Below are 144179 nucleotides of genomic sequence, written 5' to 3' on the forward strand. Positions count from 1 at the left end.
GAGATTTTAATGAAGCCTCTAGCGTTTAGCTTGTGTGATGGGGAAGGGAGCAAGTTACTGGGTGAGGTTCTAGCTAAATATTTGCTGTCAGAGTAAGGGTGATTTTTTGCCAAGGGAAGAGGGAGACCAGCAGTTACAGCAAAGCTGTTGTTGATGATGAAAAATTCATGAAAGGACTGAAGTGATTTGTTTGCTGAGGTAGGAGATAGGTGTGAGATGCTGTGTGCAGAGACCTCCTCCATGTGGGGGTGGAGCCACTGCCACAGATTGGATTGAATTGACCTGGATTGAACAGGCTGCAGCAGGCATTAAGGAGGACACTTAGGGAATGGATCTGGGTCATGAAGAACACTGCAAGGAGCTGAGCTGCCAGCAAGCAGAGGACCAAGAATCAGCTGCTTGTTTGAAACTGAAAGCACAGAGGGGCTGGAGGATGGCTTGATTTCATTGTCACTACTAGACAATGCAGCAACACTGCAGCAGTATGAATTTACTGCTTTTTCACACAGTTTTATATAAAAATACAAATGGAGAAGTTCTGTTTATAAGTTGGTCCCCAGGGATCAGGAAACTGCCAATGGATTGCTGCAGTGAACAGTGTTCTTGACCCAGGGCACAGCTAGCTAGATGCTTCCACCTGCAGGGAGTGGAGCTGTGTGGCACCTGTGGTGTTCCCATGACACAACAACATGCCTGGAAATGGCAGCTTTGCCTTTCTGTCACCTTGAGCCTCCTACCCTGAGGTATGACCTTTGTGCTCCAACCCAGAGTTGTGGGACATCAGAGCTGTTCTGAGAGTGCCTTTCTGTAAGTAAATATTTACACCAATGGGACCTTGTGAGCCTTCGGACTCCAGTCTGTGTGACTGTGGCTACTTTTTGCCTTTGGTTGTGCTGCTAAAGGCCACTGCCTTCCTCTTGCTGTGCTGTCCTTTGTGCTTCTTTTGTTGCCAGGCCAGCTAGGGCTGATCTGCCAGTCCTGACCACAGCAGCTAGGTCCAGCTCCTCTTCCCTGTACAGCTGCATCAGTGGCCAGAGGAGGCTTTGACGGCATTGCATGGCTCTGTTGGCAGGTGCAAAAGAACTGACAGACAGCTACATGAAGTTTAAAGGTCTCTTTGAGTATCTTATTTCCTTCTGCAGATGCCACTTGGAATAAAAAAAAAAATGAAGGTATGGTCTAAGCAGAGGATTTGTGGCAGAAGTTGCCACCTTTTTCATACTCTGCTTTCAGGTTTTTCCAAGTCTTGTGGCTTCTGATTCTTTGACTTCAGGTTTCCAGGTCTGGCTGAAGAGGGACTTAGTTGGTGGGGAGATGGAAGTGGGAGGTGGTAGTGATAAATCTCTCTTGCCATAATGAAAAAATACTCTTCAGTCAATGCCTAGAGGAAATGACTCCTCTCAGTAGGAGCATCAAAATTGTCACATGGAACACAAGTTTTCACATGCTTTACCATTCCCCTTTTCTGAAATTCAGTAGCAAACCTGCCCCTCCTGGTTCCAGTGGTCATACCCTGCACAGCCTCAGCTCTAACGGGGCCACAGTTTGTCATAGCAGGAGACACTGGGGCATGGTACCAGTGCCTGTCCAGGCTGCACAGTACTTCAGGGAGAAACCAAGAGCACTGTGTTGGCAGTGTCCTGGTGCTGTGCTGCTGGCTCAGATTTGCTTCTCAGCTGACTGCTGGAATTTTTTCAGTTTCCTTACTAGAAGCATCAGTGGTGTGCAGAAATGGACTTTGCTCTGGGGCTGTAGCACTTTCCAGACCTACCATGGAGTGTGTGCCAGAGCTACTCTGCAGCAAACAGTGTGTTCTGCACGTTCACATTCTCACTTTGCTCTACTTGCAGTTTCTCTTCAGCAGAACTGCAATTACAGCAGTGCTTGAGCAGAGTAGTTACGCTGTATTTGATGGTAAAACATAGGTTCTGCACTATGTGCAGTACATATACTTGTAGTTTAAATAGGCAGTTTGAGAAACTCAGGACTTTTAAGTGGGATTGTGCTGAGGCATCACTTCACAAGAGTCCATCATCTTCTGGTCAATGACTTGAAACAAATTTTAGTAACTGCATGGAAACTAATTATTAGCATCACAAATTAATTCTACGCCCTCAAAGTACAGGCTTGGCACATCAGTAACTCCATGTTTTAAGTACTCTGAGTTCTCTGCAGTGTGGCAGCAGAGTTGTGTTCAAGAGGCAGATTTTCCCATACTGCCTTCTAGTCCAGTTGTTTATTGGTCCCAAACGAGTTGCACATCATCTGTCATGGTGCTGCTCCTGGCTTCTACCCTTGAGGCAGCTGGGTGGGGGGGCAGAGCCCTTCATGATGCCTGCACATGTTTTAATTAATTATTTATTTATAATTTATTAATCCTGATTTCATAACCCTGAGAGATGCACTTTGTTCTGTGCACAGCAGCTGCTTCCTGGCCAGGTGAGTGGGCCTTCATGCTTGAAGGGTGCTCTGAAAAACTCCAGTACTTTGACGAAAGCCTGTTGCTGGAAGAATGACCATTGCTTTGGTGGTCAAACCTGGCATCTTGGAGGGCAAGGAGAGCAGCACCAGCAACTGGATTTCCATTCCTGAGTTCATCTAGGGCAACTCTGGGGTGCAGGTCACTTTATTCTCTCTGTCCATGCCTTGCAGAAGTGCACGAACGGCAACTTGGCAGAAGTTACAGCATTGCTTTGGTTTTTTGCTTCTGTGAGGGCAGCACCATGCAGTGACTTCCTGGGAATGACCACGAGCCAAAGCCTTGCTGCTCAATGTTGGTTGAGCAAGGTGGCAACACCTCTGGAGAGGAGGAGCAGGCTTTGGGCTCTTTTTTGAGAGCTGCCTCCTGTGGTGTCAGGAACTAAGCACAAATGACTCAAACTGTTAAAAACCCAGTAGTTTTATTTCAAAGTATAAATTCCAGGCTTGTCAGACAAAACCCCACTAACAGTTAACACAGACACACACTAATCTACAGGACATACAAAAATGGGGAAAGCTGGCAACTGCCCAGTTTAAAGTGGACATTAAATCAGTCCTACATTTTTTCTTTTGTATTTACAAGTCCAGCTGCAAAACAAAACAAGAAATCAGATTTGGAATTTTCCAGCAAAGGATTTTGCACATTTGACTTCTGATATCCAATAAATTACTAAAGCTGAACAGGAATCCCTGAACAACTACTACTCAGCAATTTTATTTACAGCTACACCCTATTAGTTTAAGACAGCAGTACAAATATATATATGTGTGTGTGTATTTATATACACACATCTGTACATATATATAGGCATATGTATATAAAAGAAGAAAAGAATGCTCAGCCTGCATAATGACAATGAGAAAGAAAGATGCCTTTTTAACTTAAAAGGGATGAAAAGGAAAATTCATTGATTTGTTTTCTCCTAGCTAACCTTATTTTTTTCCTTCTCCTCTCAGAAGGTGTTTGGAAGGGAACAGATTTGCATGGCAGGCCTGGCTTAGTGTCGTTTAATTTCTTCTCCCTCCAGTGTTTTCATACAATGCCCACCCCTACCCAAATCAACGAATTAAAAAAATATATATTTAATATATCAAGCTTCTATTTAAAATATCTGCATAGATATTTTTCACAAAAGGAGAATACTCAAAGGGTGTGGAAGAAGGCAGAATCACAGCTTGATTTTGTACAGTGTATACAATACTCATCCTGGGGAATGGCTGTCTTGGGAGCAGGAACAGACGTGACCCATCCCTTTATATAATATTGGTTTTATTTACTGTACATTTAAGACTAACAGCATCAAGGAAGAGCTGAAGTAGTTATTTCTGTTACAGTACAAAATGATGTTCAGATCCTACTATTGAGCTGAGTCATGGTCCCAGTGAAGACTGAGAGGTTTTGTCTTTGTTTTCAATGGAAGCAGGGTAAGACCTCTTAATTTTACAGGGAGAACACCATGAGTGTTTCCAGCCTTGTGCTAAAAGCCTTGGGAATGGGTGTCAGTGCTTGTGCTCAGTGACCTAACATGGCCAAGGGCAGCACAAACAATTCCAAGGAGCAACGTCAGACCAATGCATAGGGGAAGGTGCTCAGAGCATGGAAATTAATTACAGGCTGAGAGATCTGCATCCTTGTGTTTTCTGAAGTTGTCACTGGAGACAGTACTGATGCAGTCTGCAGTCTGTCCCCTCCTAGCATTTAAGTTTTTGTATCCAATAGTTTTTTAGCCATACTGCAATAAAACAGGCCAGTGAAGCTGTAACTAGGAGAAATGCAGAATGCCATTTTGCCACCAGCACTCCACAGCAGGGCTACTCTCCAAGTAGAGGAACTAACTCAAATTCCTTTCAACTTGGACATCTTGTATCACACACAGAGAAAACGATTCAAACCTAAAGCACACCCAAAAGTAAATGAGGATGGGAAACACCACTGTAGTCAGTGCAGTATTTGCTAAAACATGGGCAACTCAGTCCAAGGCAGTACTGCTGAAATGTCATGTGCCCAGAGGCAGCAGCGAAACACAGAATCACAGAATTCAGACACAGAGTCAGGAACAACTTTATACCAAGCTATTGAAAGATGGAAAAATTTGCATTAAGTGCAGAGAAGAAACCAAACTCAACAATTCCACTTAAAAACCATATAGAAATTTTTAGCATATTTAAAAGTGGATTATTGGAAGGCTTCAGTGATTGATACTTTTCATTAAAGAAGAGACCAGTCTAGAAGCACAGTATTAACAGACCTGTACTGAATGTTGCCAAATATTTTGGTTATACTTTCAAATAAAGTCTATAAAAGAAACAAATTGTTTCTGATTGATTGTTGCTAGCAGAAAGCTTCTCAATAGTTTTAAGCATTCTGGGAGGTAAAGGATAATAAAACCATCAGCCATTCGACTACATGGGAAAAACTGCCATGAGGTAAGGAATTAAGCTCTACTCGTGTTTGTTAGCGACTCACTGCAGAGATCTGCTCCACAGTGACTGCACAAAACTGGGATAGTTTTCTCTTTGGGCATCAGTGATTTAGGGACCAGCTCTCTTGGAGGTCTCCACACCAACTCAAAGTCAAGGTGTGCTTTATCACACATTTCTCCACCAGTACTTGCTCAAGATACTGAAACTCGACCTTTAACAGCCCTGCTGGGATGGAACAACAGGGAAGTGATCATTCATGCCAGAGCTGCAATGTCTTTGGTCAACGAAGTGTCTCACAAAATCCTGCCAAAAACCCAGAACTGCTGCCATACAGGCCAGAAATGGATCTGGTAAGACAGAAGCCAGTTTTTACAGTCAGTTCAGTAAAGAACTAAATCTTTAGTAAGTAAGTATGAATGATGCAGCCCACAAAACCTCCAAATGGAATGACACACCATCCCTATTAATATCTCCACTGGAGGAAAGAAAATACTTTAATGCAGGACTTTCACCCCCTGCCTATCCCAAAGGAGACAAACCTAACAAGGGATATCTAAATGGAAGCTCAAACTATAACAAAGCTCACTTATCGTTTGGGCTGGAATCATAACTAAATAAATAAATAAATAGGTTGTATCCTCATGTTTATTTCAACTTTCAAACTGTAAAACTTCATACTACTAATACAGCCAAAGGCTCTTTGGTACCACCTCAAAGACACATTAACAAAAAATTGCGCAAGGACTTGACAGCCATCAGCTGGAAATAACTGTTCTAATCTCTATTACAGAACCGTCTTTATAAGGATCATAATTTAGTCTACTTCCACAAACAATCTAAATGCATTATTTAGTAATTATTCCTTAAAATAAGCAAACAGAATATTTACTTAAACACAGAAAAATTCAAGGAGCTTTTGATAATAGCACCAGAAAATACAGGGACAACTGCAGATCAAAGGAAAGGTTACACATTGTTCATATACAGTGTGAACCTTCTCTGAGGATACTTGGATTAAGCCAGAAGTTTTGCTTGCCAAAATTAACTTTTAAATGCAAGTTTTCATACAGAGAATATCCATAACTCACCTGAGAGAAGTGGCACTTCCAGCTACATGAAGTAGTGCATTAAATCAGATAGACGTCTACATTGCCCTTTTTTCATTGTAAAGGTTCTAAACAAAGGACCCACAGCTACAGAACCCATCATCTCTTAGAATATTTCAGCCCTGTTTGAGGATTTAACTTCTGTGATACTTTTTCAATCTTGCTTCACACTTCACCATGCTGGTTTTGAGAAAGAGAGCACTGAAATGACAAAATGTCATAGTCTGCAGCTTTGCTATATGGTGAAGTAGATTAAAAAAAATCTTTCCCCTCTAAACCCATTGTTTAGTTCTACAGGGTAGGAATGCAACTGAAAATTGCCAAAATTCAATCCTCACATCTACTTTCTTGTCCAGGTGTGTTACAATTGTGTTCTGCAAAAAGCAAGTTTAACAAGTCAATGACAGCAGGGGAGATGCACCAATTTCTTTTCTCAGCTCAGAAACATCATGAAAGCATCTATTAACATTTGCAATCACTCACAAGGTTCAGGCCAGTGTCTAAAACAGTTTCTAAAACCCCCTTGGCTACATCTGCTTTCTGCAGAGGCAGGCAGATGATGGGAGAGAGACGCACACGGGGAAGCAGCTCCTCCTTTTGTACTCACTGAACATCCAAACGAGTGCAAACAGGCAGAAGCTTTCATAGCACTGCACCACAGGGGTTTCTTCTTTGGCTGAATTGCAGCTTTCCCAAAAGAACCAGGAAAGGCTCTGGTGGAAAATAATGTCTGTATACTCAATATTCTTGACAGGACAAAAACAACTACTCAGTAAGGAAAGGGTTGAGTGATACTGCAGATAAGAACAAATTCACAATCAGCAGATGTTACACTTTCTTGTCTTTACATAAACAGCAATCACTGCAGGCCTGGAAAATGAGAAGCACTGATAAAAGACTAAAAGGGTAAAAGGAAAAATAACTCCAAGCAAATAAAAGAACACCACAAGGTATCTGGCTACATTTTATTTCTGAAATTATTCTTTAAGGCACAAAATAAATCTAAAAAATAGGGCTGGATGTATGAGGGGAGGAACAGAGACATCGCCAGAACTATCAAGGTGTGAACGGAGACTTTACAATCCAGTTTCAGATCTGGGAATGCTCCCAGGGTGAGTAGGGGAGGATAGTGAAAATAGAGGAGCATTCTTACTTATAAGAGGTAGGAGGTTGTGGGTTGATTATTCTTTCTTCTCCACCACCTCCAAATTTACATGGGTTCCTGGCCAGACTCAAGTTCCCTTCCCTCCCCTCAGAGAGCTTATTACAGTTTGTAAGGTAAGACCAGACCACTCAAGCCTCCAGTACAAAAAGTGAGACCTTGAATCACCCTTCATTTTATGTCACAGAATGCTGGGGGGGGCAAGAGGCAGATCTTTTTTGCCCTTGTGTTGGTGTCTCAACAGACATTACAGATGTATATGTTTTACTTCAGACAAACTGCAATTTACTATTTTGTTTCCATTCTGAAGCAGAACCCCAGGCATTCAGGATGCTCTTCAATAAAGGATAGTAGGTATCTAGGTGGAACACCTGTCATGGAAGGAAAACCAAAATTTTCAAATGGCCAATGGCATGAACTATTTAGAAAAAACAGGCTCTCTTGCTGCAGGTCAGACTTTATTTTTCTGTTGGTTCTGAGTGCATGTAGTGTATCACACAACTGTCTAAAATAATCCTGCAGAGTGGATTTAAAGGTGAATTACATGCATGGGATCAACTCCTCCCAGAACTGGGGTAATTCTTGATAGCAGGACAGGTTTCAAGGGTCCAAAGATCTCTAGTTTAACTGCTCTGGGAAGAGATCACATCTGTGGACTGGGGGTCACAGAAGGGTCCAAAGCGTCCATAGACATCCTTAGCCCGGACTGCAAAGTAGTATTTGCTGCCAGACACGAACTGAGTCAGGGTGCACGCCATGGGCAGCGGCAGCGCCTTCACCTCCCCTATCTTCTTCCACTGTGAGGCCATGGTGGCGCTGGGGTCCTCGTGGTAGGCATACAGGTGGTAACTGTCCACGGTGGCACAGCTCCGGTCCACCTCCATCACGCTCCACGACAGCACAATCCCATTCTGGCTCTGTACCCGGGCCAGCTTCAGCTGTGGCTTTTGAGGTGGAGAAGTGTTGGCGGCTTCGGGGGGCAGACGTGGTGGCTGTGGCGCCTCTGGAAGTGGAGCAGGATGTATGGGGCGTGGTGGCTCCTAAGCAGCACAAGAGCAATAAGGGAAAAGTCAGAATATACAGCAATGGAAGGAGCCTTTAATTCATCATTCCCCAGGTAACTGGAAGCAAATGAGCCTGCAGTCACCCAGCCATCAGAACTCTCAGTCCTGTGTGCACAGGCAAGGCAGCAGCTGCAAATGATGAGAAGGGGTGGGAGCAAGGATGCCATAAATTTTTACATTATTCATATTTAAATCCCTAGTTGTGCGAATGACATTGCCACAATAATTTCCCTGTATCTTCTTTACTTCCCAGCCAGGGGGGATGAACTCAACATCGTGCCCTTTACCAGGACTGGGCAAGCAGGTTCACAGTGACTTTGAACCAATCTACATTTGAGCTGCTGTTCCCACATTACCAGACAGGGCATTAAGCTGACAACTCATCCTCTCTTCTACAGACAGATATTCAGTCACAAAAGGAAGACAGGGTAATGATGACACATAGATTCTATCACTTTAAATTGATGACAAAAGCTCAGCCACACTTTCCAGAAAATTTTGAAATTAGGGCACAAATGTGTCTTTCCAGTGATACTTCTTTTTTATACTGCAAAAATAGTCCTAGGTCCCTCATTTATATTAGTTAAGATGAATTTAGGAATGTGGTTACCATGCTTCAAGCCTGAGATCTCTCAGGTTGTAATCTGGGGTAGTTTTTGGCATCTTAAGTGTTCTGTGTGATATTTGCTTCCTTTATTCTCATTATTTATCATGGAAAAGTGCACTGAGTTGATTATGTCTAGACGGAAAGGATGGTAAGCCACCTTCTTGACAATATATTTACCATTTCAGGACACTGTAAGTAATGTGACCGCCCAACACTGGGTGTACAGGCAATGTAGTTGAAATGAAATTAAATGTGTTAGAGAAAATTCTCAAATTCTAACCAAAAGGGGATTTAGGTGATGCAGAAGTGATCACCCTCAACACTGACTAAAAACCTCTGGAGTTTGGGAGTTGGCAACCTTGGAGATTTGGTCTGCACCTTGTTCTCCTAACTCAGTTTTGCAAAGAGCTGTACTAAAAAGTGGCCACCCAATTCATAGCCAAACCATGACAACACATTTTACTGGCAGTTTTTCTGTACGCTTGACTCCATGAGTCACCTGCAGACAACTCATGCACTAATTTTCAGTATGTTCTCCTGGTAATTTGGAGAAGGCCAGGGTGAGCTAACAGATTGCACAGCTTTTATCATTCTGGGCAGGCTGTAGGTGACTGGGTGGTGCCATGCCCAGAATTGGCTGTGGAGTGTCAACAAGGCATTTGAGTGCTCTGCAGCTCACACTAAGAGCAGCCTGAGAGTGCCAGTGCAGAGACAAGGCTGTACATTGGAGGAGGTGGCTGGAGAGCCCCACTCACGGTGTGCGCTTGCGGCGGCGGTCGGTGGTGCACCGTGAGCTGAGGCGCTCCCGAGCCCAGAGCCAGCCCGTTGTTCACCACGTAGGTCGTCTGAGGCATCCGCACGGTCACACCTATAAGGAGCACAACGAACATGAGCATTCAATACTTACAGGCGGCTAAACAGAACACTGGAAGACCAACTCCTTGGTTCTGCTGCATGAAGCCAAATTTCAGACAGACTCCTACAGCTGCCAGCAGACTGATGAAGCACTGTGTAACAACAAAGTCACCTCCCATCCCCTGAAGCTGTAAAAGTGAGACAGAGTGAGCGCTTGTGTTTGCAGAGGGGACAGAATGTTGTTTTAGCACTTTGTAGCATGAAAGAAATGGGTGAGGAGGAGAAGCGTGGGAGATACAGGGAGCTTAAGTATGAAAAGAACAATTACATCATTTTGGGATTCAGAAAGGAAAAGAGAAATGCTGCTGCAGCACAATGTTATTCACTCAGAAGGCTGTGCTGTGGATGACACTGAAAGCAAAAAAGCTAAGTCACTGTCCAAGAAGCTTGTCCTCCCTCCCAGAACAAACTCCACGATGGACACTACTCACAGGCATCACCGTTTTCAGTCATTCCCACAGCAAACTAAGCTGCCTGGCAGGAATAAACTAGACTGTTTTACAGCCTTGTAAATAATAGCCAAAACTCTTGCAAGCTACCAAATTTTCATTCATTTTATACCACATCTAATTATCTTAAAAAACACTATCTATTCACTGATGGAACGTTTATGTTCTGTGAACTCAAAGCCTTTGCTCATTGTTATGGACTGCCTGGGTTATCCCTCCATTTCTGTTGAGAAATACAAGATTTCAGGCAATCTCTACGATACCCTAGTTCTATACTTGTGTAAGACTGAAGCATTCTAATACTCCAGAAGACAAGCTCACAAAGCAACACATTATCAGGAAACCACAGTTATTGTATGGCAATTTCTTTTCTTCATAAACACACATCAAACTACAATCCATAGGGAATGAGGGTCAGAAATCTGTGTAATCTGTGAGTGCAAAGCAGGGAGCTCAGTGCTAAATCTTAATGCTTTAATTATAAAGTGCTAAACACTGGGCAGGTGCTTTATATCTTTTTCTTATTGGAGTCTCTCTAAGAAGCTGATGAAGCTTGTGTGAACTCCTGTGGTTTAAGCTGTAACCTGAGCTGGCTATTTCTCTGTGAGAACCTGGTAAGATACACTGGTTTAGTATGACTGTACCTCTGTCCCAGGAAACTACAACCATCTGAAGATGGTCAGAAATGCCTTAATAAGATATAAGATACAAACATAGCATCACTTCTAGGTATGGATACTATTCACTTGAGGCAGAAGTACAAAACTGCAATTTGCAAAACACTTTGGATGGGTTGTCAAAATCAATTTTTCAAAGACAAAGTGCAGCAGTGCTCTTACTCAAGAAGCATCTGCTACTGGCACTAAAGGCTGTTGCAATGATAACACAAATCAATATACATCAGTAGCAGCATTACTACCAGGACATCACAAAGGTAGACACATACTCATAAAACCGGGAAATTTATGTTAAACATAAAGGTGTTAAAACAACCATAGTGTAGAAATTCTGGGAAGCCAAAAAAACCAGTTAAAATCCACCACTTTGTAACAAAATATCATTTAAGTTCTTTATTTTTGACATCTATTACTCATTTCAGAAAATGAGTTTATTGCTAGGAGAAGGTATCACTTATGCATTTGCAAAGTCAAGGGGAACTTGCCAACATTTCTAAGAAACTCAAGCATATATCAATTTCTGATACATCTGGTGAGAAATTTCATCTCTTGAGGCCTTGAGAAAGGAAAGAAATTTGCTGAGCACAGGACATCAGAGATTGCTAAGGAATTACACTAGGATGCCTGACAGAAATATACCTTTTAGACAGGAAATCAAACATCATTTTCTACAGTGATGCTTGTCATATTACCTTCCACTGCCTTGTAAAGTATGGGGTGTGTCAACCACAGATACTTAACTGGCAGAGCTAGTGCCTGGGATGACTTAACTCCAATTTCTCCTCATTCACATAGCTGCAAATAGAATTTCTTAGTCGCTCGAGAATTTTCTAAATTCTATAAACTGGGAAAAACCCCTAAACTCTCTAACTAATACCCGTATTGCAAAAAGACCAAACAACACATCCAAATCAAAAACATAAATGCCACATCCATGAGGTAGAACGTACCATGCTGTGTCATGGTAAGAAGCACATGGAAGGAATCATCCCTTACCTCCAGTCTGTGGGGTGACTGGCCTTAAGCCCGGGCTGGTCATGACAGCTCCTCTTACAGGATTCTGGGCTGGTGGGGCAGGAATAGTGGTATAGACCACCTGATGGTTGGCAGGGGTTCTTGGGATAGGAAGCTTGGGATTAGCTGGAGCCACGGGCCGATGAGTTACATTCACCGCTGTCGACGCTGAAAAACAGAGAGCACACCCTAAATCTGAATTCCATGAGTCAAAGCCATATGCCTATTCCAGAGTACACATGTCCTTTGGAAAACTGACTCATCTGAGCCATGTCAAATAACAACTGTGTCTGCTTTGGGTACTGCAAGAGAAGCGAAAACAGCCTAAACGGTATTTTACTGAAATATTAAAGTCAATATATATACAGCTTCCTAACAGAAAAGATAAATATAATATCTCCCCCACTCCCTGCAAAGGTCTTGCGTGTAAGGACAGTGGAAGAATATAAAATCCATCAAGGAGTCTGCAGAACACAGTAATCATAAGGGAATTCTAATGCCAACTAATCTTCATCAATCACATACAGAAAAAGAATAAAAGAAAGAAAAAAAAGAGGATCTATGTTTCTTTAGACAGGGGAAAACATAATCACACTGCAAAGTAATATTTAACTAGGGCTAGAACTTCAATGTCAGCCTTGCCATTCCCTCTGCCAAAAGAATTAACTGCCAATGGACAGACACAAGAGTGATGCTGATAATGTTTTTTCCCCCGTTACTTAAAGAAGGTACAGGTTTCTTCTCCTTCACTTTTACCAACAGTAGTATATTTAATAACTTCCATGACTATCCTTAGCAGGATTTTTTCCTCTCCATAAATAAAATTGATCCTGAATTCTTTTCAAATCAATAGAACTATCCTTCCCCTTTATCAGTTTAAAAGAAAAAATGCTATGGGAAACCGACTAGAATGAAAGATTATGAAGTGACTCAAACATTCTGCATATTCACTTTAAAAGATTAGCAAAATGTAGAGCACACAGCAGTCTAATTCAAGGAAAAAAGCAGCCACTGCACTCACTCAGTGATGTCAAATGAAGTTACCTGTTGGTAACACATGGATGGTGGTCTGGGAAGGGCCACTTGTTGGCACACCTGGCTGCTGCACAGGGCTTGGCTGCAAAGGTGGCAAAGGCTGCAGCGGTCGAGTCAAGGGCTGGGTGGGTATGCTCAGTCCTGGCACAGGTGCCTGGCTCTGGTTCTGCTTCTGCTTCTTGCCATCTGCTTTAAAAGAAACAAAAGATACAGGCAATAGCAAACAGAAATTTTTATTTCTGATTCACAGTTCCAAGCACCACGGAGTTTTACAATCCTTTCCTCCCTCTCCCATTTACAGACTGGTGAGGATATTTGAAGCATGACATTTCTCTGACCTTTTTTGCTTATGCAAACAAATCTGCAGAAAACTCATTTAAATCTTCTTACTTTCATCCCTGCAATTTCCCCTGCCCAGACACACTCTACAATGTTTTATTCTATTATCATGAAGTCTGCATATTTCAGAGCAATTTGGAAACCTGAATTCAAGGGAACACTTTGCCAAAGTCTTTAAAAGTTGTTACTAAAAGCAAATCCTAAAACCTTTAAAGGCCTGAACACTGCAGTACTCAAATTTTGTTCCCTAAATAAATCTTGTCTACCTTTGATGTTTACATCTTTTTATTTGCTGACTCTTTTCTTTTTTTGGTCTGTTAGTCTTCTTGTTGCTATTTTGAATTTTCACAGTATTTACTTAAAAAGGGGGAAATTGCTTTATTATTTACAGAAAATTTTAAAAAGAAAATTTGTTTTATCACATTGTCACCCTCCTCAACATGACTTACTGACTTGTGATACTGACAAATATTGCGTGTATCTGTAGCTTACTACTGCAATACTTTTTCCTTCTTTAGTTTATTTGTGACTATATAAAATATTAATTAGAGTGCAAATCTGTATGTAATCACAACTTTGCACAAGTTGAACTAAGAAAAATTGAGAAGCTTTCATCTGGACATTAAAGCAGTAATGGGCAGAGCAGGCACTCACCCCTGAAGAACTCAACACCACAAGATAAAAGAGTAGATTTTAAGGACTGATACTCAAAAGGATTCTCCACTAATAAAACTGTACATACATCAGCCACTAATTTAGTAAAAGAGCATAGAATATAAAGATGACAATATGTAAATACTCATTTTACTCTTGAGAAAATAGAGTAATATAGTGAGGACCACATTTAAAATGTTCAACTAAGTATACCAGCTAGATTTGAAAGCATTAAGAAGAGGGTTAATGCCACCATAGCTCAGTGTTGGGGTTTCTGGCAGTTTAAGACTATTTGGATGGTCTCCCTGAGCTGTGTTTAACACTAGCTGCTAATAGCTTGAAGTAGCAGTACCCTTCACAAACTGCTCTATGATTCTATGAGACATAATTACAGAATCACAGAATCATCAAGGTTGGAAGAGGCCTTAAAGATCATCTAGTCCAACCATCAACCCTGCACCAGCATAGTCACCCCCAGACCATATCCCCAAATTCAAGACCTCAAGAATAAAACACAGTATGAATTGCAGCCCATATTGTTTTTCAGTAGACTCAACAGCCAAGCTACTTCACTGAATCCACTGTTCAATAAACTATTGACTCCAAAGAGATTCCTACAGACATGTATACACATCTGTTTTTACTTCAAATATTTAGAGACTGCTGCACATCTCAACTACCACTGAGTAATTTCAGTGATGTGAGTGCCTTCTTACTCATGACTTACAAGATGTACTTACAGTGCAACAACACCTTTACAGCCTACTGCTGTAAATGTGGTTCAAGGAAAGACGACAGTCTGGACAAACAAGAGGGCTTTTCCAGTTTTGCTTTTGTTTTTGATTTCACACTGAGCAAGTTCATTTACCCTTGACAAATCAAGAAGAGCCCTGATGACATTCCAGTGACTGGAAACTAGGTCAGCATTGCACCACCCACAGGAAATGATGACAGATAACTAACTAGACTTCATTAAATAAATGGAAATAAAAGAGGCAAAGGCTATTTAAGCAAAAAAAAAAAAAAAAAAAAAAGTGAGGAAGACTGGGTACATAGTAAGCACAGGACTAAGGTTAGAAGTCATTATGGAACAGTTTCCAATACTAAATGTACACAGGTACACAGCATCATATTCACAACAACCTTGGACCCAGAGGACACAGAAAAGTATGATTTATGGAAATAAGCATAAAATGGAAACTGTTACTACTGCAGGTGTAAGCAAAACTCCTACTCTAACACACAAATCAGTAGAGGGACTAATTTCCATGCCAGAAACAGTCTACAACACTGCAGTTATAGCACAAAGGAGTTTTGAACAGTGTTCTGGTTCATAACTGGTATAGGTGCATTACAGAACACCAAGCATACCACAGGCATGCTCAAGAATAAGAAAAAAAATATCCAGAGAACTACAGATTTGTTAACTAGATAAAACACCTTATAAAATAAAACACTGATTATGTATATAATAATCTTCTTACAAAATAATGAAAAAGCAGAACATAGCTGTTTTAAGAGTACATTTAGGAATCTTTCTTAGACTACAGACCCACTTTAGGCTAAATCTAATAATTGTTTCAATATTAATACAAAATAATTTGATGATCCTTTTATAAAAAGGCTAGCAAGGTCCAAAGTGCAAGAATTGCAAGATACTTGCAGACAGAAAAGCATCTAGATTACTCTTAACATGGTTTCTCAAAAATTACACACCCTCTTCATTCATAATTTTTGCACAAATCAGAAGATATTAGATATTAGCAGATAATAAGATCTATTCACATACCTTTTACAAGTAGCAGCATTAGGCTTACTTTTTTATGTGGGTTACAATGCTGTAAACGACAATCAGGAACTGATGTTCCCAACAACACTATGTAAGTGTTGATCTTGAATTTGAATTAGTATTGAGCTAATATTCCTGCAGGAAACACCATAATGATGAAAGTATTTTCTATCCTGAGGTTGTGTAAATCTGGGAGAAAATAAAACCTGCTCCACATTTGCTGTAAATGAACTTCAGTGGAAAAAATACTTGGCCAAAGGTATACAGATGCTTATGATCATGCAAAAGCTCTTACAACTGTACTCTTCCTCTGTTTAACCTTGAAGTTTTTATCAGAACACATTCCTGAGAAACTTGCTCCAAAATCCTAGTGCTGTGTTCTCACTGCAGGGTGAAACTCAAGCTTTTATTAGGGTTTCCTATGTTTCTAACAGTACATATTAAAAACCACTGACTTCTCACACAAATTCTAAACATCAACTAATCGGCATTGGCTTCAGACTGTCAGCTTCTGCTTTACAGGGAAGAGACACAGGGGAGCTAACCCAGCACAAAAGTACTCCACTAACCTTCCTCCTAATGGAAGGACAGTATTCTAAGACCTGACATTAAGGGGAAAGAATCTCAGAATATCCCACTGGATAAATTTTTAAGATACTGGCTCAAGCCCCAACAAAGAAACTGAGGAAGAATTAAGCTGCAATGGAGCTACGACTCTGTAGCACTCCTACCTACAGAAGCAGCCTTACAATTGTATGTGCAACTGTGGTATTGATCTTTTGTGGCAATTGTGAGGTGAGCATCTACTTAATGCAATTAGGAAGAAAAAATGTTATTTTCAGAAACTTTTAAGATAGAAAAATATTAGCTGAAATATATTACAATACTGTGACATGTTACTTTAAAATATATCCCAAATCCATTTTAATCTATCTGCTGGGTGTCTTTTACAAAATATTAAATAGGACTGGGGAGGTTAACCTTGTCTGACAGGCTTGCACAGTCTTAAGGTAACCACCTTTTTATCTTTTTCAGAACTAACCCTCAGAAGAGATGACAGTGATAAAAACTTGTTTGCCTCAGCTATTCTGCCACTCAGCTTGTCAAGTCAAACTCCTGGCTGAAAAGGACCTCTGGTGGCTGTGTAGTCCAATTTCTCGTTGAAGCTGGATTGCCAATAGCAATTTATTCAAATGATCTGTGGTTTTGCCCTGCTAAATCTCAAAAACATTCAATAGGACAGTTTCTACCATCCCTCTGTGCAGTACTATGTTGATTTCTTTCCTCCTCATTCCTGAACTTGTAGTTCATGGTCACAGTTCCTTAATGTATCACTTGGCACTGCTGAAGAGAGTTGTGCTCTGTCATTTTTGTAACTATCCTCCAAGGAGCTGCAGGCTGCCCTGACATTGTCTCTTGCTTAGCTCTCAGATCATGCACTCCAGGCCTTCACCATCCTGACACCATCAGTGGGCGCCTCTCCAGTGCTACCACAACTCTTCTGAGCTTGAAGAAAAGGCAGCCAGAACTGGACACCCTATTTCAGCTGTGGTTCCACCAGTGTCAGTTTGGGGGGAATACTTAAATTGAAATGAGAACACAGTGTCGGCTCATACTCAATTCACTGTGAAAAGCAGACAGTCAGCAATCTGAATTGCATCATGCCTCCCTAATACTTGTGTACCTCACACACTCCCTTTTTGGTGATAACATCACATGGAACTGTTGAAGGCCAGGCTGGATGGGGCTTTGAGCAACACGGGCTAATGGGAGGTGTCCCTGCCCATGGCAGGGGGGGTTGGAATGAAATCACCTTAAAGATCCTTTCCAACCCAAACCATTCTATAACTCTACGATTTCTCACTAGAAGAAATGCTACCACATGCCAAAATGATTTTCTACATTTGTGTAATACAAATGCAAAGCAAGTCAAGCTATTAAGAATGTTTGTGTAGAACTTGAATGCACAAGCTAGAGAAATAACTATCAAGTTTGTCCAGAGGAATCAAACTTCATGGTGGCTGGACTTCAGAATATAGCACAGGGACATGCATTTAGAGGCCAAACAGAATGAAAATTTTACCTCCAGTAGTAGAAATATGATTTTTTCCAATGGAAATGACAGCACAGCACATGGCCTTAAGTAGAGACTCATTACTTCTGTAAGTACTACCATTCTTCGCTAATCCAATGCTAACTATAATTAGACTGGCCTACATTTACACAAGATTTATATAAAAAGAAATGTGTTCTTTTAAATGATGAAGTGCATTGAAACTGCCAAAGTACACAAGAGCATGACTATATTTACTCTGCTCTTGGCATACAGTCCTAAAGCAAACAATAGTTTGCATTTGGTCTTTAAACTCTTGCACATAAAGTGTTAGTTAAACAAAAGATTAGAAGTTGTAGTACTCTAATGCCTAAATATCAACTGTAGAATTAAAAGGCCTTTAATTATAATCAGTAAACAGAAAAAATAAATACATCTAGAAGAGCTTTTGAAAAGTTCATCAAGAACTCAAACATCTCAAATTACTCCCCAAGCCTGAGGTACGTATGCACAGATAGCCCTAATGCTTAAAAAAAAGAATAGTAAAAATCTTTAAGACTGTAAGCAAAATTCCTTTTCTTTAATATCTAACATAATTTCTTGAACAGGAGTCCTATCTAACTGAAACACCAAAGAAAAGAATACACTAAGCAGAAACAGAAGTTGATTCCTTTCTGACATTCAAAGGATGAAATAACACTTGTAGCTCAACTATCCCTGCAGCTAGGAAAGTATTTTTCACCTACCTTGAGAGCAGCTGTCATCCTCTTCATCCAGTGTAAGATCAATGACACCTCCTGATTCACTTCCTGTGAACTTCCCGCTCTGAAAGACAAAACTCCTTCGTTTTGCAAAAGCAGATCCAGGGAACACAGGTGGAAAAGGGACACATTGTACATTCAGGAGAGATCTCAGAACTGATACTTATTAGAAAGGAACCGATGAAATGATCAAGAGAAGGTAATTTCAGACAAATATCCCAGGACTTGAAAAATGAGCCATAACCAAATGACTCTATTGCAGAAACAAGTATTAAAGTATTTTCAACTTTGTAAGGAGTAAAAACCCCTGATGAATAGTAGCACATTGCTGTTTTACAGGTAAATGCATAACAATTTGCTGGTATAAAGTATATTTCAACTATGACTCCTAACATTTTATTCTGGTTATAACCTGTCCTTTCCTCTGCATAACTGTGACAGAGCAGTCATCAGGACAATGCATTACTTATCTTGAGACAGCTTTGCCTATGTACTTATGAAGACACTGATTTCATATTAGGAAAAAGGGAACTACCCTGGAACTTGTATGCTTACGAAACACATCAAAAATCATCAGAAAACTCCAATTGTACTCAGTAATTTTATTATTGTGTTCTCACCCATTATGAAAAACTTTAGCATTTATTATTCTACATACAAATCTATTTTTAATCGTCCCTTTAGAGAGCATAAAGAATTCTTTTAAGCTATTGCCCAGGTTATATGTTTTAACAAAAAACCCTAGAAGACCATCAAACAAGATTTATCTTGTAGATCAATTGCTGTCCCATGGCTGGTCAGACTCTAGAGATCCCTAACATTTTCCCTTAGGTGATGAGAAAAATATGGGGGAGGTCTTATATATTTCTGTGATTTTAAAGACACTTTCTAGAAAACAATCATGATTATATAAGTTTCTACTTCCTTAAACTTGCTACAAAAAGTAGTTGATGTTTCTTCTTGTTCTGTGGAGAGATTATCACTTATTCTTGGACTGAACTGCTACACATTTATGGATTAAACAAGTTTCCTTAGGACAGACAAGGAGTTACAAAAGCACCATAATTATCAAATATCTCTGAGCAATTAACATGGGAAAAACTATAAGTTATCACACCCACATGGTCTGTACAAATGCTGACATGATACACCCTAGGAATATTAGAGATTTTTCTGTGCAGTCAGATGGTGACAGATGCACAAAGCCTAAGCATTGAGATTATCTGCTCTATGACCTTTCATTTAGAAAAAAACAGGCATTTAAGGAAGTCCTAAAGGCAATCCTCACACAGGCAAGGCTCTGAGGAGAGGCAAAAAGAGGCATCTTATGATTACTAAATGCAAGTAGAAGCTGCTTGAATTATCAGTCAGTGAATCTGGAGTGCCTGACATTTCTCTATATTATCCATGATTACAACCTGATTTCTTTTTGTCTTAAGTACTGATGCTGCCACTGATGAAATTCTGCTAATAAAATACAATACCAAATTAAAGTACAAAATATCTAACTACTTATATTCACAGGTGGTAGAAGAGATCTCTATAGGGATTTATCTTTCCAATACATAGAGAAACATATTTCAGAGTTATTAACATAACATAATTCTTCTGTTGAGTGGTTGCTATTTAAAATACTTTCTAGCTTCAGGTTTCTTAGTATGATGAGCTGATTTAACTTGAAGCTTAAGAAAAAGGCACATTAAAATAATCAATGATAAATTGATTAGCATAAAGTCAAGAGGAATTTCATTCCAACTGGATGATCTTCCCAGCCACCAATGTGTATTTTGAACCATGGCTCCCTCTGCCAGGAGAAAGCAGATTGATAAATGGAGAGGGAGATTTAAAAGGAACTACAGAAAGAAGAAAACTGAATATCAAGCTATTTCTTCCCACTGAAAAATACATTAGTCTGAAGTAACTTCCTTTCAATTCTTCCTCTGCAAGGAAATCAAAATCCTTACAAAAATACTCTGTATGGCAGCTAACTGTTTTGAAGCCCCACTTGACTGTGTCAGTGAGAAAGTTCTTTGAATTTCCAAGTCAGCAAGTGTCACAGCATGCATTTCTTTATTTTAATAGGTCTGGAAGGCCCAAATCCTGAATAAGCCTTAGTTAAACAGACTTATTAAATCAACTCAGCCAACAAGGTCTCATATGTGCAATTCTCAGGAAGAAAGACCTTCTCTAGGCCAGCTCCACTATTCAAGGCTTTTTATTAAATGACCCTGGACAGCAATCTCCTCAACAGGAGCTATGCAGAAGCAGTCAGGCTCTTTCTGCAGCCCAGCCCAGAAGCTGCAGATCTGCAGGGCAGCCTTTGGGCAGAGCTCTGTGCAATAACCCCAGTCCTGGTTCTGAGACACCCATTCCAGCTACCCCCAGCAGATGCTGTACTCTATACACAGCACACCATGAAGTCCCCAGCCAGATTCCCCTACTTCACCAACCATGCATTTCCCTCAAATGAAATTTAGGGAAAATCTTAAGGAAACTTGAGAAACCAAAGGCTGAACATTGTGTTTCCTACCTAGAGGAGCATGGTGTAGGCAGGGCATCCCCAAACAAAAGAGACTGCTCATTATGCCTGCCATAAAGGTCAGCATTTTGACTATTTGCAGCATCCACCTACACTCATAAGGAGGAGAAGGAGCATCCATTTCTATAACCCATCGTGCTGACAGTTTTCAGATGCTTGTAGGTATCTCAAATTCAAGATTTCATTTGAGAATGAAAAGGAAATCCAGGAAGAACTAGCAATCTGGTGTTAGAGGACTGGTCCACACTACTTCCCCATGGTGAAATTTAAGCATCTCCATGATCTCAGAGAGCAACTTTATCACCTTATCCAGATGTTTCTGGAGTACTGACACCACCAGAATGGTTAAGAGCTACAAATTTAACCCCAGAGCATCATCTCTGTGAAATGCAAGTAATAGTTTTCAGAAAACCCTGTGCCCAACCAAACTAGAAAATAAAACCACCCTTTTTTAGTATTGTGACTATTTCACCCAGAAATTCTCTCAGGGAAATTTTTTATAGTACAAGGACTTGTGGCAACTCCAGTTTACAACAGAACTATGTCTGAGGAAAAACTACAGAGAAACAACTGCTCTTTTCTTCCATAAAAAGGAGGGAATGGGATTCTTTGGACAAGATTGCCATGTTAGACATAAGAAATGGAGATTCAGACGTACTGCTCTGAGCAAAATTAGAAGACAACTTCAGAATGCTTGCAGCCCTGATGAAGTCAAGAGGAAGCCTGGCACTGGACTTTCAGTCATATATAAACAACACTTCCATATGTGTCAAAAACTGAAACAAGAGAACAAGTCTTTCAGCTCCTAATATTAGATTTCAGCAAGCATTTGGGTAGAAACTGGTAAAGCAGAAAAGTCTAGTCAAAGCATTGTGGTGTGCTATCACTTTTTAGCTATCTCCAAGCACAGGAAGCCAGCAACATGAAACTGCTTCAGCTGATCTCAGCAGAAGAACAGATGATGCCATCTTAACACTTTTCTATCAGTGCAGCCATATAGTGAAATAATGGAAACCATTAATGAGAACCTCAAACATTTGCCTGATGGTTTGGTTTATATACTGCCTAGCAAGACTTAGTAACAAAGGATTCACACACCTTAGAATACAAATAAACTGAAACAGAAACAAAACAACCACATCATAAATTGATCAGTATATATTTAAAATGTCACAGTTACAAATAAACACAAAACCAAACAAACCCAATGAAAGTGAATAAAATCACAACCCCACAGACCACCTGTCAATCCTTTGTCGGAACCAGTGCACCTGTCTCCAGACCAAACAGAAGCTGCACTTAAAACAGATTGTTTAACACAGCATCTAGGCAATTTCTAGTAATCTAGCAAAAAAGGTCTACATTGAGATTTAAAAGAAATATAAACTACCAAACCCACTTTTCCATACTTTTACAGCTCATGTATCTTAATGTATGTGCCTTTAAATTTCAAGTAAGTAGAAATCCTCCAAAATACTGTAATTCACATTGTCATTTTGGACCTGTGTTATCTCAGCAGGCGAGCAAAGCTTGTATAGCCTGGAAGTAACAGCATCATGGACTGAACCATCCAGTTAATCACAACTGTATCTGAGCTGCCCTTGTTTAAATATCTCTCCTTTCATATGGCTGTCAGCAGTGTAACACTTTTAACACAAAACAGCGGAATGAGAAAAGTGAATTAAAAATGGAATTAAAAATTCAAACTAACAAATCCCACTCTGAAATGCCAGAGTTTTAAATACGTATGTAAATATAAATTTAGGAAGAAAGTAAGAAAAATACAAGACTTCATATTTTCTTGACTTCCCAGTTTTAATATGGCCACATGTTTAGTCTTCAGCTGGTAGGTGCACTTCAAATTGCAATTAAAATGCTTTGCATAAGAGCAATGTGTCCTGTAACTGAACATTTCATACTGAAATCGAACTCCAGCCCAAGACAACACATGTAACAACTTGGAGATGAAAGGCAAACACAAGGTGAAGATGGCCAGGTACAACTAAGAGCAGAAACAAAGGTGAAAAAAGGAAGCAGGAGGAAGAAGAAAGGTAGCGGGGGAAAGGAAAATAAGCCATGCAGCAACTGAGCCTGCACCACCACAAACACGGAATGATGGGGCAAATGTACTGCAAAGTTACTTCAATATTCCCAGCGTTGTGTAATTTCCCTGAAACAGCCCACAGAGGAGAAGGCCCTTTGCATTTACAACCTTGATCTGTTTGGAAAAATGTGTTCTTTAAAGAAAACCTTGTCAAATTGCAGGCCCTCTGCCCCAGCTGCTTCAGTCTGCAAAGTCATGTCCACACCTATTGCATTTACCCACATGAAATGATCTGTTCGTGCGTCACATGCCCCAGGCAAGCATCAACTTGGCATGTGTGAAGGAAAAGTATTTTAATGGCAAGCGCAGAACTTGTGAAAGCAGCAACTGAAAAGACCTTAGAAAAAAGGGCAAAACTGAAAGTGTAAACATTCTTCTCTTTTAAGTATCTGAGTGAAACCTGTCAAGACCTGAAATAAGACATTATAACCTCTTCTAAATTTCTCTTTATCAGTTTCATGGAAACTGCTTTATAGTGCATATGGAAGTGAAAACAATGAAAAGTATGCATTAAATGAATGCAACTACTCAAATTTGTGCATTTTTCCTACTTCATATTAGAAATTGGTACTTCTAAGTGTTCTACTAACTGTAAAACTTTTGCTTAAAATTAACATTTCCAGATTTTCTTGACCATGAAAACTACCAGAAACAAAACTTTAATTTATTTGATTACACAAAATCTCTATTAATATTTTAGTAATTACACTTCAATTAAGGGTCTTCTAAAGAGAATCTGTAAAAATTATCCTATGCTCACAATTTCATGCATTTTCTACTATTTATGCACAGACAACATAATTGCTTTCTTCCAATCCCAGCCACTAAAGTCTTTTTAAGAATGGAAGAAAGTACTGAGAAATTGATGGACTGACAAATAAGATATATTGGTGGGAATAATTACCAGGAAAAAGCAGCAATAATACAGTTTCCTTGAGAAAGAAAGTAATTATACATTGACTTTCTAAAACCAGTGGATATTAAAGAAATCTAAACAGTAAGTATAACAGAAAAGGGGTTCTTAGAGATAATAAAAATCATGGAACTTGTCAAAAATGGATAAATACAGGGTCACTTGAACTTGATGTTACAATTAAGATAAATTGTAACGTCAGTAAAACAAATGCAAATGTTTTATAATTAGAAACTTTTTTCCTGCTATTGGAAGACTGTCATAATATCCCATATGTCATCAACTGCAATATCAAATAATTAATCCACACATTAGAAAACAATATATTAATAAAGGGAATCAGAGGGGCATCAGCCTTGCAATAAATGAAGGGCTGTCTCTGGTATCCAAGTGGTTCTGAAGCAGTTCCCTCATCTGCCTCTAGAAAAGCAGGGACATTCAGACAGGCTAGTACTATTATATGTGTTTTTCTACTTGCAGAGAGCATTCTACAGTGTTGGAAAATACAATGGAGTAGGAGAAAGAATATTACCTTAGCTTTGCTATCCAGCAACCTTTTCAAATCATTACTGCTGCAAATTAGGTTGATTTATTTGCAATTTTGAAAAGAAAGAGAAAGCTTTTTTACAGACACCCATCCCCACGATTTTTTTCTATTCTGATACTACAAGGAAAACACAGGTAAGGAAGGAGACAATTTAGGGACCAAAGCACAGACTGGTAGACATGATATTGAGAAAAGAAGTTATCTCCCACCATAACTGCAATTGAGAAATTTACCACAGAAAAAGTTACACTACCACAGCACATACAGGTCAATGGGCAAATTACTGTAGAAAACTGGGAAAGAAACTTCTAAAGCTCAAATGGAACAGCTCAACAACATGCACATGTATTGTACCAAATGAAAAACCAAAAGCTACAACTTGGAATTTTGAAGGAAGTTCTGAATATGCACTTCTCTATTCACATATGATATACATTATTTAAAAAGTTTTGGTATTATATAACGCCACAGTTCAGCTCATCACAAAGAGATAAATAAGGTTATTGATTGTAATGCCACCTGCTTTTCATACAGGAAACATTTCAGTATGTAAGAGTGAAAAATTAAGGGGAAAAAATGCAACAACAAAAAAAATACATTGCAACGTAAAAAAATAGTTTCAGGGTAGTAAAGACCAAAATTCTGAAGATTATGTGTGGCACACTGACACAGTGCAGACAATTTTATTAATAGTTTCTACTGTAACAAACTAGAAAAAAATCTGGAGGTTGCAAACCAGACAATTAATGAAGCATCACACCACCACAATAATACATGACGCACCAAGGCGTTATATAATAGCAAAATCAATCTTAAATTATGGGGAGTGATGTTAAAATATGTCTTGGGAATGGAATGCATGTAGAGAGGGTGGCAATACCGTGTTTGTATGCATAACTATAAGGTCAGTATTTCATTTTGAGTCATCTGTATACAAAATTACAGACTTCAAGCACAGTTTAAGCAGTTGTGAAAATTATTTTTTTATACATTTTTGAGCATATTTCAGCCACAGACTGTTTCAGTGTCAAATTTATCACTCCTCAACCGTTATTTTTTCCAATGCAGTGACTCCCACAAAATTGAAGTAATTATTCCAGCCTTCCAAAGATGTCGTGATAATCTACTCAACCAGGTACCCATCACATTTGTCATCTCTTACCAAGATAAAAGGAGAATGATAATGTAATAAAGGCAGCAGTTTGCCAAGATCAAAGTTTACACAAACAAAATTTCATAGTGCTGCAATACATGTTTTGATAGTGGGGTTGCATATTTGTGTAATACTCAAAAATACTTTTAACAGACATTTTATGCGTTGCATTCAAACAATTGCTCCATTCCCCTTACCCTTAACTGGTACTGTGCTAACTTTCCGCCAAACAAGAACAATACAAACATGGAAAAAATGAATAACCAGTTATATTAACCCCTATGTATTATATACCCTCTCATTTCTTTGGTGCAAAGAGCAGATACTGGCCATCTTATTGAACAGTAAATACATTTATAATACTTGTCAGATTAGTTTTCTGCAGCTTTTAAAAGCTATTATCCATGCGTGGAATAATGGCATAATCAGTGAGATTGTTTTAATATCTCTCCCAAATTTTCTGGCCTCAAATGACAAATCTGAGCCTACAATATACAAGTATATTTACTCATTAAAAACTGCTCTCAGTAGTTGGGAGTAGTTTAAGTAACACAGATACAGTCGCAAGGAAAGACAATCACTTTAAAGTCACATGAGAATGGATTCACTTTAACTATGCTCCTTAAAACAGCCATCCAATTCAGCTACATGATGTTCTGCTAACAACTTTATAATTTAGTTTTCTAATTAGTCTCAGGCAACGGTTCCACCTCACAGAGAGAGCTAGTGGCATTTTAAACAGCCCAAACATAACCCCATGGTCAGAGACAAAAGTCAAGCAGTCCATTTGACATCTATAACTGTATATGTTTATTTTGAGTGATAAAACCATGAAATGCAAGGTAACATATTCATCAATAACGCTTCAACAACATAGAATTAACAGCTGCTTATAAACTGTACGCTGACATATCAACTTTGTTCACATTATTTCCTAAGAGACACTCAAAATTTGTTAGACATTGCAGAGTAATGTGATAGGAGTTATAAATATACTTTATTAATGTTTTACGAAATGAATTTCCAATAGTCAGCAAGATAGCTTAAATTAAACTGTAGCTCAACCAAAGAAATCAAAGTGTGTCAGAAACAATGGGAAATGGGTAGGACACTTGTGGACTTTTATTTAATAAACTAATAGTAGCTGTAAAGTGAAATGCACAGATGAAATTTAGACTAAAAAACAGGTTTACTCCTTAAGAAAATAAATTGCACATGAAGTAGTAACAGGAAAAAAAGACTCTTCACCTGACCTGGTGTTTTAATAAATATAATGCAAACAATTCTTGAAGATTGACTTATGCCAGACATTTTCAACCCTGTTAAGATTTGTTCACTGTTACTTTAAGTTACAGTGTAATAAAACTGCTTTCATAGATTCTCTCAGTATACCATAGCTATATTTATATATTATATATAATATATATAAATCCTGTATCTATAACCGGGATTTGTACTAAAATACTTTTAAACCATTCTAAAGATTTGCTATATAATTAAAAATGCCTCTGCCTCTATAACAACAACATTTGTCCCAATACAATAAAAGTGCTTGTCATGTCTTCAGAAATGCAACTCAAGGACCCAAGGCACTGGAACGGCCATAGATAAAATGACTGGGACCAAATAACAACCCTTAAATTTCTGTGTACATAGGAAAAAGCTGAAGATGAAAGACTAATACAAGTAGTAAGACATCCCCTTCCACATCCCTGCAGCCACTCCTTTTGGAGCAAGAAGCAGAGAGAAAGGCTGAAAAGAAGAAAACAGTAACACAGCAAAATCATACATCCAAGCTGCATATGGAAAACTTTAGCAACTACTGAAAAGCAGTTCAGTTCAGGATAACCAGAGGTACTAGACTAAAACCACAACAAACCCAAGAACAAATTCCATTTCAAAGCATCCTTTCAATGCCTTCAGGTATTCGACACTGCACTGCACAGTGGAGCACTTCACATGGTACAGAGAAGGTGCATATAAGCAAAGAAAATTTAACATACTTTAAGATACCATGCCAACTTCATATAAACAAGAAGTAATTCGAGTACCCCTTAAAGTAACAGCTGAGATTTCCAAACTTCACAGGAAAGCACAGGGAAAACAAGTCCTGTATTCACAACACTACTACCAAAGCTGAATTATGACTATGAGATGCAAAACTAAATTTATTCAAGCATTATGTAAGGAACCAGTTACTCTTCACTGTTTTCAGGGTCATCTCCATCAAAGAAAATGGAATTGAATCAATAACATAGCAGTCACTATTAATGTAGTTGACTTACACTAAGCGCTGGGAGTTTGTTGTTGTTGTTTGGGTTTTTGCTGGTTTTTTTATTTGTTTGTTGGGATTTTTTTGGTTGGGTGTTTTTGGTTGGTTTTGCTTTTTAGGGATTTTTTTGCAACTGAAATGAAACTATCTTATTTTAGGAGGAGATCTAATTAGAAAACTCAAGAAACATAGACGATAAACTTCTACCAAAGAATATTTCTTATATTTGGATTTTTTAAATTAATTTTAAATTATGACTGGCGATTTTGCATTAAATTTGCAGCCAAAGTATAAATCTAAATTTAGACAACAAACTATATTTAACCTGTTGGTTCACCAAAGAGGTTCACCTATAGCAGAGAAATAATGGGAAAAGACCCAAAACTTGTTACCCTGCTATTCTGAGGTTCTCTGCTGATACTGCAACTGAGGAGTACAATAATGTCCATTTTGATAGAATTTATTATGTTCACACAGCATAACCTGCAGTGCCATGAAGAGCACTGACTTGAAACTTGACTCCCTGCTCCCTGTACTCACAGCCAAAACTGACTTCACAAAAGCTGCAAAATATGCATTTGGTTCATTTTTTCTAGAATTAAAATACATGTAGGAAAGATTTATTTAACACTTTAGGTGGGAGGGGAAAGAGGAGAAAGATTTTTTCAGTTCTGGAAAGTTAGAAAGATGTTCTACTAATTAGAAATCAAAGTTTACCAGAAAGCTTAGTAAATAATGATGCCAGGTCTTGTGAAGCAGTAATACTTTCAGTCCATATGAGGAATACTTTCTTACTAAAAAACAAAAAATAAAAAATTTCTCCCATACAAAACCCCAGAAGGTAGTAAGAGGACACTGTATAATTGGTGCCAATAGAACTAGAAGTTAACAAATGAGAATCCAAAAATACCCAATTATAAGCCAACAGAACAGAAGTCAAGTTAGAAGCCAAACGATAATCAAAAAGAATGAGAGACATGCCAAGACTGGCCTAGAGTCCCTTTTTCTATTTTAGTCACCAACTAGATTTGTGTTGGAGAATGAAGCCATCAGCAATTTGCTGTTGCACTAAGTCACCCAGATGCAGTAAGAACCAGAGCAGGGTATGTGGTCAGTATGACCAGAGTATGTGGCAAGAGGGAACACAGAATCATCTGGCAACCTACTTTTCTTGTTCCTGGAGGATAAATGTTCAGTGCCAATATACTGGAAGAAGCAACTACCTGAGACAAAGGTGGTAACTTTTTTCTGGGAGAGGACAGTAATACATACCCATCCTGGTGGAAGTTTAGATTCAATTTAGATTAATTTTGCCAGTTTTGCCGAGTTATTAATTCCATGAATCTCTAAAATTTCGAAATCTGTGTTACCCTAAAATAACCTTGAAGAAGTTACTACACAGTTCTCCTATATTTTGAGAACTGTTTGCCATTTGTTTTTTCACTTTTTCTTCTTGCCATTAGAAAGGATCACTTTCTTGACCATCTCTAATTGATTTACTTTAGGCTTGACAAAAGGACCCATGCTTTCTTTCCTCTAGTCATTTATGTCATGAATTAACACTCCTACTAAGGAAGCAGAACAGTGTAGAAGTAATTTCTGTATTAACAATTACATCTGATAAACTATCTCAACCATAGATGAGTTTAAGATCACTAAAGAACTTTTAAAACCTTTTAACTGTTATCACAATCCATTAGAAAATGGAGCACTGTGTTGGTCTTACACTTTGGAAAATTGATGCAGTAAGTATGAATAATTGACACAAGGTCACAAAAGTAAATACTATCAGCCAAGATATAAACTCCAACATTCAGGCATCAAGTCCTCTGCACAGACTATAACAGTGTCTATATTGACTATACACTATAACAGAGTGATAAATCTCATTCAAAATTTGAAAGCCTATCCCAGCAAGGAAGTTCTCCACAGAATTAAGAGTTTACCACGGTCAATTTGTCATTTCAGCTGCGACTTTTCCCTATTTTGTCCATTGTTGAGCAACATCAACATTTCAAGTGAAGTCCTTAGTATGACAAACCATGTGAAGTGCCTCTGTGTACTCGCATTTGAAAAGGAAAAAAAACAATTTTTATTTCATTGTTAATATATGGAAAGCAGTTTTAAATGTTATGCTGTTTCTTCTTCCAAAGTGGACCAACCATAATCTGTAATTCTATAACCAGTTTTCTATTTTTATTTACTGGAAGATCTCTCGTCAGAATCTATGATGAAAATTATTCACATCCACTATGCTGAGAATTTCTAACCTGTGAAAATCTACAGAAAAGACAATGACAGGACCAGTTTACCGACCTGAAGAAGTTAAAACCAAAAATATTTGGACAGGGTTCAGTGAGGAAGAACAAGGTGTACTTCTTGTGAATTATATATACTGGCAAAGACTAGAGTGCAAAGATGATGTGACAACGAAGGGGGTTGGTGAGAGGAAATACAAAAAAAAAAAGACCCTCTCACACGTTAGGCACAGAGACAACACAAACACCAATTACCTCGCATTTAAGCAAGAAATTGTTTTCAGCTCTTTTGAGAATGTTTTCCCATTTCATGCACAACCAAAGAGATCCCAATTTTAATACTACACATATCAATAATGCCTTTGGAGAACAGAATGACTGGAATCTTAAGCCAAGAATATTAAATAGGAAAGACCTCCAATGCAAATCTGCAGCTCACAGAGAAAATCAATTTAGAAGAAGGTTAAAAAAAAAAAAAGGAAACAAAGGGACAGTCCTCTGGTAGGTCTGATAAGAATTTGAACAGAGGGTGACAGTGGTTAAGCAATTCCAGGTGTTTTCATGCGTATGTATATATTTGTAGAGCATCTGTATCTATTTCATTCAGCTTCTATTTTCTTGGTGCTCTTCAGTAATCAAGTATTTGATTCGTAAGATGCTACATTAGTGCCAGCAGTCACTAAATGGTATGATATATAACACTCTTCACAAAATATAAAAACCACACTCTTAGTGAAGAAAGCATATCTTCAGCTAAGTGGAAATCAATATCTCCCTTTAATGTTTTTAAATAACTCTGCTCAGCCACTTGGAAGAGTCCCAGCTGCCACAAAAAGTAACACAAACTCCAAGCCCTCCACAGTTTAAATTTCTGCTCCATAGCTGACATCTTGAATGCAAACAAGATACCTCTTGCTGAATTAGACCATAAGGAATTTCCTTCATAGACTAAATAAAAAACCAAATCTGATAATTTTTCCATTTTAGCAATTCATCTGAAATCAGTTCTATTACAGAAGCATCAAGTCATAGGCTCTTGTTTTATCACACGCTTTATAAAGACAGGTTTGCTACAACAGCCTTGAAGGGGACCAGCAGGTAGGTTCCCACTGGTCACGCTCTTGGGGAGAAACACCTTGGATGAACTGCGGTTCAACAGGACTGGGCTTTTGTAATTCAGCGCTGGGCGTCCCTCAGGGACTAAAGCCACAGAGTTAGTGCCAGGTGGCACCAGAGATTTTGTAGGGAATAAACTTTTGTTTTGTTCTAGAACAGTACGTTTCACAGAGGAGGTGGATGCACCAGATACGGATTCTTTTCTCACTTCATTTTGGATCTTGCTATATCGACAACTGGGGGCACTGTTTTCCATTATATCTGACCAGGCCCTGTAGCGAACCTCTGCAGATCCCCAGTAGTGCCTAATAGCAGACTCGGAGCGATGGCCTGTCACTGCCATTATTTCCCTAGGCCCCAGTCCTGCTTCACACAGTAGCTGGATGGTGGTAGTTCGGAGAGAATGATTGGTGTACCGCTGAGAGAGCCTGGCTGCCACACTTATCCTGGGCATCATGGTACCCAGGTAGTTCACACCCATTGGTTCTCTTTTGTACCAGACAGGCTGTTCTTGCATTTGCTCTGACGTTAGCTTTAGAGGGTGCAGGTAAAAGGCAGGGGGCTCTGGAGGCAACTTGGACAAATAAAGTTCCAAGGAAAATACAGGACAGTTTGGGTCCCCAGGCATATCATACATTTTACCCATTTTATGAGGATCTTCTCCATTTTTGCCTTTGCCAGGGTATCTAAACATAGCGTATCGACGCCCATTCTTGTCCATCTTAACCACAAATGCATCTGGAGCCAGATCTCTCAGAATTTCCCTCCCTCGCTTGGCAAAATGCAACTGCAAATCAAACCACACCTTGTTGACGAGTGCCAGGGGACTGTGTAAACCCAGCACACCAGATTGCTTAATCTTACGCAAGTCCTCGGCAGCTATAGGAGGATGGTGGTGAGTCTCATCCTTCCCCTGCATGCGCAGCATCTTCAGCACGCTCACAAACACCATGTTTGCACTGGCAAACTCTTTGTCCTTCATTAAGCAAATCTGACGATTGTAAGGCGGCATTTTGAGATGCCGGTTTAAGCCGGCACGCATTGACTTGTAGCTTGCCACACTGTAGGTATTTCCATCGTGATTTCTTATTGTGTAATAAAACTCTCTTAGGATATCATTGAGTTCACTTACTGGGACCAATTCAAAGCTAGGATCCTTGCCATTTTTGGCCAGCCACTGTTTTAATAGGTTAGCTGCCCAGCCAGTCTGCTTGTGGGTGTTTTTGATGCTCTTAGCATCCTCTTCCTCTTCCTCCAAGCCAAAGAGAACATCCTCAGGGAAGTTAAAATTCATCTGTGCTGCTTCTACTGCTTCTTTATTTTCTGATGGAGTCTCTTCCTGTTTCAACTGCTTTTTGAAACAATTGATCAAAGTTGTACCATCAAATATGCCATGGGTATTCGGCACACAGCGAACTACTTTATGATCTGAGAGCTGCGAAGTGTGGAGTAATATATAATATTTTGGATTTTACCTAACAAAAAGCAGGTGGCATTAACTGGGTTTTTCAAATGAACGGCATGTCAATTCCATACCTCACTAGCCAATTAAAATGCATCAGGTTCTTCTTTTTTAACCATGGCATTACACAAGCTTTACCTGATTTCACAGAAAGCAAACCTAGAACATACACTACACAACAGAAGACTGAAAACCAGAAAACATCCTGTGTCTTATTTCCCTCCTTCCAGCCCATCTTCCACTGCTAAATACCATTATCATACACAATCCGTTTTTCCAAAATTTTTCCAGGTTTCAGGCTCTAACTGAAGAAAAATTCCAAAATATGCATCTTATACTGAAAATTAAACCTTAAAACTGTACTACTGTCATCCATTATGGTACTGGATTTCCTATGTATCAAGTACTGACAAGGGTTTTGAACAGCTATAATCCACAGGTATCTTTGAAAAATGAAGTTCCAAACAACCATTCTTTATCTTAATTGAAAGATAAGAGTGAGGCATAGTTTATACTCTAAAATACTGACTACCTTTGCCAGACTACTTTCAGCAGGTGAAAACCAGAATATTGTCCAGTATATTTTCTTCTTGCTTTGAAATACAATTTACATTAACTGTACCTTGATACACTAATGAATTTGGAAATGCTGTCTAGAAGCAATTAATTTTATTCCTCTTAATAACATGACTTCTAATTAATAGGAAGAGTTAAGCAAGAGGTGCTTTTTGAAACATATATCGACAGAAAAAATTATTTATGAAGAATTTTAAATAGCTTAATTTCAAACTTTAAATTTCAAAGCAAGTCCAACAAATTTTAGACAAGGAATCCAGAAGTATTGCAAGCTATCCTTTATGAAGTAGCTATTCCTGAAGTAGGTTTCTTTTCCTTTTTTTTTTCTCCCATGATATACGGCAATCAAACATTAAAATTCCAATTTTAACTTCTGGATTAGTGTAGGAATGAGAGCAGTGCGATAATTTATAAAATATTTGTATCTATATAAGTTCAAGCCATTCAGACAAAGATTGGGCAGTCTTTTCTTTGTATGCTAGCTCTGTTTTAGCAGACAACTTTTAGTCTGCTCCTGATTTACCAACTCGTCTCCCTACAGAAATCCCATCAGAACACTTCTGAAAAAATTATCAGAAGCTCATGCTGTAAGTAACAGTGAATCAAAAAAAGAAGAATATAAACTGAGAGAAACTAGAAAGGAAACTAGAAAGGACGGCACAAAAGAAACTAAAATTGTGCAATTATAGTCAATAAAGATAATCTCCTGTGGATTGTAACTTTAGAATTTTATATAGAAACAATCAACAGCCTACCTGTGTTGTTCCCTCAGCAGGTCGCTTGTTTGACGAAGTATCTGTTGGTGGCCTGCTTGTCTGGTTTTCTGAGGGGTCAAAAAATTGTTCATTTGCAGTATCTACTCAGTACTACATATTGCTACCCACTAGCCATATTTGAAGGCAATATTCAAAACTGTTTGACATGAAACATTCAATATGTGACATATTTTACATTTAGCCCCAGTTTACAATTATAAGTAGTCAAGTTTGATTGACGTGTTCCTTTTCTTGTAAGTTTGACAGTATATTAAAAGTATTTTATGAGCAATTTCCTTGCCTGAGCACAAAGTAAAACTCCAATCTCTCCTCCCCCTGTATGCATATTGATAAGCTATTCAACTAAAAATTAATACAATTGTTAAATATTTCTGTACAAAAAAAGACCTGACTGAAAAAAGGATGCTTAAAGAGACTGCAAAATATATAACTGAGGCAGGGAGAGTGAGTATCTTTAGTAGCTCAGCCAACATTAAACTAGCAATTTAAGAAGCTGCTTTAATAGTTGATGCAAATATATAAATTCAAATTCGGTTCTCATTCCTTTTCATTTTAATTAGAGCTCATCAGCAACAGTGCTGGCCTAAATCAGCATTTCAGTTCTGGTGAGAAAACTACTAGGGTACAAAGCAAATCTATGGAAACTGCATAAAATGAGACATTCTTTGGACACATAGGTCCTCCCTTTTTTCACTGTATCTCATCAGCCACAACCCTTTTTATGTTGTCTTAAATCACATCTTTTTGCTTTAGAGCTAAGAGTCAATACAAAACATAACTGTCTAACTCTACAGAGCACATATTTTAGCATAAGTAACTTAGATACAGGAAAATGAAATGAAACTAGTTCTGATGTCAAGTTTTGCTTGAGATCCTTCTAGCTTATATTGTGCCAATGAGGCTATAACTCCAACACTTATAAATCCTGAAATCCCACCTATTAAAAAAATCCAAAATCCCACCGATTATAAAAAAAAATTGAGGTACATAAAATCAGAAATGCAGACAACCGTCAGGGAAGGACCAAAGATTGAGAAAAAGTATTTTAAAATAATCAAGCTAATTATTGTTATCTGAACATTTACTGTATTTAGAGACTTTATTTAAATACTGTAAATGCATTCCTTTGGAACTAGGTTCATATTCAACTGCCTTTTTCTACCAATTTGTTTTCTTTTAAGTGTTGTTAAAATTAAGTTATAATTATACTTTCCTTTCACAGCATGCCTTTACTTACAAAGGTAGTTCATATTATTCTGCGAGGCTGTGTTAAAATGAAATACCAAGTTCTTAATGACAGGAGTTTCTTACTTCACGCTAGGAATTATATAAATCAAACTCTAAATAAAACAAAGCTTACAAAGCCACACTGCTGACTTCAAGAGGAGTTTACTTTCAACAATGTCTGAAACAGATCTGTCATAGAGATTATTTTGATCTTGAAAATTTCAACAGAAATGCAACCTAGAAGAACTATCTCTATAAGACACCTTAAGAAACAATTTCCCACAGAGTGCAGTTTTATGTTTCCCTGTGACCACTATCCTCCTCTGCCAGTGCCAACATTCAAGCATAACTTACCAATCTTGGGTGCTGCAAGGGGGGGTGGTTCAGTAGGAGCTGTACTATTAAATGCAGAGAGAGGAAGCTTCATCTGTAGGGGCGCTCGACTGGCAGTCGCATTATAAAGTCCTGGAGTACCCACTGCAGGCAAAGAAGTCCTTGTGGTCTGGGCAACAGGATGTGAAGTAGGAACAGCCTGTACTGCCAACGTTGTGCCTATAGACCCAGCACTGGCTGCAGAGTTCCTTATAATACCAGGACTGGGCACAAGTGGGATGTTATTTGGTTTAGTTGTGTTAGTTGATGCCAAAGACACTGTCGTTTTGGTAAGGCTACCAACTGTAGACGAGTTTTGCACAGATATGAATTCAACGTTGCCTGAGGGCTGGTTAGAGACCAAAGTCCCTGTGTGGCCTTGCAGAAGCTGAGTCTGGGATGACACTGCCACAGGTACATGCAGGATTACAGGCAAAGACTGCAATGAGACAGACACTGACTGAGTGCTGCCAGTGGGCACTGTGTTAGTGCCTACAACTGTAGCCGTGTTAGCTGTAGGAAGCACTGCTGTTGTCAAAGAGCTGGTGGAGGACACTGGAGTCTGAAGCTTAGGAAGTCCACTGACAACTGCTGGAGAAGCAGCAAGACTGGAAGCAGGCACTACACATAAAAAATAAATAAGAAAATTAAGTATTTGAATCAAGTGGGAAGTTTCACTGAAACATGACAAGTGGAAACAATTTATGATGAGGGCAGTGAGTCACTGGAACTGGCTGTCCACAGTGACTGGGAACACCCTATCATCATAAGTGTTCAGCGTCAGACTGAGCAACTTGATCTTGTGAAAAATGGCCTGGCCCATGGTGGGAAGGTTGGACTAGATGATCTTTAAAGGTCCCTTTCAACCCAAATACTTCTATGATTCTATGAAAAAAGTGGTGTATAATTACTTCTTTTTGCAAATAAAGGCTATAGGTGTTATTTTATTTTGCAAATAAAGGCTGTAGGTGTTGTACACTCTCATGTTCAATGGCCTGGTTAAAGATACAGTCAATACTGAATTTCTGTTTGTAAGAAATATCAGGAAAAAATATATATAAAGAATTATGACACAGGCTTGAAGAAAGCTCCAAGATTTAACTGCTGAAAACATAAAATACAGCATTTTAAGCACCCATTATAGAAACAGCAGAGCAACTGGTGCCTCACAAAACACAAGAAAAGAAAAACTATTTCAGTTATGACTAGCTTGTCTTGTATAGGTAGAACCTTGTATCCAGAAGGTTCTACCAAAACCAAGTATTAATGTGTCAGAGAAGAAACTGACTCTAATGCAACAAAATTTCAGGATTAATTCTAAAGATCAGGAGCAAAACACACTACTGAAAGCCAGTACATACAAACTGTAAGATAATCCTGTGGGAAAGATTCAGCATTCGATATTAAACTATTTTAACAACCAAGGACCACAAAATATAATGAATAAATTAATGGTGAGTTTGAGTCTTTATTCTCTATAAAATTTTAATCTAGAAATTCCAGTTTTCCACATGACTCCTTTAAGAAATGTGCTTTATAATTGCTGTTTAGTTTCCAATTCAATTTCTATAGTCATTAGGTAGAGAGAAGGGTATCATCACCATCCTATTATGACGAAGTACAATAAGGGGCCTGAGACAAGTCTCAGTTCTTGACAGCCAATTTTGCTGCCATACCCAGCATGCAGTCTACTGAAGCATCTAATTTACCACAAGTTCTGCTTGGCCAACTCAACACCTTTTTTCCATACCTGTTAAGCACACTAAACAAATATAAACAGGGAATGCACTAGACAACTAAAAATAATGATTTTTTTAGGTCAGAAAAAAGGAGTAAAATCAGTTTTGCTTGGTTTGGTTAGTTACTTCTTTAATGGAAAGCAATAAAACTTTTAAGAAGTGTGTTTATAGTCCATAGGGAGTTTCTTACCTGGATTCGCAGGGGCTTGAAAAGTTGCTGGTGTGCTCTCGCCTACATTCCTCTTTGACTCCAGCATCTGCCTTACTGTGCCAGCATTTCTAAGGAACAAAGTTGGAGTTGGCATTTCTCTCAAAAAGCCACATAAGGTATATTTATGAACAGTACAATGGTGAAAAAATCCCTAATTTTACAGCTGTTCTCTTCTTTGAGATTTACTTTTTAAAAACTCACTTTTGCTTCTCAGGCAAATTAACTTTGGCTATTTCCCAAATAAAAAGAAGTATGGAATTATTTATAAATTTTCAAGTCCTTGCACCATAAGAATTTTCCTGTTTTTGAAATTAAACTTCCACTATTATCTGTACTTTTTAAACACTGAAACTGATGCTAAATACCATCTAGATTTAACCAAGAATGGGTTCAATTCTGTCAATTTATGACTTCTGTAAAAACAAATCAGATTTTACAAGTGAAGAGCAATGAAGGAAAAGGAAAAAACACTTTAATTTAAAAAAAGGAAGTACAGAGAGTATCTGAAGCGTCCTATTGTGCATTTTAATGCGGTCCCAGTGATGTGTTTTGCTTACCGGCACGTGGCATTGTTTACATTTGCAGGGTCGGGGGCTGCTTTCCCTGGAGATACAGGTGCATTTGCCACATTCTACACAGAATGAGAGAGAGGCCATAACAGAACAACTCTAAGGCAGCTTGCAAACTTATATTTTCATTCTATTTCATATCCATTCACTTCTGTGTGAGTGATTCATTTTCTGAAGTCAACATTGCAGGAGAATTTGACATATTTTACAACTACACAAAATCTCCTTGGTCCTACTGTCTCCCTCTCCTATATTCTGTCTTCTTCCCCCTCTCCTCTCTCAGAATCACAGTAGTGGGATGCACTTTTATTTACATGGTGCTCTTCATACTGAAGTAAATTTCATTCAGTTATATACAGTTTAAGGTGTTTTCACACTAAAAACAGCTAAAGAAGCTTCTGTATAATTCAGAATTACATAACAGATATTAAGATTTCTTTAACCAAACCAGACAAACCCAATTGTTAATATCATTGAATAAACAAGTCTTTCTTGAATAAACATCTTTCTGCATATAAATTTTCTTTGTTTTCCAACACAAGGATTAGGCTAAGTCAGGAAAAAACCCCAGACCCCAACAAATCTAGTTCTTACTTCCTGTCTCTTCTTCAAGTCCTCCTTGGCTGCTCCAACCCGCTTTGTCAATCTTGCAATTTTAGCCTAAACAGGAAGAAGACGAAAACAAACAAAACCATAAATCCCAAGAACCATCAAAGAAATTTGATAAACTAAGAGATATATAACTAAGACATAGTTAAGTCAAATGCTATTTTCATATAAGGGAAATTATTCTCCCTTGAAATACAGTACAATTATGTTATTTTCAACTATATTATAACAGAAAGACAAATGTATGCATCACAGTCAAGGTATCTTAGAGAAAGGTTTAATTATTTTCCTTCCTAGTCACAACTGCACAAACTGAATCCATCTGGCATGTTCACACAAAACTACATCCATGAAAGCCTTATATGAAGTTATTCCTTTGACACTCTAGCTGATGGCTAAAGACACTGGTAAACAAGTATATTGAAAGAATCTTAGAAAGCACTTAAGAAGTCAACATAAAATGTCTGTGGCAACAAGAGGAAAGAGTTGTATAGTGGGAAGTGATCTGGCAAACTCCATGTTTCTTGTCATAAAAAAGTAGAATGGCGTTATTGTTTGAATTTGTTATGAGATAAGCTTTTAATTGTCCTGTCAGTTCAAAATTCTTTTTTGTGATGTTCTTCACGTCACCACTATGTACATATTTTCTATAAATAATGCAGGAAAGCATACTGCATTCAACACTAGCTATGTGCCTCCTTGCTAGAACATAAACTATTTACACTCTGGGGAAACATGTAGAACAATGTTCCAAGTCCAGCACTACTGTCCTCTCCTTTCTGCATGTTCCCATTTTTAAGTAACTTTCAAGCTTCATAAAGACCTTAGATATTTTCATATTTGGAATTTTTTTCAAAATGCCTAAATGGAACAGAAGAGTGGAAAAGCAGTCTGCTAACAGCTAATGAATCAGTTTGCCACATGGAAGATACCCTTTGGAGTTTCTGTATGATTAACTGGTTGCTTCCCTCCTTCTGAGCAGGAAAGTAGTTTTAGAACTCAAAAGGAACATTAGTATTTGCTGCTCCCCCCACCACCTCCTCCTCTTGCAGAGTCAGAATGGTTTCCCAACTACTGGCAACTCTAGGAACCTTACTACTAAACACTGAGGAAGTTATTTTTGCATTTGACCTTAGTATGGAGCTGAACACACAAACACTCACCTGCATTTCAGTAAGCACAGTTTTATGCCTTTTGTTGCATTCTACTTTCTCCATTCGGGTTTTCAAGTCTGCCAGAGTCTTGTCAAATACCGCACACTGTAAAGCCGTAAGTTTTTCTTCTAACAGTCTCTGGATAATCTGCAAAATTGTTATATAAAAAATACAACAATGCAATCCCAAACTTTAGGGGACCACCTATAAAAATATTCTCAACTCTTATTTAATATCTTGCTATAAAGAGAACAATGACAACTGTTGTATCCTGTCAATCAAATAAATCTACAGTCAGCAATAAGCGTGTGGTTGCACAGCTAAGTTTTGACATCATTTTGGAAAATACAAATGGTTTTCCATTAATTCAACAAATTAATTTCCTTGCAGTATAATAAGGGTATAAAATATTACTATATATAAAAAGAACCTTAACAACAGAAGGTATTCTTTTAAAGTGCAATTAACTTGTGCTTACAGAAGTTATTTGTTCTTCTTACTTTTCTATTTTTGAGAGGGACACTGGCATTCAAAGAACAGAAACTTAAGACATTCAACAAAAACTTTTTTCTGAGATATATTTTCTCCTAGCAAAAATTCAGTGTTGCCTTTCTTGCAGAAGCTAAAAACGTAAGAAGACTGGTTTTCACAAAGTTTACTTGACAGAAGTTATTATTTAATGTTCTTCTCCCATCTATACCTACTGCACTGTAAAAAGTTTTCATAGGAAATAAGAATAAATAAGCCACTAATGTGGTTCAGTTTTTGCCATCCTAAATTAATGAAGTTACAACACATGCTAGCTAATGAACTAACAGAAGAACAGCACAATTTTCTTTTCTTCATGACCATCGGTTCCTTATACAGCAATAGTGCAATCAGGCTATTAACAGCTCTACAAAAATCTGCAAAATGCCAGGTAGATTACAGTCTTCTTTGGAGACTGCCTTTTTTAAAAAGCTACGCACAGAATAAAGTGCAGCACATATAAATCATCATGGTGAGATACATCCTTTACTAATGTTTTCCAACTACAGTCACTTGAGACTTCTTTTATACATTTCAAATATAACTCCTGCAGCATAGTCTTCAAATGCTATTTGGTCTCTTCTTAAAAGGAGGGCTATGTAGAACTTTATATGAATTAAGCACCTTTGTTATTTGAATTACATCCAATGTTCAACCACGAAAAAGAGAAAATGTTTGGGGACAGAGAGTGTGTGCAGAAGGACTGCTAATTCAAAGATGGTAACACAAGTGACAGGCATGTTTTTATGTTCTTTGCTCTGCACCTCTATTTTACCTTTTGTAATTTTAGGTCAACATCTTTTCTGGCAGTAATTTTGACTTGGAGTTCTGCTTCATAATCTTCTCCCATGTACCGACGATGTTTAGAACGAACATTGTCCATGTCCTCAGATTTGGAACGCTTTCTCTTTGATGCTTCATCTGGAACAATTAGATAAAACTGCTCATGAGGAACTTGTGAAAAAACAGGTATCTTCAGAATGCCATAATTACCATGAAGTTGTTCTCAGTTTAAGCTTTTTCATGGTAAACCAGTAGGAATGCCTTTGGAAAAACAAGCTTGATGACATCAAAGTACAAAATCAGTCCTTCTGATATCTGTACATTACTGCCCTGTCAGTGAGTTCTGCTTTGTGATTGACCCAGTCACTGCCCCAAATGCAAAATGGTTCTACTACCACCAGTCCTCTCTCCAGAGCCTCCCTCCAGTTCATCCTGCTCCTATCAGCACCATCCTGTAATGAAACATGGCTTCTGAGAAGCAAAAGAAAACCTTCTTCTGAAAAAGGAATCCTCTTCTCAGAATTCCAACCAAATAAAACGACATCTCATTTAACTATGCCAGCAATTAACTGTATTTACTTGCCATGAAGTTTTAACTTGTACCTCAAACACGTGACTGAAAAACCATTCAAACTTTTTTTTTCACTTCTTGGTTAAGATGGAAAGTAAAAAACTAACAAAAGAACAGGCTCAAAACAGAACTAGATTGTTAATTAAAAAGGACTTTTACAATGATGAAGCACAAAAGAACCCAAGAGACCTTAGTCACTCCTCCAGCTCCTGGCACTGTGTCCAGAAGGTTCTCGAAGACAAGAGGGACATCTGCTAAGGACCCAGGGAACTACAGGATTATCAGCTTTACTTCAATCCTTGGGAACATGATGGAACACAAGTACATCTAGGTAGAAATCATCTCAAGGCCTATCAAGAAGGAGATGATGGGGAATTGAATGGATTTATCAAAGGCACCATCAGCCTGATAGCCTTCTACAGTGAGACCCCTAGCTTGGTGGATGAGAGGAGAGCATCTTTAATAATGCTTCTGACACCCAAACCATCCTTAAATTCTTGATGTATGGCCTAGATAATTGTACTGGCTCATCTGTTGGGCTCCAGGAGCCATGATTATTGGCACATAGTCCAGCTGGAGCTCAGTAATGCACACTAGCAGATGCCTGCCACTGGTACCAACACCACCATTTTTATTCATGACCTAGATAATGGGGTAAGAAGATTATCTGCAGCCACTTGCAGGTGATAGAAAACTGGAAGGAGTGATTTCTACACTCCTAAGTAGTTATGCTGCCACTCAGTCACACTGACAAACTGGAGAAATGTGCAAGCAAGAACCTCGTGAAGTTTAAGAGAAGGAGATGCCCAAGTGCTATGCTTGGATAGCAATAAAACCATGCATCAGCACAGGCTGGGAATTCACTGGCTGAAAAACCCCTTTTCAGAAAAGGCCCTGGTGGTCTCCATGTACATGAAGATGATCATGGGCCAGCAATGTGCCCTGTTGGCAAAGAAGGCCAACAACATTCTTGACTGCCTGAGAATGAGTACTGACAGCAGGTTGAGGGAGGTTAGAGGTTCCCCTCTAACCAGGAAATGTGAGCCTGAACCTTGAGTCTTTTGTCCAGTTCTGGGTTTCTAAATACAAAAAAAATTGGTGAGCATACTGGAGAGAGTGCAGTGTAGAGTCACCAAGATGTTTTTGAGATAGGAGCATTCATCAAGAGCTGGAATTGTTCAATTGGAGAAGGCCACTGGGGGAGATTTTATCATGTGTGTGAATTACCTGACAGGTGGAGAATAACCAGAGCAAGACTCTTAGTGAGTAGCAGTGACAGGACAAGAGAAATAGATGTAAACTGAAATACCAGAATTTCCACTCAAACATTTAAAAACTTTTTTACTATTAGGGTGATCAAACACTGGGATCAGAACACAGGAAATTTGTGGAATCTTAGCCTGTGGAAATACTCAAAACCTGTCAGGACATAGTTCTGGGCAAGTTGCTTTCTAATTGACCTGGCTTTTAACAGGGGCATTGGACTAGATAATCATCAAAAGTCCCTTCCAAACCTAATGATTCTGTGCTTCTAAAAACATACAACACAGTGAAACACAATGGTTTTAACATTACATACTTTTCTCTATTTGTATCTCCTCTTCTTTGTGAGCCTCTTCTTCCTCTTTATCTTCACATTCCTTTTTTCTCTCCCCCTCCACCTCTTCTACAAACAGAAGAAAAAAACCACACTTTCTCAGATCTACAAAAGTCTTGTAACAGTCCTATTTTGACTAATGAATGTAAAAAACATATGAAAAAAAGAACATGTGAAGGAAGGCAAGAGAAATAATCATGACAAAGAGGGAATGCAGATATAAAAAAAATAAGGGAACACCCTCAAAACAAAAATTTGAACTATCATGCAACACATTAAGACTCACTTGAATTTGCTTAACATTTTAACCAGAATTACCGAATGGTAATTATGAGGGAAACATGTTTCAGTTACTTCTGAAATATAATGATATATTTTTAATGCAGCTGAAGTTCTCAACAATTTATTTTAGCTTACTTTCCCACTTAGGGACAAAGCATAAAAATTTCAGTAACAAAATACTAAAATACTAATATCTCTCTGTATTTACAATTGGCAACTGCGAACATAATCTTAATGGTAGGAAAACAGATATGAATTTTAATTTGAAGTTTCTTGCTAATACAAAGTATCACAACTTAGGACTAGCCATTTAAAAATATTTAGTTTAGGAAATGCTTAAAAGAAGAAAAACCGGAAGCCACAAAACATACAAAGATAAAAATGGGAGCATTTCCTGAAAAATACTATTATATGCACCATGAGCTTCCATTACATGTTTTGTACAAATGTAAATGAAACAAGCTTCCATTATGTGTTTCTATTGCTTTTAAGATTACAGTAAAATTTATCCAGAATATAAGAGAGTAAGTAAGAACTCTTATGCACATCTTGATCTGTACACTTCATTTTCCCATATTAATTTTGTTATTACAGGAGAGTTTACCAGCTTTTCTAAGGAAAGTTCTGGTTGCAAAGGTATGCCATAAGTCTCCTTCTATTGCGAAGAACATTTAAATGACTTAAAACAAGTTACCCAATAAATCAGAAAAAGGAGGAGTCAAAACCCGATAACCTGGCACTACGGGATTTTAGTTTTTCCTATAAATGTAAAAATAATATTCATAATACAACTTCTTCAATACAAATATGATTTACATTTAAGGTAATAAATTAGTATAATGCCTATGCCACCTGTTTCTTAAGACTTAGAAATAAACTTCATGCATTTAATTGCTATGAATAAAATAGGACTCATTTACCTAGGAATCTAAAGGAGAATTGCTAAGTTTAAGACAACTTTTCCCACAACTCAGAGATTTTAATATTCAGCTGAAAGACACAAATATTCCATGGAAAGATACACATATCTAGAATGTCTATATATAAAAATATATATATGTGTGTATGTATATATATATATATATATATATGTATGTATATATATGTATATTCCACCCCCAAAAAACCTCTATATAGAGGACAAGTAATTTCAGGGCTGAGAAAGCCCTTTCCTTACTAACTTCCATTACTATGAACAAATCTGTCATTTAACTACAAGTGGTTTCAACACGAAGAACTCTCTAGTTAAGGAGAAGATTTCACAACTGGCTATCAGCTTAGTTTCCACTGCTAAGCTGTGATCTCATCATCTTGATGCTACATGAGCAGAAGCAATGTATGCAACCTTGTCAGCCTCCCATGAGCTTGATATATCATAGAAAAGTTTTCCTGTTTCCTAGTTGATTCCAATCATTCTTCACTTGATTTCAACTGCCATTTTATCAAGGTTTTGTCAAAAGCACCTACTATAATACTGAAATATTTTTATTGAGTGGCAAGTCAGTTCTACCTTCTGATGAAGTTATGAGTTTTGTACTCATGTGCACCACTTTGTAGATAACCACTACGAATTTCACCTGCCACGTTTGTTTCTCAGTCAATCAGCATTGTAAAATTCTTCTCCAGTTCTTCAAATCAGCAAACTGTGACATCACGATTTACCATTCATTTTAGGCTATTTATTAATTCTGTCATACAGCAAAGTCTCTAGAACTAGTCTCTGGAACTCTGAATTTAGTTTTTATTCTTCAGCTGATTATTTCCTCCACAAGGACTTTCCATTTTACTGTTTCATTTCCAAAATTTCTTGATAAGAGATCACTTGTGTTTGGATATCCAAGATAATTCACATCAGGGCTTCCTTGTCACGTGCTTGTTTGCTTACACAAAAAGCTCCAAGGCTTTCTGATGTATGATCTTTCATTAAAAAAATCTGTGACAACTTAGCTATTATAGTTACTAATTCCACTTGGGAAAGAAATTCCATTAATCGGTACATTTGAATAAAGCCTTCTAGTACCATTTTTTCATTGTTGTTTAGCCACGTCAGCTTTTATCTGGACTTGTTGAAATCCTGGTTCTTAACTGAGCAGTTTGCACCTGTTTCTCCAATATAGCATCTTGAAATGATCTCCATACAGTCTTCACCGTTTTAATTTTCCCAGACTCTTTCCAAAAATTACTCTTTATAAGGTAACTCTATCTGTTTTCTCATACAACTCTTTCCTGCCTACGCAACCTCTCTGCTATTATCTTTGTTGCTGGTTAAGGCAGAACATCACAGTGACCAATTTTGATTTCATGAACCGTCTCAGTTTACAGCCATACAACTGTAAGAGTCATAAGCTGTTATTAGTCAATAAAGAAAACAACTAGTCAAAAGAATTTGTCTTGTCACCAGAATTTAGAATCCTAAAAATCTATTGCTGGATACATTAATTTTAAGCTTCTGCAAACTGTAGCACTGTATTTAATATTCACTTCAGTCTTTTTGCTCCATAGCAAATTCTTCTGCGATCTCAGAGTGTTTTCTCATTGGGTAAGATGAAAAAAGTAAAATTAATAGCTTCAATGAGAGAACTCAAACCGCAGTGAGAGCAAAGATAACCAATTTATTTGTACCATTTATTTCATAAAATAAACTCATAACCCTACAATTTTGACACAACTACACACAACCTTCCTTCCCCCACCTCCAAGAGTTTCTGGAAGATTTTCAGTGCAGAACAATGGTATCACTTTTTCAATCTCATTGACAACAGCTAATGCCTAAATAAGCATATAAATAAAAGCTATATAGGGGTGGGGGAGGGGGGTGGGGCTGGGGGGGGGGCTGGGGAGAAGAGGGCAATGAAAAAAACCCCAAAAAATAATTCCAATTTCAAGATAATCTGAAACATCTCTCTTAATTACATATAAAAGAACACTGTCAATTTATTTGTAAATTATTAATCTGTTTTATTTTCAATAGTGCAATAGTACAATGACTGTCCATTGTCAAAAAGAAAAAAGCTTACAAAACTGTATTAAACAGTATATACTACAAAGGACATCCATTGAGTTTAACTTTAAAACAAAGGTTCTGCTAACTATATGAAGAGATTCCACACTTAACATTTAAAAGCATCAATCAGCTGCCATAGTCATCAAAGAAAACTTAGATAAAAACTACTGAGTTAAATGAATAAAAGCTATATAATATAAAAACAGTACAAGACATGCATTTTTCATGAAACTTTTCCAATACTGTCTTTCAGTGGGGGAAAAAAAGTTAAAAGAGAAAATGAGGCACATCTTGATTACATGCATGTTTTCCTTATCATTTATTTGCATGCTAAAGAAAGCTGAAATACTTTCTTCCCTGTGAAAGCAGTAAATGAATGCAGTTCATCTTCTCCCAAATCCTTCTATTCCCTCTCTGACAATTACTCATCTTTCCTCTTTTTCTACCCACTACCTCATCCAAGTTGGCACCCAAATTTAGAGAGTATGAAAAAAACCCAAAGCAAACCAACAAGAAAACAACAAACAAACTCTAACATCAAAATCCAAAACAAATAAACAAAAAAAATCAAAAGGTCATCTTCCAAATCTGGAAGATGACCATTTTTCACTGCAAAGTCTTTTTCCTGTGCCTCAAATACCAGCCTTAAAAACTAAGACTCCATAACATTATTGGTGGGTAAGATTGCCTCTTTGATTTAGAAACCTGACACATGTGTGTCATTCTAAGAAATGAACAAAATCCCAAACTTGAATGGAAATGAACGATTTAGAAAACTCTTACCTGGAAGACTTGACTTGTTTGGCAATATCCCTTCAACAAGTTCCTCCTTCTCATCACAGGGATCATCTTCATCAGACAGCACTAAGAAAGCCTCTTTTGGCAGGCTTTCATTGCTTTCCTGCTTGGACGGTGAACCCAAACAATTGTCTATTTTCTCTTCTAAATCTGCGACTGTGTCATCCACTGGAAGCAGAGAACTTTTAGAAAAACAGCTCAGATCATCTTCAGCAGGGGCTAGTTTTTCCAGAATTGGAATAATGTCATCTGTTTCCATAGAGTCCGTATTGTCTAAGATACTTTCACTTGGCTCATCTATTGTCTTCGAAACAGTGGTTTCTGCAGGTTCTGCACTGCCTTCTTGTTTTTCCTGGTCAGCTTCCATACTGCTAGAGATGGCTGCTTCTCCAACAATCTCTTCAGCAGTTACTTCTTCAGTCCTCTTTTCCTCACCAGATGAACTTGAATTAACAGGTAAATAATTTGTTTCTCCCTTCTCTTCAGAAGAGTCACTAATATCACAGACTGGTTTACTTTCACCTTCCGATGGGATATCATTCTTTCTTTGGTCCAAATGATCTTTTTTATTATTTTCTTCATGGAAGTTATCTTTACTGCTACCAACTCCATTTTCAGCCTCACATTTTACTGCAATGTCAGTATCTTTAGCTTGTTCAGGCACAACATTTTCTGAAGACAGCACTGGAGGTTTGGATTCTATGTCATTGGCCATGTTTCCTGCCCTACTTTCAGGGCTTTTGGTCTCACTAATTTCATCACAAGCTGTTCTTCCTTCTTCAGAGTTAACACACAAGTCAACCACACCATTAATTTCTTTCTTGACTTCTGTACAATCTGTATTGCTTAAAGGGGAATTTATATCAGAGTCTCCATTCTCATGTTTTCCATTTACCAGTTTCACTTCAGTTGTCTTCAACAGCTCCTCTTTAACCTTATAGACAGCTTCAAGTTGTTGCCGATCACTTACTCTCATGGTTTTTCGTGCTTTAAAGACTTTTTTCTGAGGTTCCTCTGTGCTATCCATCTTAGCCCTTAAAAAAATTCAGAAAGAACTGTGAAGATAAAGATTTATCATTGTAATATTACACTGCTACTAAGAAAGACTGTAACATTTAGCACATTTTAAAGTAAACCAGCTGAAATGGTACTGACAGAAACAAAGAAACACCTGTCAACACTCCATCTGACTTCCCAAAAAGTGAATCCAAGTTTCTCTGTATGCTGCACAAACACATTTATGCAAAGGTCACAGAGGTCACACTAAGACGTCATGCACTAATATTCTAACTACTCATTTTACACCACTTGTCTGATAGATTCCAATAAAAATAGATGTTATACTAAGGTAAGAGCCAGCAGCCTCTCTTCTCATCAAAAGGTAAAAATAAATGGAAACTGATGGATCAAGAACATTTCCATCCATCCAAATATATTTAATTTCCTAAGTTACAAACAGAATTAATAACTGGGGTAAATGACAAGATTTTTTTATCAAATCACTTTTAAGAAAACGTCATTATATACAAAGAATTTCTCAATGTATCATTAAGATACTTTTTTCTGCATAAATACAACAGACTTTCATCCTCCACCTCTATACAATGGTTAAATGAACTTGGATTTTTAGACCACCTTCATTTAGTTTGTAGTAACATTTTACTAAGCCTATTTGAGGCCATAAAAACTACAGCTATAGGAGCACCTTGTAGAAAAACTCCCTCTATCAAGGAAAACTGCTGGGTTTGCCCTCAGTCATATTCATTCCATCCACCCACACAAGTATTAAGAAAAATATAAATGTTTACAAAAAGTGTAAGAAAAATCTATTTTATCAAATCAAAACCGGGAGTTAAATCCAGCATTACCTAGGAAGCTATAATGATTTTGTTGAAATACACCAAAATCTGATTTCATCTGTTTCCATGAAACAAAACAAATCCATAGAGATTTTTAAAATATTTTTTTTCCCCCACGTGGTCTTGCTTAATGGCCTTTTAAGTTTTAAAGGATTACATAAAATAACATTCAGAAGCAAAAGGCAGCTACGAAAGTTTCTATATTCTAAATGAAACTCAACAACTAAGATCTTGAATCAGCTGGTGCTAACCAATTTAGGTCTGCTGAAGCTACAAACCACCATAAAGTTATTCCCATCAAGCATACAGCTTCATTAAGTTTCTCAAAAACATACAAAAATTACATTAACAGTAATTAAAAGAGAAAAATCATCAGACAGTTATCTCAATGTGACTTTTTTGCCCACAAGGACCAGATAGACAAATGTTTTTAACAGTGACACAGGAGAATTATTAGGCAAAGGATGCACTTTAAATACTTAGTATGATTCATTTTGTGTCAGCTCCCAATTAATCTTCATTTACAGAGCTAAGAAATTAATAAATAGATTGCATTTTGTCTATTCAGGCGGGATATAAATTATTTTAAATTTTTTTGGGAAAAGAAAGCAGGACTACTGCCAACACTAACTCAGATCAATGACAGTTTTGCGTAGTCGCAAACTCCAGAGCATTTGGACAACCCTCTTGAGCAGGTGGAATGATTCTTGGTGGTGTCCTGTGCCAGGTCAGGAGCTGGACTCAGTCCCAGTGGGTCCCTTACAACTCAGGATATTTGACAAGTCTATGAACCAAGCTGCAAAATTCACAACACAGATGGCACAGCCTCTAAATAACAATGGCTCCACTCCATTTTGTAGCTGACCTCATCCACAAGTTTTATTTGGGCAATGCTAAGATTGCCCTGTAGCCTCCTCTGCAGCAAACTGAAGCTGTTGCGCTCCTTCAGCATCTCATAGTGGGTCACATGCTTTAGCTCCAATCATTTGGGTTTGCTGGATCTTTCCTAGTTTGTTTGGAATAATTTTTTTGTGAAGAAAATTATTTAACATTAGTCCCTAACTACAATATTCTACATTGTAAGGTAAGAATATATATTCTAAAGTACAATATGAATGCTACTATTAAACCCAGCAATCACCATGTACCTTACATTACAATTCTAAGGCTTATTTCATACTTAATTAACGCAACCTGACAAAAACAGGGACAAAGCAATTTTTAATATTTCCTTTTAACATATCACAGAGCTTCCCTTACCCTTTTTTGAGTTCTTTTCCACAAAACAATCTAGAATCCTCAGATTTGTGTTATTGATAGTACTTAACAGTTTGACTCATGCCTCAGGAACACATGAACAAATTTTGACACAAAGTTGTATCAGGTCTGTTTATGAACTTGCAATAATAACCATTATGATGATTTTTTGCCATTCCGACCTAAATTTTCAGAACTGGATTGTCTACTACTGCATTGCCACTGGTGGGAGCAAAATAGAACACCTACAGAAACAGAGATCTGAAACTGCAGTTTACTTGAGTTGAAAAAAGGTTCTCATCACAACCATTTTCCGTCAGATGACTTAAGCCCTCCAGGTGAGCTGTTAATGCCTTTCCAGAGCTGTCTACACACTAAATAAAACTTATTCATATTCCTTCAGAAGAGAATACATCTAATGCAAGAATTTTAGACCTGAAAGTACAGAAAGCACATCCCATCTGTCTTCCCAAGAACTCAGAATGGAAAGCAAACATATTCACATGATATCAACCCCTTCATTCATATAAACCCCTACAACTAACACACATGCTGTTACAGATTTTTATCTTGTAAAGGAAATTTGGAAAAAGAAATCAGGCTTGGCTAACGTTGAACAAGTCCAAGAACTCCTAATAGATGAGCCACTAATGAGAATCCTCCGGTAGCACAGTACAAGAACAGGCCTCTGCATCAAAGTTACAATAGGATAGTTCGACCTCCCAGCCTGCAGTGTTTTCTTTTATAGGCATTACCCAGAGTTTGCAAAATATATTACAAAATTGACAGTCTTACTTTTCCTATGACCAGAAAATACACTCACAGATTAATGTAACATTTACAGATGTCTTAAAACCAAATCTTTAAGTGCATCACTTGAATAACCATATAACTTAAAATAAATTAATATTCTAATTTCCTTAAGTCGTCAAAGCAGTTTTTCATTAACATTTTTAATACAGAGTAAATACAAAGAAAATAAAGGACATTTCTTTTTACATTTGCCAAGAAGAGCAGTCTTAAAAAAATTCAAACATCAGAATCCCTTTATATTGATGCACCCTTACGTTTTATTAAAAAAAATGGATGAACAAGTTTGAATTGCTCATATATTTAAAAATTCTGTTCACTTTTTATCTTTGGATATTATCCAAAATCTAGTTAAAAACAAAACACGAACACAGTTCTAGAAAGAACCTGTAGGAAATACAGGCTTCTTAAGATTCCATTGTTAAATGGTTATGGGAGTAACTCATGCACATTTTCCTGCTCAATCCCACAGTCTTTTGAAAACAAAGAATATTTGGTTAAAGCTACAAAAAATATTCCATAAAAACTACTGTGACAAAATTAAAAGCATAGATGAGATGAACCAATGTTTTGGGTTCATCTTTGAAAATGACGTTTTGAAATATCTTCTAAGGGCAGACCAGTCTTTAAGCATTTCCAGCCATACCCACAAGGGAGCACAGTGCAGCCAAAGAACAGACTCATGTGAGAGCTGAGTGTAAAAGAATCAAATCAACTGGTAGCCAGTGCAGACAGGCTTGGTCACACCAGTGTAAGCCAGCCAGCCACCATTTGATAAATACTGGTTTCCAGTCTTTCAAAGGGGCAAAGTGCACCTCTTCTGGGAGCAACAGAGCAAATTACATGGATTCAGTCATTTTATCTTCAAATAAAACTTACCAAGATGCTATTATTCTAAATGAATGCATTTTGGTAGTCTCCCTTTATAGTGAGCAACATGAAGTTTAGCTGTGTTTGTTAAACACTTCCCTTATCTGATGCTTGGGTGTTTTCTTTTTTTACTCATCCTGCGACCAAGCCACAAAGAGGAAACCAATGGCCTAGGCACCAAGCCAACAGAGCAGCACCTTTTATTTCAAAGAATGGCTTTTGTATGCATCAGCACAAAATGACTCCGGCATGTACAGCTACCTGTGTAAAGGTTAAATGCTGTAAATAAGGACAGAGACTTTGGGCTGATTTTTTTGTTTTATTAAAGTCAACAATTTTGACAGGCCAACATACACAGTGTTCATTTGCTTAGATACAAAGCCTCCCTTTTTCATTTTAAGCTTTAAAGTCATATGTAATTAGTCATGTGAGACATGAACGCATCATTAGGCAACTCCCTCCAAAATTTAGAAATTCTCATGACGAAATGTGTGCTAAATGGCACAAAACGTGCTAGTGCAGCTAGGAATGTGGGAAGGTCCCTTTTCTGAGACATTTTCCCTCTATTTCTGTATTTTTTATTATTCTTACTCTGCAAAGAGACCACAGCTCTAAAGCAAGAAAGGATTGTATTAGCTGGTATGTATCAGCCTATGATCATGTGCTCAGGTAAGCAGCCCATGAGCTGCTCAGAAAGAGAAGCCAATCAGCATGGAGCTGCCTGAATCCTGCCTAGTGACAGGCAGCAGACAAAGGGAAGGTCATGGAAAAATGAGCGGGGGGGTGGAGAGGGAGAAGCTGCAATCTGAACAATAGTGCGTAATGGGGTTTGCATAACATCACGGGTCTAGAACAGCACCAGCAAAGGGCTCCTCGAGGGCATGCAGCACCAGCCAAATGCGCCACAACCATAAAATGTTTGTCAAAGCACAAGAAATACATGAAGAAATAAAATTCACTGATAATGAACATCAGCACTCAAATGTGCAAGCCTACTTAAAATGTAGCATAGTCAAATCAAAGAAAGTGAAGCAGCAAATGGTCATGAGTATTGTGTTCTAGATGGAGACTTCCAGAGAATGAAAGTGGTGAATAAAACCTACCTTTTAAGTAGTGGTTCATAAAAAGCAGTTGTCAGTCGAAATCCTCCATAGCAATTTTGATATAAGTTGTCAGAAATTTATGAACTATTTTCAAAGAAGGGAAAAAAAAATCTGGAGACCTATTCTTATATAAGACATAATTAAATAATGCACCAATAATTTGGTTTTCTACCAATAATACAAGTCTACTGATCTGGCTGAATGGAATGCACACCGCCAGCTTACTGAGCTCCACATACAACTGTGCCTTTGTTTTTAAATGTAATAAACAAAACAGAAATCACATGATTATTGTATGTGCAAATAATAGCTCTTCTAGCACACCAAAGACAATTTCAGTTTTTGTCCCTTTTAGGCTGAAGTTATGTTAGTGTTAGCTGAGAGTAGGGAGAAAAATATATCATTTTCTAAGGAAAAAAATTACGTCACCATCCTGCCCTATTTCACCTAGTGCGCACACACAGCAGAACAAGGTGAGCTGTAATTAAAACCCCCTTCGGCTCATTCGCTCCCGCCACATCCCCAAGCGCTGCGGCTCGCAGAGCGGGGAGCCAGGCACGTTCCCCTGCGGCGGAGCCCTGCAGTGGCGCGGCCGCTCCCCAGAGGGCGCCCGCGGGGCCCCACCGGCCGCAGCCCGCGCGGCGACGGGACGGACGGGCAGGCCCGCCTCCCATTGGCCGAACGGAGCGGCCGCGCGGCAGCCAATCAGACGGGAGCGCCTGAAATTCCACCCAGCAACAAGCCCCACGCGGCAAACGTCGGGCGCGGGCACGAGCGCGGGGGCGCGCGTTAAAGGAGCGGGATTTTCCAAAGAGCGCTATAGAAAGCCAAGGGCTTTCCGTCTGAGACCTGGAGCTGCACAGCAGCGCTGACCCATGAGTGCGGGTGCGCAGCCGCCATAAGGAACAGGTGTTTAATGCACAGGAGCACTGTCAGGCGATCACTGAATTCCTGCCATGTTGAATACTGAATCAGAAAAACCTCTTGAGATCCAGCCTGGGTTTAAGTATGGCATCTGGAAAACCTTCCTTTCTTCAGATCCTATGCAGTACCGCTGCCTTCTTTAGTATTCCAACAGAAATCTGGTGTTTTGTCATGACTGCAGTATGACTTCTGCCTTGAAAGAAGCCAATCTCCCCCACATTTGCAAAAAATTGCCTTCTGAAATTCAGCAAAACATTAAGGCCACATATGTATCGCTGCCTAAGAAAAACACGTATCTACATGGTTAATGCCTTCTTAAACCAGAGTAAACTCACAGTACAATTTCAAAGAGGTTGGTCTTGTTTATTGTATATGTGATAGCGTCATGTACTAAGCTGAACGATGCTCTCATCACGTTGACATCACAGTAACTTAAGCACTTCTCTTGTGTCTCCTCTACCTCAGAGAATAATAGCCCCTCTGACACTGGCTCATTAATCTATTCCTCATACCAAAATTATGAGGTTATTTCCCCCATGATGCTTTGATGCCTTGTGGGAAAAATGAATTCCTCATGGGACAAAAATGACTCACAGGTCTATTTACCTGGCTAAGATATTTCATCTGCTGCTAGTTTTGCAGAGTTGTTCTTAAATGTTCATCACTTTATACCTAGATAACTGGATTCTTTGGAACATGGAAGAATGGAAAACATGTGGAGAGTCTCTCCTACACAACTTTTACAAGCAACCCAAGTCCTTTAGAAACACTCACTATTTAGCACACGGAGCTTAGGCTGATTCTCCAAGATAAAGTTTATATTTTTCTGTATACTGGATTTTAACAGCTACTTAGTTTATTAAACGAATAAAAGTGTATGACTGGAACTCAGCAACAGCAACGAGGCTGTGATAATGTGTTTTCTTACTTCCCACATGTGTTAAAGATGCCAGCTTTTATCAACAACTCAAAACATCAGCTTTCAATTCAGCTGTGACATCTCCAAACACTAAACAAATCCTGCTGTTTGAAACAGTGGTAACAGCAAAATTCAGCTTTCTTACAGAAAGATTTTTAGCACAAGCTAAAACTCTAAAGAAGTTGGATTTTTTTAAATTAAAAAAAAATTTACATACTGTGAAGTTGAATTTGTGCATTTAAAGATATATTTCATAAATATTACTATGCACTGTCTCAGACTACAGTTTCATCTCTGGTTTAGGATAAACAGCTTGAATTTCCTTTCCATTATCGCAATATGAGTAGGACCTAATAATTCCATAGATATGGTCAGCAACTGCCAAAACACATCTACAACAAAAAACTTACTCAACTTCTGATATTTCAAAGTTTAAACCTGAACAACCCAAATGAATTGTTCATGCACATGTAAATGAAAAAATATGAGACACTCTGTGGAAAAAGAACAATCTCAGAAAAAAGGCAAGATGCTCTGATCATGCTTAAGCTTTTCTAGGCATTATAAAATACATTTTTTTCCTTTCATAAGGAAATTCTTTATAAATTTTAAATGTATAATTCTCAGTAATGCAACAGGCTACAACTTTGACAGGGTATCACTAACATACGCACATTTGCATCCCTTGGCCTCTGTTAGCAAAAATGCAGAAAAACACTATTGTAATGAAAAACCAGACGTTTACCCTGAACAGTCTATTGTCTAGATTAGTTCCCCTATCACATATGCAGCTAGCTGTGGCGATGTAACCTTGGATTTCCAGCTGGCACCTCAGTGACATCAGAATTCAGAGGTGAGCTACCTGATGCTGACAGTGATCCCAAGAGTCACTTCTCAAATGCCACAAGAAGCAGAAGTGAAAACAAAAACTTGCAACAAAAGAGGTGATGCTGCATTGAAACATTACTGTTTGCCAAACATATAAACACCTTTTACGAAGTTTTTTTGCAAAGATTGCGTTTGAAAAGCAAGTTTAAAGTGGAACTGAACCAGCAGTTGGTACGCTGGGTGTTGGGAGCGTTTCCCCCGGGGAAGACACCGTTTGTGGCAGGGGCAGCACACCTCGCCTGGCCCGCACCAGACCTGTCCCGCGCACAGGATGGAAGGGGCACGCTGCCAGGGCGCCAGGAAACCAGCTCTTCCATAAACTGAAGCCTGGTGGGGACTCGGAGCTGTTCGGGGCAGGGAGGATATTCCCCGTTTCACACAGGAAAGAATGAGTTTTCTATCCGCGTCTGAGGCAGGCCAAGGCCGCACTTCGGCAGCCATCTTGTCCTCTCGTCGGCTCTACCCGATGCCGGGGACTGCCAGAGATTTGCATACCCGCTCGGGATTGGCTGCCGCAGAGCTGCTTTGCATGACCCAAATCTCCCTGGCAACAGGCTAAAAATAGCCCGCGCTGCTGCTGCTGGGAGCGGCCCCGCAGCGGGGCGCGGCCAACGCGAGGGGCCAAGGCACGCGCAGCCACCCTAACGTGACGGTACGGGCAGCCACGGCGCACTCAGCTCCCTCAGGGTTTCCCTGGCGCTTTTTGAGTGACAGCAATAAATTCTGAAGTAATTCTCTTTTCAAATCAAAACAAACAATTATAATCTGCATACTATCTTCTTTCTCACTTTCGTTTCTAGGCAAGCTGGAACAGAAACCATCTTTCTGACTAATACCCCATGTCGGTGAGATGGCAATGGAGTAATCCACAACACCTGCAACAAATGCCATCTAATCCTTACTAGATGTGGACTCCCACATGAAGTTCTTGGCTCCTGAGTTAGCCCTTGTTAATCACACCTCACCAGAAACATCTGTACTATTCCTCCACTTGAAACTAAAGACTGTGGGATTTGGAAGGGCAAGCAGGATGAACCAAGAAAAGAAACTGTCAATAGAGAAGGCATTTTAAGAATAGATACAAAATGAAGTCCGTAAAATGCAAAATCTTAAAGATGCTATGTATGTACACGTTCTATGATAGTAATTCCAGCAGTAATCTACATGTACATAATTTTATGACTTCAACCATAGTTTCATTTTCACTGAAATTGATAGCATAAACTCTTCTGACTGCAGCAGAAGCAAGTAAATAGGTTCCCACACCCTTCTATTCAACACATCCACCCCCAGGTTTCTGTTTCATGGAACAGGTAAAGGCAGGTGAAAGCCAACATCGTAAGGTGAATGAAGCAGCCAGTGCAGGCAGGACATGTACCCTGTCTAACCTAGCTCTTGGGAAGCCTGAAACTTGCCGTCTGATACATGAGATGCACACAAGAACTGCTAGAATGAAAAAACGGTATTTTCTCTGTTGCAATTAAATAACAAGATCAGGAAAAAAGTGGCCAAAGCAGGTGGTTGGTCACAAAGATTACTGAGGACAGTTGGTATCTTCTGAGTGACTCAAAACAGAATCACAAAAATTAAACAGAAATCCCAATACGAAGCAAGTGAAATTAGACAAAAAAAATGCGTATAAAAAAGCCTCAAAATAAAATTAGGAGGAAGCTCCCACCATCACTACCACCCAACAGACCAAAGCACACAAATTTTCTTGTGAAACCTACAGTTTACCCAAACTTTATTACCTGTACCTAGTGTGAGGACTGTTTGTCGCAAGCATTCTTAAAGGAAAGGTAGCTTACTGCATTGATGTCAATTAGCTCCTCCTAATGCATTTTACTAGAAACTGTCTTCTACCACAAGGCATTTTTTCATTTATCAGACGCTAAATATTTTCCAAAGGAAGCTAATGTTGTGAAATGATGGGAACTAGAAAAGAAAATGCCAACCTAATATTCTATTCATTACTAAATACAGAAAAAGGAAGAAAAAAATGTACATTTTTAGTACCGGTAAAACATTGTATTAATATGCTGAGGATCCCAGATAATGCATGTAATTAATATTTTTACAATGATAAACAGTTCCTTTCTAATGAAGTTCTATGGCACTCAATTTCTTACAGTACAAAGCATGCAACCAGAGTAAGACTTACTTATTCTAGTAAAAGTCTATAATGCCAGATTAAATTCATTTGGGTCAGTGGGTGGAAAATTATTTTTCTGTATTTGCTCTTAGGCAAGGATCTGTCACATCTTACATTTGTAAAGACTTGTAACAAAAACTACCTGATATGCCACCCAAAAGGTCCTCTAAATGTTTCGTAAGCTAATATATAAACAACCATTGCATGGATGATTCTTTAACTTCAGTTTATCTGGAACAAGCTCTAGAGACACAGATTGCCAGATATAATTCTTTGCTAAGCTGCCCAAGGAACAAGAGGCAGGAAGTAAACAAACCTATGATTTCTTTATGTAGTTTCAATCATAGAAATAAATTATAAGAAAAACAGAACCAGCTTTGAAAGGGGCTTAAATGACAAAATGTAGCCTGAAAGGGTACCAGTTCTTCCTGAATTCTTCCTTTCTAGAACCTTTGACACACCCACCTACTCACCACACTTACTGCATAGACGGCAGACATAGGACCTTGCTGTATACAATTTCTCTGACTCATTAGGAGACCAAATGCAATATTCTAGATTTAATTGTTACCATGTAAGAGACACTCTTTTCTCATTATCACCTTGTGGCCAGACTTCTAAATTCAATACCAGTAGGAGTAAGTTTTGAAATGATGCCACACTAGTTTAAAGTGACACAGTTGTATTAACCTATATCAGTAGCACCTCAAGCAAGAAAGCACAGTTATGTTCATTTCTGAGATGCTTACACCTAATGCTAATAATTCTTGTCAACTCACATCCTCTGAAAAACAAAGCTATTTAAACACAGCAAGATGAGAGTAGTGTCCTGAAAGTAAATACACAGTTGATGGCAAAATACTTTTTTTTTTCTTTTTACCAGAGTGTAAAAACTTTTTGAAGTTTAGCTGAAATCAGTTGGTGGGTAAAGAATCAGGAAAAGACAAGACTTGTGTGTCAATATAAGGACTTTTAAAGGTGGTCAGATGACAACTCCACCAGTCTTCTGAAGGACTGTTACATCTTCAGCAAGAGAGCAGTAATTGCACAGTTGAGAAGGTACTTTTCAAGATAAGCCATCTTCTACTAATAAGCTAAGTCATTAAAGAACAACAACAAAACGCCCTTCTTCTTTGAATATATTATGTCCATAGACCTTTTATAAGCTTTATGCATTTTGTATTTATATAGATACATACGGTTGAGGAAAACATGATCAGATGGCTTATAATAAGAGAAGTCTAAAATGGTAATTAGGTTGTGAACTTGAGGATCTAGTTTTATTTGTATAGGGCTTTAAATGTAATTCATGTACATGGAAACTAAAAAATATATGGAAACAATAGATCATCAGGCTGAAATAAGCATAACTGAACTTATCCTTAAGGCAATTTCCTCCCAGAAAAACAAATTCATCTTGTTTCCTACCTCTGGTCAGGTATGCAAAAAACTTCGTACAGCTAAAGCAAGATTGTTTGTGAAACTTGCACCTCACTTCCCCTTCTTTGGTCAATCAATAGAATGAGTGGCTCATTTTGCATTTTTTCCTTCAATTCTTTTTTTTTGACTCCTTAGTCTTCTGATGTAGCAATATAAACTATTCATTGAGTAAATACTGCTACTAAAAATATAGACAAAAATATTTAAAGACGCTGCAAAGAGTAACAGGTTCAACAGGCTCATACAAAGTTATTTTCAACTCTTATTTATGAATATACATAATAACAACATAGACAAACAGGATGTCAAACAGAAACTGCTACGAATGTGTTTGATTTTAGGGCAAGGTACACTGCAAGGCCCAAGAATCCAGTTCTACACGGGAAAGGTTATTTTTGGAAGTCCAGACTAGGGAACATCAAGCAACGGACAAATTCTTTAAGTGCCTGTCAGAAATGCCTTTTCCAGTGGGTTTTTTAATTCTAAGAATTCGCATGAAAAAAATCAGGATAAACTTGAAGTGCAATGCAATACAACACGTTTTTTGTATAAGCTCCACACACCTACAGAATTTGATTAAAATGAGCACTCTTAAAATTCCCACAAGCTTGAACTGTTTTCATACATAGGTTGCAACCATCACAACCCATCTTCCACCTGCAAAATTTCATTTCAGAAGAATGCTTGAAACAGCTCACAACAACTAAGAAGTCAGATTTCAAAATATGGTGCAATGAGGAAAAATATTGAAAGCAATTTATATTATTCAGGTATAATGAAATACTTTTTTCTCCCCATTCTGCAACTGCAGCCCATGCATGACTAATCCAGTATAATCCTGCATCAATTGTGAAGACAAGTCAAGGAACAGGAAAGCTTATTGCTACTAGAATATAAAATGTAAGACCAAAATACTTGGCAGAAAGTCTTGTTTATCTCTAGAAAAACATAAATTTGCAAAATAAGTTTTATTGGCAGGTTTTTGTTTCCCATCCCAAACGGTTCACCAAAATGAGGAATAAATTGATATAAAATTTCATTAAATAATTTCTTTAGAAATCCTGCTTCAGACAGACTCACTTTACAGTAGCAGTGTATTCATCTGTGGCTACCAGAGACTACCACAGTTGCTAAGCAACATCTTAGTTTCATCTCAATTTTGATATTTGCCATTTTGGCATATTCACTGGAACCCTACTTATTCTTTAAATAACCTCATCTCATTCCACTCCTTTCAAAACTGTTTTATGAAAGGCAATAAAATAGATTTTTCAGAGGGGAAAAGGGGGTGTGGGAGAAGATTCTTTCTTCCTATGCTTCTCTAAGTATCTATGTGTAGATAAAATATCTTAGAATATTTGCATGGTACAAGAAATAATCACCACAAGTGCCACAGAAATTCCACATTCAGCAATCATCCTGGTTTCTCCACCTAAGTTCAGCAAGGACAGGAAGTAGAGAATTTCATACTAACAGGAATATAAAAAAATTCATACCATATAGCAATTAGCATATTATCTAGATTTATTCTACAATGGAGTAAAATACTACTCTGATACATGAGATTGAACTCCCTCAGTTAAAGAACGTGACACACGATCCCATACATGTTCTTCTATCTTACAAAAAAAAGAACCAATATAAATGACCTTCAGTGACTCTACCAATACACAGACATCAAGCAGCAGATGTCACAGTGGCAGGAAATGAAAAAAGACTGCAAGAATCCACACAGTCAACATATTTCTGTAGATAATATTGCTATGAGGTTACTGATCCTTGAGAGACTGCCCTCACTGTCATCTAATCCAGAAGGGTTTCCTATGCAACAAGACAGCATCTTATGCCCTGGACAGCTACTCTGCACAATTTGCATACAGTTATAAAATTCAAAAGAGGCAACGAGCTTTTCAGAACTCTAGCAAAATAAGCAGCACCACTGCTATGCAGTACCATCTTAAATAGTTTAGTCAATATCCATACACAGAGTCCCATTCTCTCCTGCCTTTATTAAGTAGCACTTAAGCATTAAGAAGTACTCTTCAATTCTTCTTAAAAGGGTTCTGTTACATTAACTAAATACTGTGACATCTCTCTTTGGATTAATTAATGATTGAGGAAGAACGAGAAGAGGACAAAATGCTAATGATTAGGTGTAAACTCTTGTGATGAGAACTGCAAATAGGTATGTTTTTATGAAATACTAAATAAGTGGAATCATGCATGCACTTCAGGCAACAGTTTTTCAAATCATTACCTTAAAATGATCAGGGAAAAAAGCAAATGCTTAATAATCCATTTGAAATAGGAGATGACAAACCTAATGTTACACAGAAGTCTCAAAGATGTAGAGTAAAAAACCAATTATCTAAAAGCAACCCACCTATTGGACTTTCTCATCTTGCACTATGAATCTTAATAAAAGGGAGTAAATTAGCAAGTGCTGTATCACTTTAGCTGCTAAGTACTATTTATTTTTTGTGTTGTGGGATGACCAAATGTCAACAGCTATATCTGTAGCAAAATCCAAGTAGAAAGAATGTGAAGTATTTTCTGTGAATTACAGCTTGGTGTTAATATTACAAAGGAATGTGGACTTCTAAACATAAGAAACTGAAATTAAAATCTGTAGTCTGAAGGCATTTCTTTTCCATAACAATGGAAGAATTAATCTTTGTGTTTCCTCAGCTTCTCAGTCTAAGATCCTTGAAGAAGAAAGCAGGAAAAAGATATGCGAGGTGTTCTTTGTCTACAGCAGTCAGCAAGTTCTCATGTTAGGTTTCTTAGAGGACACAAAAGCAAAATAAAAAGGAAGATTGAAGACATGATCCATGTAGTCAATAAAGACATTTGTCTTTTAGATTAAGCAGCTACAGGCCTCAAATGAGATCAACTTACACTTCCTAAAGTATTTCTTATGTCTGTTTATTAATGACCTCAGTGAGGCCTGCTATTATGCAAGATGCACAAGTAATTCTGGAAGGCATTCCCAGGTTTAAACTTCACATCAAGGATGACAGGCTTTACATTTTTTTCCTGATGAATTCTTTCAAAGCCACTATAAGCCCCAATTTGCAGTTACTCAATACCATCACCTCTGCAGGGTTGCTGGCAGCAATTGTGTGGACTGAAGTCAACGTTTTGTTCATGCTGACTAGTGACATCATACACACCAACTCACTGAACTTATGAAATGCACATAGATATACGATCTGTGTAGGACATCAGAAAAACCAGGCCTAGAGCCACCTCCAACTCCAGTGTTGCATTCCTAAGGGGAAAGGATGGAAGTGATCAAAAGCAGAACACGTTTCTTCCAGTAATGAGGTCCTTGTTTTGCTTGCTAATGCAAATTTTCAAAAATAAAACAATATTATAAATTCATGAAGCATTGATAGTCTGCACGGAATATCAAACTAGGATTCACAGTATAATATAATACCAAAAAAAGGAGCTGCAAGTTTACCTCCACCAATACACTACTTGACAATGATTTTGCCAGAACAGTATGTAAAAAGTTTTTGAGCCAAAAAACAGTAGCCAGGCTGTAGTGATACTGTCCAATGCATTCATGAGTTGGTAGTACTTGGTCTGCAAAAGACAACTTCTTCAGTGAAGAGCTCAAAGCAGTTCCACAAAAAAAAAAAAAAAAAAAAACTTTTTATTTTGCTGATTTATGAGGTGGAAAAGCAGCTGATGAAGCAACAATCCAGTAATACCATTTCAGAAACACATAAGTACATAAAAATTTATACAGCTATTTTGGACTGCTTGCCTTCCCAAATTTTTTAAAAATCACATGGAGAAAAATGCATCTGCACAGTTACTCAGGGTGACCATTTACAAGAAACTTCATTTTTCTTGCCTGGAAGTTTCCCAAATGCGACCCAGGATTAGATGTCAGAAGCAGACAGTAAGAATTACACTTAAAAATGCCTCAATTGATAAAATATATAAAAGACACAAAGGAAAGTATATTTAATTTTGACCATTTAAGGTTTGCTTGTAAGTCAACATCCAGAAAGATTCTGCCCAGAAACCTGTAACATCAAAAGGAACACCTGTCCACAGTCTGTCTCTTGCCTGGTGACCCAGCAAAGCCAACATGCTTGCTTGATTCCTGCAAAGGACAGGCTGCAGTTTCACCTCATCCAAAAATTCAAAGGCTAGATTTCTCTTTGAATGAGTGAAGAATCATTATACATCCTTTCTTCATGTGCTGGCACATAGCATAGCTGAACTGTTTCCTGATAACTTTTCAGACTAACTACAAACTGTCCTGATGAATTGGTCTGCATGACCACCTCTCCCAGGCTTGCATTTGCAACCATAAGACTGTTTTATTTACATAGCCCCAAGGTGAGTATGACCAGGTCATAATAATTTTTGTGCTTTTTGCCAGGACTCCTCCTAATTTTTCAGCATTGTAAAATGCTAATGAAGACAACAGGACTGCAACCTGTTTTGAGGCATAATTCACATCATCAGCATTTAGTAACATCCAGGAATATAACTTTATAAATAAGATGACTTCTTTTTCTCTGTATGCTATAGAATCTCAGACTCCCCACGTTATCTATTTTGGGCTTTACATATCTACTTTGTCTGTGTGATCACCACTTACTTCCAGGACAGAGTGTCCTGTCAAGCAAATGTGTTTTATGCTGGATGGTCTATAGATGTAGAAATCTGATTTTAGTGTGCAAAGGCAACACATACAATTTAATAAATCTAATAAATGGTGTTTGGGTCTCACTAAATTATCCTGATGACTCTGTAAGAGTCAATCTTTCCATCCTCTAAGTTAAAAAATAACTATTTCACAATACCAATCATAAACTCTACTTGGAGCACGATTGCTACCCTCCACCATTCAAAAGCTTTAAAATCAATTTAATGTTTTATCGATACAGGATTTGGGGACGGGAAGCTGTTATTTAAGGAGTATCAACGAGTCAGTCCATTAAAGATACTGGGTATTTACACCAAGGAATTTTGTTCTAAAACAAATTAATTAGGATATCCTTTTTATAATAGTTTTTCAGCAATTAAATAATTGATTGAAATAATATTCTTTTGCACTGATCGAAATAACAGTTTTTCGCATTTACTGACACACTGTTAATCCTCCATAATTTTTCTCCAGACCTTTTAAAAAAGTCTTCAGGGTCTTCCACAGTACCAACTTTATACTGAGTTACTGGGAGGGATGTCTCAGAATTCTCAGCCAATTATTTTAAAACTTCTGGATTCAGATTATAAAGACCTCCTTATAACCTTTGCTAAGAAATATCTATCATGGAATCTTTAGTATCTTCCTTGTAACTTCAGTGCTTCAAAAATATAGGTTGTCTACATAATCTTGTAATATAATCTCACTTTCATAAAAATAATTCTAAAGTAACACCAAAATATTTACTGTGATATATTTTTTTTCTTTCACTATGATTTTGTTATCATCATCACCTACATTACTGTTAGAATTCTCAATTCTTAACAAATATCACATTTGTTATTGTTTGCTTTACCACTCATGGTTTTCCTCCCAGGAACATTTTATTTTAATCAGTTTTCTACTTTTTTCATGCCCCACTCAATGCCATTTCTCCTCTACCATACTAACACACTTCACAGAAAAGAGGGAGGGACCCTAAACAGTTTCCTTCATATAGCAGTGAAAGCAAGATTGGTTCTAACAGAATTTGACATTTATGGAAAACTTTATAGGCGTTAAAGGTTTCTAGTGTAATTTAATGTGGGGAAATGTACCATACACTTGTGTTTGTAATCTCTCTCACACATGCCCATTTTTTACTTTTTGCAGTCTGGACATGCATATAAGCAGACAAGCAAAATTCTGTCCATATAAAATCTTAAGTTAGCACAAAAAAGCTATCCAAGGTTTCGAAGTGTATGAGTTGTCTACAAACTGCAACTCATTTGGCCCATACTGTAGGCATGCAGCATTTTTCTCTGCCATATGAATGGGAAAGTTTACCTTTCTCTATTACCATTAATTCCTCCCCTCTGCAATATCAACCAGTTCTGGTTCTCCTTCCTAGTATATTTACCCTATTGGCCTTAATTCCCAGGTTATTTCAGAATGCCTCCAATACTGTTAATATCTATCACTACCATTTTAACCTGTAATTATTTATCTGCTTACTTTGTTCTTCGACCTCTTCAGTTTCATTCTCTTCAATTAATCTTATTTTTCCTTCAACCAAAATGGGCCTTTCTACTTCCAGTTCCACATCCCTGTCTGGAGCTGATGTCTGCCTTTAAGTGGCCATGTTTTGTTGGCTTGCTAATGCATCTCCAATTATCTCTTTTCTCTAGGTCAGTGACCATCCTTTCAAATAATTTTCTCCTACCATCTCTCCTTTCCAGTCTTCCACGCTGTCATTACTTCAACTTATAACATAGAAACAACATAAATGTATTTGTGCAGAACCAGCACGTCTGCCCCATGCAGCCATTTCATGCACTACATGCATAACCACAATAGAGCATATTATGTAATTAACAACACTTCAATTCTGCTAAAATTTCCTGCTTTAAGGCAAGGTTATTGTCCTCTCAGGGGGAGAGATCATAAGAACACCCTATTCTAAGGTAGTTCCCTTCTTACAAAAATCAGCTTTTTTAAATGTACATATAGGCATTTACAAAAGTATATATAGTAAAAGATTCATGGACAACAGTTCAGTATCTAATTGCTTTAACAGCTTTGTAATCTCAACAGAAGAAAATTCAAATTACAACCAGGATGACAATGATCCTTCATAACACCACGAAGCCGAAGTACAATTGGTGGATTCAACTTTGTCAACTCTGCACCCCCTCCAGGGTAAGCTCTCACTATTGCTAAGCCTCCGTGTGCATCAACCAGTGTCACTATAGAGACAAAAATAACACACTAGCAAAACAGTAGAGGTTGGAATCAAACAAAAGCAGTAACATTACCAACAAAAACTACATGTTGAAATTTTGAATATTTTTTAACTACTTAATTTTACTGAAGTAAATAGTCTACAAAAAATTCTAGGTAACATTTCCCCTAAAAACAGCAGCCCCAATATAATTACAACCAGAACAAATGACTTTTGGGTTTCCCAGAAAATGCCACTTGCATTGAAATTTAATTCCTGGCATTGTGCCAAGTGAGGGGGTGGGACCTAAATGAAAAATTAACTTCCAAGTTCACTAAAACATGAATGCAGAAAATGAGTTGATTCTCTTACCTGGTGAGAAGATGGCACGTGCAAAATGAGCTTCCTTCTCTGAGTAAGCCACTGACATGCAGCTCATTTGCATAAGTATTATGAGCTACAAGTAGACTTCCAGGTCGGCCATCTTGATCCTAAGACCTTGTTTTGTTTACACAGCAGCATGAGTACTGGTTTTCAGCCAGCCTGAGCTATGCTGTTACACCTCTCAGCTAGTAGCCTACATCTGTTCGTTAAAGCCTGCTGGAATTCCTACTTCTCCACATAGTAGCTGACTGCGTCAGAGTGCCCCTGCAGCTCACTGAGCATGCCACAGCCTCTAAGGAAACTGTTGCAACTGCAAGTGCCTCCAGTTGTACTCTTTGTACTGCCTTCTGTGCTGCCAACTATGAGTGCTGCAGCAACTATGTGCAGTGAAGTACCTCCCACACACCACACTGTAGTACCAACAGGCACAGATTTATTACAGCACAGCACAAGACAGCACACTGAAAAAACCCAAGAAAGCTGAAATTCCCTTAGTATTTTCACTTACTAGCAATCTAATTACACCTGGATTCCTTTGTACATCTTTTCACATTCATCAGTGCTGCTTTTTCTGTCAAGAAACCAGAGTGCTCCAGCAGCCCGTGTGAAGGAGAATCCATGACACATGTTCGCTGCTGCCGACAGGGAGCCAGACTGCAGTTACAGCTAGCTGGCGCCAGTAAAATTTACATAAAGGGGCCTGATTTCAAGCCTAAATTGGAGCATGATATTGCTGAGCAAAGCCTTGCCCCTCCCAACGGGTTCTAGAATATACCTTTCTAGGTATTTGCTTATTAATAATCCATATCCGTGTCAGAAATCAAGTACTGCTCTCATTGTTCATATAAATAAAATTTGACAATAGTGACTGCAAAATAAATTGCAGCCTGTTTCAACCAGGATGCTATACACACACTGCTCACAGTCATTGTGAAACAGAAATAACACCAGAAAAATTACACTGCACTCAGCAACTAGGTATTCTTAACCTAGTATTTCCAGTATTTTGCAAATTTCCAACAAGAAATAAATATTAGCTCCAAGTAAGACAAATTCATTTTTAACCTAATACTGACAAGTAACATGTCTGGCCATTTAATTTGTTGTCTCTATTTCACATTTAACTTTTCTTAATTAGTTAGATGTAGGAGGGAAAGAAAAAAAATCTCTCAATTATAATTATTTTTTCAAGTACCTCTAAGGTAGAGTAACAGGTAGCAGCAGAAGCTTGGATTTCAGCCTCACTTTGACTTTTAATACTTAATTTTAAAATTCTTACCTTTTTTCTTCCAGTCAAAGCTCAATTAAAATAGAAGAATAGGTTACATTTGACAAAAATGTGTTCTAAAAGTCACTGTAATTTTTTTTGGGAAAGAAAAAAGAGGCTAGACTTTAAGAGTAAGAGTGTGTGTGTGTAAAGGATTAATTCACCATAGCTCTTCCCTCTTCACCTGCTGCCTTGCAAGAACTCTTAGGGTATGAAAGAACCACTGCAAATAGGTACACTATTATACCAGTTACAAACGTAAATTTATCCTAAATAAAATCAAGTTTGGCTACCTAGACATTTAGGCAGCTGTACAGGCAGCTGTAATAGCAGCCTAGCACCACTTAGTGAAAAAGCAAAGTAATGGAGACAGGAATGCTTATTAATCTGAACATGGCAGAGCATCTCAGGACCACAAGAGCCTATTTACAGCCCTGGTCTCTTCTAGTTCCCTGCACTGTTCTTCTTTAGGATGCCAACAGTGTCAAAGCTATATCTGCTGCAAGCATAATTTGTTCATTATGGCTGGTTCTAGGTTATTTGAGCACAATATGCAATACAATAACACAATATGCAATCTGTAATGTCAAAAAGATACTGTTTTTGTATCTGAAAATATTTAGCAATGTAAAGTACTCCTAACTTGTTAAAATTTTTCCTCACCTTTTGCATCCAAAACACCAGAGTCATTTGTAAGGGAAAGCTAATAATTTTTTCCAGAATGCCTATCACATTAAAGTGACAATCAGTAACATCTCTTTAATGTTACCTATATATTTGGATTTGCCTTACTTTCAGACTGATCTGTGTATGCTAGCGCATCTAAGCCCATGCAAAATACATCTTTCAGTGATTCTGTGGTCATTTGCAGAATGAATCACCGGATTAACAGCTTCTGAGCTTAAAAAGAAAGGGCACCAGTGCTGCTTTAAAAACCAAAAAATTAAACCCCTTGTATTTCCCAAATATAGCCATAGTCCTACCCTCCCCCCAGTTCTATTGCGTTATGCACGAATACCTGAATAACACTACGGTTCTTAACATATTAAAACACATACTGTAAAAATTAGAGCCTTGGAGCATTTTCTGTTCCAGGCTCCAGTCCGCTATGGGAAATCCATGCCTGAACTTGCCGGCAGCTCCCGCGGGCGAGCGCTGCATCTGCAGTCTGCGGGAAGCACCACCCCGCTTCCAGAACGTTCGGGCAGAGTCACCCGCACCCCTGGCTGCGCCTTCCTCCCTCTCACACCCTCCCTGGTTATGACAAAGCTCCGTTTCAAACACAAAACGTTTTCACAGAGAGGAGGAGCCATTGATCTGGGAGTTTGAAACGCACCGACTCGCGACTCGGTTGCGCAGGGCAGAGGGGCTGAGCCCCTGAGCAGCGGCAGCCTCTGTCTGCTGCACACAGGGCTGGCAACCGACCCCAAATAATGTACCGGGACCCTTCAGCAGCCTCCCAAGTACTGGGTTTAGGCAGCGTTTTTTTCTTTCCAGCTTGGGCTTCCCCCCCTCCCCCCTCCCCTCGGGCGGGGGTGGGGGGGGAAGCATGGTTTGTTTTGTAGTTTGTTTTGTTTTTACTAGGTGACTCTGAGACAACAAATCATGATATACTTAATCATAATACTCCGGTGACTGGCGCTACAGAAAAAGCCAAAACGTCTGCCTGCCTTCAGCACGTTTTGCCCATGTCGGTGGAAACGCCCAAAAGCTATTATATTCTCAGAGCCAGCTGTCTTCCTTCAACATGCAAACGACTTCCTACTTCCTCACGAGAAGTAACCTTAAACAGCAGATGTTGCAGTCAAAAGTAGTAAGACCAGCTGTGTTCAAAAGAACTACTATTAACTGCATGGGTTCAATAGGTAATAATCAAAGACAACATCTTCAAATATCGGTTTGGTTCTCTCAAAATAGGTAGAAAAAAAAACTTACACAAAATTATTTCCCCAATCCAGACCATTTTAAATATTGTCGCATTTAATTGACAAAGTTTGTCTAAAATAAAAAGGAAAAATAAACATAAATCCAACCATTATGAAATCTATCACTAGTACCTTGACCTAAAAAACCCAAACCAAACCAAAACACCAACAAATCTTAAACAAACAAAAAAACACCCACCACAGAGCAAATGAAAATGAAAGGCCCTGAGTCTTTTGACACTAGTCCAAGACATTCCCTTCCCCGATTTTTCTTCTTTAAACCAGAACAGATCAAATTACTATTCACTAAATAGTCAGCTAAAAGTTTAGTAATTCGCAGAATTTTCTCACATTAGTGTTTGAAAGACACAGAAAATGATGTACATTTCTGAAGCAGAAAACTGTCAATCAAACTATTATCTTAGCTGCTGTGGTTTATTTGAAGATATTTTACAGCAGAAGGCTGTATCAGCAGAAAGAACAGGAAGAGCAGGAAATGGGGGAGGGAGGACTGAAAATAATTCTATCTGCTTTTCTGCTGTAGATAAGAGGTGAGAAAGTGTCTAAACCAGGTAAGTTCCAGGCTGTAACAGTCTAATATGTTGCACTCCCTTTCTTCTAGAAATAGAAAATCCTCAGTATGATGATTCTCATCAACTTCAAAACTCCTACATTTTGCTCACTTAAATTTACATGCAGAATTTTGTTATTTACTAAACAGCTGACTGATCTCAATCTGAAAATCAAGATGATGGAAGACAGTAAATAATGCGGCTTATTCATAATTCCTTCAAAGACAGTACATGCTTAAAAAGTCTACTAAATTTTACAGCTAAATAATAAAGATCCAATTCAACTGTTTAATAGCAGTTGTAACATGAGTAAGTATTTAACATTACAGACAGTTTTAAGAACTTGGTAACCATTTACTTCCACCTAAAGAACCGAACAAGTCAGCTGTTTTAAAGTGATTGCCATATACTAAACAGTACTGAATTCATTCAGCAGTCTGTTCCAGTCCATTGCAAATCCTGCCTGAAATCATTTGCTCCCAAATTTCTATCAAAATAGAAGATGCAGCTGTGCAAATCAAGACAATTCAGAACTTAAAGGAGAATCATAAAAAATAATCAAGCCATGTTAGAATGGTTCCAAGCAACTGTGATTTAGTAGTGAAATACTATCAAAATAAGTTAGTGTATAAATGAAAAAATAAAGTTGTTACAGGGAAACTCCTCTTTTTAAGTACAGCCTTTGCAAATAAAATGCAAGAAAAGGGAATACATTTTTTCAGAGTAAACTACTGGTTTTCTTTTGGAAATGGTATTTCTCTTGGGAAAAAAAAAAAAAAAATCAAGTACATTTGAGACTACTACCCTAATAGAAATTCATCTAACTCCTGATAGGTAACCTTGAAGGATAGACTACCAGCAGTACAAAGCTATTTTTTCTAGAATACACAGACACAACTATACTGACCTCAGTCTGACAACACATCTTGCATTAAGACTGTATAGCAATCAATTCAGCTGAAGCCATTACTTCATTACACACATCTATTTCTAATTCAAAGCATGAACATCTAATTTAGGTATTTAATAAAGGTGGTGGGGGGAGGGGGGTGTTTTAGCATCCACTCAAGTACCCTGTTTCTTTGACTTTTGGTGGTTTTCATTTTCTTTTTGATTAGTAAGAAAGACCCAAACTATTAGCACCATGGGAGTGAAGAGAGAAGAGATTATCCTTTCAGCTACTAGTACAATCATAAAAAAAGCATTACAATGTACTTGGATTTCTGAAAATGGGAACGTACACCATATGCAAAACCTACCATACTTTTAGCATTCTAACACCTACTTTAGGAAAGAAAAAAGAAAACCAACCAACAAAACCCCAAACCAAACCACACGAGCCATGCAGTTAATGGAACAAAACACTACAGCTCCCTGCTGGGCCAGTCACATTCGGTACAGCACTTCCAAAAATGGATCCGTGTTCAAAATGGCCTGTTAAAAAGCAAAGAAAAACAAAAACCAAAGGGAACGGGAAACACAGGGACAAGAATTTTTCTCTGAGCTCTGGCAACCACTCCATACATTTTCTGCAAAATGGGAATATGCTTACTCAGCTCACAGAAAAAAAAAAACACGGGCAAAAAAAAATTCCCTAAAAGGACTATATAAAAGACATGGTCTGAAAATACTGTGTTTTATTCAAATGTAATACATATGAAAAACACTCTAATGATTGTCTAAAATACTCTACTTTTCAGGCTTCCATTAAAGCACAGTTTAACAGAGACATCTTAACAAAACAAAGAGCACTGGGCAATATTTATATGCCTGCCGTTCTTTTTAAAAAGCCCAACCAATCATAAACCTAACTCCCAAAAACCAACAAACCACCACAGGATGTGCATGGTAAAGTATGTTTTAGATATAAAATTTCATCCCCTTCAGAGATTATGAAGGAGAAGTTTGGTCATCTCAAAGAATGAAATGTTTCTGCTTCCTGTGAACAATATAAGTTACAAACATCTGCAAATAATGAACAATAACTGACTAAACACAGGAATGTCAGTAATCATTTATAAAACTGGGGTAAGGATAACTCAGTATTTTGCAGAAAACCAGAAAGATTATTGTTGCGCTGCATTATTAATTTACATTCATTAGATGAGTTAAATGTGTGGTGTAAATTGTCAAATTTTATCAAAATAAATTTGTTTAATTAGGATTTGTGATTTGAATTTTCAGACATTTCAAAGGACTCAAATGTTCCCAGGATCTTAACTATCTTACCCAATCAAAAGAAGGCACTATGAACCAAAATCTGCTGTTAATCAAATTCACCAAAGTTCCACTAGCGATAAAAAAACTACCTACCTACTTGTTATCACCTCTAATCACATACTTGCATTTCTTATCCTAAAGCAGAAAAATTCTATGACCAATTACTTAAAAAATTATTGTTAACTGAAGTCACTAAATCATCTCACCTTAAAAATTCTGGATTTTATTGACTTTATTTCTTTTTATCAAATGAACAGAATAAACATGGATAAACAACATCTCCTGAGAATCTGACATGCAAAGTCTGCACAGAACATTCAGTGTCTTTATAAACACCGTGTTGCCATTAACTGTGTAACATAATACATGAAAAAAGATATTTAATACTAATTTAACCACTAAGTGCTTTGTTAGAGATTATACTGAAAGCACCAAATTAACGTGCAGAAATTCTGAGGAAGGACTAAACTTGTCAGCATTTAGACTAGCTTTCACAGCCCTAGCACTAAATTCAGCTTCAGCCAGGAAAATACTGTGAGCCACCAAGCTCATCTGCTGCTCCTGATATTTCTGGAGAACTTCAAGAAGCTTCCTGTTTACTTACTCTGGGTTTAACCTATGTGCAGCTTAGAGAACCCATGAAGACCTGAACTAGGTATAAGACACAGAACAAGGAAATTATATAGTCATGAACAAAAATGCCTTTTTTCTTCGCTTCTGTTGTCCAACTCCCCAGTGAAAAAAGTTGAGCATTACTTTTCTCCAACTTTCATCTCCCTGGAAACAGTACCTTCTAATGACTTTTAGGGATGACAGCTAGGTCACCATCCAGTACCAACAGCAAAATACATGAGGCCTGTGAAACCACTAACACTTTAAAACTCAGATTTCAATTAATTTATACAAAAAAAAGAACAAACTTCAAAACTTCCATCTTCTCATTTGTAGTAATTCCATAAAATTGGTAGTCTTATTCTGGAGTAGCGAATAAGTGCTACCTACAGAACAGTTAACATTTATAAAATCACTGTTCTTCTAATGTATTCATACAGGCATTGTAATCATCTACCACTGGAAAAGTTATACATTGAAAACATGATAAATCTAATTGCTTGGTTTCAAAAATGTAATGAAGTTCGTAAAGTGTTTATTTCATTTTTCAGTAAAAGTATGCAGAAAGCATTCGAGAAAGGGACAGCACAGAATGAGTGCTCTTCTGGCCTGCTAAGAAGGTAAGCCAAAGTAAAATAATTGCTTTAGCAAGACAAATATGATATTTGACCTGTCCCATCCAATCTATCCTGTAACTGAGACAAGATAAAAGTCTGTGAATTAATTCAGTGTGAAAGCAAAGAGAAAACCAAAAAAGCACAAATCAAAAAAAAATCCCAAATACCAACAAACAAAAAAAACCCCTGAAAACTGAACTCTAAAAATCAAACCACTAACAAATCAGCAAAACCCCAAAACCCACTACAATTGACCAAAAAAAAAAAAAAAAAAAAACCAAAAGACAACAGCATTGCAATGTATTTTATATAGCTTAGAATTAATTTTAACTATGCCTAACCAAGGTTTTAAATTGCTTCACAGCAGAGTAGAGCTGGTGCTCACCTCTAAGGTCCGGAGCACATGATGATAACAGCTCTGTTCATTTGCACCCAGTCAAGCTACATTGCTACACTGAAGAGCACTTTTTCAGCCATTCTGAAACTGCTCTCTCAGCTGTACTGAAAATAAGACTTAAGATGGCTGCAGCGTTCACTCAAGCCAATCAGTGAGAAGTCAGCAGGAGGTAAAACATTTACACAGCAAAGCATCTCTGTCTTTACCACACTGCAACACACTGCAGAGGTGGAAGGGGCGGGTACCTGCAAGCAGAGGAGTGGTTTCTTTGACAGGCAGGAAGTGGTTAATGCACAGCTGCAGCACTGCAGCTTCCTTAGCACCACTGGTGAAGGGAAAATCAAAATAAACCAAAAACGAACAAGAGGCAGCCCTTCTAGGCCGGTGATCCAGGATTTGTGTCACATGCTTCAAATCTCTCACAACTGCAAGGCAGTTCAGAATTCATGAATTCATGTCACATATTAACAGTCACGGATACAGAGCCGGATCACACACAGAGCTGACAAACATTAGGGAACAGTTTTCAAGAGCAGGCTCACTTCAATGCTTCTTAAAAAAAAAATAAATAAAAACCAAAACAACCAATTTAAGAAGTTAATCTACAGCTTTGTACTGCTCCATCTACTTCAAAATAGTCTGTAACATTAGTTGACAAATAAAAATTTTACTTGGGGAGGAAAAAGGATGTCCACTTTATAGGAAAACTAGCAAAAACCCCAAGAACATTCCAGAATTTCAATACTTAGAGAAACCAAGTATCTAACTCTTTATGACTGCAACGCAGCTTGTTGTCTAAGTTTTTCAAAGAAGGGCTGTATCTGGAATCACTTAAGGAATTTTGATGGAATCTCGTAACAGAGGAGTTCCTGAAGAACTGGTTTGAGAACCTATGGTGGGGACAATGGGGTTGTTAACCTAAGACACAAGTTTACCACAAAATTAAATCCAATACAGGTTTCACTCTACTATCTGTTTATGGTAATGAAAATAATAATATTAATTATAATAATATAATAAATAATAACCAATCACGCACTCTCATAGAGGCAACACTGGATCAGTTCTGGAGGAAGCTCCTCTATATCTGCCTCACTTCTGCATAATCCAAATTTATCTACTTCACAACAAAATACTTGCAAGAGTCCATGGGGCAATTCCAAAGAAAATCAGAGTTGAACTACACCTAGCCTTTTAACAAAAAATAATCTTTGTGATCCAAAATTAGCCCAACATAGTAAGCCACTCCCCCCTAAAAAGTAGAACAACATGCCCTCCAACCGCTCCAATTATGAAAAGGTCTAGACTTATGTAACTGTGCATGTCTGTTGCTAGCTGTAGCTAGTTATTTCAGGATTGATTAATCATGCCAGCAGTAGTTGTCTGATGCACTCATCAGCACTACAGCCAGGATTTCTAACTTAAAAAAATGGTGAAACGCACTATTTGGCTTTTCTTTTTGACCTTGTATTACCATGATCTGCAGTACAAGAAAGGGCACATGCCACATATGACACAGCTCCACTGATAGTACGGTACAGATTTAGAAAACTAAATGAAAATATACTTGAAGTTCAAAAAACGTATTTCTCAAAAAACACTCATGAACATTGGAGAACAAATTCATTACAGCTAATTTGAAACAATCCATTACAATGAAGTTTTCCTTTACCAACACCTTGTATTAAAGTAAAAATCAGGTCTACAACCAAATCAAAAGATAAATTTTGTATTATCTAATTATATACCCCATGTTGCTTACTCTGAGCACCATATATACTACACCATTAGCTTGTGCAAATTTACAATAACTTGTAAGATTCCAAAATTTAAACTTAAATATTCCATTTGTATAACAAATATACATATACTTTGATTTCCCCAGTGACAATGTTTTTAATAGAATTCTGTGTTCAGTATGTCTACAAAATATGTACATCAAAATGTTAATTCTAATGTCAAGTTTCGCAATTTCAAGAATATCATCAAAACCATAGGGACATTCTAACACAGAATCCAAAAGTTGCACTTGTACAACACTGCGTTTTATGTAACGCTGAGTCTTGGAGCTTGACATATGGATGACAATGATTTAAATAGGTTTGAACAGGCAAAACCAACAAGTTTGCAAAAAAATTTCACAGAATGCTTTCCCTGAGCCACAGAAAACAGAATCCATGTCACAGTCCTGTTGCTACAAATGTCTTGCTTTGTCAGAAAGCTTCAAGAACATGCAGAGGCCGTAATACATTAATACAGACACATGGACGCAAAATATCTTTCGGAATAGTAAAGAAATCACATGCGTTAATTAACTTCAATGTCTAGTTCAATAGACCTCCATTAACACACAAAAGTGTGTTTAAAATAAAACCCGTTGTTTAAATAAACATAGACTTATGAATGGATTAAGTCCTCTGAAACTGGTTTATTAGCCCTGGAAATGTTAGACTGCATGCACACTAATGTGTAATTCTATACTAGCACGGGACTACAGTTTTTTCATTGCTACCTAGCAGGGCATTTATACAGCCTCTCTAGTCAAAATCCCAAGAAAATAAAGTACACTCTCTAGTCAAAATCCCAAGAAAATAAAGCACTTTTGTAAGACTAGAGAATGGAAGTTAAGTTTAACATGTTACAATAAGAACACCAAACAACCTTTAATCCTGGCCTCTTTTGATAACGTGCCAAAACATTCCAATATCATCTCAGTAAGTTCAATTACTAGAGCCATAAATTAAAGCAAGACTTCCATTTTCCCAATTTCTCATGGACATCAAACAAGAACCGCAACATAGAGCCACAGTTCATACCAGGGCTCCTTCCTGAAGGATCAAGGGCAGGCAGAAATTTCTGTCCATTCAGGCAAGATTTTAAGCATTTAAACATAACAAGTGCAGGAGAGAACAACCGAAGCATGAATACTTTCTTTTGCTCAAATTAGATGCGTAGAAATCACTTAGCTATGTCTCATCCACAAGTCCCTGTGTCCAAACCACATCCTATCCACTTTTCCAATTTACTCTCTTCCATTATTGATCTTTTTGTTGTGTGGGGTTTTATATGTTAGTTAACATTAAGTAGAAAAAACAGTTCTTACATTGATGAAATCAAGGAGAAACTACTATTTGTACACAATTCAACTGTCGTCTCTAAATACTATCTACTGAAATCCCTTTTTATTCCTATTTTCACAAAGGCCAGTACACTGATTTCAAGAAACATCTTGGCTCTCACTTGGGACATCACATATAAACACTAGCTAAACTGCTGGGGGAAAGAAAAAGCTCATAATCACGAGACAAACAGCACTGAAGTTCAGAAAAGCAAAAGTCTGCACAACATTTAAGGACACTTCATTATTCCAAGCTTCTTGATGGTAGGACCAAAGAGGGAAATTTTCAGCGCATTGACTGAAGTCAGCAAGCATTTATATTAATGTGTTTAACGTATGCCTGAAAGAAACAAAAAACTTGAATGCAACTTCTTTTAAAAAAAATCTTATGGAAAGTGCAGCACGTTGGAAGCAAAGCTAGAAGAAAGATGGCAGCTTTTGGATTGTTTGGTTGGCATTTTTCTTTTGACAGAGGAGAAGGGATGCATTTTTGTTCAGGAAATTGTTCGGGGTTTTTTTACCATAGCATTTTTTGACACTACCATGAAATTGAAGATAATGCTTGAGACAACACAAAATGACAGTTGTTAAAATAATCTGTGTGTTTATTTTGTCTCCCATATCCATAGCCATATATTTAATGAAATCTATGCGTTGACTATGGGAGTTTACTTGAAAGCATTTTCAGAAACCATACCTAGAAAAAGGAGAAGATTTTTCCTGTATTACAAAAATTCATGTTACCCACAACAAAAGTACCTCTATTAGTTGAGCTAAATATTTCTGAAAACACATTTTAAAAAAGGACTTTGCACCCAGCCACCTAATTCCCTAAATTCTCAAATGATTTGATGTTGGTTCATGAAAGAAGTGCTAGTAATTCCTACATATAGTTCTTAAATTATTTGTAACAAGCATAGCTCAAAATATAACAAAAGGCATAGTTTACTTTCCAAAACAAAAGTTTTCCCAGAGAAACATAGAAGGTATTTATACAACATACATACATTTACACAACGTCGTGAATTCTTCCACTACAATGGGATGCAAACTGACCTACAACTGAAAATCAGGCAGTTATTTAGCAGGGTATAGTTAGTACCATGCTCTCAGCTACACCTGCAAGGGAGTCTTTACTTTCAGAAAAAAAACCTGAAAGATGGGGGGGGAGGGATGGAAAAGGGAGGGCAGACTTGCTGTTGAATATACAGGGAATTAAAAAAATATACACCAGCAGTGCTAAGCAAGATAAGGAGCGAGGAATGGAACTAGGGAATCCATGTTTCTTACAGATTGTAAATATTGTCTTGCTGTTTTTCACTCAGGTTATCACTGGTGCCTTACTACACCAAGCAAGTGAACAGTGGAAACTGGTCTATGTACTGACTGACAGCAAGTTATCCCCCCAGAACACCATATAATTTCAAACCTCCCTCACTACCAACAGTGGTAGCTTCTCCTCACTCCAGCAAATTTTTTCACAAGATTTGCAGGTATTAACTATAATAATCGTTAATTATTAATAATCACATTTGATGCTGACTATGCTTTATATTTACTGAAAACGAACAACTTTTCCAAGAACTACTAAGAACAATTGTCAATCAATGCTCACATAAAACTGGGCTACTGTGCTAAAGATGAACAGGTTTCTTTTAAAAATATTAGGGCTGTTGCACAATTTGAAATTGCAGTTTTTCTTCTTAACCAGAAAAATAACCTTGTTGGATACTTAAAAATTCTTCTAGCAGAATTTTTAAGTGTCATTTTAATAACGTTATCCACACAAATTTTTTGAAGTTTTATCCAAGCCTGAAACTTATGCCTGCATGCAAAGGTGAAGCTGCATGTAAGCACAGCCTCTGGTATTGGTACAGGCTGGGGTTGATAAACAGCTGGTGAACAGCCTTGCTGAGAAGGTCTTGGGGGGGTGCAGGTGGATCAGGGCTGGACATAACCCAGCAATGTGCACTTGCAGCCCAGAAAGCCAATTCTATCCTGGGCTGCATCCAGAGCAGCATGGACAGCACAGTGAGGAAAGGGATGTTGCCCCTCTGCTCTGCTGAAACCCCACCTGCACTGCTCTGGAGCCCTCAGCACAAGAAGGACATGAACCACTCAGTGCAAAGCTGGGCAACCAAGATGATTAGAGAGATGGATCACCTCTCCCAAGAAAAAATGCTGACAGAACTGGGGTTGTTCAGTACGGAAAAGGAAAGGCTCTGTAGATAACTTAAGGGACCTTCCAGTGCTTGTAAAAGGAGTACAAAAGAGCTGGAAAGAAACTTTTTACAAGGTCATGTAGTTATAGAATAAAAAGTAATGGATTCAAACTGAAAACCAGTAGGTTTAGATTAGATGTTAAGAAAGAAATCCTTTTGTGTGAGAGCGGTGAGGCACTGTACTGTGAGGCGATTAAATTGGGAATGCTTCACCTATGTTAAGTTTTTGAGGTCAGGCTGGATGGGGCTCTGAGCAACCAGGTCTAGTGGAAGGTCTCCCTGCACATTGCAGGGCAGCTGGGAGCAGATGAATTTTAAGGTCCCTTGCAACCCAAATCATTCTATGATTATGATTTATTGTGCACCTACAGCATTTTGGCTTTTTTATTGTTATGTAATACAACACAAGATGAAACCATGAAATACAAAACTATGTAAAAGTCACATGCAACTGAGAAATCTACTTTCAACTTTGGTATGCTTTTTGGCCTACATATATTTCCAAAAAAACAGTCAAGGAAGAACAGTGCTAAGAACTAGAGTATTCATTAAAACCAGAATATGCAGTTTAAGACAAAAAAAAAAAAACAAAACAAAACCAACTCTCCACACTAACAAAACAGACTCTCCTTTCTGAATCACGCTTCCATTGTTCACCACAGTAAAAAAATAACACATTTTAAAAATACAGTATTTAGATAATGAATATTAATACTTTGTATCTACAGTCAGTGACACTCTCTTAGTCTAATACGTAGACTGATAGTGTACTTCAGTTAAATGCTCTCAAAACTTACACGCTGTACATATGAAATCAAGAATTTGACTACCACTACTATAAAAATACAAAAAAAAATTAGAAAAAGCTGAACATGAATGAAAAATGAAAATCATCTAAAAACGCTACCAATAATACACAAAAGCTTTTCAGGCTAATAAAAACTAAGATTCTCACAATGCCATGTGAAATTATTCTCTCAACAGGATAATCAGAAGTCAAAAGTAGACACAAACTATGTTCCACATACTCCTAACCCAAGCATTCAAAATATTTTAAGTTACTTTCCTTGGCATCATCCAGTAGGCTTTAGTATCTAAACCAAGGCCAAAGTAGAGAAACTTTGAAATTAGGTATTACACAATCCATATCTAAACCGTATTTACTGATTAAAACAATCTACAGCTGACTTGACAAGAAAAATATGATTATAGAAATCACTTTAACTTTCTTTTAATGAACTGCCAAAACAAACAAACAAAACAACAACAAAAAAAAGAACTTGACACACAACAACCCTAGCTTACTCCCATCCTGTATTTACTTGAGTCACTGCTGCTTGATAAACAGCTTCTTACAGCACAGTGGAACTAGAAAAACTTTTTCATGCAGAACACATAGCACAGTGAGTAGAACTAAAACACCAGGACTTCAAATATACATCATGAAAACAGCATTTATGCTGACCAGTTTACAAACTCCCACTTATTTTATGTGAATAGGTCAATTCCTCAGAGTAATGTCAGGTACTAGAGAAAACCAAGGAGACCAATGAGTGATGTTCTCCACAAATAACATTAGATTTCATTGCATTTAAGAGCAGCATTAAATAAAAAACACCAAGGAGGGGAAAAAAAATCCCAGCTCCCCATACTCAAATATCTTAACAGTTTTGTAACTTACAACTTATTTTCTTCATTTATTACCTCTTATGAAAACTGCAATGAACACGTCATTGCCATAACTCGCAAATTAAAATTCATCACGTAAAGATGGAACTAACCCCTAATACAAAAAACCCCATCAGGAGTAGAATAAATACGAAAGAAGAAAAGCACTAACATGCAAACTATTGAGGAAGGACATACCGGTTTAAAGAATCTTTTGGCCTTACTGCTTATATCCCATAAATGAACTTCACATTTTTGCCACACGTATTGTTTCTGACAATTAAGCTGAAATAAACCTAATGAATACTTACATCGTTAAAACATCTAAATAGTAAGAAATTATTTTTTTTTACTTTACTTTGAAAACAAAATACAGTATTTGGCTTAGTCAGATCCATTTCATGGTGAAAATATTTCTAGTTAGTAACAAGAAACACACGCAAATAGAAGGAAAATGAAAATCGAGTTACTAACAGCATATCAGTACTTTAGAATTCACTGAACATGTAAAACATTTTTGTTTGCACCGAATTCAGTAAAATCAGTATTTAAACTTTATTAACTAATAACTTTCATTAAGCTGTTCAGGCTCTTGCTTGGCTGGAAAAATCACCTTCCATGATGGTAGGAAAGCATATGCTTATGTGTTTTACGTCCCCACAGGAGGGATTACCAAAGGAGCTTTTATAGAGAAATTCACATGCTAGAGTCAATGTTGGTTTTGTAAGTTTTTGAAATGAGTACAATAAGACAAGCTACAGCTTATGAAGGTACAGGAAACGTGGCAAAAAAGATGTATCTAGTAGAATCAGCATCTCCTTGAAAACAGACTTCAAATGGGGTAGAAGTTAAATGGCTTCACAAAAAAGTCATCAAAATATCAATTTAAATTGATGCATACAGTTATTGTTCAATCATTTTACAAATGAACGGTGCTGTGATTAGTTTTAAGTCTACACAACATCCAAAGCACTTTCAGTAAATTACTTCATAGAACAAAATACAACACTGTTCCATATTATCACAGAAAGCATCAGCTCAGCACTGCTACAGTTGGTAGAAAGGTTGCAGCTGATAAAAATACGGTTTACTTCAAGAAATATACTAAGTTCTCCAAACTAAAAATGCAACAAGAATCCAAAATTGTTAATATAATGCTCCCTTACACACACATAAAAATTTAACTTGGTAGTTCTGGAGCATATAAAATAATGACTGCTATATGTCAAAAATAACTAGTGGGTGCAGTTACGACAATTCATAAAATGCATAAATCCTCATGAAATTGTTAACAAATATATTTTACAGTTGGCCTAACAACAATCATTAGCCCCATTTCATAGATCTGAAACTGAGAGATTACCTACCCAAGATCACGTATCAAACAGCAGTGGTTTTTGTGTTTGGTTTCTTCTCTTCCAAGAAATTCTTAGTATCTGCAGCAACACTCTCCTTCATACCTTCCTGTAGGACTGCAAAAACCAGCACCTAATTAGAACACCACTTATTTTTTATATTGATAGCTGATGAGTGTACAGATTTCATATTTATTCATTCCACATTTAAGCAGAGATTACGAACATTCTTCACTTTTCTGCTTTTAAAAATACGAACGTAAGTATTATGAACTGTAACAAGCGCAAGCATGTATTTTAACTTGCAAAAGAGAGACAAATAGTATGCTTGTAAAATATTCTCATCTTGCAGAAATAAGTTCTAAAAAACCTAGTTATAATAATGCTGCATTTTTTGTATAGTTTGGAATATTAAGCAAACATACCCATTAACATGCTCTTACTTCCACTGGTTAGCATAGCAAATATCTAGAGGTGTAAGTGATGTTTTTCTGTGACTGAAGCCTGCATTTTTAAGCTCACTGACTGCTTCCTAGAATAGCAGAGCTGTTCACCCCTTTATTTTAAGCAGGTACTTTTCCATCAACGTTTCCATCCAACTTTTCTGCTAAGTCTACCTAGTCATGTGATGCTACTTAGAATGATTTCAAGATTACTGTTAAGTAATAAAATATCTTACTATCAGCATTTCCACTGAATATCTGCCAACGACTGCAAAATCCAGAAAGATGGATTTGCTAAAAGAAAAAACTACTCCAGGGCAGAGCAACACCAGGCCTCAGAATTAAAGAAAAAAGCACTTAACTGGGAGAAGTTTGGATTTTTAAAACATTTAACCTTAAGGATGAGAAGAGGTTCGAATGTACGTTCTTTACTTAGCACATGGCTTAAACTCTTTTGCCATGTTTTGATGTGGGCGGCCATGACACCTCAAGGAGCCGCTTGGGCCTTGTTTACTGGTGACACCACACGAGTAAGCACAACTCGACCTTCTCTGTTCCCATACAGAAACTGTTTGGTTTCCAAGGAACAAGCATATCCATAAAGTACAAAAATTGTGCCCTGTTGTCTGCCAGTGTAAAAACACCACCAATACTTTCCCCACGTTGCGTCCACAGTCCATGCGCTGCGATGTCCGACGCCCGCCATGCCGGTGAGGCCCTTCCCGGCGGCGCCCAGCACCAACCACCCAGGCCAGGCCAGCCCATTTCCGGCAGGGAGCGAGGAAACGCTCTCGAAGCGCCCGACGCGCCCCTGTCCCACCCAAACACGCGCCCTCACCTCGCCTCGCCTCGCCCAGGCCGCGTGAGGCGGGGCGCGCCCATGCGGGTGCCCGCTGCTCCCGGTACGCGCCCCCGTCAGACCTACCTGTGCCCGCGCCGCCACCGCCGCCGCCAACGCGCGAAAGCAACGGGGACGCGCACGCGCGCCACCGCCGCTGCACTGGAGCCGGGTCACGTGCTCCCATGCATGCGCGTGTACAGCGCTGCAGCTTTCCGGCGCATGCGCGCTGTTGCTGCAGCCGCTGCAGCCGCCGCCGCTGCAGCCGCCGCCGCCGCCGCCGCGCGGAGCAGCGAGCACGGCCGCCGCTGTGCCGTGCCGTGCCCAGCCCGCCCGACCCCCGCGCCCCGAGCGCGCCCTGCCGTACCTGCGCCCTCGCGTCCGCGGCAGCCCCCGCCCGAGCAGCCGCCGCCGCCGCTGCTGCCGCCGCCGCCGCCGCTGTGGATTCAAACTCGCAACGCGCCCCGGGCACAAACACCACCTCCCCCAGTCGCACACGCCGGGCCGCTATGCAAATGAACCCCGTGTCTCCTCCCCTCCCTCAGTTTGCCCCGCCCCCCCGTGGGCACAGGGGCCGGCAGTGGGGCACTGCTCCGGAACCGGCCAATCGCAGGGCCGGCCATCTTGGTGGCATGCAAATAAGCCTCCGTGATATTTAAATGAGCAGTGGCCCCGCCCCTTGGTGCGCAGCCGTGCAAGGGTAGACGCATTAAGCGCCGGGGCGCGCTGCGGCCGCTGCCGCTAGCGGGCGCTGTGGAGCACCGAAGGGCGGTGCCGGGAGCAGCCGGCCCAACCCCCCCTCCTTCCTTCCTCCCTTCCCTCTCGCAGCTTCCCACCACAGGACTGCGGACTATGTGGCCCTGCAGCCTCTGTGACACCTTCAAAAGCCCGCCTGCAGTCCGCCAGGCGGCTTTATCAGTGACCTGCAATGCTCGCTGCTCGTCCATTATCACACCTCATGTCCCGCCTCTGGGCTAGGGCTGTGCCTGACCAAAGCCCAAGAGGTTTGGAGTTGTTTGATAATGCGCATTGAGGTTCAAGAGTGCCAAGAAACCTAAGGGTGCCTGTTGGCTCTGCTTTTAGGTGAAGCTGAAGCACATGGGTTAACCTGGATGAGCTTCAGGTCAAAACGACAATTTCCCCATCCACCCTCCATTTCTGCCTCTGGCAAGGGGGAGAAAAACACACGGCCTGCTTTGACATGAGCTAGCACATTGTGTTCTTTGAACAGCCAAAGGCAGAACTGAGCAGCAGGTGGTCTGTGCCAGGAGGCATGGGTCAGGTCTAGGAGAGAGACCCATGGCTGTGCCCATAGAAGAGCATGTGTAGACTTCCCAGCGGAAGTACCAGTCACCTACTAAGCTGGTAGTGGAGAATCATGTTCTTTCTCTGTTGAGGCAAAGAAAGGTCACATTCTTCCTGAACTGAAGGTGTGAAAAACATAACTTTATTTGTTTTCTTGGAAATTAAGCTAAATATAGATAAAACTAATGTCTGTCATATATGGGCCAGGCTGGGCAAAGGTTTCTCTGTGCACATATGTTGTGAAACAGTATCTGCGACACAGCCCTTGTAAGAGTCTTGTCAGGTGTGCTTGGTGGATGGGCTAAGGAAACTTTCCTGTGTGACTGTCCAGAAACCACTCTGGCAGTCACACTCGCACCACCAAAGCTGGGACTGAAGCTGCTTCACACTCGCGGCTCCAGCAACTGATGGGTAATCCCCTTGACTCCCTACCCTCCCCACACTCTCACAGTCAGACCACGTTTCCTTACTGGTTTGACCCCAAGCTTCCCATAGCAGAGTCTCCAATATCTGGATCCTTAAAATAATAAAATCACAGTGCAGCAACAGAATCAGAGCTGAGGTTGGTGCCTTGGAGGGAGGAGGGATCCTGAATAAAGGAAGCCCTGGGCTTTTTTACCCTCCCATTCTATGCACACTATAGTCTGAAGTGTTCCAGCTGAGTCCTTGGCTCCTGCCATGTCTCTGAGTGTCCCGATCACGTGGCCAAAGCCACAGGCCCTTTGCCTCCATTGTTGTGCAAAGGGTTGCCACCAGTTCACAGCCTCTTGCTCCTCTGGGGCTCCTGCCCCCCAGAGCTCAATCTGCAGCTGCACTGCTGCCACACACTGAGCTACCTGCATTGAAGGTATTCCTCAACAGATTGAGGGGCAGTGGTTTAGAGTTCCGCCATTCCCAGTGGTTTTCCTGATCTCTCTGCTACATGTTTCCATTGCACAGCCAAGATGGAACAAGGAAATGTACGCATGCCCATAAATTTGCAAACACATCTACAACAGGGCTTTAAGAAGAGGTACTAGCCTGGAACTTGAACTGCTGAAATGGGAACATGCATCTTTTTCAGCTGTCTTTGCTACAGGCATGACGATTTCTAAGAGGAAGTGTGACAGAAACCTGTAACCGTAATGTCTTAAACTTTCATTGTTGAAAGTGCCATGGTGAAGTGTTTTGTCTTGAAAAAGGAATACATGAATTTGAAGTTGAGCCTTCTAAGCTTTTGTGTACCGTCAGAGGACAAGATTTTTCAGAAAAAAGAGGCCAGAACTACCCATAAGTTGGCAGTTCCTAGCCATGCCTATTGTTTAACTTGTAAATTCACTTCTGGTGAGCACTTTTGCAGGGTCCTTGCATATAAGTCCTTTGGGAGTCAATCAGGATTGAATGCTTTTTGGCTAAAAGGTGAGTTTCCAGAAAACTGTGAATCATTTCAATCTCTGTAATCTCTTTGAATAACGACTGGTGTTATTCCAAACTCAATTTAGTATAGAAGCCATTTCAGCAATGTAGTTTTGTTCAATGCAGTACAATTCATGTAGCAAAGAGAGAGTTAAGCATGAGAGCTGGCACCAATCTCTTCTCTCTGGCAACCAGTGACAGGACCTGAGGGAACGGCATGAAGAGGAGTCAGGGAAGTTGTATTAATGTAGTGTTATAGCAAGTTAGTGCCCTGCTATCGCATTTCAGCCACCAGCAGTGGTAGTAGGACTGCATCCTTAAATTTGAAGAAAAGATAATATTTGAATTATAAGATTAGGAATTTGAGGACATGAAATTCCAGATTTTTGTCAACGACTTTTCCTATGACGGGTCATAAATTTGAAAAAGCAGTAGTATCAGTTTATATTGCTCGGCATCTTTGCAAGAAGAAGGTTAAAATAAAAAATTTTCAGAGAACTGAAACTTCATCAACTTGTCTCTATTTGCAAAATGTGAGGGTTTTGCTGTAAGAAGAATGTGCAAAGCAAACAGTACGCTGGAATTAAATGACAACATACAAAATTTTAGCACCACAAAAAAGTAGATATCAATCTAGTTTCCTGTCTGATTACTCTATTAATGTGTTCAAGCATTGTAATGATAAACATAGAGAAAAAAATATATTCCAATGGACTTTACAAAAATAATGTTAAAAATTGGGCATCTTATGTGCAACAGAGAATTTCTTCTTGATTTCAATTCTTCAGTGAACTTGAGGCTTAAAATCTGCATACAATATTTAATTTTCTTATTTCCAGGTAGTGTTATAGGACAGTTTCCAACCTATGAATATCACTAAAAATCTGATTACATGATCCTTCTTTCTGTATGTTAGATTGTGGTAGAAGTGTGACATTAACACCATGAATATTTTCAAAATATTAACTCTCCCCATATGATTTAGTAATTGCTAATGGAGACATTGCAGGGTCACAGTGGGAATGCTAAAAGGAAGAAAGGAAAGTGATGCATAAAAAAGGTACAATTCCCAGTATGAAAATGTACTTTTTATATAAAGATAACTGCTGACTATTAATAAAAACAAAAGATTGTAAGAAACATTTAGCAAGAGGGGAAAAGTAATTTTATTTCCAGTAATTTTAAATAAATACTGGAGAACATGTATTTAAAGACCTCACTTTGCTAAATGGATGACACTTTTGAGCCAGTAAGATTTACATTATTTGTTTTTTGGTAAATTGCTAGAGTAGTCAGTATTTCTTACATATTAATTGCCTAATAGGATGGAATAATTAAAACTTATCTGATTATAAACAATTCCTACACAGGTCTAAAGAAAGATTAAAATACCAGAAAGTAATTTCACTAAAAGATATATTTTTGGTAAGAAAAAATAAATCCTTATCTGACAACCCGATCTGTGATTTCGCACTGTTACGTTAATGATTCAGCTTGCTGATCATAGAGGTCTTTTCCAACATTAACATTTCTCTGATTTCAGTCTTCAAGAATTTCACTGTGAAGGCTTAAAATGTCACTGGTATAGTAACTGCATGTTAACTTTCTGGTGAAGAAAACCAGAAAGCTTTTAAAATTCCTTTTTCATACAAGGGCACTTTTTTTAAATACAAAACTTCAAGTACTCTATGAATTTATGTTAAGACATTTCATAAATATTTTAAATATATTAACTTTACAGTACAAGAACAAAGAGCAGGAACATGGATAATATAACCAAAATACTTGAGGAAAGTTTCCTGCAATGAATTAAAGCTAGTTAAGGCATTTGCACTTAGGTTACTGTTCCCAGATTAAGTACCTTCCTGTAAGGTGAATTTTGTAAAATATAGTGTTATTATCTATTATCTTTAAGGCAAATAAGAGGATTTGGGGAAAATTCCTAAGTCTTCTCTATTCCTCTTGGGTTTTATGTTAGTTTTTAAAAATAAATTTTACTAATTATGAAATAAATATCCTCCTGTTCAGCTGTTTTTGATTAAACTTACTTTGTTGTGACTTTGGTGTAGTAACTAATATATTTGCTGAGCAGACATATTTAGTTTAAACACCTACCAGTTGTTTTTCCTATGGAGTTGTCCTCTCTCACTTTGCTACCTTCCACCACCAACAAATTATGTCTAACTTAATTTCTGGTTTTAATAAGAAAATCTTATTTTGTAGCAGCGATATTTGTATAGTTCAGTGGTAAGTGCAAAGTCCAATTAATGACAAAACCATGCTTTTATAGCTTTTGAAATTTGTTCTACTAAACTATCCGTATTTTGAGATACAGGCAAGTATCTGTTAATTTTTATGCTAAACATTTAGTAAAGAGTCTATCAGACTTTGAAAGAAAAAGTGATTTTAACAAAATGAGATGTGATTGACAACTGGAATCCATTAAATTAACATCCTTTCCAAAAGAATCCAAAAATAAAGTCAATTCTGAGCACCAATCAGGTACATTTTTTAGAAGGAATCGCTTGTCTCCTACTGTCTCATTTGAGATGAGAAACTTGGGAAGCCAAGTTCTAAAACCAGTACCTGATATACAGGATATAATCGCTAGAAGTATTCATTTGGCCATGAAATAAGCTGGTTGCCATTAAGTGTGTTGACTGAAACTTAGTTCCTTAACACAATTCTCTTTGCATTACTTCAGGAAAATTGCTCTTGGAATAGCTTGGTTTGGAAGATGTCTTTCTCCCTCTAAAAATGCAAAGTAATACAAAGTAGTCAGGTAAAGGAGCATTGTTATTGCAGTACAAGTTGTGAAATTAGTACTCAGTTTTTGCTCATAATACTTCTCAGATGCAGGATGCTTTATCATTAGACTACATAGTTTTCTGAACATGTGTCTCATTAAGTTTTACCCAATATAAGTGTTTTGAGAATTGGGTAAAGAAATGTAAAGAATATTTTATATGATTCCTCCTTGGAAATACGTTTTGACCTGTTAGAAGGAGTCTGCTTGAACATGTCTGGAATGTAATGCATACTGGATGTTTTCAGTAAATAAACTGATAATCTTCTCTGCAAATCATCTGAAATGTGTGGGTTGATTTTTGTCTAGCCTAACATAGTCTAAAAATGAAAAATAAATGAAAAAGCACTGACCTTGAATGTTGAGCACAGGAAATATACTGGTACAAAGGCTTACCCTCAGGGCAAATCATTCTTCTCTCAGTTTTCTTATTCTCAGCTCAAGCCTTAGGCTTTTTTGAATGTCATACCTGCTTTAGATCCTTCTAGAAAGTGGAAGACTCATGGGTTAATTAATTAAAGTGGTATATCTCAATAAATTATATGAATCTGAAGGAACTTGCCAATGAAGAATCAGATGCAGAGTGATTTAGTAACAACATTGAGAGGTAAAATACTTGGGCTTAGCTGCAGTGAGCTTTTCAAGATGATGTTAATTACATAATAACTGGGACTTAGGGTATCTCATTATCTCAATTGTATTTTAAAAGGTCTCTTTTTTCTTCAATCCCAGTATGATCAACCTTCTACAGACTTGCTGCAGACTTTGTAAATAAAAAATTGGCTGACATATGAATGGTGGAATGTAAGAAAGAGCTTGTTTGAATTTATTTATAATTATCAGTTTTGTTATTTCTGTATTTCCAGCTTGGGTTGAATTTTCTCCACGATGTCTTAAAGCAGAAATGAAGGATAACTTAAATGTCATAGTATTTGTACAAACCAAAAAAAAAGCAATCATATTTCTAAGAAAAAACCCATCAAGTTTTGGGTTTTGTCTGTATTAAGTTGGTTATTGTTTTTGCTAGAAGTCATTGTCTTCCTTTAAAACCTCTTCCTAATTGAAATTGTCATCTGGTATTTTTTGGCCAGATTCTGAGTACTTTGTCATTACGTCCTCCTGTAGGGTTTTATTATGTGGTAAACAAAGATGAATATTTCATGTGTAAATATTGCTTAGATAATATCCAACCATTCCTCCAATACTGAGGCATGCAATTAACCAAAACACATAATATTCATTGGTACTGATTAAAGTCATCAACAAATGGAGGTGTCAGCACTGCCCATTGGGAGTTACTGTGCTGTTACTTAATAATGCATTTAATTTCCATGACTTAGTAGAATGAGTTCAGATGATTTCTCCAGAACATTGGTGTACCTGGGGAAGTGAGAAAAAAAGGAGGGAGGGAGGGAGGGAGGGAGGAAGTGTCGGAAGGAAGTGTCGGAAGGAAGTGTCGGAAGGAAGGAAGGAAGTGTCGGAAGGAAGGAAGGAAGTGTCGGAAGGAAGTGTCGGAAGGAAGGAAGGAAGTGTCGGAAGGAAGGAAGTGTCGGAAGGAAGTGTCGGAAGGAAGGAAGGAAGTGTCGGAAGGAAGTGTCGGAAGGAAGTGTCGGAAGGAAGTGTCGGAAGGAAGTGTCGGAAGGAAGTGTCGGAAGGAAGGAAGGAAGGAAGGAAGGAAGGAAGGAAGGAAGGAAGGAAGGAAGGAAGGAAGGAAGGAAGGAAGGAAGGAAGGGAGCCACTGATGAGAAAACCTACTTAGAATTTGGCTAAGAAGCTAACATGTCCATATAGAAAAAATCTTATGCCCCTACCACTGTAGCAGACCCCTCTCATGGCGTCATTCCCTACAATACAGGATCCTGAAATCACAGACACTTTTGTCATTAAAATATATATTAATCCCACATTATCCACAAAATTAATTTACAACATGAAAATAAAAACTTCCCCCAAATTACTCCACTCCCTGGCAATGTCTAGTTCAAGTTTTGTACACTGCCTCTCCCAATTACTGTCATTATCTCTAATTCCTTCATCCACATTTTGGACAACAAAACAGACTGTGGTGGCTTAGCCTTGTTTAACACCCAGCTGATCTCTCACTCCCCCTCTTCAACAGGAGCAGTTGGAAAAAACAGGGTGGACAAACTTAGGACAGTCAAGATAGACAGTGAAATCACTTACCAGTTACTACTACTGGGAAAACAAATTTGACTTCAGGAAAAATACTTATTGCCCATTAGAATTGATATGGGGAATGAGCAGTTAAAATTAAAACACCTTTTTGCCACCCCTGTCTCAAAATAAGAAGAGCCCCAAGCTGTTATTGTGTAATAAATCATGTATTTCCCTTTATTCTTTGCCTTTTGATAAAAATACTGAAATGTTAGTTCCTTTTCACACAAGTTGGTACAGGTTCTTGCTTCTTGCTTTGTTTCTGTTTTTCTGCTCTATCTTGCAAATTGGAATTTTAATGTCTTCTTGACATAGCTCATCATTAAAGTCAAACTATTAATTATTAACATAATCATCTTTTCAAATGTAGCTCATTTGTTTCAAAATGAGATGAACAACTTAGAAAAATTCAAAACAAAACATCTCATCATGCTCAGTTTCTTCATTATGATGGGGTAGAACAATATTTATAATGCAGTCTTTTCTGGAAAGATTCTTCCTGTTGGAGCTGGAGAAAGAGAAATGGCTCATGCAAAAAAACCCCATAAATAAATGGAAGATGTTATGCTGACACTCACTTTAGGACATAGTTAATGGTTTAATTGTGAATGTGGTGGTGCTGGGTTAAAGACTGGACTTGATATTAGAGGTATTTTTCAATCTTAACACTTCTAGGATTCTGTGATTCAACAGCATATTCTAAATGCCTATAATATCGTTGAACAAATTCACACTTTATTTTGCGTTTTCACCAAACTTTCAAATGCCAATGCTACTCTTTAGAATTTATTTTGAAAGAAAATTATATTTTACTTTCAGTTATATTATATTAATACCATTTTATGAAAACATTAAAATTTATTTCATTGAAAATACAGACTTTTTAAACTAATAAACACTCATTGTGTGACCTCAGTTTATCTACATCTTTTGTTTCGAAAGAGAAAACATACAGAGATCTCCAGAACTCCACACCCTAACCAGAACTAAACAGCCCACCCTCATGATGCTAGTGCTAAGTTGCCTGAAATGAGAGGCATGCATAATTTTTTGGTGTATCTGACAGTAATACTGTCAGATACCAAAATAAAAGTTTTCGTGTGATAGATGACAGAGAAGTAAATATATCACAACACTTACAATAACATACCTTCCACACAGTGTTTGATTAACAACAGACTTGGACAACTATAGGAACAATTGTCAGAAACACCACTTGAATATTTGATATATTTTGAAAGAATATATCTGTTAAATCCTGCTTAACTAATTAAATTTATTCAATTATCTTTTCTTTCTTTGAATCCTCCTCTTCATAATCATTCTTCCATTCCTGTCCCCAAGACTTGACCCACAAAAATATATTTTGAGATTGTATTGGAAACTGGTCTCAAGTCACCATCAGGGGACAAAACTCTGATCAAAAGGAATGAACCCTCAGGTAAATAGTCATCCCGTTTCAGATCACTGAGGTTTTTAGGTGCATTTCTTTCTGGTCTTCTGTGTAGTTCTGCCTTTTGTTCTAGTCTCCTGCTAATGTCCAGCTCATTTACTTCTGAGATGTGTCCACAAGGCATTACTCTGTTTCACCTGCTCCAGCAACTCCAGGGTCTGGTATCTCTTTTGCCTTACTCTTTGCCAGTGTGTCCATGGTTTTCCACTTCTGCCAGACATGTGAAACTTTTCAGAGCTTCTCAGCTGAGGAAAAAGCAGGTTCATTCACAGTTTTGGTGACCCAACAGCAGAACCAGTGAGGAACTACATAGCTACCAATTCACAAACTCGGCGTTGCCTGGCAACCGGGGCTCGGGACATGAGGTGCCTCCAGAGAGTTTGGAACATGGCAGGGGTGTGGGGGGCCCCAACAGGGCAAGGAGCAGGAGTAAGGATGGGCTGAGGTGGAAGGGGCACGGCCAGTGTCTGCAGGAAGGTGCTGGGGTGCTGGGCCTGCATTGGCCCAGTGCTGTGGGATCTGGCTCTGGCCATCCCTGGGGATGCCTCCTGGCATGCACAGCTGGCCCTTCCTATCTGCTCTGTGCCCCCCTCTCCAGTCCACACACAGGGCAAGCTGAGAGACTGCTGGGGTGTGAAAGGGCATTACAGACCATCCCTGCCCCAATTCTGGTTGTATGGTGGAGACCGAGATCAGAAGCACCCATTGGAGAGTATCACTCTCAGGCAGTAGAGTTGCTCTCTAAAGTCTGGTCATTGTGGTTGTACTTTCATCAGTAGCATTAGTAATGCAGGTAGGTAAAGTACAGTTCCCTAAATCAGAATGTGTTTACAGAGACTTGCTGAGATCTAGACTTTGCATCCCAACAAAAGAGGTCACAAAGTGAGAGAGGTCCAGAGGAAACTAACAGAGAAAGCAAGATGTTTGCATAACAACATGCAAACATTTTTGGTTTTCTGTTCTAGATGTTCTGAAAATTCATGACCTGCTCATGCCAAATGAGTAGAGAGTGGCTAAGACAAAAAATATGCAATACAAGGGTAAATATTTATGCATGCATGTGATGTGTCCCCAGCCAAACTGGGACACCCCAATTACAGTTTTATGCAAGGTTCTCTAATCACTAACACAACACTACTAATTGCTAATCATAGTAAAAGTCTGCAAAGCAACTATACTTCTGCAGCATTGTGGCTTCTTGCCTGTTGAGTCCCACATCAGTTTGGTACAGTTACTTACATGTAAGTAGGCTGAGTGAGTTGGGGATGTTCATCCTGGAGAAGAAAAAGCTCCAGAAAGACCATATTGCAGCCTTCCAGTACCTAAAGGGGTCCTATAGGAAAGATGTTGTGATAGAACAAAGTGTAATGGTTTCAAACTGAAGGAAGGTTAATTGACATTAGATATAAGGAATCCGCTTTTTACAGTGAGAGTAGAACAGGTTGCCTAGAGAGGTGGTAGGTGTCTCGTCCTTGGAAACATTCAAGGTCAGGTTGGATGGGGCCCTGAGAAGACTGATCAATTTGAAAGTGTCTTTGGTTATTGCAGCAGGTTGAACTAGATGGCCTTTAGAAGTCCCTACCAACAAAAACCATTCTGTGACCCAAAGATAAATAAAAATGTATCCACTTTGGATATTCTTGAGTTTTGTTCCACTCCAGGCATTAATCTCGTGTCTCTTGCATCCACAAGAGAAACCAATTCTGAGCTTTTTTTTTCTTACTATCAAACTCTGCAATGGAAAATAATTTTTTAATTGTTTTGTTAAAATCCCTACATGTCAAGCTGAATTTCTGGTACTACACCTATTCTACAGGACTTCTGTTTAGCATTTTAGAATTGCCATTTTAGTATCAACTTGCCTACTGTCTGTGAAGTGGGTACATTAAGGAGCAGCTGATGAGGAGCCAGTCTAGAAGCAATTAAGTAGGCAGATTCACTGCCACAGTCTAAAAGTAAATTTGTGAAGTCCCAGATGTAGTGCTCCCTCACTCCCCAGTTCCTGTACTGCAAAAAACCACTAACTACCCCAAGTTCTTCAGCCACCAGAATTCTACTGGAAGTGCAAATCACTGTGACGACAGGTTCTTTTTATAATTCATGAGCACACTTTGTAGCATTTCTGAAGTGTAGAATTTTTTTCCTGGTTCCTAGTTAATGTGATAAAATGCCCAGCCTTTCTGTCTCCCTCTTTATTACTGTCACCAGCACACATTGGTCAAATTATGGTCTTCTGCATTAGAAAAAATGTATGCTCTTCTTTATCAGATAAATGGAAGAGAGTAATTCCATCCGTAAAGAGACCTTACTTTACACTCACCTTGAATTTAAATTGAAAACATGTTTAATATCAAGCACAGAATAGTAATACTTTTATAGTCAACTGTGCTATTGAAAGCACTATATTTTATTTCATGTATTCAACTATTGCATGTACCCTCGTTTGCTATTTAGCAATGCTAAACAATTACATATGAAGGTGAGGGTTTCCTCTGCCCCACACTTTACCATGTGTATTGATATATTGATTTGTTATATACAATTCTGAATTTGTAAATGATGCCATAAACGTTGGAGCAGTGAGGCCCCAAAACCCATAAACAGGGTAATGAGAAAGCAGGACTGTAGAGCTTTACACCTTTTGTTATCTGACATTTGCACAAACAATAAAACATTTTCGGAATAAACAGGCTATGGATCCCTGACTCAGGAAGCTTCAGGCTGACTCAAATTCTTCTTGTCTCATTTTCCATCACCCACACCTCACACCCTGCTGGTGCAGTGTGCTGCCTCCCCTCACTTTGGCACCCAAGATCAGATCACTCATGCCTGTCTGCCATGTGGTGAATCAGGAGTGACAGAGCCATTATTCCATGAGGAGTAATGCCAGGCCATGTCCATAACACACATCTCTCAGTGTGCTCTTCTTCCCAAAAGCAGATTCCCTGGCTGCAGCCTGGGATGTAACTTGTCCTTTCCCTATTGAGGGGAACTTGGCACAGGACAAAATGTAGAGCTTCTTTGAACTGGAGGTTTATTGCAGCTGGACTTCAGAAGCTGAGATGCCAATGCTGGAGGAAAAGAGTCAGCTGCTGGAGGTTTCAACTAAAGCTGCCATACTGTGCACTAAGAAACTCAGTAATGATGCCCTAGTTTCTGAGCATCCTAGGCTGGGTTGCTCTACTTAAAGAATTAAAAGCTGGTTTTACTGTTCAGCTGCAAAATAAATAGGTGATTTCTCAGGGACATATAACTAAAGTAACTGCCTTTCATTCATGTGAAAAGCAACAGTCATCCTTGTTTATATTAACTCATAATGTCATTGTATGTTTTGTAAATGCAAGGTTTTGTGGCCAAACACCACTGTAGGGATCCTTTTATTCTCTATTTCTGTCTCAAGATGCAATGTGATTTGCATGCATCTACAGTAAAAAAAGATATGGAAATAATAAATACTAGAATTATATTAATTAAAAGGAAGACACAAAGGACAAAACATCCTATTACAGTATCTTACAAAGATCTATTAAAACAAATTTTGGATTTATTGTAAAGCCCTTCAGAAAAATATACATGTAGTATTTAATAATTTTCAATTCTGCATTGAAGAAAATGGCTAATTTTCCATAGGTTTTTTTCTGCTGGATAGGTTTCATGGTCATGAATTTTTCAGTTGCTGGATTCTTCTTTTTAATTGTAAAAAAATGGGAAAGGTGTTTGCGTGGGAGAGAAAGAGGAAACCTTCATAAAATTTAATAATTTTCAAGCTCTTTTATGCAGTGGTTGAACTTAAATGTTCTATTGTTGGAATCATTAAAAATATTTAAGTTTTTACAGTGCACTAATACTTTTCACTATGGAGCATAAGGAATGCTTAAAATCTAAGGATTAAGACAGATACAAAGGACAAAAAAGACAAATGTAGAGCAAAACAGTAGCTGATATTTTTGCTTCCATGACTTCTGTCTTGGTTTTTCAGTTTCAGGGCGTGCCTTTATAGATATGTCTCTCTGCTTTATATGGCAGGGAGAAAAAAGGAAGGGCTTGGTTGCAGGAAAAACAAAGAGAATGAAAGGCTGTGAAGGACCATTGGAGACAGGAAGTGCAATGCTGATGAAAGAAGGAAGTGAGAGCCATAAGGGAAGCAGTCCATCAGATGGGGTCAGGAGAGTTAAGAACAGAGAGTACTGTGCAATGACATCATCACTGCACCCACTGAAATTATTTCTGTGTCTCCCAAGCCCAAACTCTGGTGGAGTCCTTACAGGATAATGCTAATCCTTCCCCTTAGCTCATATAAACACTGAGTGGTGGTGGCTAAGAAAATGACAGCACGGAAACTACGGCACTGAATGATGAAAATTATGATTTTTCTCCTACAGCAAAGCTGAATGAACTACGGCTGAGAATAGAATGCAGATAAGAAGGACCTATTTGCCAATGTCCTTGGAACTCTACTTCTGCATATTTTGTAATTAAAGTAGAAATGTGTAGTTAAGCAAGTCAAGATACACATTTACCAATTCAGGATGCCTTTGCAATGTCATCTCTGTTGTGAAATCCCACTGTTCACAACAGCTCAGTTCTAACAACAATGTTCTCCTAACTTCCTCTCTTGAGAGGCACGAAAGCTAATGCAGCCTTCACACTGCATACACTCCTGCATTACATGATTGCTTCTGTAAGCAGAAGGTTATATATTCAAATCCTTTCATGGCTGCATGCCTGCACTGGAGTATTACAGAGTAGTGTTAAATACTACTTAGAATAAGATTCTCATGAGTGACTTCTGAAGAGAATTACTTTGTAAGCTACCAAGCCTGGTCAGTCAATTAACTACTAACCCTGTGTACTACTATGCTCACCTTACCTGAATGCAGTAAACTTGGGTTAATATACCTATGAAAACATGTCTCTGAAGTATCCAAACCAAGCAAGGCTTAGCCATATTTATTACCATTACCTCACCATATATATATATATATATATATATGTATATATGTATATATTCATCCATGAACAGACTTGTATGTTCCTAATTGGACCTTCAGCAGGTGTCTCACATAGGTAATAATTATTTAATGGGTGGTTCTGTTTTATTATGGCGTGCCAAAATATGTAATGCTATTAGTATGACCATCGTAGACAGCTGAGGAATGTCACAACAAATGTGTAACAAATAATTTCTGCCACAGACCAATGATCACAGAACTTCATTTCTAATGTAGGAAAACTCTGATTCTGTAACAGAAGCATGTATGAAGTGGCATGGTAGTGGACATTAATTCAATTTTTCCCTTTTAAAAAATAATTCAAGGTCTCTTTAAATCAAAGTTTTTAAAATTAAAAGCATGGAGGAAAAAAAATCTAGTATTTTAACTGAAGCAAATGGGTTTTCCTTGGCAGTTTCCCATATAAGCATGCTAGTACATGGGAATTGATTCACTTGAAACCCAACATAAGGTCCTTAAAAATGAACCTCTCTCTCTTATAAATATTCAGTGTCAAGAGGCAGAGAAGAGACAATGTGGAATGCTAACACTAATTGCACCCTGTGTCCTGGTTCCAACCAGGACGGGGTTAAATTTTGCAATAGAGGGGAGGGGTGCAGCCAGGACTTGGCAGTTGTTCTTTACCACCTCAGCCATTGCTGGGGGCAGGGAGAGGGGAGAAACTTGCTTGCTTCCAGGGGAGAAGGGGCTCCTGCTGGTTGGGCAAGCATGGTGGATGGAGCAGTGGGATAACGCTGATTCTGAGTAGAGGGAATGGTCAGCATGGCTGTGGTCAGGGCAAACTCTGCACTCTCTCTTTTATATCCTTTTGTTATTAATATTCTTTCTGTTGCTGTTCATTTTCTTATTTCAGCCTGTGATCTTTGCCTTTTGTGCCTCCAATTCTCTCCAATCCGCTGAAGCACAGAGGCAGAGAGGAAAGGGGAGAACGGACTAGAAATGTGGGATTTGGAGTTTCATTGGGAGCACTAAATGGGGGAGTGCCATTCCTTCAACAGCATGTTAATACTAGGGTATCCTACCAGTTTATCAGTGGATGTTACATTTGCCTTCTGATCTTAAACAAATAAATGACAAGATATTTTAAATTTTGAGACTGCCATATTGTAGGCAAGAAAAAGTGTAAGTCCACAGGAGGCAAGATCTGTTTGAGAACTTAGAAATACAGTGGTGCTATATTTATGTGTACCTGAATCCAAGTCACTTTTTCTAGAAATATTTTTTGAGGGGACAAACCACTAGCTTCCTCTCCATATTGCAAATGTAATTTGCTTATGTCCTTCCAAAGAGGTGCTTTTCTAGAATTATGTGGTATTTTCCTTCATGTGCCCTTCAGCTGGGTTAATTTTCAGCTGGTAGAGTTCTTCTTAGTAGTGAATAAGTACTGTGTTTTGAATTAAGTATGAGAATAATAATGTGGTTAAAACCATGACACCAGGGAATAAAAAAAGATACACAGGAATCTGTGAGTGTGACAGGAAAAAATCCAAAGGAACAAAACCAAAACAAAACCCCAAAGCTGGTTCTGGAAAGCAGTGGTAATTATGATGGCCAGATTTTAACATCAATGTACACCTCTTAAATTACCATGACTTACAAAGAAAAGGCTTGGAAGACATTTTAAAACAGACCAATGAGCCAAAATGAACATACAATTGCCTTAGATGTGTTTAATCTTCTGCCTTAGAACCCACTTATCCTTTTCAAAGAAAACCAAAGGAAAACTAATGAGTCAGTAGGACTCACATAGTTTCAGGAAATGGCTTTATACCCACTGCCAGATTATATCAAGAGGAGAAGGAATGACCTCATTACATCTGAAGACCAACAAAGAAGAGACCTTTCTAACTTTCCTGCTGGTTTCTGGCTTCCCACAGCAGCACTAACAGATATATCCAAGAAGCTGGTTCTGAGTCATCTCACCTGATTTTGTGCTGCACACGTGAGAGTCCTGCAGGAAACAGGGTCATGCTGAACCCGTGTGTGTTTCACATGAGCCACTCTGCTGCCTGTCGCTCTCCATCCGCCATTCCTCCGCACCTGGATCAACCTCTCTATTTGCTTCTGTACAGCTTCCTCCTCAAATTGTGTCAGCCTGATGTCAAAACACAAGTGCACCATGCAGTACAAGTGTTTGCAGTTACAACCTGTTAATGAGGCTCCACAGAAAATGGTACAGACCTCCTTAGAGTGGCCACACCTTTCTCTCCTGTGCTTCAATACAGCCCCATCATGATCCCCTGACAGATCCTCCCTGTGACAGATCCCTGTTCTTTCTATGGAGGATCCTTCAATCATGAGCTGCAAAGACAAACAAGGGGTCCAGCTCATGTTTTTCTCAACAAGCCTCATCAATTCTTCACCAACTTAAAGCAACACTGCACAATTCTTATATTTTTACCACAAGGTCTGACTGTGCAATTACAGTCACAGCTGCAGATTCCTCAGATGCTCACCAAGCTCCAAGTGAATATCAACTCCATATAGGCTTGATGGTTGTGTAGAAATGAACTGCAAATGAAAAAACTATGTTATTTTCAAGTGCACTTCAAACTGGGAAAAGAAATCATCAAAAAGTGATAAAGAAAACAAAATGTCATCCTTGGTGGTGTTTGGCCTAGTATTTGGGCCAATAAAGATTTTTTACAAATTTTTTTCCTTATTTCACCTGCATACTTCTGTAGATAGAGGCTGTCACCTGCTGAGTAGCTGATAAAGCTCCAAGGAACAGAGAGGGTTGAGGGATAAACTTGCTGAGCTCATATCTGGACCTCAGCAAAATGGCCAGAAACCTGACAAGTGAAGAAGGCAGGTATTTCACAGCCCTCCTGTGGAATGAGGAAACACTCCTAAGGAAACATTCCTGGACTGTTCAGGAGGACTCTGGCAGTCACACTCTCACCACCAGGGACTTTAACTAATGGGATGGAGGCCCCTTTGCAGTGAGCAGCTTGATGCCCTACACACCTCACTCTCACACAGTCTGACCTGGTTTCCTTACTGGTTCGACCTCAGGGTTCTTACAGCTCCCAGCTGCTGCTATGTCAGGCTATTTTGTGATCTTAAAGCAAAAAAAAACCCAGCAACACAGGATCTGGAATACTGGCAGGCAGATTTATAGGTTAAAGAATTTGCTGGGTTTCTGTGTGTGTTTGTTTGTTTGTTTCTGTGTTTGTTTGTTTGGTTTTTCTGTTGGAAATGGTGTTATGATAAATCTCTTTTGTCTATGGAGAATTTTGAAGAAAATAGAATTCTATCTGGTTTTGAACATCAGAGTTCAAACCTCCTGCCTTTTATTTCCCCCAAGTTTTGTTTTTTTTTTTTTTTTCCTGTGCTGTCAGCAGAAACTTGAAGGGGACAAGTTTGTGTTATTACAGTTGAACGCTGAGGTATATATTTGTTTGTTCCTGAACTGTTAACAGGATCTGAAGACAATCAGGAGATGAACCAATGCAGATTATCTATCAGCATGATGAAGAAAGTGTCAAAACTAAAGTCTAAAAAATTTCCTATCATGCTTAGGTTCTTGATTGGAAATGCCAAATCTGAAAAGCTCCAGTTCACGCAGCACCAGAGCCTGACAAGTAATCATGTTACAATTTCAAGATGTCCTTGGTTGAAATACCCTGCTAATGGAAATTCAGTGGTTCACTAACAGCATAGGAGAAATGGTGCTTGGCAGTTGAAATCTCTTGCAAAACTATATGGATCTATTTTAAAACCTGGGCTAAAGTAATTACATAGAATCCAGAATTTACAGTATAAAAACCAGATGGAAGCCATTTCCAAGACAGTGCAATGAAATCTGTTCCCAACTGAGCACAAGCACAATCCTCAGCAGATGAGGCTGGCTAAGGGAAAGGCATGGCTGAAAGGAATTCTCTGATCTGATGCCTCTCCTTGACATAACTGTTGAACAAGAAGAAGCTGGGCGAAGCTGAAAGAGCTGAGATGGATAGTTTTCTCCCAGGACCCCAGCTGAAACCCTTCTTTGCAGAACAGAGCTCATCTCAGCCTCTGCATAGTTCATTTGACTCTCTTCAAACCCCTCTCTGTGTGATTTCTCTCCAGTCTGAAGCAGAGTCCTAACCCCTCAAATGAGAGAGGTAAAATCTGCCACCTTACAAGAGGTCTCCTGACCTTTGTAGATGGCTTATGTTTTGCAGAGACATTGTGTGCTTTTGATAACTGGTATGTTCTTAGAAAGACAGATTTTCAATGCTCCTGCAAGGGAAATATACTAAGTATGTCAAACAAGAACCTGCATGAGTTTTATTTTTTTTTTGAGCCTTTCTCTTTCTGTGGTTGACATATAAAAGAGTGAAACTAAGTCAGACTGTCTCTTCCCTGTGCTCCCAACTTGACTTCAAATTGTATCACTGAAAAAAGTTTCAAGGTCTTAAATTTATCGAGCAGCATTTTTTAGTTTTGTTTGCACCAGGAAAGACAGATAAGACTTGGACTCCTTGCAGTCTAAGGATTGTTTTAAAACATATTTCCCTCTGATTAGAAATTTTTTTCTGACAAACAGTCTTCACAGTTCCAGGATAGATAAATTTTCTGGCACTTCAAGGCTGAATAAATAATAAAAAAGGTAGATTATTTAAAAAATGACCCCAGGAGATCTTAAGAAGCTGAGAGGATAAAGCATAAGATCACCGTAATTAACTGGTGTTATATTTATTCCCAGTTCAACTGAGAGAGGTTACTGGCAGTGAAATTTATGCTTTATGAACCTGTAAATTTACCATTTTCTGCACAGTCAGAATCACAGCTCGTCTAACCAGTATTTGTATTGATGGAAAGACAATCTGAAAACCAGAAAAAATTAACTGTCAAAAACTGATACAGTAGAATCATACTCAGGAGTGGTACTTGGAAAAAGTAACTTTGGGATTGACTGCATCAGTGTCAAATTTTCTGTTCTGTTTTAAAGTAGTAACCAGCTTTATATCAGCCCAAAGTCAGCTATCTGCAAAGTCCTCAGAAGTCTATTTAAGTTTCCCAGGCATGACTTGTTGCATGAAGTGGATGTTGGGACTTCCTGGAAGTGAAATGGCAAACCAAATTACATTATTTGGGCTCTACAGATCTGACCAAATTTTAAAAGTGTTTTTTTTTTATCTTCATGGCTAGGCTTTGCGCTCGTTTCCACATGAGTCATGGCTGATACTGTTGGAAAATGTGACTATAGTGTTTGGACAGAACTTCTCAACAGATGCAGGCTGTAACCCTCTATGAATCATAGATAATTACCTGTCATACAGCAAAGGCGTGGAAGCAATGGAAAAAGCTGGACAGTGGAAAAAGTTATTTGGGTCGCCACACAATTTTATCACTTTTTTAGTTTTAATCAGAATTTGCACTCTACCTAAACTTCATTATGTTCTCTAGTTTCTGCACCCTTTGCACAACTTAGCAAAGAGTAATTTGAAAAAAAGTGGTTTCTCAGAAAGGATGGCTCCAGATTTTTCCTAGCAAATGACATTTCTTGCTGCTGGATTTCCTCATGTTTTTTTTCTTTTTCTTTTTGGTTTTTTTTTCTTTTCCCCAGGACATAGTGTTCCACCAGTACTTGTAGTACTCTTGAATTCTAAGTGTAAGCACTCACTCACAATGTGGACTGCCTAGCATTCTAGTTTGCAGGACATTCTGTACATGCTCTGTTGACCCAGATATGCCTTCTGGGGCTTGCACAAGCACACAAGGCAGCCCCGTTTCCTGCCATGAGTCATCACACAAGAATTATATTTAAATGGGGGGGAAAAGGAAGTGAAAAAACAACTAGCAGATTCCAGAGAAAAGCAAGTAGCCGCCTGTCTTTTTTACAGACAAAATTAGAGGGGCTTTTCCGTTTTATTCACTATCCTGCTAGGAAATCCAGGGAAAGTCAGAGCCTTGTGGGTTTTGTTACACTACATCTAGCCTGGTGAGTGGAAAGACTGTATCAGACTGTATTAGAGCATAATGCTGACCTTGTCTAACTGTATTGAAGTAGTCATTGTCCACGTTTGTCTCCTTTAGCATTCCATAGAGAAATTTTAGGAATGCACACAAGCACAACCCCTTTTCATCAGCAAAGATAGCCTTATCTTGAAGAAGAAACTTTTAGAATCTGGATCAGTTGTGTAATGAGTGTGCAAATTAACTGTTACAAATATCAGGTCCTCAAGTTAAATGGCCAAAAAGGTAAAGTCAGGTGAAGACAGGCTTTGTTGGGATGATGAGAAGTGTTAAAGAGATTTTCTCTGATTTAGTTAGCTGAGTTAGTCCTCAGCTTGTACCTTCCTCTGAAGCAACGAACACCTGATTACTGTAGAACAGAGCATACTGATTAAAGCACTCTACCAAAGTAATGTTTTCCTTGCTGTAGAATGCCCAGAAAAATATCTTGCTATAAATTTTTTCCTAATGTTTTATGCTTTGTTTCTGTCAAGGTGTTTTTCTGTCTTATAGGCAAGATGATTTTCTCTCTTAGGACTATGGGCTGGCAAACAAAATTACCTACTTTTGTCCAATGTTGAAAAAATTAAAATTTTGTTGTTGTTGTTGTTTTAATAGTAATTTTTGACAGGAACAGAAAACACCCAGAGGGATTTATATGATAATTAAGGTTGGGGAAGGAAGGGAAGGGAAGGGAAGGGAAGGGAAGGGAAGGGAAGGGAAGGGAAGGGAAGGGAAGGGAAGGGAAGGGAAGGGAAGGGAAGGGAAGGGAAGGGAAGGGAAGGGAAGGGAAGGGAAGGGAAGGGAAGGGAAGGGAAGGAAGTGTCGGAAGGAAGTGTCGGAAGGAAGGAAGTGTTGGAAGGAAGTGTCGGAAGGAAGTGTCGGAAGGAAGGGAGGAAGTGTTGGAAGGAAGTGTCGGAAGGAAGTGTCGGAAGGAAGGAAGTGTCGGAAGGAAGTGTTGGAAGGAAGGAAGTGTCGGAAGGAAGTGTCGGAAGGAAGTGTCGGAAGGAAGTGTCGGAAGGAAGGAAGGAAGGAAGTGTCGGAAGGAAGTGTCGGAAGGAAGTGTCGGAAGGAAGGAAGGAAGGAAGGAAGTGTCGGAAGGAAGTGTCGGAAGGAAGTGTCGGAAGGAAGTGTCGGAAGGAAGGAAGGAAGGAAGGAAGGAAGGAAGGAAGGAAGGAAGTGTCGGAAGGAAGGAAGTGTCGGAAGGAAGTGTCGGAAGGAAGTGTCGGAAGGAAGTGTCGGAAGGAAGTGTCGGAAGGAAGGAAGGAAGGAAGGAAGGAAGGAAGGAAGGAAGGAAGTAAGTGTCGGAAGGAAGGAAGGAAGTGTCGGAAGGAAGGAAGTGTCGGAAGGAAGGAAGGAAGGAAGGAAGGAAGGAAGGAAGGAAGGAAGGAAGGAAGGAAGGAAGGAAGGAAAAGAACAGTAGAGAAAGGAAATGGGACACAGCTGCACAGCTGGCCAGGAAAAACAAATAGAACATGGCAGATGAACAGCAAGAAAAGGAGCAGTCAAGGGACCTTCTTGTGTTCTTACTGTGAGAAGGCAGGATGGTGCCACAGGTGTTAAAAAACTAAGCTAAAAGGATTAATAAACCAGAAGCTAGGTCACCTAGGTTTTTCCAGCTGTTCTCAGGCTAGGAGTGACTGTAAATTATTAATTTGCTTGGTGGTCCTCAGCAGCCTGTACAAAATGAGCTGACAGTTATTTTCTGAGGAAGTAGTGTTCATTTCCCTCTACTTCATGGGCTACTTTCACAACACAATTCTTGTGTTAGGAACCCCTGCTGAAAGGCTTACTACTGCAAAACCATGGCAACTAAACTTCTTTTTCCTTTAATAGGGTCTTGTGGACATGTCAGAGAACAGCCACAAGGGGAAGGAAAAAGTAGATGGATGTTAATATACTCCTACCCACACTTCACCACTTCTGAGATTAGTCAAAGACTGTCACTGTCAGTGTTCTGAGGCAGAGAGTTCTTCAAAAACAGTGCACCTTAAAAAACACCTTATTCTGCTACTGTTAACACTCAACTGGAGGAAGAGGACAACACCAGCTGCACCATCACACCACAGGCTGGCTTTGGGGCTGATGTCACCTTAACAGGGATGAAAAGGTCAGCTGCTTGCTCCTACCCCTAGCTGCTTGCCACTCCTTTTCCTGTGCTGATAAACCCTTTATGAGGATGTACTTTACACCAGACTACAGAAATTGTCGGTTTGAAATGTAGCTTTACAGAGGGGAATATACTTTGGGTTAGTTTTCTTTTTTTCACCCCTCTCTCCAGTGACCTAATTAACAGTGCAGCTTCACGCACCATTGATCTGATTCACTGAGGAGGGATAAATTGCATTAGTGAGGAGGAATAAACACCTTGAGGGTTGGGACCTGATGCTGAGAAAACAGTATTTGGAAGAACTGTTTTGTGTCACCTGGTGAAGGGTTGTCTCTTTGTGGGAGCACTGGGAGAAGCTATGTCAGATGAGGTTTCGAGGTCCTGAGAAGCTCTTCCCCATGACACCATCCTTGCTCATGGGTCTGGTCATCAGCAATTCTATTGCTTTCCTAACAACTGTTTCCATGGCACTGCCATGCAGCTATTAGTCATCCTGGCTGGAGAAGATGGTGTGCAAAGGTTCAGGCTCCAGTGACAGTCACCTCTTGTGGGGGAGGGCAGCAGAAGGAATCTAGACAGGACTGGTTTGATGAGGGTGTGGCCTCTTTCAAGAGCTTGTAAAGACAAGGTCTGCATTGAGCGGGACTGCCTGCTGCATTCAATGCATTCCTTCACTGGTAGTTGCAGTAGTAACATAGTTTTGCTTAAAGCATGAGATAGCAGGAGCTTAAACCACAAGCAGTGGTTGGAAAAATTCTATTGCTCAGAAGTCTCTCCTGAGATTCCTTGGCAGTGAAGCCTGAGATCAGAAAAAAAAAAAATGTGATGGCTTCTTCCATCCGCTTTTGGAAGGACATGCCACAAGCAGCACTGCACACAGGCCTTCCTGCAGTGCCAAAACAGGAAGCCTCCAGAGCAGCTCTGGAGCCTGGCAATGCCTTGGAACTGATATACTTGTGTAATAGGTTTAGCTGGCTCTTACATAAGGCTCTTGGAGTTGTCAGCATTTCCAGCACAGTAGCCATCACCTCCTGGAAGCCGTGAACTGACAAGATCTTCTTCCCCAATTCAAAAAAAAAAAAAAAAGAGAAACTAGTTACAAGGCTTCTCTGTATGCCTTCCCATACAACAATCTGTGCATGTGATTGCCTCTCTCCATGGGCTGGGGAAAATCCTTCATTCTAACAATAAGGAGCCAAAAAGATAAAGGCAATGGGAAACCTGTGCAGACAAGTCTAGACCTGTGTCCCCTCTGAAACTGCTTTGAACTGCTGAGGCTGGGAGATGGCACTGATGCTGAATTTTCTCAAATATATCATGTCAAAAACATTTGTGACTCAATACTTCTAGACCCAGGGCTCATCAACATGTCTGCTCAAGGATCTCTACCTTTTTAGTGCCTAGGAGAGCCCTTCTTCACGGTTAACTGCATCCTCAGACCTCTTTTGATCTGGCTTTAAGATGGGTCCAGATGCAGGGGGAAAATGAAAGATGGCTTGCAGACCTCCTCTCTGACACCTTGCTTCTGTAAGGCTCTAATTTGAGTGCAGGCATGGTCAGGTTCAGTTTCTTATCCAGAAGAGTAGCTTGCATTCAGATCTTCTAAATGGAATGAATAAATAACCACTCTGACTGACAAATTCTGTCATTTAGATTCTAAGTAAATACTTTATTAGTACTTGCTCACACATGAAGCTATTGCTGATTAGATCCATTTGTACATGCTTTTGTTCTTAATAAGGAATATCCATACCCAGTTACCGAAGAGCAGCCATTGCACTTTTAAATTCATCGCCCCTCCCAACTCAACCTAACCTCATAGTGCTGTTAAAACAAACATTGTAACTGAGAGTTTGTCTACCTGCCAATATAACACTGATACTCAAAACCAGAATATGAATGCTCTTCATGTTAGTTAAGAAGAGGTGAGAATAGCTGTTGTGCTCTTAAATTTACATCCCAGCTTATTTCACAGTTTTTAATTTATACAGACAGCACTTGACCCTTTTAGTTTTTTTGCTGTGTCACCCTAAAATACTGAGCTTTGATAGGGAAAACTCTTTTCATTCCACACTTACTATGATGACATGATATAAAGAATGTTTATTGGACAAATATGAATACTTCAAGGGAAAAACATATCTGCATACTTGTTTGAATAAAAATTCCTGTACAATAGCCATCATGTCACTCTATGTCCAGCCATTTTTTCAAGTAATTTCCTTTGCCTCATCATACCTAATTCCATGGAAAGGTCCTCTTGCAGTTAAATGTAAAACTTACCTGGGAATCAAAATATATTCTAAGCACAGTGTGCACACATTAACACAAATGCTTGAGTTATGGTTGATGATTAGTAGTGAGTGAATATTCATTGCCAAAGAAAAGATGTAGAAGAAGAAAAGCAAAATTATCCCTGGCTTTTATAAAACTTTCCTAATATCGAATTTTTAATTTCATGTTTTGGAACTGTTCTTCCTGATTTCTTAGAGTGAAAAAGCTAAAGAAAATCCAGCCATTCCAGTTTCCATGACTAATAGAGCCATGAGGCCAAAAATGCAAAGAAGAGATGAAGCTACAATGCAAGAGGCACTGTTGCCAATTTGTTTTTGTTAGAAGCAGGGGCAAAAGACCCTCAACTTTTGATACATATCCACTTGCAGTGTCTGTTGGTACAAAATGTAACTACCTAAATAAACATTTCTTCGTAGAGGCAAGATGTTCTGTTAAATGTCCTGTGCCCAAGGACAACAGCGTAATCTGGGTTATAAACTTTGCTTTTATTGATTTGTGTCTTCTCTGCTGACCAGATGTAAGCAGATTGCCTAAATCACATGAGAACAACAGTCTGGATTTGGCTTTAGGACTTGATCACATGAGAAAACAGGCACAAGTCAGCTGCCATGACCCACTCAGCTTTCTGGGAGGAGATGCAGCCTCTCGATCATGATAAAGCCCTCTTGTTGGTGGGCACACATGATGGTTTTTATGAGATTTGCTGTACCAATAGCAAGTTCCTCTCCTATGTAGAAATCTGTCTTGTTCTGTGGGGAGTGGGGCAGGAGGGGGCAGTTAATGGTTGCACCTCTGTTTTTCTTTTGAGCAAATAATGCATTCCTCCTGGCAGCTCACAGTCTGCTGGCGGCCAGCTCGGCTCTGAAATACGAGCTATGGTAGGTGGGGGAGGGAAGGTCAGTCTGGAAGGGTGTGGGAGAGGATTTCCATTCCAGGCACAAGCTTTTGGTTAGAGCACTACTGTTCACTTCTGAATTAGCTGAAGGATCAAGGAGTAAAATTCTTCCTCCTTCGCTCCTTTTCTAGCAATCCTAACATAAGTGTAAAGGAAGATAAACACTTTTTGCTATTTTCCCCTGGTTTCATAGTCCTGATGGCATTGAGCATTTCACAGTAAGACTTCAAAGAACTTCCGCCTTTTCATTTTACATACAGAAGTACAGTTTGCTCAAAAATATGTGTCCTGCTCAGGTTACATAAAGAAAAATTTGGAACTATGACATATGCCCATTAGTAAGACATAAATCAGTGATATTTCGAATTCTGCTGCAGTGTCTCTTCAGTTTTCAGTGTTTTTCTCTCACTCTGAGAAACAGTTTGTTATATATCTCTGTTGGCATTTGGAAAGTTATACCCTATGCTATCAAACACTGAACACTTTGTGTAACCTCAGCATTAAAGAAAAAGAACTCACAAACAATGAGAGCAAAAGAAGAAATAATTTGCTTAACAAGTGTATTGCTGTGGTAAGAGTCACTTAAAAAGTATGCATCTGAAATCCATGTACATTCAGTACATACATTCCTTCCTTCTAGCCAAGTACAATACAAGCCACACAATACAAGTATGGGGCAATGTGTGATCCAGAACTGGTGCAATATCCAATATAATTTCCCAAATTACTGCTCAAATTTAGGGAACTGTCATTTGCTTCTAGTAAAGATTAGAAATAGTAGTCGGTTAAAAATGACAATGGAAGCAAGAGGCACTTTGATCAATTCCACTTCTTCAGAAAAACTGTGCACAGTGATACTGCCTAAAATAAGCAAGAACATTATAACAGGACATAACTTCTTAGAAAATAACTGGCAAAATAGAAATCTCCCTTACAGCTCTGATATTTGTCTGTTTTATTTGCCAACACATGCATATATCTGGTGACAGAAACCATTCTCTGACACTGTAAAGGAGTACAAACTTTTCTAATCTTGGTTGAAACAAGGTAGTTGTTGCTTAATTAAAGTGAATAATGAAAAATTAATCCCGAAAGCTCCTTAGTCCAGTTCAGGAAAAGAAGTATTACAGAGAATGTTCATTAAAACACCCATCACCACCACCCATGAGTAAACTATGGAACTCAGAAAAATGCATTAATAAAAATAACTCAGACAAATGCTATTGTCTAATCAACGAATGTCATTTAAAAGGTATCTCCAGGAATATTACATTACTAGCCTTATCCCAGTTGTGAGGTAAAGCCCAATAACTAATGACCAGATGAATCTCAATTACTTGGTTATTTCATACTTAACAACCTGTAAACATGGATGTTTATAAACCATGGTCTGCACGGCTGTACCCAAGATACATCATGTTTTGTACTATGAACTCTAAGCTAGACTATGCCAATCAAAACCTTTTAACATGTAGAAGATAAAGCTGTGAGAAAAAAAGTAGACTTTATACTGAGGTCTATGGAGGTATTTTGACTTCCGAAGGATTTCTGGAAGTAAAGCTGCAAGTCTACTTGTTCATTAATTCCTACTTTTTCTCTGTTTTATTCTTCATTTAATCTTCCTTCTTCCTGGTTTATTCCTTTCCTCTGTGTCAGATTTAATTTCTTTAGAGTATTCTAGAGAGGGCAGTTCTAGGACCTGAAGGTTATTCTATACCATCTCATACCATTGCCAGGGCAGGGGAAAGGGACTTTCTTCCAGGGATAAGGTTTTCCTTCTGGTTTAGAAAACGGAGCAGAGGGAACCATCCAGTGTTGTCTATTATCATTGTTTTTCTGTGATAATAATTTTTTTTCTTAAACCCTCTGTGGTTAGTATTGTTGCTGTTCCCGTCCATTTTCTTATCTCATTGCTGTTTCCAGTAAATTGGTCTTATCTCAACCCGTGTTCTTTGCCTTTCAGGCCCTCTCTATCTTACCAGGGGGTTAAGGGGGGAGGGGAAAATGAGGGAGTGAGAGACAGTGGCAGTGTGGTTTGGAGAGTCAGTGGGGATGCTGAATTGAGAAGTCCTAAACCACAACACTCTGCCAACCTCCATCATTTATTGTCCTTTTCCAATCTACAATCTTTTTGTTCTCCCTCCTATGCCGTGTGTAGTTTTTCCAAACTGTTCTCTCTTCCCATTCTCTTCACCATAGTTGCTTCTTTTATAAAGTATCAAATCGAGAGCCAAATTTATAAGAAAATTTAGCAATTGTGGCCGCTGCTAGGGGCATGGTGTCCCGGGTCAAGGACGGCTTGGTGGCAGCACCCCTGCCACAGGGACCAAGCACACGCACACCCCAATGTGGTGGATGGTGAAATGGCGTTTATTAACGGCTGAACAGGGTAATTTATAACAGGGGGTAACGGTACGGTAACGGTAAAAGGGGAGGGGGTTCTGCCTGAGCGTAATATCGCGATATCTTGAGCATAACATCACGATATCTTCCCACAAGCAATGATTTATTAGATTGTCAGTGAAACAGAATTTCAATCAGCAAAAAAACCACCACAGCCAAGGGCAGCGCCGAGCCTGGGATCGACGCTGGGTGAACACACGGATCTGACTCCCGAGTGTCAGAGTCTCCCCTGTTCACAAATGCTGCTTTGTGCAGTGAGTTTTTATACAGTTTATTCCGCCTGAGGCAGAGATGACCGAATGTTCATTTGTGTCCCTTCACATGCAGAACCAGGGCTATACATGTGCAGGGTTAGACAAAAGTCCAATCTGGGTGTCTAGATGTTGTCAGAACACTCCAGAGAAGTCGGCATTCGCATGTAACAGGGCGGCACTGGGTGGTGATCACCGTAAGTAGATGCAATCTTCGAGGTGTGAAATCACTCTTGAGTGATCCTGGCATTCCAGGGAAGTCAGTGATCATCGCTCAGGAAGGTTCTATTCTTACGTTAAAGAACCTGATATGATCTTAATGTCTGGGAACTGGATGAATAAGAATAAGACTCTGCTCCCGGCTGGGGTAGTAAAAAACACATAACTTGGATCTTACAATATTTTATACATTAATAGCATGAATTATCTCCACCATATACTACACTTCTCTTCTGGCGCTGTCTCACAGGACCTGTCCTCAACTCTTCTAACTTTATGTTTCACTTTGCAAGAAAGGAGACAGACATAGTTTTGCATTCTTCTCTTTCTCCTTCCCTCTTTTTGTCAAGTTCTGAGTAACCAAAATACTTCAGACTGTAAAAAAACAAACACATTCATGGCCGTGATGCCATTTAAAATTAGGTAACTCTGTAATGTACTTGCTAATGTAAATTCTTAATCAAGACATCTACAGAGGGAGAGGTGTTCTTAATTCGTCTCTGACCTTCTTCAAGCAACTTTTCAGAGGTAGTCAGGTCTGGATGTGGCCATCATGTGACTGAATCAGGTGGTATGCAGCAGATCATGTTTCCCCCCCTGCCCTCAGGTAACTTAAGAGACTGCCAGACAATTCCAACTGTAGTTTAGACAATTAAAGAGAAGACTTATGATCCCCTAAGCCTTTCCAGCAACTCTATTCTATTGCAAATAACTACAAGCCAGAAAACACTAATGGAAGTTTTAGAGTGTGGGACTTCTGGAGAAAAGAAAATCTAGAGTCACTACCTTCAAAATTTATTTCTCATGAGTCCCCGTTACTTGTTAATTGCGATTACTTTGATATTAACAGACACGTCCTAATACATCATTACTGAGGATTCAGAATAGTTTTAATGACAACAAATTTTAGGCCTTGACAATTTTCCATGTTTAATTTCAGCTGGAAAGTATTTTTAAATGCTCCAAGCAAAATTAATTCATCTGGGGGTTTTTGTTTGTTTTGGTGTTGGCATTTGTTGTTGTTATGTTGTTTTTCCATTTGACTTAACAGCACAGGAGAATAAAGCATTTTATTCTCTAAATACATTATTTACCAAGGTTCTCATTACTATGTTTAAGAACCCAAAGTGGAGAACAATCTCTCTTGCACTCAAAGATTTGGAGAATTTTGGAGCAACCGTAAACTTGCCCTGAAACAAACTACTTCTAGTCTCAGTTATCCCAAAGGATGTAACACTCCCTTTTCCAGTGGGAGGTAATTAGAATTCCCTAAAGCAAGTGAATAAGTGAAGAAGTTTTTACTCTAGCTGTTGGACAAAGCTAGATTATAATCAAAGAACTACATGTGAGGTTTTAACACAGGTTTTAATCCATAAACTGCTATAGAAAATGAAGCTGAGTAACACAGATAAGCAATTACTCATCTCAGAAGAACATCCTGTTATCTGTATTTTAATCCTCAACAGTAACAAGGCACAAAGGATTCCCCAAATGCTACAGCAACAAACAATTTGATTTGTTTTGCATGAATAACAAAAATGAAGAAACCGCGCTGAATTCTCAAGAAGATAGAGGAAACAAAGAAAATGTCAAATAAGTAGTGACCAGCCAGGATCAATATGCCCCCAAAGAGGGGGAAACAACACACTGTTCATATGCCCACATTTCTTTGTGTTAGAAGTAAGTTAAAAACTGACCAAACACTAACAGAATGATTCAGACTTTTTTACAATTACAACAAACAAAAGCTATTAGGCAAGGCCCAACTTAGTAACAAATCTAGAGACTTTGCAGAGTTGTAAATTGTTAAAAAACATGAGCAATGCCCAGACTAACAATGGTAGCCTACCACACAATTTCTATCTCCATCAAAAAACACAAGGCTTTTGTGGATGCTTCCTTTGCTGTATAATTTTGATTAATTCTGTACATTGAACATGGCCAAGATCTTGTGAAAGAAAATAACGTGTACTGGAAATGTGGGAAAAAAGTATGGGAAGTATTGGAAAAGACCTCTCTAAGATGTTCAAGTCCAGCTATTAGCCCAGCACTGCCAAGTGCACCATTAAACCATGTCCCTAAGTGCTACATCTACGTGTCTTTTCAATACCTCCAGGGATGGTGACTCCACTGCTTCCCCGGGCAGCCTGTTCAAAACTCGACACTCTTTTTCATGAACAATTTTTTCCTGATATCCAGTCTAAACCTCTCTGGTGCAACTTGAGGCTATTTCCTGTTGTCCTGTTACTTGGGGGAGGGACTGACTCCCCAGTTGTTACAGCCTTCTTTCAGGTAGTTGTAGAGTGAAAAGGTCACTCCTGAGCCTTCTGTTCTAATGACTGAATATCTCCATTGTCCTCAGCCGGTTCTTGTAAGACTTGGGCTCCAGACCCTCCACTTCTGATTATCCCTAGGAGGTCTGTCTGCACAGTTAAAATTCAGCCAGGTCTGGGGCAAAACAAAGTACCTCTGTGATTCTGCAAACACATGCTGTATACCACAGTGGTTTAAATCTTGAGCTAACCAAATGTAATTACACAAACTGAAGTTTGATCAAGATGTTATATTCAATGACAAGACAATGACAAAAAAGAAGATGTGTAAGATCTTCTGGAAGGGTATTTCGTTAGTCCTGTGGTTTTATACTCCATTAAAAACATCAGGAAAACTGGGAACTAAATAAAGAAATTCCATCTATATGTATTCAATTTTACTAAGCAATGCTTTACAATTCGCTTGCACGTGTACAATTTACACTAAAAGGACTGAATTTTTCTTTCATTTATCTTGCAGGACTCATGTTCAAAGTTTGTTGTTGCCTAAGCAACAGTGGATAAAAGGCAATGAAAGCTCACTGAACATCCTATATAGCTTTAGACACTTGTGATATTCTTAATTGTGCCTATAGATACGGAATCTTCAATTCTTATCTTTGCAGATAGATGAAAAATGACTGCCAATTCAATTTTATTTAAAAATCTAAACCTCTGTAATCTGAGAAGAGTAGCAGAGCCTAGCAGTTAGGTGTCAGATGATGGATGTCCTGTGCATGACATGACTTGCAGTGACCTTCAGCAACTCCCCTTAACTCATTCTCCTGTTGGGTGAGGAAATTTTTTTCATGCCTACCCTATAAAACGATCTGTGACACAGATGACACAATGTTGTTCCTTTAAAGTGCTAAAACGTAAATTCACCATGTGATGCATTAACCACAAAAACTGATATATGCAAATAATGAAGAATCTACTTCATGTTTGACTCATTTATTTGACACTTTGTCTTATGGTTACACCACAATGCTACAATAAACACTCAGGGGAGATGGTGGAAAAAAAAGAAGACAGAATAATGATCTTTTATAATTTAGACCTATTTTTTTCTTACAAAAATTTGATACACTTCAAACATAACAAGATTAACACAGCAAGTCTGGCTGAAGCAACACATATTCACCAACACTTAAGAGACTCAGGCAGGAAACAACTTATTCATTGAGTCACACTTCTCAAATCAGCACGGGCAAAAAAAATCTGTCTGCAACAGGAGTTTACAGTTGTGTGTTGGTGTCACAGATAGCTGGGACTAACTTTCTGAAGTGCAGAAATGCTTCAAGATGCAATATCCATGAAACTAAAGAACAGAAATGTTGGATTTAGTCTCTTTCTTCCTCTGATGAGCCACAAGTGCACATTTTATTATTAAAACAGAAAAACCCAGAGCAGAAGCAGTTAGGAGAATAAACTGTCCCATGGATTTAAAAACAATTTTAATGCCACAGTACATAAGGGGACTCATCCTCATTCTTTGCCAATATGGACTATCAGAATAGTACAGCACAGCTAACTTACCCAAACCACCAGAGCTGAATGTGCTGTAGTAACCAGTATATATAGTAAGAACATTTCTTGTTCCATTAATTTCTCTGTCATGAGGATCAAAAGTACCTGCTGTTAAGCTATATTTACTTGTGTATCTTCTTGGAGAAAAATACGGATATGAGCAACTGGCAAATCTCTTTTTACTAATCACATTGAGCTGAAACACAAACACCTCTGGCCCAGTGACTTTGTCCATAGCTACTGCTTATAAAACCTGAATTTGTCCAAATTGACATATGCCGACTCCTCTGCACTTCTGAAAAACAAAATACATATCCTGCGGCTTCCTACACCCTTAGATTCTGCCTGAGCTAGATTACTCCAAAGTGGCTGCTTTGGAGTTATCAGAGCAGCTCCACTTCTGGCAAGATGTGTGACCATACTGCTGCACGGTCACTATTTTTTATCAATGGTGTCTCTAAATGGATCTTCAGAGACTCTAAATGGGTCAGAAAACCAAGCAGAAGTGCATGTTATCTGTATCACCATTCCTACCTCTGCCAGCAAAGAAAAACTGACACAGTTACACACCAAGGAACAAAAACCCCCAACACAATTAGTAAAACCACTGCTAACGATGGACAGGTGGATAGGGCACATCTCTCATTTCTCAGGGTTATCTGGAGAACTGTATAACCCAGTAGGAGTCGTGGGGATGAAAGACTGAAACCAGAGGCAGATCAAACGCTCATGAGGAGATTAAAGACACACAGAGAGATCTGAGCTAATACAAAAAGAGGGGACAAGGCTGTTTTTGCTCTTCAGTATGATGATTAAATGATTTGAGTTAGCTGTTAAGCTGAAACCATGAACCAGTGTATATGGTGGTTACCAGCTCAGTGTGACAGAAAAACCAAAAGAATATGAACACCAGTAATTGTCTCCATTGAAGTAATGGGTACAGAAGAAAAGTGTACCATTTGTTAGAAACTGATGAACTTACTACGCTGGAGATTGCCACTGAAAGTGGATTTTGAAAATACAACGTAATTAACAGTAATTTAGGCTAAGAAAGAATAAAAAATCACTTTCTACTCGCTCAAGTATTAAAGTGTGAAACTGTTACCCAAAGAAAGTCAGGAGTCTGTGGCTCAATGCTCCACTGACGAGGCACTTTATTAATGAGATTGTATCAGTCACGGGAAGAAAAACAGCAAACGTATTTCAGGGGACATTGTTGCTTCTCCTACAAGAGTTCAGATGCCATTTTGTACTTCGAAAGGTACCACGGCGTAAAGGTAATACTTATGTATTTGCAAACACAGTGGAAAAGGAACCTAGAAAACGGGCATTTCAGACCAAAACCTTGGCCTAAGGGTTACCGAGAAAACCCCAATTTCTTTCTCCATGCATTACCAGCGATTCAAAGGCCCCCACCCAGCCCAGGATGTGTCAGCGGCGCTGCCCCACACAGCCTTGTCATCCCTGCAGCACGCCGGGCACACCCCGGGCCAGGACTGCTCCTTGCTCCCGCCGGGCAAGAGCGGGATGTGCGCACTGGGACCCGCATCGGGGGCTGGGGCTGCTCCCCGGCGCGGCTGGGCCGTGTCAGGGGCGGTCACTGCCCTGCGGGTTGCCCAGGGCACCGGCCCCTCAGGTCGGCCCTGGAGCGCCCTTCCCCCGCCGCTCCCCTCCCCCCGGCCGCACAACAGGCTCCTCCGCCTGAAACCCGACACCGGGGCCTCCTGCCCCGCCGCCGCTCTGGGGCCCCGCGGGGCGCGGCGGGAAGCCAGGAGCGGATTCCGGCTGGAGGCGGCTCCAGCTGCCGGCTGCGGCGTGGCCTGGCCGGGCCGGGCCATTTCGCGGCTGCCGGCGGGGGCGCGGCGCCCCGCTCCGAGGGCTCTGGTGATCCGTGCCGGAGAGTAGCGCCCGCCCAGCTGCAGGGGCAGCTTATTCAGCTGCTGTGTCCTTGCAGCGCCCCAACCGGCCCAAACCGGCTCAAACCGGCCCGAGCCGGATCTGCTTCCTTGTTCCTCAGCATTCTCCCGCCGCCTCCTCCTTCCCTTCCCCCCTCGCCCTGGCCTCCTTCTCAGAAGCACGGCAAACTTGTGCTTCCCTGCGGCTTCCCCACAGCCCAGCACAGCCCCCACCACTGCTCTGTGCCTCTAGGGCTGCTACTCATCCTCAGTCCGTGTGTGTTGTCGCTCTGCCCTGGCTGCCTAACCACATTTCTGTTTCCTCCATACTGAGGGAAGTACTTTGTTTTGAACATTTGGGACATTTTGAACATTAGAGAGGAAATAAGCAGAACACGCTTTTCTGATTTTGGTGAAAGCTGCCTGTCTGCAGGGACATGGCTGCACCTGGAGTGTTCCCCGTCCCTTGCTCCCCTGCATTTGTGTGCAGTTTTCGTTCCTGCCTGCCCCATGCTTGGATGCGACTTTTTACTACCCTGGCACATGACCCTAGCTGCTCCGTTCCTTTTTATCACAGCCCTACAAGCGCTGTGTCTCCACTGCCAGCTGCCGCCATGACAAAGAAAGGTGTCCCTGTGCCTGCCTATTTTCCTCAGTCACTCTCATTAGTACAGGACACAAACCTGGGTGTTACCCTTTCCCTTCTGCTCCATGCAGATACCAGCAAGATAAGCATACCCTGTCTATGTCAGCCCATTACCGTGGAAAACACTGCTTCTTCTTCTCCCCTCCCTCCACCGACGCATTCCTCACTTTTACAGATCAAAGGCACCGTCCTGCTCCATGTTGGAGGGGATCTTGTCTGGAGGTTTTACTTGCATTTCCTGCAGGAGCATGTGGAGCAGAAGGGAGACAGCACGCCTCACCCTGGCCGTGCTGTGGCATGTCTCTCAGCCGTATGGAGGCAGTGGCTAGCACAACTTCTCTGTGGCTGATGGTTTTGTCATGTTATAAATGGGTAGTGCGGTGGTTGGTTCTCACAATTAGAGATCAGTATCATGTGTGTGTTAAGAGAAGTTTTATAGATGTATAGTTATGTTATTTTTATGTGTTCTCCCCATCGTCCTCTTTCCATTCCCCCTTGTATTGTTGCCACCAGTCGGAGCCTTTAGGGGAGGGCAAGCTTGTTACCAGGAGGCACGGCATGGCAACCCCTGACCTCCAATCAAGGTGTAAGAAAGTGATCTCCACCAATGGATGGCAGAGAAGGAGTTGACTGACAAGACTTTGGGAGGCGCCAAGGGTATAAAAGGCACTGCATCCATTTTGTACGAGTATGTGGCTGCTGGTCGCAGACTTTCAGCGCAGTAATTTTTCCTTATTCAGTCCTTTGTTGTATTTTGTTAAGGCTTAATAAACCTTTGACAATTTTAAGCGAGTGTCGTTTCTCACAGTCAGGCATGATTTTCTGCCACGCTGAAGTGGTATACATGCCTGAATTTTAGGCATCTCTGCTACACATTTTCCAGTTTCAGTGCAAACTTTGTTTTTAGACCTCCATGCTTCTGAAGGCATTAACCTTACACACCTGAGGGGAAGAAGTAGATATATATGTATGCCACTCACTTCCCTGGCTTTTGTTTGATCTTCAGTGGAGTAGATCTAAAAGGCAGCTGCTGCTGAAGATATTCCCCACTTTCACCTGGGCTAGCTTTGGTATTTGTCAGACATCTCCCAAGTCAATTTAGTTCACTGACACTCCAGATCTAGTTCCATCCTCCAAGGGCCAAATCCATGAGTTTAGCTGGCTCACTGGAGTCCAGCAAAAATCTGCAGCCAGCTGTAGAGTAGGTGTGCTGCACATGTGGGATGTAGCAAAGGAGTAAACAACCCTGTTTGTGGCAGCAAGCAATCGCAAGCGAGGTTAATTTGTTCTGCTGTCAAGCTGTTTGTGAACAATTCCTCCTTAATGAGGAGAGGCAACCATGTGTACCTGCACCTGAATCTCCAACATTCATCATCCCTAAGGGTATAATGACTAAGTATAAAGATTGCTCCTACAGGCCTTTCTCAGCCATGTCTGGATGTAAATATATGTGTATTGATTTTAAGGGTGGCACAAAAACCAGGCAAAAGTGATCTTGTTGCTGCATTGTGACAAATGTTTGCAAAATGTAGAGATTCTTCAAGTAAAGTGAGAAGTAAAATTTTTACTGTAATTTCTGACCCAACTGCTCTCATGCTCCCCATCCACAGCAGCATGGTGGACAGTGTTGAGCAGTATACATTCAGTAGCTTAATGTGTAGCTGCAGTGCAGCTGCTGGTGGAGCTCTGGGTGGCAGGAAGTGGCTGGAGCATCAGGCAAGAGTTTGCACAACAAAGGGCACAGGGAACCTATGGCCCAGCCAGGTGACCAGATACTCAGAGACACAGCCAAGGTCTCATCTGGAAGACCCTAGACTATCATGCATAGGGTGAATGTGTAAAAAACCAGGGCTTACCTTGTTTGTGGTTCCATCTCATGGGACCAGTTCAAGCTGTTTCTACATTACTGTACCAGTTAGAAGACTTTACTTATTTTGGATGGCCTTTATGAACTTTCTTTTGATTTATTTTTCCAGTTTGTCAAGACTACTTCTGTGCAGCAAGCCAATTCATGAAGACCATTGATCTCTACTTTTCCCGTTTTCTGGCTGCAGCATGAGAATTCCCTTCACCAGCTGCAAGGGTCTTACAGAAGGCTGTTCACACACTGTTCTCACTGCCAGCTGGTGAAGGAGACACCATTGCTCACAGCAATGACCTGACAAGAAATTTATGTGTGTGCAAACTTGCATATGTACGTTTGTGTGTGCACAAGCACACACACACTACCAAGTCAAGCCTGGAAAAAGGAGAATTCACAGAATTCACTACACTATAGTGGTTTGCAGTTATGCTGTGTATTTCAAGGGCTTCATGCTCCAGGAGTAGAAGAATGTTGCGTTTCAAAACACGTGGTTCCTTGCCTAGCTGTAAAATAGATGATTTAAGAGAAAAAGGAAAAAAAAGTCTTAGTCTGATCTCACAGGAGGATGTGTGCAAACAACTGTCTTCTAAAACGGACTAGATTCTTTGTAGAATATACTGCTTCCCCTTCCCCACCTCATCCATTGCCTTCATCTCTCATGCCAGAAGAAAATACTTGTATTTCCACATTTTTTCTTACAGTTGAAAGTATCCCCTCATTTTCACATCTTATTTATAATTTTCGAATCTTGGCAGACCTGGCTATGGTTCTGGAAGGCTGCTCCAACAAAGGGAAAGTCAGTGCTCTACCTCTCTTCCCCATTTCCTTGCACTCTCTCCCTGGTTTCCTCAGAAAATACTCTAGGGAAGGGGTTCAAGTTTTTAACTGTAACTGCAAGAATAAGACTAACAAATAAAAGAAAGTAGAAACCCTCAAGAATTTAAGGAATCAGGAATCCATTTTGCATTACAACTGAATATGGATTATTTTGTAACAGACGTACTCTACTGACCATTTTTGAAATGGGACTTGAAAAAAACCTGTGTAATGCAATATGTCTAATTTAGGATCAGCACCAACAGTCCTGATTTCGGCTGTTTTCATCTGTCTCCCTCTCCCGGTCAATGGCAGTTGTTTTTTCAGTGGGAATTTGAGTAGGAAAGTCTTTGTTTGGCTTTTATCCATACACAAAGAACTCAAACTGAATATGTGGCTTAGCAAAAGATTTTATGTGTACATATTTGTTCCAGTGGATTGAGTGGCGAGATAGGTATTTAGATATTTATATATTTAAAAATTCACTTCTGCAGTCTTGGAATGAAAACATAAGTTTTACCATATCTCTGGAAATGATCCAGAAAAAATCAGGCAAGGAGAGTGCTCACTTTCAGTTGAGCTCAGGATGCTGGAATGATGCCATGAATAGTGGAGCTGAGAGATGGATGCGTTTCTGAAGAGGTGGTGACAGGGAAAAGAGTTGAAGTCAGTTTAAGGGAATTTGACAGTTTTGGTATAGTTAATTGATTTTTTTTTTTTTTTAAGGGTTAGTATGGACATAATACAGTGTAGACTGTCAATTTTTACCTTTTGCTTCAATCGGTCATATAAATGAAATGTGAATTAAAAAAAGAATTTATTGTTGTGTATAATGAAAAGCCTGGGAACAGTCTAAGGGGTACTCAGATAATGCTTAATCTTCCTGCTCTACTTCTGACAGTGCCTGTTACTGAGCAGTGATATTCTTCTGACGCTACGACAAAGAAAGGAAATGTGCCATTAGAAGAAAAAATGGCCATTAGAAGCAAGATCAGGCGATGTGGGAGGACTACAGAGATGCTTTTCACTGAATTGGAGTTGAAACTGGCGAGTACTGTCAGGAACAATAAAAGAGCTTAAAAAAAAACATTAATAGCAAAAGGCAGACCAGAAACAACATTGGTCAGTTACTTGATGAGGACAGTTACTTCCCAAACAGGGACATAAACTAGGCAGAGATGTTTAATGATTTCTTTGTCTGAGACTTCTATACTTAAGATGGGCTAAAAATGAGTAAGTGTGATGGTTTAAAATCAGCTGGGAATTAAAGTTCAAATAAGCCACTCCCCTTCTCCCTGCCCCTCCCTGTTTCGAAAGGACAAATGCAACCCCTTGGGTTGAGATAACAATCTGCTAAAACAATCAGCAGTGGGATGATGATAGGGAGGGTAACAGCAGCAATTAACACAAGTATACAAAGGAGAGGGTGATTTACACATTCAAAGGTGCTCATCACCTTGGCTCAGTTTGACATGAGACAAAAACAAGATGGCGGATGGCACCATCCTGAGACAAAAACAAGATGGTGGATGGCACCATCACCAGCACCATGTGGTCTCCTGAGAAAAAGGCGAAAATGGCAGCTGTTACTGCAGCCTGGCATTCTCCTTTGAGCTCAAGAGAACAAAAAGCAGCTGTCGGAAAATGCCCCAATCTGAATGATGCTATATCTGAACCATAGCGCCCTGCCCAGGCTGACAGCTTCTGAACTGCACTGCTCTGTAGGTTCAGCTGCGTTCAGCAGTACACAGCCAGGCTTGACGGTGTTCACCACTCCAACCTGCGTTTCTCCTGAGGGACAGGAAGGGACAGGCAGCATGGATACGGGCAGAGTTCATAGTGTGGTTGCTGGCAGGCTCTCTGAGAAAGGAATGGAACAAAATGGCACACTCATGGTGTATGTTTATCTTTCTCTTCCCCCCAAACCCATGGCCCCCAGTGATGATTTCAGGATACAGAACAGCAACTGAGCCGTGCCCACACAGTGCTAGGCTCTGCCCCCTTCCCAACACCCACAAGTAAAACTAGGACAATCAGGAATGTCAGAGTCTTTGAGTTATAAGAAAGTAGCCAATTGGAACATTTTTTATATAGAAGGCAAAGGGAAAAACTGAATCAACATAAAAGATAAGTGAAAAATCGTTTCAGAGAACATCGAGTGAAGAAGAAATGTGATAAAAACTCAAACAATTCTGTTCCAACATTTCTGTTCAGAAAGCAAAACAAGCATTCAACAACTGTATTTTTCTAAGAGTATGCCCATGTTTTTTCTGAGTGGATAATATATATTCTCAGAAAATACAATTTACCTGTAAATCCAAAACAATCCTTTAAGAAAGCTGTATGTAAAATAGTTTTTTAATTGTTGTAGATTGTCTTATGACAATTCTTTAAATTTTTCAGTCCATTAAGCTCACTCAGATCTCATACCCTGACATAACAATGGGATTTTTAAACATGTGTTGTTTTTTCCATACTTTGTCGTAACTGAATACTTTCCCTTTAGCAAACAAATGTTCTACTATGGAAATTTTACAGGAAACAAATTCTCCTAAAAGAAGCTTCCCTTCTTTGTTCAAAATGGTTTAGACAGTCACTGCACTGCTATTTTAATCTGACAGAAGTACGGGTTGCTGTTGAAAGGAGCAGGCTGGCTTTCCTTCTCCTGCTGTCTTCTGCCACTTCTTCCCACCCCTTCCCAAGTGCCGCTCATACACCTGTGGCTATGTGATGTCTTGCTTGAAGGTGTCACTCCAGTTGAAAGCTCATTTTTCTTTTGCTGGCGTAGTTTTCCTGACTGTGAGGAGTGCAAACAGCAATGCCAGCCCAAGGGCAGCAACAGGAAATAGTGTCTAGAGAAAGGTGGGGAGGTGAACAGTATTATTCTTTGATGTTTGTTTAATGGTCAGTTTAAGCTCAACAGGAATTAGAGAAGTCATTATTTGCTAATTTTACAAAGTATTGATAACTTGATTGAAAAGTGATTTTCAGTTGAATGAATTAATCTGGTTTTTGTACTCACATACCTTTTGTTTTTCAGTAAAAGACAAATTGCTTGAGAACCACACAATTTCAGTTTGGATGAACAAATAAATTGGTAGAAGTGTTGGGTATACAATCTTGGCAAGCCTCTAAGGATCTATTGTGGTTTAGGAATGGAAACCCCAATTCAGTGCCTCCAACAAGACTTTCCAAACCATACTCCACTTTCACGCTCCCCCACTTTTCCCCACCCCCTCCCTCCTGTGACACAATGGAGAGGAGAATTGGAGGCACAAAAGGCAAAGAACCAGTTGTTGAAATAAGAACAATTTACTGGAAACAGCAATGAGATAAGAAAACACACAGTAACAGTACCAATACTTATGACAGAGGGGACAAGCAAAGAAATGATTCACAAAGAAACCTCCTAACAGTAGAGAACACTGGATGGCTATCCCCACCACATTTTCTTGACTGGAAGGAACTTCTCCCCGTAAGAGAATCCCTTCCTTTACTCCTGGCAGTGACATGAGGTGATACAGAATAACCACCGTGTCCTAGCCATGCCTCTTCCTGGTTGTTGTAAAAAATAATCCTGTCCGGGCTGGAACCAGGACAGCATGTAATGGAGATACAGGTAGGCTATGCTTGCAGGCTTCAAAAGTGTCTTGGATTGGTCTAGAGATTCATAGGGCCTTAAGCTTTGGCAGAGACTGAGAGAGTTGGCCACAGCTTTAGGTCAGAGTGGTCTCATACGAAGCTGCAGGAGATTTTTGCTGCCAAGTGGACCTCTGTAACTTTGGTTCTGTATATTTGCCAAAGTTTTAGTTAATATATCCATAACAGATATACAGTTAAATGAGTAAGAAACCATGGAACGTATGAGTAAATTAAAAACAATGACTTGAAACCACTACTCAAAAAAGAAAGACTACAAGTGTAAAATTCATATGTATAAATGTACGTAAACATTTTTCATAAAAATTTTGTAAAAATTCATGTGTGAATTTGCCTTTGTTCTTTATCCCTATGCTTTATTTCATCTTGGTTTGGTATTCCATAGCATCTGCCATGATTACAGAAATTAGCACAGGATTTAAAGTGGAATGGGAGTTTGAATCCCTATGTGGAACTCTGATAATACTTCTGGAAATCTAGGTTTAGAGGATAGCAAGAATTTGTCTTGGGAACTTTCTGCATCATCTCTTTTTAGGTCAGTGCCATTCTGAATTGTCTTGAAATGCTTTAAAATCCTCAAGATGGTCAGTAAAATGTTGTCTGAAAAATATATACAGAAGCAGACATAGTGCTGCTAAATAATTTTTCAGCAGTGCATTTCAAGTGAAAGAAATAGAAAATTTTATTCATTTATCTAACTTTGTTACAAAAAAGGTGGATTAAAAATGTAGGAGTGAATATTGGAAAAAGAGAGGGTCTAATTTACTGAGTTTCTTCTGTTAAGCTTTCCTGGGGAAGTGTTAAGTCATATTCAAGAAGCCTGGGAGCAGAAGAGATTGATCAGGTGGTGCAGAATAATCTGCAAGAGAGCTGAGAGTTGAAAGGGAATGGAAGCTGAGATGGAGGAGAGATGAGAACGTGAATGAACAGGAGGTAAGGAATTAGAAAAATCGAGTTTGAAATTTTCTCCTGGCAAGTGATGAAGCCTGCAGATCTCTGACAAAGGATGCTTGCTGAGAGCTGAATATACTTGCTGGTTGCTGGCAGTACAAGAAAGCGTCCTGGCACTCTCCCGAGCAGCTGCTTACATAGGAGTAGTAATGTTGGTCCTATACTTTCCTACAGCATAGTGAGACTTTTAGAAAAAGAGAAAAATTTCTAAATCTGGAGAGAATGGGAGTTTTCTATTAAAACCAAAATAAGTTCTTGGAAAGTGATTGTGCTTTCCTGTCCTTAAATCGACATTGCATATCACTCCCTTTTCTTGAGCTTGATGAAAATAGAATGACCCTTTTGCTTGCATGTTCTTATACATTGACAGTCAAACTCCTGTGAGCTTGAGTTGTTTATGTTGAGTTGTTTAAGTCAGAGTTTATGTTTCACTTGTTTTTCAGGCAATTAGCTTAAGGGCTTTGCATTAGTCAGGCAAATGCATGTGTTGACTTTTCATGCTCCATGACATTTCTTTCATGTTCATTGTAGACATGGTTACAGAGACAGGATTGACATTCTAGAATGACAGCTAGGGAGACTGTAGTATCCCAAAGTTTACCACTAGGTTAATCAAGAGAGAGAATCATTACACATGCAGTCCTGATGTAGCCAGTGCAGCCTGTAGTTGGCATGTGTGACCATTGGCTTGAGTAACCCAGAACTGGCCCAGCAAAGTAAACCAGAGACAAATGGTGCTCTTATGTGATTTCAAAGCCTGTAAGCAGAATGGAAGGAGATGAAGAAGTTGAGGAGAGTATCTTTGTAAGGATTTAGAAAAGAGGCAGAAAAAACAAGTGCTGAAGTAGGGGAAAGAACTAAGAAAAAATACAAGAATCACAAGAAGAAAGGACTGAGGAACACCAAATATGAAGGAGCTGCATTTGTATGGATCTGTGCATTCTACCATCTCTGACTGCTCAAGACTGCTGGGATATATGATAGCTAGGATTAGTGAGGTCTTGTTAACAATGGATAATGGATAACATTAATGGATAATGGATAATAATGGATATTGCTTTGTTTTGTATCCTGTGTATCCAGTAAGGCTTTTCTGTTAGATGATGGAGTGTCTGTCTCAACTGCTGTTTTTCTGACTCTCCCCTGATTTACTGCTCTGGTAACCACAAGATGACAGACTGTGCTCTCTGTCTCTTTCCAAGTGCCTTGGTGAGCAGGGAGAGGAGGGAAGACATGCAACAGAGTCTGCACCCAGACTTGCAACATCAAGTTGTTGACATCTTCAGTCTGAGAGTCAAGGGTTGTAAATCATTTGCCCACCAGACTGATTTATGTTGCTCAGTTGGGGCAGGGAGGGGGGAAGCACTCGTAATCTGCTATGTGGTTTTTGTCTTCCTCTTGCCGGTGTTGGATCTCAACTACCAAAACAGAAAATGTTGGTAATTGTTACTTGTGACCAATAAAGGTGACACATTGACTGTGTGATGATTCTCTGTGATTTTATTGGATGAATCACATAATCATGTTTACCACTTGTCTGCTTGAATTCAGGTAACTGCTTTTCTTCTCTGTAAGCAGAAGAAGATTGTGTTTTGTGCAGGGACTCCTTATGCTGCCTTCTGTGAAGATGAGTGGGAGGCCCACACACTGAGGGCTGTTTGTTAGGCTGCCCTCTATGACAGTGCTTTTATTCACTTTTATGTACTTCATGAGTTTTATTCTTGAGATTCTGCTTTAGAAAAAGGAGAGCAAAAGTTGAGGTTAGAGATTACTGTGAGATACTTGGAATAGCTCCTTGCCCTCACAACATCTTTTTAGTTCTTGACTGTGGAAATCTGGGAATACTTCACAGGTCTTGGGTTCAGCTGTAAGTTAAAGTGGAAGAGAACAGGAGGATGGCAAGATGGAAAAGAGAAGTAAGTGAGAGTTGAAAAAAAAGTAGTATGTGGAACTCCATAATTCTCTGTATAGGAGAACAGTCATGGTTCTAGCTGGAGCAGCCAGTAGGAAGCAAATATTTTTGTGTGTGATTTAAGGTTTGATATGAGGGTGCATTCCCTTCCCTAAAGCCAAAAAATAAAAGATTATAGTAAAAAGGATGGGAGTTTGAAAATATTCTATGATTTTGAAGACAGCATGGTTGTTCATGTGGGGAATGATGTGAAACAAGAATTTTGTTTCTTGGTTTTGACATTATGAAAATGAAAATACTTGGAAGAAGTGGTGAGTTCTTCATGAGAGACCTGTGACCAGGACTGATTAACAACTAATGATTGCAGTAACAACTAAGAGGCAGTAGAAAGGTAGGAATAGGAAAAAAACACAGCAAGATGTAGCATAGCAACCTATTGGACTGGATATTATGTTTAAAAAAGCTTTATTTAACAATACAGAGTTCTCTCATGGCCAGCACCTGTAGTATCTAGCAAGTTTATCAATTAAGGGAAGTAAATTTGCTTGTGGGATAGCTTGCTGTTATTTATAGCACAAATTGCTGAGACTTCAAGTGTTGCCACCTGTGTCCTCACCATCCTTTTTGGAAGCATTACAACAGGTGTGTTTTTCAGGCTTTATCCTCTCCTGCTAATGCAATTTTGGTTGGCCCAGGTCACCTGAGATGAATTCTGCTCCTTTTGAAAATACTTGAGTTTAAACACTGCTTATTTGAATAACTGCAGAAATAATTGTGAGATTTGGGAGGCTGAAACTTTGTTCACCTGAGTGAAAAGTTGTGCTCCTGGGGCCTTCACCCTATTTTGACCACCTACATCTGTATTTATATTAACTTCACAATGTCTTCCTTTTCTTGTATTACAAATGAAGAAGGCATACTATGCAAGATTTGAAGAACTTGAGGTATGTTTTCTTGTGTCTGTGTAAGTGGAACTGGGATGTTCTGGGGCAGGCACAAGGTTTTGGGATGAGGTTGCTTAATGGTGTTGCATATTTCTCTGCTTACGTGACAGCTGTGGAACAACAATGAAAGGAAAGATGTGCAACTCCCCACGGAAGTGCTGATGAAATGACTAGGAAAATAAAATATGTCCTCTTGAGAATTATGCTTATAATAATATATTTGAAGGGCAGATATGAAAGGAACATATCTCTGACCTCCCGTTTCAGCAGACTGTAGAAGTGCCCTCTATATCTTTTTAAATCAAGCTCAGTATTTTCCCCTTAGAATTTCAAAGTAATACTCATTCTTGAGTTAAAAATTTCAGTGAGTGTCTCTAGAAACATTGTTTCTATAAATGTTTTATCTGTTAGCTTCTATTTTGTGCTGCTTCATGTTAATTTAAGCTGTGTTCAATACCAGCTTTCAGCATCTCTGTAACTGCTTTTCTGTGAGACTAAAGGACACTTCCCTAAGAAAAAAATCTCACCATATAAACATATCTCAGTTGCTGTGAAACAGATTCTTACCTTGCAGAGCTGCAAAATGTTTTCTTATAAAGCAAGAAATTATCTTAGTAAAAAATTGTGAAGAAAGAAGAAGTTACAGTATAATTTAAATTGAAGACATTACATGGTAGCTAGTATGTAGTGGGCTTTTTAAGAAAACACCATAAACAGCATATTATATTTTAATGACTATGCTAAGAAATATTTTAAGTTTGAATAGCACTAATAATATCACTTTAAAGAACAGGGTTACGTGTTCATACGAGCAAAAGTCTGGCATTTTCTAATGTTCAAATAGTGAAGGCATTGACATAGGATTACCTCATTGTTTTAAAGTGTTATTAAAATATCAGTGGAACACTAACCCTAGGGGGCATTATGTTTACCTTTTTAGTAAAAAATAAAATAAAAAGTAATTCTCTTCCCAGGAACAGAGAGAAGACTTTTTTTTTTTTTTTTTTTTTTTTTTTTTTAATTAAGATTGTATTTTACTACATTTTAGAAAAATTGCTTAGTTTTATGTGCCACAATGGCTCTCTTTAATTTCTGTTTGGGAAACACCAGTCTTATAAAACCAATGAAGAACCTTTGTAAAGTGGATAATAGTTTAATTTTTTTTTTTTACTCAGCAGTTATGCTGTGTACAAAATGTACTTTTATGTTGTAGAAGGAACAAATCTGTGGTTTTGCCAGTGTTATCATAAAGGGCACCTCCCCAGTTTCTGCGTAAGAGAATACTTTTGTAAAAATTGTTGCTTTTTTATTTCTATGTGAATAAATCCAGCTAGATTTACAGCAACTGATGGTTATTCAGACTATTTTATCAAAAAAACAGGAGAAAAACCTGTTCTCACTTAAAAAAAAAAATCATTTGACCAATGTTCACAAATGTTTGGGCTTTTCTGCAATATAGTTCAGGCAATTAAAATAGTCTCTCTAAAAGAAAAGGCCCTATGGTATTTTGGCAGTGTGGTCACTCCAAAAGTCTTTTCACTATTTAAAAGGTTTGTGGTGTGCTTCCAGGAGAACAGAAATATGGAAGAAGAGTAGTCTGCGGCCCCTTTGTTGTTCTGCAGTTAATCCAATGTGGTGGGTTAAGGGTTATCAAGTTCTTGTGTTAAAACCGCTTTAATGCCTTTGATCAGGAAAAGTCAGGTCTGTATACTATGCACTCTTGGGATATTTCTTTATAATTACAGCTATAAGTACTCTCAGGTACTTACAGCTGTAATTATAATACCATTATATATACCATTAGAATACCATTAGGAAATTAGAATGATGTCATAGCAATTGGAAATGAACCCATCACTGGCTGCTTTGTTAATAAGAGTGTTTGTGTCTTACATGGAGAAATACAGTCATGCATTACGAGCAGTTAGGATTTCAGATTCTCAAGAAACAATGCAGGAACCCAGCAATCTCTTTGCCAGAGATAACCACGTGATATTTGAAAAAAAAAAAAAAATTTCTCCAGTTAGTTTATGATTCCAAACACTTCAATTTGTTAAGTGCAGGGTTATTTTACAAAATTTATGTGAGGGTGGACTATCCTATGTAGAATAGTTTTTCTGTATTTGCAATCCTTCTGCTCTCATTCTCAGTGATTTTGTGGGTTTTCATTTTGTGTGTCCTGATCTACATTGTAAGTTTCTTTTGCAAGGACTGCCTTTTAATTTATGCTTTTTCAGCAAGTCAGAATTCATAGAGTTCTGATTGGAATATTGGGTGCCTACCATGAGGAATGACAATCTTTTTTCTACATGGAGCAGGAGTGTGTGACTGGCAGTTCTAGCATTTGAAAACTGGCCTGTGTTCTGGTAAGAAGAGTAGTAACATTCTCTTTTCCAATACTCCCCTTTTTTTTAAACAGTCTACATTTGTAGCACACACAAACAAGATCTGCAAATAGCCAGCAATTCAGGGAACGCTTCATCAGAACATTTTGGATGTGGGGGTTAAGCAGCAATGGAACAATGCCCTGAAAGGGTCTGGCTCGGCCCTGGGAAGGGAGAGGCCGAGCCGTGCGATGCTTTACCAATGCTGCCATCTCTTGCCCTTCTGAGGTATTGCCAGCCCTGAAAATGCATGGACAAATTGTCAGATCTTTCAAGGCAAAACCAAAACCTCTCCCTCCAGACCCTGGAGTCGACAAATGACAGCAGCATATTCTTTTTTTCTCCTAAAACCTCTCAATTTTTATATAAATAAACTCCTTAAACACACAGCTTCATTTACCTCAAACAAGGCTGCTTTCAGTCTTTTATATTATTTTAAAACTTCATTGAATGGGTTCTACTAACTTTGAGGTTGTTTTGAGCTGCTGTCATTCAGATTAAAAACAAACATGGAGAAACAGAAAAATTTAAATCGACAGATAAATCAAAACAACAGATCTATCCAGCAGTACTGTGTGCTGCCTGAACTCCTAAGAGGTTTCTTTTATTACTGGAAGCCATGATGAGAGTAGATTGGGAGTAGAGATGACAAAGTCTTTTTCTGTGCTCACACAAGTTGAAACCCCACTTTCTTTCAGTAAGCAATGGCTGCTTTGACATTTTTATGAAATAGGGGCTTAGCTTGGTTTCCAGTGGGCCATCCAAAGTGTTGATTCCAAATGATAATTCTGTGTGGATATTACAATGATTTTGTTTCTTTTTTCTTTTTTTTTTTTTCACTTTCTTTGTCCAGAAAGATACCAGTTTCCATACCTGAAAAATTATTGGGAAAGTATGAATTGCAATAGTCTTGTATTTTTCCACAGCTTAGCAAAAAGGCCAGTCTGGTTTTGGTATTTGTGGTTTTTTTTTTTTTTTTTTTTTTATTTTTTTTTTTTTTCTTTTTTTTTTTTTTTTTTTTTTTTTCCCCTCTCCAGTTTATCAGTGTTTTAAAACATGCAAGTTTAAGATTTTAGGTTAAAATGACAGTTGTCTTTAAGCTAGTATATATGAAACCCACTGAAATCTGAAGGTGTAACTTTTAAATTATTGAGATAGAATAATCCTGTAGAAACCTTCTGAAATTATTTCTGTGTTTTAAAAAATAGCTGAGGTAAGTTTTGATCTGTCATAAAAATTAATATGGTTAGATATTAACTTCAATGGAAGATAGCATTTCTCAACAGATCCAAGCTCTGCTGCCAGATGAAAATGAACTTGTTTCTAAATATACTCCATCCTGGACCGCTGGTATGATTATAGTCCCTGTCTTGGCAAATGCACCTGGTAGGTAAAGATAATTATGCCTGTCTAGCTATTTCCACAAATTCTTGTTTAAATCCTTTTAAAACACCAAAATAAGTGGTAAACAAATGCGAATTTAATTTATATATTTTCTGATTTTTCTCTAATTCTTACAATATAAGGTGGTGCATTTCCAATGAGAACACTTTGGGGTTTTTATTGAGAACTGGTCTGAGATTTGCAGTACTGCTGAAAAGTTATGTGTTATAGAATACTGGTCTGAACTGGAAGAGAACTGATGGTTCAGAAATACTTGGATTTGTAATACAATTTCGCATCAAGCTTCTTAGAAAACCTCACTGTAATGTTATTCTGTAACTTTGCTACTTGGGCATTTTAGTGGTAGGGGAAGACAACTGTACTGGTTTATTTTCGCATTGTTTTTTTTATTGGTGTTTTTCTTTGACTCCTTCTGGTTGTGGTGCTCTTGGCTAGATAATTTATGGCCTAATAACAAGCTCTAGACGATTGTTCTGGTTGCCAGAGGCCTGACAGTCCAATCTGAGAAGTGTTTTAAAGACATGTTTGGTTTGAAATTGCTTTTCTGTTCTTCCCCAAATGAAACCCTGCTGGTACACACATTATTTTTGTATTGGGAGAAGCTGCAGTGGAGCAGGGATGGTGTGTGTTTATAAGGACACCTGAAAAACAGAGCTTTTTGGGAGCTGAAGCTTGCTGGGGAGGTGAGAAGTGGGCCAATTCCATTTGGAGAAGAAGAGGTGGAGTTTTCACAGACTGGCATGGGTGGGAGGGTAATACTGCTGAGGCCATGGCTAACATTTGCATTTGTGCAGGCTGAAATAGGGACCCTTCCCCGTCTCCCCTGATTCTCTGAATGCACGTGCTGTGGCCCTGGGCATGCTGCTGTCCTGAGCTCTGCTGCACAGGAGCATCCTGTGTCCTCCTGTGGTCCCACAGAGTGCCTGGCTCTGTGCTGATGTGTGTTGGTAGAGCTCCTTACTCAGCAGGTCCCAGTGGCCATGTGGCTTCTGTGTCACCATGCTCTGGGAACAGGGTCATGCTGGCATTGACTGAGGGCTCTTCAGAAAGGAAACACATTTTCTTTGACTGGTTTGTTTGAAAGAGAGTGAGGAGAGTAAACAAAAAGTTTGACTATGTGTGAGATAACAGCAAGTAGAGTCAAGGCTCTGGTGATTTCATGAAATCTTGTGGTGTAATAAAATGAAAAGCTTTCTAGGGAGCTCTAGAGGGATTCCCGGTAGCTTTTTGTTCCTTTTCTGATTGCTGCTGCTTTCAAACAGCAGCTCCTAGGTCTTCTTTCTTATTTTCTTTTACTTTAGTGTGGTACTTATGGAAGCTCCCATCTAACTCCTCAGCTGATCTTTGTGGCTATCTCTGCAGAATTTACCAACCAAACCTCTTTTGTCTTTTTCACCTGGTTGCACTGTAGACTTCCAGTCTCACAGCTGCTTTTATACTGAGGAAGGCATGATGTGTTTGCAAAAAGCTTGTGTGAACTGGTGGTGACCTCTTTGTAGCAGCATTTTAGCTGTCTCCTCTTCCCATTAGCTATTCTCTTTGTAAAAAGCAACTGTATTACAGCTCAGTGTCTTGTAATTTTCTATCCTGTTCTAGATCTGCCAGCTCATCTTCTTTGCTGACCACCAAACCTTGTCCCTTCATCTGCATTCTGTCTCCCCAGCCATTTTAGCAGTCACATGTATCACACAAATCCCAGACAGAATCCTTTGTTTGAATGGAATTTATGCATCATGTATAAGATGTATGAATATGCAACAGGCTATTGCTTTTAAGGGTTAATCCTCTGTTAACATGTTAACAAGCCCCCTTTTTGGGGCTTATTTTGTCCAGGAAGAGGTACCCAGACTGTCTGTAACTCTTTGTTTTTGTTGTCTCGTATTGTCCTAATCCCAATTGTCCAAATTTTTTATTTTCTAAATATATTACTATTTTTATAACAATTTTATTACTATTACATTTTTAAAATTTTAAAACCAAGTGATTGGCTTTTTTCACATGTATTATGGGCCAGTATGAGCTTGTGATACCAGAAATATGTTGCATAATCATACCTGTAATAAGTCGGTCCCTGAACATATATGTATTTAGTATGGCAGAATGTTCGCTGATTGGAAACAATGCTGTCAACCTAAACATAAAGAAATGGTGTGCCCAGCCTCCTCTCCAAAATGTGATTGCCTTTAAAATGACAAGATCAAACCACTACCAGTAACAAACGAAAGCAATACTTTTTTGATTCTGGTTATTTGCTGTGTAATGTTGGAATATTTGTTGTCTGCTTGCAAGTATGCAAAGTTGAATCAAATCCCAGATTCTAGGGTAGTTAGTTGATTACAGCCTGGGCAATACTTGCTAATACTCATCAAATCCCACAAGAGTTTTGCTAGCGTGGCTACCCAGATTGTGTAACTGGTGAGATTCACACCTGTGTACTGTGAGGAGCCTGAATTTGAGTGCCAGGGTGAGACATGTACATGTTACATCTTGAGTAGAAGTGGGTTTAGAGAATGTGCAAGATGTCTGAGAATGTGGACAGGCTTTTTTGTTTCTAGGTGAGGTAGTTTAAGAAGATCTCATCCCCAGCTGCTCAGTTTCCATCAGTGCTAGAGATTTCTGTCTCCCCAGCTGAGCTGCTGCAGTTGGATACTACAGTATCGTCAGATCGTTATCCCCCAGCACCTTGAGCTCAGATAACCGGCTTTGAAGAACAGTAGGTGAGGAATGCTTGCACCTTTTGTCCTCCTGGCAGTGGGAGTGAGGATCCTACTGATAGGTGTGAGGAGATTGGGGGTGACATGCATCTAAGGAATGCTAATGTCTTAAATCGCTTCCAGTTTTCTGTAGAATAAACGTGTTTAACCCAAGGCAAGGCTGGAAAGGTGCTAGTAATGTGGCTTGATATTACAGACACTGAAACTTCCTGCCTCTGAGGGGCTTTGTGCTTTCTCAAGAGAGATTGCAGTAATGTGTGGTGCGGGAAGGAGTGTGCATGACAAGCAGATGATCAGATGTCCTCTCATTGAAATTTGTTTGCCATCTAGACTGAGGCTGAGCCACTGAAACTGTTTTGGGTTTTATTTCAGCATTAGGAAGTGCTATGTCAACTGCATAGTGATATGTCATCTTCTGCTCCATCACTACTCTGCATCTATCCATGATTAAATCCACATGGAGCTGTCTCATCCCTGTCCAGCTGCTGCTAATGCTTTGATTTTGATGCCCGGTGTTTGGAATCAGATCCTAATCCACATCAGAAGGCAAGCAAATGCCAAGAGCTGGAGTGCAGTTAATTTATTAAGATAGGCTGACTGGGTGTTTGCTCCATTTCTGACATTTATGCAAGGCTTGCTCTTGTCCTGGGGATATTAATGCCCAGCAAAAGTGCAATATAATGCAGATCTAAGGATCATCCATTTTATATTAATTATAATTTTAACTAATACTTGCCTGACTAATACTTATGATCATTATGGGGAATGATCACAACTGCTCCTGAGCATGTGTGGGGTTATGTACTCCTCCATTCTGTCTGTACCGTCACTGCCCTTCTGTCAGTGAACCAGCAAAATGGCTTGTGTTGGTGTCTCTGCCAGTCTCCAGGAGTTCTCAAACTAGGTCCCTTGGCTGAGATGGAAAGAAGGAAAAAGTGCTTTTCTCTGACCCTGTGTGCTAAAACTTGGAAAGCTGCAGGAGAGATATGGAGATATTTAGTGAAGTCTAAAAGCAGTTGAAAACAGTTGGGTAGAAAATAAATCACCATGGTAAGAAAAACATTGCTGTCGACATGACAAAGAAATGGAAGTTCTCTGTTCACATCCATTACTAAGGGACAGAAAACCATGTGCATGTGGTTTGCATAAGTTTGTCATGTGAGATGAAGACTGTTGAAATCATTAATCCTTGCAAGGAAAGAGAAAAAATGTTCCTGGGTATGTGTTTTTGCCATTTCTACCCAATTTTTCCTTGTCTTCACTGTTGGGAATCTGTGTCCTGGAAAAATTTATAGTCTGAAATTAAACTTCCCTTTTACCTGTTACTTGCACTCAGATACAGATTTTGTTTCTAAATAATGTTACTGTTCAGCATTCAGGCATGTTCTCAGGAGGAACTGGTAATAATTTTGTCATATTCCAGATGTGAGTGTGAGCATTCCCTAATGTGCAGCAATGCAAAATTGCCTATATGTGATGGGAAGGAGGGCTGATTTTTCAGGGTGGCGGATGAGAAGTGTTCTTCTGTTCCAGCCCACCGGCACCACTCTGATGAGGCCATCAGAGCGCTGAAGATGTGTACAATGAATGCTAAGCACATCGTGCAAATAAGCACAATAATAATAATAATGTTGAAGATAGGAAATGAATAATTTCTCTAAATGAAGCTTGGGCAGGAATTCAGATAGAAAGTATGTAATTAAACCAAGCTGGAACTTGATCAAAATACTGAAATGGTACTAGGAAAAAAAAAGAAAAGTTATTTAATGACTATTAGCAGGAAGAACCTTGAGTTTCTACTTCATCCGGAAAGAAGACAACTGCTGCCAGCTCCAGAAAAAATTGAATTCCCATGAGAATGTCCCTCCTTCTCTCAAGTGATTTTCCCATGGAGAATTTCTGTCTTGGGCTGCCTGGGTAATACTCACCAGTTCTGGAGGTGGGGCAGGTATTTGTGCAGGAGAGAGACCTTAGGGCTTGGCCCTGGAAGGATGGTGAGATGTCTGAGCTGAGCATGGCTGGTGCTGGCCCTGTCTGAGATGGCAGGCAGTGGCAGGTTGTCATGGGCTGATGATGGCCAGATGCTGGGCACCCATGGTAGTGGCTCACTCCCTCCCTCTGCAGCTGCACAGAGAAGAGAAAATATAACAAAGGGTTCATGGGTTGAGATAAGGACTAGGAGAGATCGCTCATCAAGTATCAGCACAGACAAAACAGGCTCAAATTAGAGATATGAAGTGAATTTATTACTACCAAAATCAGAGCAGGAGAATGAGAAGTAAAAAAAGGCCTTAAAAACACCTTTCTCCCATTCCTCCCTCCTTCCCAGCTCTACCTTCTACTCCAGCGGTGCAAGGAGACAGGGAATGAGGGTTATGGTCAGTTGATCACCTGTGGCTTCTCCTGCTGCTCAGGGAGAGGAGTTCTTCCTCTGCTGCACTGTGGGGTCTCTCCCATGGAAGACAGGTCTCCATGAACTTCTCTGATATGAGTCCATCTCACAATCAACAGCTCCCTGCAAACTGCTGCAACACGAGTCCAGCTCAAAAGCAACAGTTCTCCTCAAAGCACTGCAGCGTGGGTCACTCTTCCACGGGGTGCAGTCCTTCACAGAAAGGCTGCTCCAGCCTGAGAGGAGGGCCCCTCTCTTCATGAGTGTCCCATGGGCTCACAGCCACCTCTCAGCCACTTGCTCTAGTGTAAGGCTTCTCCACGGGCTGCAGGTGGATCTCTGCCTTCCCATGGATTTCTGTGGGCTGCAGGGGCACAGCTGCCTCACCACATCTTCACCATGGCCTACTGAGGAATCCCGGCTTTGGTGCCAGGAGCACCTCTCCCCCTCCTTCACTGGCTTTGGTGTCTGCAGTTTTCTTCTCACATGTTCTCACTCCAACCACTTTTTGTGGTTTGAGTGGTCCAATCACTTTTTAAAAAAATTACGCAACCACTTTCTGTTTATCTTTGTTTTTAAATGCATTATCACAGAGGCTTTACCACCATAATTGGCCCAGCCTTGACCAGCATGTGCCATCTTTAGAGCTGTCAGGGATTGGCTTTGCTCGACACAGAAGGAGCTTCTGGCAGCTTCTCACGGAATCCATGCTGTAGCCCCCTGCTACCAAAACCAGGTCATGCAAAACCAGTATTCAGGTTTAAATAGCTGGTCCTGCTGAAGTGGATGAAATGACTGTTTACACAGTCCTGTGCCCATCTGAACTCTGACCAGACCAATCTTTTCTTAACTTGGACTCTCCAGTACAAACAGTTTATGGAAGAGGGTTTGCAGCAAGGATCTTCACCCTGTTGCAAACCACAAAGGCCCATTTGCTGCTGTGTGATAAAAACTCAGAGCTGCTGCTGGCTTTACTGGTTAGTGATTGCTCCCTCTTCTGCTCCCCTGACTAGAGGACATCATAAATTACCAAGAGAGCCCTCCCCTTAGCTGGGTGAGGGCTGAACTTTGCTTGTGTATTTGAGCTGAGTGCACAATTAATCTGGCACAATTCACTGAGGCATAGTTCACTGTAAATCCTTACACAGTAAATGAATTGTAATCAATACATTTTGGTGATGACTGAAAGGCAATTTGAAGACTAAATAAAGCAGGGTGTTGAAATTTCAGAGAGTAGGTATTTTGAAAGGATTTGAGGCAAAAGGAGAATACCTGCAATTCTCTGCAATGCTTGTGATGTGGCTGTGTATGCTAACAGGATGGTCAAGCAGTACATGCCTGCATGGGCTTGTGGGGAGAAGGAAGGATTGAGCCTTCATTCCTGCAGTGAAGACAAAGAAGGTGGAATGGCATTGCCAGACATGTCAGGGACCCATGCTCAGTAGTTCTTCAGCCCATTTTTCCCCCCAATTTTCATAAAAAGGATACATTGCTTAAGGCAGGGGTTTATCCCACAATTGTCTTGCTGCTCATTTGACTCTACTAAAGCCAGAGCGTCACTTAGCTGTGCTCTGGCTATGAGGGATGGTTTTACAGCCCCAGGCATGTTGGTGTCTGTGTGAGACACAAGGGGCAAGGAAGAGTTTGCAGAGAAAGGCATCATTGAATGCCACAAAGCTTCAGCAGTGTTAAGGTCAGTAATCTTACAGGAGGTTCTAGCAGCTGGCACTCTGCCGCTGGCTCCCAGGTGATGGTGGTCCAAGAATGTGTGCCTCCCTTTGTCTGTGCTAAGACTCAGACAAATTAAAGCAGCAGGAGCAGAACTGCTCAGGCTGGGAAGACTGGTGAAATGGTGCCTTAGTTACTTAGGAATCCTAGGATGGGAGGAGAGAGAGCTTACTGTGATGGCTTTCATAAGCTGATCTATGATTTAGGCCTGGTTGAACATGTGATCATTGGGCTGTAACCTTCTCCTAAGTGACTGGGAGGAAATCTACAATGCGAGCCGTGCTTGGCTCCCTGCCGTGCCTGCGTGATGCAGGCTGCACTGGGGACTTGCTGTGCTTAAGGTGCTATGAATTGGATCCAAGCATGATTTAAGGCAATTTTCTTGTAATTCACAGTCAAGCAATGGAATAGATCTGTCTTCTGAGAATCAAAAGTATTAATAACTCCCTTAGACACAATTTGGAAGCAAATGAATACCTACATTTTTTGCAGAATTTGAGAGTGTTATTTTACTGTACGGAGATGAGCTCCATTAGCAGAACACATGAATTAAAACAAAGCAGCTTTATTTGCATTTTGGTTAACTGTTCTTGAGACAAGAAAGCTCATCTAGTTGTGAATGTGTGGCAACGAAGATTATAAATGGTGCAATGGGGTTTAATCTTTAGGTTTTATATTTCTACAAAATGGCTCTCATACAGAAACATTTCCTTACCTACAGCTGAAATTTGTCACCATGGTAACCTTCTGTGTTTGGAGGGGTGGGATGCTTTAGGCAAATATGCAGCTACAACCTCAAAAATTGTTACCCAAACTGAGTTTCATTTCTCCTCTCTTTCTTTAACATCTGTGAGGTTCGTACACACTGGACACTGTTCACGTAACCAGATCAAAGAGAGGCTGTATGAATTTAAACTCTTTTCTTTTTTTGAAAGGAGCAGTGTTTGGGGCAATTTCCTCCCTTATTCAACTGGCTCCATCGTTCTCTGACTGCAGCCCCAAACCAGTTTGGCTCTCCAGGTGTTGCTGGACCATGCTCTGCTCCGATACCTGCAGTGTCACCCACTGCTGCTGGGGAAAAGCAGAAATCCTGAATGGGCCCACAGCAGCTCAGCAGTGGGGAGCATACTGTTAATTTGCTGGCCTCAGTATGCACACAGCTCTATTTTGTTTTGTTTGACATACATGTCTTGAGAGCAACTTCAGACCTTAAACTTTAAAAAAAAAAATGTTTATTTTTGTTTATTCTGCAGAGTCAAAACCCCTTCACACAAATGTGATTAAAATTTCTGAAATTAAAATTATTAAAGCTGTGGAGAGCCCTTTCCCACAATATTGTGTCAATGCAATAATATTTGAAGGACATGTCAACATCTTGATCATTTAACTTCTGACTTTTATTTCCCATTTATGTGTCAAGCTTCTTTGCACTGCTTACCCATGTTCTGTTTTTGGTTTTAGGAAAATGGAGGAGTTTATGATTAAAGCTCTGGACAAAGGCTGTGCAAAAGCTCTGGACAAAGACTGAAACTGCTATTAATGAACTATTGACTGCCACTAACTCTTGATATAACCATGGCTGAGTCGTTCCATGTCTTCCTGCCTTAGGTCCTCGTCTGTAGACAACACCCTCTTTCTTCTTCTCCTTCTGCTTGTTGTGTGGGCATACAGTATGGCAAGAGCTGGTGTCAGGAATGTTCCTCATCCCTGCAGGAGGGCCTTGATTTTATCTGAGGTCTCTTGGTATAGATTAAAAAACAGTGAATAAAAATTATTCAAGGGAGTGCAATAACAAGCAAAGTGGTGACTTTACCTGTTTATCTACTTTTTGAGAAGCTCCTGGCCTGCCACAGGAGCCACCAGTAGAAAAGGCCCTGTCATCTGAGTATGCCTTTCTTCTCCCTGTGACTGATATTTACATCCTCTTATCTTTCCCCTGTAGGGTGGAGTAATCAAAAACGTTCCTTCATGTTAAGGCAGGATGTGTTTGAAAGTGTTGTCTGGCCCAGGCTACCTCTGGCTTCAGTGCCTATCTTTGCTCCTTTGAGGCCATCTGCTAATCTGAAGTACGACACCTTTAGTAGGAAGATCAAGTTTAACAGCCCCGGAGCCACTGGCAGGCAGAAGGAATAATCCTTCAGGGCACTTTGAGCACTAGGTCCACTTCCTGGCATCTAGCACATGAGGCTGAGCATACAATTAATATGCAGCCACCCACCATGCTCCTGTCCCAGTAGGGACTGGGGGCAGAAAGCATCATTTTGGGTATTTTACAAGGCAAAAGAATATGGAGCACAAAAAATATCTGTGTTCAGAGGTTACCATCCACTATCTCCCTTCCTTTTCACTGTCGTCTCCTCTTTTTGTCAAGAGCAACACAGCATGAAAGGGGAAAAAGGCACATGCTGAGGTTCTTGGTGTCCCCTACTTTCTTTCCCCTCTTCTGCTGTGCACGCTCCTCCTTTTGTCTTGTTTAGGTTGGAGTGGTGGTGGTGGATCACAAACAGACTGTTACTAGGAAAGAACCTTGCCATTCAGATGCTTCTAGACCCATCTCCCAGATTACTGACATCCTTGCATCTGCAGAATTGGGTAGGGAAATTTGTAAGAATGTGTTTTTCATAGAGAGATTTTTGGAGACATGTTCCTATCAGGTGTATTGCACAAAATGGCTCCCTCCAAAGGAGGGAGGATCTCCCAGTCACCTTCCCCAAAATTTAAGGCAGGGAGGAGGGTGAAAAGCTATGACTTCCAAAATTATCTGAACATTTTTTCAAGTAGCTTAAATTGTTTGCAAGCTCAGACTGGCTTGGGGGATGAATGGAGGTTGTGCTGGGTGCCTGTTGCATTCAAATAAATTGCTCCTTTCCCCAGAGCTCCAGCTCCTCTGTGCAGCCAAATCATGTATGTTTGCAGGAGACAGTATGCTTGTGTTTCTCCCACGACCCTGCTGGCTCATTAGTGTTATTTCTGGAGGTCTTGTTTCCACAGTAACAAGCAATTACCATTGTTCCTTGGACTGCCAAAGTTACCACCAGCAACGCAGAGGAAGATGCGTTATTCTCTATATTGGGATAAAATGCCTTCATATGTCTTGCTATTCATTGAATGCCAATCCTGACGCAGGTCCTGTGCAAATAGCACACTCCACCCCCTGCCAATGCTGCTTTTGCTGGTATTAAGACATGCCAAATTCTGAAAAGATCCAAAATGATCTCCTCTGGTCTGTGGCTACACTGGTAACGACAGGGTCAGGATTTCAGCAGCAGGATGACTGTACCAATGGTAGCTCTGGTAGGAATATAAATAGAATAGCTTGGAGGCAGTTCTTTTTGCAGTTGTGCTTAGCCCTGTTCTAAGTAATGCTGGCGAGTGATGTCAATGAAATATACTCTCTGTATTCACCCTATAGCTCCTACCAGGACTGTTGTGGTAGAGCTCCCACATGACAGTCTGCTGGTCTTGTGTGGCAGAATGCTGTGTCTGTGTTGCACAGTCCTTCATCATCCCCAAGGGGAAACGTGTGTGCATCAGCTCCAACCATTTCTTCCGTCAGCAGCTTCTCCTTTCCTCTTTACATTTACACTGCACACAGACTGATTCAGCTAAAATGGTCTTCTAACCCCATAGAACATATCCTGAATTTCATGCACATCATAAAAAGAATAGGCAGCTGGGAAGCTGAAGGAATATGGGCTTTTTAAGGTGAGAGCAGTGGCATACTGGAATGCTGAGGCAGCTGGATCAGGTTTCATGGCTTGGTGAGTTTTTCTGGCTTTCAGTAACTCCAGTTTCCAAGTGTGACTACGTATTCTAAAATGCTCTGGGGCCCTGTTGTAAGCTCTGAGCTCCTCTTAACAGAGTTTTCTTGTAAATGGGTGTATGTATGGATCTACATATACACACCCACTTGCCCAAATGACTAATAGCAGGTGTTGGAGGGAGAACACAACCTCTAGCTTATATAAACCAAAGCACAAGGAAATTTGCTCCAAGGAAGCTGAAGCAGAAAGATCAAGAGAAGCATTTAAAAATGCTTCTCACCTTTTGTGAAAGGTCTTGGAAACACCTGCACTAGAGATTTTTAAAAACTGGACTTATCAGAGAAGGCAGAAGACACTTTCATATCAGGTCACTGTATGAGTGTACGAGGGTGACAATATACAAAGGGTGCTGCTTTGACAGCTACCAAGATTGTACTGCTTTAGATGCCCTTAAGGAAATCAAAGTCCAACAGCAAACACACTGTTTTTTCATAGGATGGAGAAAGGGCTAGGCAAAACCAATTGTTGATAAGGTCCTTCATTCTTTGTTCTGATTAAAGTCCCACCAAGTCTGCAGAG

At 39.2% G+C, this 144179-nt stretch overlaps 1 protein-coding gene across 7 annotated transcripts; it reads right to left on the reverse strand.

Annotated features, from left to right (window-relative positions):
• Positions 1-2898: 2898 nt before the first annotated feature.
• ATF7IP (activating transcription factor 7 interacting protein) lies at positions 2899-84941 on the reverse strand. Of its 7 annotated transcripts, XM_058806021.1 has the most exons (17): positions 84790-84941; positions 83154-83258; positions 47676-48724; positions 43589-43675; positions 41431-41576; positions 40137-40274; positions 38959-39024; positions 38353-38426; positions 37775-37863; positions 35828-36466; positions 34226-34293; positions 32565-32783; positions 18516-18594; positions 12944-13123; positions 11882-12067; positions 9600-9712; positions 2899-8213 (listed from the first exon to the last, which is right to left on the reverse strand). In XM_058806021.1, the coding sequence occupies exons 3-17, from the start codon at positions 48715-48717 to the stop codon at positions 7797-7799; spliced, it is 3543 nt and encodes a 1180-aa protein (XP_058662004.1). In that variant the 5' UTR covers positions 48718-48724; positions 83154-83258; positions 84790-84941; the 3' UTR covers positions 2899-7796. The 7 variants fall into 7 exon arrangements, with proteins under 7 accessions (XP_058662004.1, XP_058662006.1, XP_058662005.1 ...); XM_058806023.1 differs by lacking the exon at positions 32565-32783 and having other exon boundaries at positions 12944-13120; XM_058806022.1 differs by lacking the exon at positions 32565-32783.
• Positions 84942-144179: the final 59238 nt, after the last annotated feature.

This window comes from Ammospiza caudacuta, chromosome 5, assembly GCF_027887145.1.
Source record: "Ammospiza caudacuta isolate bAmmCau1 chromosome 5, bAmmCau1.pri, whole genome shotgun sequence".
NCBI lineage: Eukaryota > Metazoa > Chordata > Aves > Passeriformes > Passerellidae > Ammospiza > Ammospiza caudacuta.

What these genes read in the sequence shown, in the direction of transcription:
- ATF7IP (XM_058806017.1), bottom strand. Translation starts at nt 48,717, where the DNA reads ATGGATAGCACAGAGGAACCTCAGAAAAAAGTCTTTAAAGCACGAAAA. An exon ending in TTGACCTAAAATTACAAAAG is followed by an intron (nt 40,275 to 41,430) that starts GTAAAATAGAGG and finishes ACAATTTTGCAG; the next exon opens with ATTATCCAGAGACTGTTAGA. An exon ending in ACTTGAAGAAGAGACAGGAA is followed by an intron (nt 38,427 to 38,958) that starts GTAAGAACTAGA and finishes CATTCTGTGTAG; the next exon opens with AATGTGGCAAATGCACCTGT.